Genomic DNA, 144,179 nt, shown 5'->3' on the forward strand with positions numbered 1-144,179 from the left:
TCGATGTGGACTGGACACTGACAGAGAGTTAGTGGGTGGCCGAGGGTTGAGTCGGCTCTCTTGGTTGCTTTGTTGGGTCTGCTCCATGAATTGATTAACGTGGACCCCGACTTAAACAAGTTGAAAAACATATTCAGGTGTTACCATTTAGTGGTCAATTGTACGGAATATGTACTGTACTGCGTAATCTACTAATAAAAGTCTCAATCAATCAAAACTCCGGTCAGGTCGTTTGTGTTCTTTGATGTTTGATGTTTCCCTCTTACATACATGCTTATATGTGCTATGGCTATGAGTTTTTTCCCCTTTGCCTCAGTCTGGACCCCCTCTTCAGGGGCCCAGGCTTAGACCAAATTTTTTTTTCTCACATCCCCGCCCCAGCGTTTACCTGTTTTTTCACCTTTTTTATCAGGAAGTTGGCAGACCCGTCAGCAACCCCGTTCTGTTTCCCTGTAATGTTTGTCGGATCTTGAACGGGATTTTCCTGAACATCTTAATTTCTCCCCAGGGATGAATAAAATATTTCTGATTCCGATTCTGATTCTGATAACAATTGCTTTATATTAAAAAAATTAAAAAAAGGGGGGAGCGGGGGCTTTCGGAAGGCCCTTTATTCTGTTTAGGGCCCTGAATTACCAATTGTGCAGTCAAAAAAGCGCACATAGTTTGGGATTCTTCGATCGGTTAACATGGTGTTGTCATGGAAACACTAGTGCAAAACAATGTTATCTGAACCATCGTCAGAGTAAGTATTGATTAGATAGCTTGGTGTTTCCCCGTGACTCAGCAGAAAAAAAAAAGTCAAATATGTACTAATATTGTAGGTGTTTCTTAAATTTTGGTTCCCTTGTTTAGCGTCAAGACTGGGACAAATATAAGAAAAGCCCCCTGACTATGTACAGAGTTTTAAGGCAACTATATGATGATGAACATTTATTTAATCAGTGGTTTTCTCGAGACATTGTTGATCAAAATAAACTGGTGCATTTTTCTATTAAACTATGTAGAATTAAATTGATGATGTATTATCAGACAGCGGTTGAAATATAGATTTGATCTAGTTGACAGCAGGTTTGCATGTTTTTTTATTTAGCCTTCCTTCTTAAGGTGATACAAAGATGCTGATAAGATAATTCGATCGTTCAGCCAACATTTGTACAGCATATCTTCTCAGGTCCTAAATGAAACAGATGGCCATATTAAGTACATTTTTTTATAATTTTCTGTTATTTTCTTTCATCTATCGTCATCTTTTTTTATAATATTTCCAAATAGTTGTGCACCTTTGCTCCTACACTTGCAGAAGTGCAGCTTCACAGTTCACTTTTATCTTTGCTTTGACCTTGACATGTAATGATAACAATGTCAATTACAGACTCTTTGATTGTAGGATGCGATGGTGGTATTGATAAGTAATAGTGACTTGGCATTGGGGATGCACAACGTCTTTTTTTACCCCAAGTAAATACCGATACCTATAGTGTCTAGACTTGGATTTTAGGGGCCTGAATGGCATTTTGTTTCAGGCCTCATTTCAGTCTTATATATTAAGGTTTAATTTTATAAGTTTAAAGCGTTCTAAAAAGCTCCGAATGGCACTTTATTATAAAATATGAACAGTACTTATCTAAATTGACTAGAACGTGGTTAGAATCTTACCAATCATGTGACAACCCCCCTGGGTGTGGCCTTAAACAACCACATAGAGCAGGGGGGTCGAACTTGTCTTCAAGGAGGGCCGCGTCGCAGTAATGGCTGCACGCTTGTAACCTTGAATAGTTCATGAATATATATGCATTCACCTTATGCATATGATTGTACAAAAATGTGAAACATTTTTTAGATTTGGTAATGAAAAACTGGAAGCTTAGCCGTTCCAATTTTACTGTAAAATTCACAGGTTTTTTGGGGTTTTTTTTTTTTACCACTTATTACTGTCATTAGAAAAGCTGTTCTATAGTTTTTTAAACTGTAACATCTATTGGGTTTTTTTACAGTGTACAATTTGATGGAACACTTACTTTGAAATCATAAGTCGAGCAGATGTGTATTAATTATTTTATTTTTTACTTATGCAGCCCTTTGAGACACTTGTGATTTAGGTCTATATAAATAAACATTTAGGTCTATATAAATAAACATTGATTGATTGATTGATATATATATATATATATATATACACACACACATACATACATACATACATATATATATATATAACATATATACATATATATGGATATTTTATGTATATATACATAAATCTATACTGTACTTTATATATATAAATATTAATGTGTATATATATATATATATATATATATACATACATATATATATATATTATATATATATATATACATATATATGGATATTTTATGTATATATACATAAATCTATACTGTACATATATATATATATATTAATGTGTGTATATATATATATGTGTATATATATATATATGTATATATATATACACACAGATAGTCACCTAAAAGGTTTCACTTCACAGGTGTCATAGTTTTCAGTGACTATATATATATATATATATATATATATATATATATATATATATATATATATATATATATATATATATATATATATATATATATATCTATATATACATATATATATATACACATATACTATATATATACACATATATGTGTGTGTATATGTGTATATATATATATATATATATATATATACATACACACACACACACACACACACACACACACACACACACAGACATACAGTGCAGGCGAAAAGTTTGGACACACCTTTTCATTCAATGTGTTTTCTTTATTTTCATGACTACTGTATATACATTGTAGATTGTTACTGAAGGCATCGAAACTATGAATGAACACATGCTGAGTTATGCACTTACCACAAAATGTGAAATAACTGAAGACATGTTTTATATTTTAATTTCTTCAAAATAGCCACCCATTACTCTGATTACTCTTTTGCAGAATGTTGGCATTCTCTCAATGAGCTTCAAGGGATAGTCACCTAAAAGGGTTTTCACTTCACAGGTGTCATAGTTTTCAGTGACAATCTACAGTGTAAACAGTCATTAAAAAAAAAAGAAAACGCATCATAATGAGACAGGCTTAGAGTTTGACACTTGTATCACATAAAGTGTTTATGCCAAGATGCCAAGACCACTGATGCATCTTGTGAGCTTTCAAAACAGCGTCTTTTTTTATGTTTATCAGTATGATTTCATCATTTCATGATGGGGGTGTTACCCACATCTGCGGTCCTCTCCAAGGTTTCTCATAGACATTCACATCGACGTCCCACTGGGTTGTGAGTTGTTCCTTGCCCTTATGTGGGCTCTGAACCGAGGATATCGTTGTGGCGTGTGCAGCCCTTTGAGACACTTGTGATTTAGGGCTATACAAATAAACATTGATTGATTGATTGGTTTTAGTATGTTTTTGAAAGAAAAAAAAATCAAGATTTGGACACCCTTAGTCTAAAGTTAATGTAGCGTACATAATCAACTCTGATTCCTTGGTATTCTGATTGATCTCCCCATAGCCACTGAAAGGCAGTCCACCAGTCCAAGTCTGGTTGAGGTGGAGATACTGTATTACAATACTACAGGGTGTGGTTGCGAGTACAGATTCTCCCATCTGCTTGTCACCTCCCTGGCAACCCTATCAAAAAAAAGTCTCCCGAGTTAATGATCACATAGACGCAGATTATCTGTAGACGCCATTGGTCAAGTCCTGCATCAGACCAGATAAGGTGTGACATCATAGTATGGCTGACTGGACCTGTCATGTTGTTTGTGCATTCCTAACACGAAGCACTTAGTCGGGTTGAGGACAGGACCATTTCCCTGAGAGTGGACGTTGTAATGCAACAGAAGCGATCGATTGATTTTGAATGTGCCCGAGGACTACTTTGTAATAGGAAGACCCAAAAATCATGAGTGGTTTCGCGGCCCTGATCGCTTTTCTGACTTGCTTGGTAAGGCTTTCTTTTAATCAAACTTTTTTATGATGCTACTCCGACTACCATTCCCAGGACATTCCGCGGTGTATGTATGTACGAATTCATATTTGGTGGCGGTCGAAGAGGTCATTGGTGCAAACTGGCAACCATGTTTCCGTCAGTCTACCCCAGGGTAGCAGTGGCTACAAAGGTAGCTTACCACCATAATAATTGTACCGTGCGTTAATAAAGAATAGATTCTCAGTTCTCACTGAAAGGTGTCTAAAAATGCTGTATAAATTGAATATATTACTATGAAGACATGTTTTTTATTATTAAACTCTACGTCTTATGGATTGTTGTAAACCTATACAGCAGTTAAAATGTGATATGCATATTATCATTCGTATTTTTGTATCAATTTTATTTAAATTGTAATGATAAACACGTTTTCTTAAAAATATATGTCTGGAATATGCCAGCTGTTGGACTACTATCATACAATATACAAAAGAAACTAAAAGTATATATATAGCGTGCAAAGTGTTGTTTATACCAGCAATTACATTTACAAGGGTAAACTTATACATGACATAGGCTCATAACATGAAACTCATACTATTACTTTGATATAATGTTGATGATTATGGCTTACAGCCTATGAAAACCTCAAATTGAGAATTTCAGAAAATTTGGGGTTTTCAAAAACTGTAAACTATGATCAAAATAACAAATACAAGCTTGACATGTTTCACTTTGTATGTAATAAGCTTATATCAAATGTTAGTTTCCAATTTAAAGTTGAAATGCTGAAATAAATTGACATTTTACATGATATTCACTTTGTTTGGGTTACACCTGCATTACTAAGATACAATATTTTATATATATTGATGTTTCAATGATTAGCTTTAAGTAATGAACCTTGAAATTCTCCCCATTCGTCATTGGCAATACTAAGAGGCTGATAATGTCCGGGCACAGTACAGCCTCAAAGTCATGATAACCTGCAAATATGTTTATGGAATGACCTGTCTTTATGGCTGGGGTGTCAAACTCATTTTCTTCAGGTGTCAGATTGCATTCACGGAAGCCCTCAGAGGGCCACTTCATGATATTTATTAAGCCCTGTGGGATTTTGGGATGTTGCAATCGCACCAATCCATACAAATTTCATCTTTTTCTTTAGTAAACAATACTTTGGTTGTTCATGCTCGTCTTGTTTTAGATTACCAGCAATAGATCACTTTGACCAATACAAGTGGTCACTTTGATCCCAATTCAATTAGGATCAATACAAGTGATCACTTTGAACTGTCTTCAATTAGGATCAATACAAGTGATCACTTTGATCCGTCTTCAATTAGGATCAATGCAAGTGATCACTTTGATCTGTCTTCGATTAGGATCAATACAAGTGATCACTTTGATCTGTCTTCCATTAGCATCAATACAAGTGATCACTTTGATCTGTCTTCAATAAAAGTTTCACCTTGTACTCTCTGTGCTGTAGCAGCTCTTGGCCACTAGGGGACATGACTTAAGTGAGAACAGCTGAGTGTCAATTCACTTATGTGTCGGTCCACTTAAGTGTCAATTCATTTAAGTGTCAGTCCACTTAAGGGTCAGTCCATTTAAGTGTCAATTCATTTAAGTGTCAGTCCACTTAAGTGTCAATTCATTTAAGTGTCAGTCCACTTAAGTGATAATTCACTTAAGTGTCAGTCCACTTAAGTGTCAATTTACTTTTGTGTCAGTCCACTTTTGGGCTATATAAGTAAACATTGATTGATTGATTGATTGAAATTCAACCAATCCCCTTGAACTATTCTACGGCCTCGCCAATTTTGCCCAATCCTGCAATTTCCCAGTACATTTTCACCAATCAAATTTGTTCCCAGCAGCACACAAAAGCATAACTAAACATTACACCTTTTAGGCCAATCACGATCGCAAAAAAAACCCCGCAGGCAGATGTCTTAGTTGGGCTCACGCAGAATTGAATTTGAAAAGGGTTTCAATGACGAAAAAAAGCTTGTGCTAATGTGTTGTATCAAATGATATCGAGATAAGAATTGTATTTGCATGCATTAACAAAGGTAATGTTAAAGTCCTGGCGATTGTAACACACACACGGTGTGGTGAAATTTGTCCTCTGCGTTTGACCCATCCCCATGTTCTGCGTCTGGGAGGTGAGGGGAGCAGTGGGCAGCAGCATGCGTCGCACTCGGGAATCATTTGTTGATTTAACCCCCAATTCCAAACCCTTTTGTTTTCTTCTGTCAAAAGTGAAATACATTTATCAAAAAAGATTAAATGCTTTATTGACACACATTGTTTCCAGGCATTTAAAGACCACATAAAATAATGTGTCGGGCAAAATGTGGCCCCCAAGCCTTCAGTTTAACGCCCGTGCTTTAGAGGAAAGAACATTATAGTTTTAGTAAATCTTGCTTCTAACTGGAAATATACATCATTTTCCATTGTTTGTATAAGAAAATTGGAGTTAAGTATTATTTAAAAATGATGTAGAACTGATTAGCGTAAGCCCCGACTTAAACAAGTTGAAAAATTTATTCGAGTGTTACCATTTTGTGGTCAATTTTACGGAATATGTACTGTACTGTGCAATCTACTAATAAAAGTCTCAATCAATCAATCAATCAATCAACAGTTTCAATGTATCGCATTGGGTACTATATATTTTTATGTTATGATTTGTTCAACAAAAAATCCAATGTTAGCTCATATAAAACTGTGTATGACAATGTGGCCAAATAATCACTTCATTTAAGTAGTGTTTTGTTTTCCAATTTTTCAAACACAGTGTTACTGTTCAAACTGCGTGTAATGTTACAGTGATTTAAAAATATTAAATATACTTGTTATACCAAACCTGTACTTTGTTTTCAATAAATACTTAATAAATACTGTTACCATGAATAGATTAACGTGGACCCCGACTTAAACAAGTTGAAAAACTTATTCGGGTGTTTCCATTTAGTGGTCAATTGTACGGAATATGTACTGAACTGTGCAATCTACTAATAAAAGTATCAATCAATCAATCAATCAAAACTTGGGGCCTACACTGTTACATTTTAATGTTGGTTATTATTGTGGTACTTGTGTTTTCTGAGGTAGGGCTTGGTGGAAAAAAGTTTGAGAGTCACATGTGAGACCCATTTATGGTCCAGGTTTGGATCTCAAGCACAGACAATGTTTGCTGAAAATGCGAAGCTATGACTTCTTTGAAACATTAAGCAGTCGTTAGTGTTCTAATTGTGTTTCTGCCTTTCCAGGCGCTGTCAGAGGCCCAGCATGAAGCCGGGTCCTGTGTTTTCTATGAGGAGTGTGGCAAGAACCCTACACTGGAGGGCTCCCTCATCACCCCTATTGTCCCCTGTTTTAATTACAGTCGAGCCCGTATTCTAACAGGAGAGCATTACAAGAAACTCAAAGAGGTCTGTAGGGAAACATGAAACTGGGTCAGTCGATGTTGACTCCTATCATGGGGGAAACACGGCGGTGCATTGTTTGCATATATGAATACGTCTCTTAATCTGCAGGTGTGTCCAATGTTGGACAACGGCGAGGGCAACACATTTGCCTGTTGCTCCATCAAGCAGCTGTCATCCCTGGAAAGGAGTTTAACTCTGTCCAAGGCTCTGCTGGTGCGCTGCCCTTCTTGCGCTGACAACTTTGCCCACCTGCACTGCATCAACACCTGCAGTCCAAACCAGAGTCAGTCGGTCAAAGTCACAAAGGTCATGAACGTCACGGTCCTGAACAGGACCAGAGAGGCCGTGGTGGCCTACCAGGCGTACCTCTCGACCACCTTTGCAGATGCCGCATTCCAGTCATGTCAAAATGTCAGAATACCAGCCACAGGAGGCTTCGCCATCGGCACCATGTGCGGCCGTTACGGCGCCAAGTTGTGCACCCCCCAGCGCTGGTACGACTTTCAGGGAGATACGAGCAATGGCCTGGCTCCGCTGGATATCGACTTCCAACTCATTAAGCCGGGTGAAACAGAGGGAGTACCTGAGGGTGTGGTTCCTTACAGCGGAAGAGCCTTGAGGTGTAACCAGCTCACGTCCTCTGGAGGTCAGGTCTGCTCCTGTCAGGACTGCAAAGAGTCGTGCCCAAACGTTCCACCACCCCCACTTCTCGCGGGACCCTTCAGGCTTTTGGGCACGGACGGCTTCCTGGTCATTTCTATCATCTCATTCTGCCTCCTGATATTCGCCTTCCTCTTTTTCCTGTTCGTCTCCTGTTTTGTGAAGTCACAGAATAAGCAGGTTGAACAGAGTGGAAAGAGAAAGAGGAAGAACCGAGACCAGAACAGTAACGATGTGCCTGAGCGGGTCATTTGTCCTTCAGAGGTGACTTGCGCCGACAGGAACAGTATGGCTGCTCAAGCCTTCCTGAGCTCAGTGTTTCAGTCATGGGGAACTTTCATGGCCACTTATCCACTCACGGTAAGTTTTTACTAATAATATTACTTCCACAAATACTAAATCATTTACTGTATTACGTAAACCTTTTATTGGCCAAGGAACCATATTTGGTGCTTTACGGTGTGTTTAAAAAAGAGGCTAGTTGTTACACTACGGGACACTAATAAAATAGCGGTTCACTGTGCAGCCAACATCCATTCAGTTACTGTAGAAGTGTGAGAACGGGTATATTGTTGGTCTTTAGTCCCTTTTCCAACATTTACAGGAACTTTACTGCCTTTTCCAAAAATGTCCAGGAACTTCAAACCTTTGTCCCACATATCCAGGAACCTAACCCCCTTTATTTAACTTCTCCAAGAACTCTACCCACTTTATGAAACATTTCCAGGAACTTAACCCTCTATCCAGTAACTTTTCCAGGATTGTAAACTCCTTTTCAAACCACATTTCCAGAAACTTTATTCATTCTTCCGACTTTTATAGGACCTTACCTCAGTCTATCTAACATTTCCAAGAACTTAACCCCCTTTTCAACGACATTTCCAAAAATGTAACCCACTTTTCAGCCACATTTCTAGGAACTTGATCCCTTGATCCAACATTTTCAGGAGCTGAACACCTTTGTCCAATATTTCGAAGAACATAACCCCCTTTATAAAACATTTCCAGAAACTTAACCCCGTTTATCTAGTATTTCCAGGAAAATAATCCCTTTATCTAACTTTTCCAGGAACATAAATTCTTTTTACAACCACAATTCCAGAAACTTTGTTTATTAATCCAACATTTATAGCACCTCACCTCCGTTTATCTAACATTTCCATGAATTTAACCCGCTTTATTTAACATTACACAAACTAAACCCCATTTTCAACAACATTTCCAAAAAATGTAACCCCCTTTTCAGCCACATTTCTAGGAACTTAATCCCTTGACCCAACATTTCCAGGGGCTTAACCCCTTTATCCAACCTTTATAAAACATTTCCAGAAATTTAACCCCTTTTATCTAGCATTTCCAGGAACTTAATCCCTTTATCTAACTTTTCAAGGAACGTAAATTCATTTTACAACCACATTTCCAGAAACTTTGTTTATTAATCCAACATTTATAGGACCTTAGCTCCCTTTATCTAACATTTCCAAGAACTTAACCCCCTTTATTTAACATTACACAAATTAAACCCCCTTTTCAACAACATTTCCAAAAATTGTAACCCCCTTTTCAGACACATTTCTAGGAACTTAATCCCTTGACCCAACATTTCCAGGGGCTTAACCCCTTTATTCAACATTTCCAAAAATGTAACCCCCTTTTCAGCCACATTTCTAGGAACTTAATCTCTTGATCCAACATTTCCAAGAATTTAACCCACTTTATTTAACATTACACAAACTAAACCTCCTTTTCCACAACATTTCCAAAAAATGCAACCCCCTTTTCAACCACATTTCTAGGAACTTAATCCCTTGATCCAACATTTCCAGGAGTTTAATCCCTTTATCCAACATTTCCAAAAATGTAACCCCCTTTTCAGCCACATTTCTAGGAACTTAATCCCTTAATCCAACATTTCCAGGAGTTTAATCCCTTTATCCAACATTTCCAAAAATGTAACCCCCTTTTCAGCCACATTTCGAGGAACTTAATCCCTTAATCCAACATTTCCAGGAGTTTAATCCCTTTATCCAACATTTCCAAAAATGTAACCCCCTTTTCAGCCACATTTCGAGGAACTTAATCTCTTGATCCAACATTTCCAGGAGCTTGACCCCTTTATCCAACATTTCCAAAAATGTAACCCCCTTTTCAGCCACATATCTAGGAACTTAATCCCTTAATCCAACATTTCCAGGGTCTTAACCCCTTTATCCAACATTTCGAAGAACATAACCCCCTTTATAAAACATTTCCAGAAACTTAACCCCTTTTATGTAGCATTTCCAGGAACTTAATACCTTTATCTAACTTTTCCAGGAACGTAAATTCCTTTTACAACCATATTTCCAGAAACTTTGTTTATTAATCCAATATTTATAGGACCTCACCTCCCTTTGTCTAAAATTTACAAGAACTTAACCCCCTTTATTTAACATTACACAAACTAAACCCCCTTTTCCACAACATTTAAAAAATGTAACCCCCTTTTCAGCCACATTTCCAGGAATTCAATCCCTTGATCCAACATTTCCAGGAATTTTTAATCCCTTCATCCAACATTTCCAAGAACTTAACCCCCTTTATAAAACATTTCCAGAAACGCAACCTTGTTTATCCAGCATTTCCAAGAACTGAATCCCTTTTATCTAACATTTCCAAGAAGGTTTTTATTACCTGAGTAAAATAATTCTTGGTAATATGTTTGCCCAAAAAGGTTCATTATGCCTTCTTGTTGAATATACTTCAGTTTCTTCAAGTCAGACAAGCTTTTAGGTACCTGTACCTGGACCCCCCGAGGGTTTGGGGCACCACAGACGATCAGTTGACCAGCTCTCTCCATCCCTCTCTGTCCAGTTATAACAGATGGAATAATTCAATAGGTGGTAGGTAAACTTTTCCATCTACTCTACCTAAAAGATTGTCTGACGAGACGAAACTAAAAAGTATAGGTAATCCGTGTGGTTTGCATTGTATTCAAGTAGCGCCCATTTTTAAGTGCCTTGGCTTCAGAAAAGACCCAAGTTGGTAAAAGGTACTTTTCCAAGGAAAGCTTGAAATCAGATTTTTTTTTTTTTTACCCAGGTATATATTACTATGGGTTTTTTTAAGAGTCCATGTAAATAAGAAAAGTGCAGTGGAATTATTGGTGTTTATTATGTACCTTGTGTTTTTGTCTTTTGCCATGAATTTTGTTAGGCTTCAGCTCATATTGAACATCATGGATGGATTAGTCATTTATAGGTACTTTCTCCCCATTTGACTTGATAATGGTCCGGATAGTAGAATAAAGACTGCCGCCAAAGTTGAACTGTTAACAAAGGTAAAAGATAATTGAGTATAAATATTTCTGTTAATTTATCAGTCTATACCAGGTCTGGGCAATTATTTTGACTTGGGGGCCAAAATTAGAGAAAAAAATGTGTCAGGGGCCGGAATATCTGATTTTTAGGAACACTAATACAAAACCTCACAATAATGTCTGATTAAATGCTTAAAACGTTATGACGCACCACCTTAAAAAACGGAATGGAATGTATTTATTTTTTTACTGAATGAGACACCCAGCATGTAGAGAATGTGGCATTTACAAAATTATCTATTAACGATAAAACACTGAATATTGACAACATAGGGTCATCTATAGATCCCCAAAACTTTTTTTAAAACCGGTGTAGATCTGGCATTCCAGGCTATAGGTCCCAGACTCTGGAACAATTTGCACCAGTCCCTCTGTGATCTTGACTGTGTTAAAACTTTCATTTGAAAACTTTTTTTTTAGTAAAGCTTTTAGTTAATGCACCTTTAACTATCATTTTTAATCCACTTTCCATCCTTTTTATGATGTTGCCCCGGTTATTTTAAATTTAATTGTTGTTTTACTATACCTCTGTTTTGTACAGCGCTTTGTGATTGTATCTGTGAAAAGTACTTTATAAATAACATTTACGTACATACTACTTACTAAGAAAAAATCCTGCTGTGACGTAGATTACCATGCTAACTAGTTAGATTACCACAGTAACTAATTAGATCACCATAGTAAACAGTATATCATGCACAAGTGCAGATTCCAACCATTGAAATAATTTGTACACTGTAGTTCAAGACTTACGGTCAATTGAAAACATCACTACACATCATAATGGCAGCTACACTTTTGATCTTAAAGATCTAAAAAAATATTATTTGGGATTGTCTGGCGGACCTCCTCTCTGAGCTGCAACCTTATCGTGGTAGAGGAGTTTGCGTGTCCCAATGATCCTAGGAGCTATGTTGTCCGGGGGCATAAAGCCCCCTGGTAGGGTCTCCCAAGGCAAACAGGTTCTAGGTGAGGGATCAGACAAAGAGCAGCTCGAAGACCTTTATGAAGAAGAAACATCATGGACCCAGATTTCCCTCGCCCGGACGCGGGTCACCGGGGCCCCCCTCTGGAGCCAGGCCCGGAGGTGGGGCACGATGGCGAGCGCCTGGTGGCCGGGCCTGTTCCCATGGGGCCCGGCCGGGCACAGCCCGAAGAGGCAATGTGGGCCTCCCCTCCAATGGGCTCACCACCCATAGCAGGGGCCATAGAGGTCGGGTGCATTGTGAGCTGGGCGACAGCCGAAGGCAGGGCACTTGGCGGTCCGATCCTCGGCTACAGAAGCTAGCTCTTGGGACGTGGAACGTCACGTCACTGGGGGGGAAAGAGCCTGAGCTAGTGCGCGAAGTCGAGAAATTCCGGCTGGATATAGTCGGACTCACTTCGACGCACAGCAAGGGCTCTGGAACCACTTCTCTCGAGAGGGATTGGACCCTCTTCCACTCTGGCGTTGCCGGCAGTGAGAGGCGACGGGCTGGGGTGGCAATTCCTGTTTCCCCCCGGCTCAAAGCCTGTACGTTGGAGTTCAACCCGGTGGACGAAAGGGTAGCCTCCCTCCGCCTTCGGGTGGGGGGACGGGTCCTGACTGTTGTTTGTGCTTATGCACCAAACAGCAGTTCAGAGTACCCACCCTTTTTGGGAACGCTCGAGGGAGTACTGGAAAGTGCTCCTCCGGGTGATTCCCTTGTCCTACTGGGAGACTTCAACGCTCACGTTGGCAACGACAGTGAAACCTGGAGAGGCGTGATAGGGAAGAATGGCCGCCCGGATCTGAACCCGAGTGGTGTTTTGTTATTGGACTTTTGTGCTCGTCACAGTTTGTCCATAACAAACACCATGTTCAAACATAAGGATGTCCATATGTGCACTTGGCACCAGGACACCCTAGGCCGCAGTTCCATGATCGACTTTGTAGTTGTGTCATCGGATTTGCGGCCTCATGTTATGGACACTCGGGTGAAGAGAGGGGCGGAGCTTTCTACCAATCACCACCTGGTGGTGAGTTGGCTGCGATGGTGGGGGAGGATGCCGGACAGACCTGGGAAGCCCAAACGCATTGTGAGGGTCTGCTGGGAACGTCTGGCAGAGTCTCCTGTCAGACAAAGTTTCAATTCCCACCTCCGGAAGAACTTTGAACATGTCACGAGGGAGGTGCTGGACATTGAGTCCGAGTGGACCATGTTCCGCACCTCTATTGTCGAGGCGGCAGATCGGAGCTGTGGCCGCAAGGTAGTTGGTGCCTGTCGGGGCGGCAATCCTAAAACCCCTTGGTGGACACCAGCGGTGAGGGATGCCGTCAAGCTGAAGAAGGAGTCCTATCGGGTCCTTTTGGCTCATAGGACTCCGGAGGCAGTGGACAGGTACCGACAGGCCAAGCGGTGTGCAGCTTTAGCGGTCGCGGAGGCAAAAACTCGGACATGGGAAGAGTTCGGGGAAGCCATGGAAAACGACTTCCGGACGGCTTCGAAGCGATTCTGGACCACCGTCCGCCGCCTCAGGAAGGGGAAGCAGTGAACTATCAACACCGTGTATGGTGCGGATGGTGTTCTGCTGACCTCGACTGCGGATGTTGTGGATAGGTGGAAGGAATACTTCGAAGACCTCCTCAATCCCACCAACACGTCTTCCTATGAGGAAGCAGTGCCTGGGGAATCTGTGGTGGTCTCTCCTATTTCTGGGGCTGAGGTCGCTGAGGTAGTTAAAAAGCTCCTCGGTGGCAAGGCCCCAGGGGTGGAAGAGATCCGCCCGGAGTTCCTTAAGGCTCTGGATGCTGTGGGGCTGTCTTGGTTGACAAGACTTTGCAGCATCGCGTGGACATCGGGGGCGGTACCTCTGGATTGGCAGACCGGGGTGGTGGTTCCTCTCTTTAAGAAGGGGGACCGGAGGGTGTGTTCCAACTATCGTGGGATCACACTCCTCAGCCTTCCCGGTAAGGTTTATTCAGGTGTACTGGAGAGGAGGCTACGTCGGATAGTCGAACCTCGGATTCAGGAGGAACAGTGTGGTTTTCGTCCTGGTCGTGGAACTGTGGACCAGCTCTATACTCTCGGCAGGGTTCTTGAGGGTGCATGGGAGTTTGCCCAACCAGTCTACATGTGCTTTGTGGACTTGGAGAAGGCATTCGACCGTGTCCCTCGGGAAGTCCTGTGGGGAGTGCTCAGAGAGTATGGGGTATCGGACTGTCTTATTGTGGCGGTCCGTTCCCTGTACGATCAGTGCCAGAGCTTGGTCCGCATTGCCGGCAGTAAGTCGAACACATTTCCAGTGAGGGTTGGACTCCGCCAAGGCTGTCCTTTGTCACCGATTCTGTTCATAACTTTTATGGACAGAATTTCTAGGCGCAGTCAAGGCGTTGAGGGGTTCCGGTTTGGTAACCGCAGGATTAGGTCTCTGCTTTTTGCAGATGATGTGGTCCTGATGGCTTCATCTGACCGGGATCTTCAGCTCTCGCTGGATCGTTTCGCAGCCGAGTGTGAAGCGACCGGAATGAGAATCAGCACCTCCAAGTCCGAGTCCATGGTTCTCGCCCGGAAAAGGGTGGAGTGCCATCTCCGGGTTGGGGAGGAGACCCTGCCCCAAGTGGAGGAGTTCAAGTACCTAGGAGTCTTGTTCACGAGTGAGGGAAGAGTGGATCGTGAGATCGACAGGCGGATCGGTGCGGCGTCTTCAGTAATGCGGACGTTGTACCGGTCCGTTGTGGTGAAGAAGGAGCTGAGCCGGAAGGTAAAGCTCTCAATTTACCGGTCGATCTACGTTCCCATCCTCACCTATGGTCATGAGCTTTGGGTCATGATCGAAAGGATAAGATCACGGGTACAAGCGGCCGAAATGAGTTTCCTCCGCCGTGTGGCGGGGCTCTCCCTTAGAGATAGGGTGAGAAGCTCTGCCATCCGGGAGGAACTCAAAGTAAAGCCGCTGCTCCTTCACATTGAGAGGAGCCAGATGAGGTGGTTCGGGCATCTGGTCAGGATGCCACCCGAACGCCTCCCTAGGGAGGTGTTTAGGGCACGTCCAACCGGTAGGAGGCCACGGGGAAGACCCAGGACACGTTGGGAAGACTATGTCTCCCGGCTGGCCTGGGAACGCCTCGGGATCCCCCGGGAAGAGCTAGACGAAGTGGCTGGGGAGAGGGAAGTCTGGGTTTCCCTGCTTAGGCTGTTGCCCCCGCGACCCGACCTCGGATAAGCGGAAGATGATGGATGGATGGATGGATGTCTGGCGGACTAGATTGAAAAGTTTAACGGGCCGGATGTGGCCCTCGGACCTTAATTTGCCCAGGTCTGGTCTATACATTAGCAGGCCACTTCCTGGTTTGTGGAAAGGGGTGTTATACATTAGGAATGGACCGATGGTAGCGTAAAATTTTGATTCTGTGGTGGACTGAACAACATTTCTCAACGAGCTATCAACCATCTACGGTCCGTAAAAATCATCAAAAGGTTCAGAGAATCTGGAGAAATCACTGCACGTAAGCGATGATATTACGGACCTTTGATCCCTCAGGCGGTACTGCACCAAAAACCGGCATCAGTGTGTAAAGGATATCACCACATGGGCTCAGGAACACTTCACATAACCACTGTCAGTAACTACAATTGGTTGCTACATCTGTAAGTGCAAGTTAAAACTCTACTATGCAAATCAAAACCCATTTATCAACAACACCAAGGAACGCCGCTGGCTTCGCTGGGCCCGAGCTCATCTATGATTGACTGATGCAAAGTGGAAAAGTGTTCTGTGGTCTGACGAGTCCACATTTCAAATTATATTTGGAAATTGTGGACGTGGTGTCCTCCGGAACAAAGAGGAAAATAACCATCCGGATTGTTATAGGCGCAAAGTTCAAAAGCCAGCATCTGTGATGGTATGGGGGTGTATTAGTGCCCAAGGCATGGGTAACTTACACATCTGTGAAGGCACCATAAATGCTGAATGGTCCATACAGGTTTTGGAGCAACAAATGTTGTCATCCAAGCAACGTTATCATGGACGCCCCTGCTTATTTCAGCAAGACAATGCCAAGCCACGTGTTACAACAGCGTGGTTTCGTAGTAAAAGAGTGCGGTTACTTCCCTGGCCCGCCTGCAGTCCAGACCTGTCTCCCGTCGAAAATGTGTGGCGCATTATGACGCGTAAAATACGACAGCGGTGACCCCGGACTATTGATCGACTGAAGCTTTACATAAAACAAGAATGGGAAAGAATTCCACTTTCAAAGCTTCAACAATTAGTTTCCTCAGTTTCCCAACGTTTATTAAGTGTTGTTAAAAGAAAAGGTGATGTAACACAGTGGTGAACATGCCCTTTCCCAACTATTTTAGCACGTGTTGCAGCCATGAAATTCTAAAAAATTAAGTTTATGAGTTTGAACATCAAATATCTTGTCTTTGTAGTGAAGTGTGAAGTGAATTATATTTATATAGCGCTTTTTCTCAAGTGACTCAAAGCGCTTTACATAGTGAAACCCAATATCTAAGTTACATTCAAACCAGTGTGGGTGGCACTGGGAGCAGGTGGGTAAAGTGTCTTGCCCAAGGACACAACGGCAGTGACTAGGATGGCAGAAGCGGGAATCGAACCTGCAACCCTCAAGTTGCTGGCAAGGCCACCCTACCAACTGAGCTAAACCGCCTTTGTAGTCCATTCAACTGAATATGGGTTGAAAAGGATTTGCAAATCATTGCATTCTGTTTATATTTACATCCAACACAATTTCCCAACTCATATGGAAACGGGGTTTGTATCAGGGCCTCATGTGAATTGAGAAAATAAATTATCTAGCTCTCACCTTTGCACTTTCGAGTTGGACGTAGGTAACGAAATAGGATATTTCTGATAGCTAGATGATGACATTTTGAAAGGTTCCCAAAAGTTAAGACGTCTTCCTGTCTGAAATGTTTAATCAGCATCTTAATGTTTTGTCTCACATAGATTAGTGTTTGGTTGTTACATGAAGGAGTCTTAATCTTGTGTCGTTCTCTTCTAAGGTTCTCCTGGTGTCAGCCATCATTGTCACCGCGTTCTCCGCCGGCCTCATGTCCCTTGAACTCACCACTGACCCGGTGGAGCTGTGGTCAGCGTCCAACAGCCGAGCCCGCCAGGAGAAGGATTTCCATGATAAACACTTCGGTCCGTTCTTCAGGACCAACCAGCTTATCTTGACAGCACCAGGCAGAAAAGGGCACATTTATGACTCCTTGCTCTTTGGTTCGCAAAACTTTAGCGGCCTTGTATCTAAAGATCTCGTCATTGAATTGCTGCAGCTCCAAAAAAGAATACAAGTAAGCTCCACAAATTTGTTTCTACATCTTTTGAACATTTCCAAACTTCTCCACACAATTAAATCCTCAATAAATTTTTCTAGAACATTAAGTTCTGGTCAGAGGATCTGAACCGCACAGCAAGTCTGGAGGACGTATGCTTCGCACCGCTCAACCCTAACAACCCGGCCCAGTTTGACTGTGCAGTCAACAGCCTGCCGCAATACTTCCAGAACAGCCTTGATAACATCAACGCCAAGGTGAACATGACTGAGCTGGGGGTGACCAAAGAGGTGGACTGGAGGGACCACCTTATCTACTGCCTCAAGTAAGCACAATTGATCATTGAACAAGACGCAACCTGCGAAATAATTTGCTTAAAGACTTTTGTATGTCCTCCCAAGCTCACCTTTGTCTTTCAAAGACATCACCGATTTAGGAATGAGCTGCATGGCCGACTATGGAGCTCCAGTCTTTCCCTTTCTGGCCGTGGGAGGCTACAAGGGTGAGGGACAATTTGGTCAGGGAAAGTTTTTGTCTAAAATTTGGTAGATTTTGCATTCATCTAATTATCTGAAGGTATGGACGGTAAGTCTAGTAGTTGCTACATACCGTATGAACTGGAGGGTTAAGGTGCACCTTTCGAAACCAAATATATACCTTGAAAAACATGGTCAAGACTTATTTCGTACACTGTACATATAGATTGTCTTAGTCTTCCACATGTTTCATTAATAGTCAACTTTGTTAGCCACCGGTTCTGTTGCCTGTATGTATTAATAATGTTTGGTTAACCAACATCTTGTTACTTTCCGCAGCCTGCTGAGTTGACCACAAGCCCATCCATTCATTTTTTTTTGGTACAGTTCCCCAATATTAGAGTCAGTCCCGAGTCCATATTACCATATCAACGTAATTCCGCATTGTCGTGCAAAGAGCCAACGCACACACAGTCCCAGTAATGTTGCAGTTTTTTGTGGTCTATGTTTAGTGGATTTGCCTTTAGCGTTCTGATCTGATGTGCTAATTTTGCAATATTTTGATATTAGCTTTTTTAACTTTGATTGATTGAAACTTTTATTAGTAGATTGCACAGTACAGTACATATTCCGTACAATTGACCACTAAATGTCAGGGTCCACGTTAATCAATTCATGGTACTAATCGGCGATTAACTGCTAATTTGAGCGCAAGCTGTAAAGACTGCTTCTAACAGTAAATAAATATCAGGTTCTCAATCATATATCAATTTAGGGAGGATTATGCCCCCAAGGGGGGGCATGTCAAAGAATAATTGAGAAGCATTGCACTAGGCCAGGGGTCGGGAACCCGCGGCTCCAGAGCCGCATGTAGCTTTGGATCACTCTGATGTGGCTCAGCTGCATACTTGCCGACCCCCCAATTTTTCCGAGAGGTTATCCTGATTTCAGTGCCTCCCCCAGAAATCACACCAGGATAACGTTCACAGATTTTCACCCCGACAACAATATTGAGGGGGTGCCGTGATGGCATTGCCTTAAACGTCCTCTCGACCACGTCGTCACGTCCGCTTTAATACTATGCTGTCTGAGTGCCGGCCAAATTGAGTGTGTGGCTGCTGACTCAACGCTCAGGCGACTGCAAGGCATACCTTGTTCAACAGCCATACAGGTTACACTGAGGGTTGTGATATAAACAACTTTAACACTCTTACTAATATGCGCCACACTGTGGACCAACACCAAACAAGAATGACAAACACATTTTGGGAGTACATCTGCACTGTAACACAACATCAACACAACAGAACAAATACCCAGAATCCCATGCATCCCTAACCCTTACGGGCTCACATTATACACCCCCACTAACTCCCCCTCCGTGCGTCAGTGGTAGCGGGGGTGTATAATGTAGCCCGGAAGAGTTAGGGATGCATGGGATTCTGGGTATTTGTTCTGTTGTGTTCTAAGGCCAAAAATTTGGACGAAGATATCCCCAGTATTCATACATATTTTTAAAAATATATATTGTTTTTACACACTAACAATGCACCTCATCCAGCCATGTTCTGACATTTTTCCTCCCAGGTGATGATTACACTAATGCAGAGGCCTTCATCTTGACCTTCTCCCTCAACAACTACCCGCGGACTAACATCAAGTTTAACGTGGCCTTGCAGTGGGAGAAAGAGTATCTGAAAATTGTCCAAGCCTACCAAAGAGACCCAACGGCCAACTTCACATTTGCATACATGGCAGAGGTATTGAAAATCGGGGACTCACTACGAGAACATTTAACAAATAGTCACTAGTGCTAATGTCTAAGTAGGAAATCAAAAAGACTGTTATTTTTCGAGACTATATGGCTTGTGCTAAAACCCACAGAGGTCTCTGGAGGACGAGATTAATCGCACAACAGCAGAGGACATTCCCATCTTCATGATCAGCTATGCTGTAATCTTTGTTTACATCGCTGTTGCATTGGGGGAGTACTCATCATGGAGGCGCATACTGGTAAGACATGAATATAGCCTTGTCTGCTGAATTATACAATCTCATATATCCATCCATCCATTTTGTACCGCCTGTCCCTTTTGGAGTTATATATATATATATATATATATATATATATATATATATATATATATATATATATATATATATATATATATATATATATATATATATGGTCGAGGTTTCTGTGTTTTATCCGTTATATAGCCAGCTCAGTGGCCTTGTCGTTAGAGTGTCCGCCCTGAGATCGGTATGTCGTGAGTTCTAACCCTGACCGAGTCATACCAAAGACTATAAAAATGGGACCCATTGCCTCCCTGCTTTGCACTCAGTATCAAGGGGTTGGAATTGGGGGATCAATCACCAAAATGATTCCCGGGCGCGGCCAACGCTGCTGCTCACTGCTCCCCTCACCTCTCAGGGGGTGAGGGTGATGGAGAGGATGCAGAGGATAATCTTCCGCCCGATTGTAGCTGAGATAGGCGCCAGCGCCCCCCGCAACCCCAAAAAGGGAATAAGCGGTAGAAAATGGATGGATGGATATATATATATATATATATATATATATATATATATATATATATATATATATATATATATATGTTAGGTCAGGAAAAAACACAGAGCCTATTTCATACCCAACATCCTGTTTCGCGGGTTTCCCTGCTATTCAGGGGATTCTTCAGGAAAATCCCCTGAAGAGCAAGGAAAACTGCGAAATAGAGGGTGAGGGTGATGGAGAGGATGCAGAGGATAATCTCACCATACCCAGTGTGTGTGCTCAATACCGGGGCAGAGCGGAATATACGTTAGGTCAGGAAAAAACACAGTGGCTATTTAATCCCTATTTCGCAGTTTTCCTTGCTCTTCAGGGGATTTTCCTGAAGAATCCCCTGAATAGCAGGGAAACCCGCGAAACAGGATGTTGGGTATGAAATAGGCTCTGTGTTTTTTCCTGACCTAACATATATATATATATATATATATATATATATATATATATATATATATATATATCCATCCATCCATTTTCTACCGCTTATTCCCTTTTTGGGGTTGCGGGGGGCGCTGGCGCCTATCTCAGCTACAATCGGGCGGAAGGTGGGGTACACCCTGGACAATTCCCCACCTCATCGCAGGGCCAACACAGATAGACAGACAACAGTCACACTCACATTCACACACTAGGGCCAATTTAGTGTTGCCAATCAACCTATCCCCAGGTGCATGTTTTTGGAAGTGGGAGGAAGCCGGAGTACCCGGAGGGAACCCACGCATTCACGGGGAGAACATGCAAACTCCACACAGAAAGATCCCGAGCCTGGATTTGAACCCAGGACTGCAGGAACTTCGTATATATATATATATATATATATATATATATATATATATATATATATATATATATATATATATATATATATATATATGTATATATATATATATATATATATATATATATATATATATATATATCAGAGTTTCCTTTTATAGGCCTTAATCACAAATGTCTCAAAGGGCTGCACAAGCCACAACGACGTCCTTGGCTCAGATCACACATCAGGGCAGGAAAAAACTCAAACCAATGGGCACAATAAGGAACCTCATTGGAGGGGACCGCAGATGTATATTGTCAGGTTAAAACACTGATGATGTCTATTAAACAAGACAAGAAGCAAGGAATCAAACAGAGACAGAATTAAATTTGGCTCAATGAGGAGAAACGCGTACACCTGTACCCTTGTACAGTGTCTCCACGCTCTGACAAAAGATTATTCGCCTCCTCTTTTATTTGGACATTTTTCGATTACATGCCAACAGCTGATTCTAAGGGAGGGGGGTTGTAAACAGCCATCGCCTTTGTTACAAAACAGTTCAAAGAAAAGGTCATAAAACAGTTCAAAGAAAAGGTCGTATAGCAGTTCAAAGAAGAGGTGCCTGGAGCTTGGGCAGGTCCTGCTTTCTTTTTTCGCTTTGTAGATCTCGGGTCAAGACAAAATCTTCCTGTGGTTTGCAATAGAAGAAAAAAAACAACAACAACAACCCCTCCTGTCTCCTCCCATCGTATACAGTGGAGTTTTACAAGACTTTTGCTTGGTAGGATCCAAGACAGCTTTTGAACTCAATGTAACACAAAGATTTATGATAACTTAGATACAATTATTATCCATCCATAATTATTATATATATATATATATATAGGATTACCATATATATATATATATATACATATATATATATATATATATATGTGTGTGTGTGTGTGTCTGTGTGTGTATACTGAGATATAATAGCATTTCCATGACATTGATGAAGACCAGACAATGTTTTTATTCTTTGGAATTTGATGTCTATGCCATCTAGCAGTGATTCTCAAACTGTAGTGTGGGCTTCATCTCGTGGAAACACAATGGATCGCTTAATTAAATATTCACACACAGTGTTATTGTTCAAACAGTGTGTATCGTCACAGTGGCCAAAAATATTAAATATACTTAATAAATAAACCCTCTACCTATTAATTTAATGAATACTTAGGCCTACTACACTGCTGGATTGTAATATTGGTGATTATGGTGGTACTTGGAGAGCCAAGTGTTTTCTGGAGAAAAACGTTTGAGAACCACTGTCATATCTGCATACTGGACATTATGGTTTATGGTGTCAGTTTATTTCAAACATGCATATAGTTTTCCAGTTTGCAATACAGACCATGTGATCCAGTAAAAGAGTTCACAAAGTTTTTTGTCTCCCGTAGGTGGACTCAAAGTTCCTCGTGGGTCTGGGTGGGATCTTAGTGGTCGCATGCTCGGTGTTGGCTTCCATGGGCTTCTACTCCTGGATCGGTATTCCTTCCTCGCTGGTCATCCTGCAGGTCGTGCCTTTCCTGGTGCTCGCCGTCGGAGCCGACAACATCTTCATCTTTGTCCTGGAATACCAGGTGTTTATCTTTTTCTACGCTGATGTGTTTTTTATTGGTTCTCTACAAAGTCTGCAATAGCAATTGTGTTGATTTGTTTTTTCTACATCTGCCAGAGAGATGTCCGGCGGCCCGAAGAGAAAAGAGAGCAGCAGATTGGCCGTGTGCTTGGGAACGTGGCTCCCAGTATGCTCCTGTGCAGTCTCTCTGAGTCGGTCTGCTTCTTTCTAGGTAAGGATATTTTTAGAGATGGTCTTCAAGTAAGAATGCGTGTAAGAATGGGTATGTGGGGTAAAAAAAATGTTTTGAAAAAAATATTATCAAGAGCTCAGTGATTTCCAACGTGGAAGTGTCATAGGATGCCACCTGTGCAACAAATCCAGTCGTGAAATTTCCTCGCTCCTAAATATTCCAAAGTCAACTGTCGGCTTTATTATCAATCAATCATCAATCAATGTTTATTTATATAGCCCCAAATCACAAATGTCTCAAAGGACTGCACAAATCCTTACGACTACAACATCCTCGGAAGAACCCACAAAAGGGCAAGGAAAACTCACACCCAGTGGGCAGGGAGAATTCACATCCAGTGGGACGCCAGTGACAATGCTGACTATGAGAAACCTTGGAGAGGACCTCAGATGTGGGCAACCCCCCCCTCTAGGGGACCAAAAGCAATGGATGTCGAGCGGGTCTAACATGATACTGTGAAAGTTCAATCCATAGTGGCTCCAAGACAGCAGCGAGAGTCCCGTCCACAGGAAACCATCTCAAGCGGATCAGCAGCGTAGAGATGTCCCCAACCGATACAGGCGAGCGGTCCATCCTGGGTCCCGACGAGCGGTCCATCCTGGGTCTCGACTCTGGACAGCCAGTACTTCATCCATGGTCATCGGACCGGACCCCCTCCACAAGGGAGGGGGGGACATAGGAGAAAGAAAAGAAGCGGCAGATCAACTGGTCTAAAAAGGAGGTCTATTTAAAGGCTAGAGTATACAGATGAGTTTTAAGGTGAGACTTAAGTGCTTCTACTGAGGTATAGGAAAATGGAAGAGTTTAGGAACAACAGCAACTCAGCCACCAGTTGGTAGGCCACGTAAACTGACAGAGAGGAGTCAGCGGATGCTGAAGCGCATAGTACAGGGGTAGGGAACCTTTGGCTCGTGAGCCAGATGTGGCTCTTTTGATGACTGCATCTGGCTCTCGGATAAATCTGAGCTGACACTGCTTAACACAATAAGTAATGAATAATTCCACTTGTAATCACAGTGTTAAAAATAACGTTAAAAATATAAAAATGCTCATGCATTTGAATCCATCCATCCTTTTTTCTACCGCACCTGTTCAAGAAGTTGCCTTAAGGGTAAGAAATAATTTATTTATAAGTGTTCAGTGTAGGGCTAGCCCTCTTGGGGGTTCTTCGACAAGGCCCAGGTGGGCCATTTACACACCTGTCGCTGATTTCGAGGTCGGTCCTGGCAACACCCCGCTTCGCTGCACACCTGCAGGCCACGCCCCCTCCCAAGTTAGCTTCAGAATAACAACGTTATTACAAGGAATAAGAGACCTATTATACTCTAGAAATGTTGGTCTTAAAGGGGAACATTATCACAATTTCAAAAGGGTTGAAAACAATAAAAATCAGTTCCCAGTTTTTTTCAAAATTTCACCAGTCCCGGAATATCCCTAAATAAAGCTTTAAAGTGCCTTATTTTCGCTATCTTCGAAACCACTATCCATTTCCCTGTGACGTCATACAGGGCTGCCAATACAAACAACATGGCGGTTACCACAGCAAGGGCGGCATGACTCGGTTGGTAGAGTGGCCGTGCCAGCAACTTGAGGGTTGCAGGTTCGATTCCCGCTTGTGCCATCCTAGTCACTGCCGTTGTGTCCTTGGGCAAGACACTTTACCCACCTGCTCCCAGTGCCACCCACACTGGTTTAAATGTAACTTAGATATTGGGTGTCACCATGTAAAGCGCTTTGAGTCACATGAGAAAAGCGCTATGTAAATATAATTCAATTCAATTCAATTCAATATAGCGACATTAGCTCGGATTCAGACTCGGATTTGAGCGGCTTAAGCAACTCAACAGATTACGCATGTATTGAAACAGATGGTCGGAGTATGGAGGCAGATAGCGAAAACGAAATTGAAGAAGAAACTGCACACTTTTAGTTATGTTCATTGTTAAAAAATATATTATATGGCTCTTAAGTAAATACATTTTAAAATATTTGGTTTCTTGGCTCTCTCAGCCAAAAAGGTTCCAGACCCCTGGCATAGTGCAATGACTTTCTGCACAGTCAGTCCCTACAGAGCTCCAAACTTCATGTGACCTTCCACTTAGCCCACGTACAGTACGCAGAGAGCTTCATGGAATGGGTTTCCATGGCCGAACAGCTGTATCTAAGCCATAGATCACCAAATCCAATGTAAAGCGTGGGCTGCAGTGGTGTCAAGCACGTCGCCACTGGACTCTAGAGCAGTGGTTCTTTACCTGGGTTCGATCGAACACTAGGGTTTCGGTGAGTTGGCCTCAGGGGTTTGGCGGAGCCTCCGCCGCGGAGGTCAAGACACACCCAACTCATCGTGTAAATAAAAACTTCTACCTATCGGCGTATTATGTATATGGCAGCATCAGAAATCACACTGATTTGCAGGTGTGTAATTTGTTGTGAGTTCATGCTCTGTGTTGTGCACCAGTAAAAAAACATACAACTTTGTCTTGAATTTGAAAAAAACCATTTTATTTTTCACTAAAGAAGGCTTTGATGAATGCGCATATGGAACTGGGTTCGGTACCTCCAACAAGGTTAAGAACCACTGCTCTGGAGCAGTGGAGACGCCTTCTCTGGAGTGATGAATCACGCTTTTCCATCCGGCATTCCGATAGATGAGTCTGGGTTTGGAGGTTGCCAGGAGAACGGTACATTTCGGACTGCATTGTGCAGAGTGTGAAATTTGGTGGAGGAGGAAATATGGTGTGGGGGTTGTTTTTCAGTAGTTAGGGCCAACAAAATGAACTTTGAATTCTCCAGGATACCAAAACATTTTGGACAATTCCATGCTCCCAACCTTGTGGGAACAGTTCGGAGAGTGCCCCTTCCTCTTCCAATATGACTGTGCACCAGTGCACAAACCAAGGTCCATAAAGACATGAATGACAGAGTCTGGTGTGGGTGAACCTGACTGGCCTGAACAGAGTCCTGACCTGAACCCGGTAGAACACCTTTGGGATGAATTAGAACGGAGACTGAGAGCCAGGGCTTCTCGACCAACATCACCAATGTGCTTTTGGAAGATTGGTGTAAAATTCCTATAAACATACTCTGCAAACTTGTGGACAGCCTTTCTAGAATAGTTTAAGCCAGGAGTGTCCAAACTTTTTCGACTGAGGGCCGCACACTGAAAAATCAAAGCAAGCGGGGGCCATTTTCATATTTTTTATTTTAAAAACCAATGCAATATATGTATAAAAAATATACATTTAGGCCTCCACTCAGTTATGATCCTGGGGGCCTCAAAGGGTTTTGGTCCAAAAAAATATTACAAATGAGTCATTATTCAGCATTACTATTTTCCTTATTATTCAAGTTTTAAATCTCTAGATCAACATTAGGGGGAAAAAAATGAAAAAAAACACAAAATATGCAATATTTTCACCCAATAACTTTTTTAGGTGGAATATTTGAGATGGGAGCCTTAATTTTGGATTTTGATTAATTATTTATTTTTTGAGGAATGACACTTTAAAACAAATCACACTAAAATAATTGGGGATCCAAAAGTATCCTACTCATTAAAGTGTTAAAAAATAAATGATACATTTTTTTTAGTGTTTACTTTTATCACAATAATCTCGAGATCAACTTCAAATATATCCGTCAATTTTAACTTTTAATTGTTGTTTACGTTTTTTATTTGTATGTTTTAGACCCTTCTTTAAAAAAAAACAGCTCAGTTTTTTGAATGGCAAAACAACAAAATATGCAACATTTTACCCCAAAAATATTTCAAAGTGGAATATTTAATGTGACGAAATCGGAGTCTTGAATAAGTCAATAATTCAAAATTGTCAAGCCGGGACCGTGATTGTTTTTGCTTCCTCGATGCAGAGATGATGTTGGACGAGTCAGGCATGAATGTGAGTACATATTTATTAATTACAAAAATACAAAAAGGCAAACAAAGGACACGCTCGGTGGCGGCTAATAATCTATACTTAAACTTCAACAAAAACAGCACAATGGCAGGGCTATCTTTAAATAAACCAAAGATGCTAACAACGATACTCAATAAACCAGAAACTTGCACTTTAGGTGAAAAATACACAGATCTTACGTGGCAAGGCGTGAAGGTTTGTACGAAAAATGCAGGCATGAAGGCATAAGGCAGAATGCAAAGTACCCAGAACGATAAACAGAAAGCAAGTGACATAAATAGTGGCCGTGGTAACTAGAAACAGGTGTGAGAGGGGAACCAGGTGGAAACTAGTGAGTAGCTATGGTGACCAAGAAAACAAGTGCAAACGCCAAAAGAGTCCAGAAAACAAAACAAAACATGATCAAACATGAAACCAGATTAACAGGCATGACGAAAATGACATTGACGTAGATTCATGATTATTTTTTAAAGAAAGAAACAGCCTGCATGGCAGCTTTGTGTTATAAGAGTAAGCATCGCAACAATTTATTGTTACATTTCACCTGTTTGCTCTTTTATACCACTTTTTATATTTTTGATTTTTTTTCAATTGTATTCTTAAAATGTGCCGTGGGGCCGTTAAAAAATAACCCGCGGGCCGCACTTTGGATATCCCTGGTTTAAGCTGTAATAGCTGCAAAAGGTGGACCGATATCATATTGAACCCCATGGTTTAGGACTGGGATGGCACTTTTTTTTTTTTTTTTTTTTTGTCCTGTCCAGCTTCTCAGGCAAATCATACAGTTGATGAGGATGCCCATATCGGCTGTTCAGATTTACTTTACAAAAGAGAAGTGTGGGATACTTCTCTTGTGACCTTATTTGAATTTGACTTTATTAAATGTATTTATATTATCATTTGGTGCAGCCGGGCCGGAGCAGGAGGGGATAGAAAGAGAAAAAAAGGAAGACAGAGGGGGAAATTGTGGGGATAAGAGGGGGATTAGACAGAGAGACAAAAACAACAACAGCAAATACAACAACAACAATAGAACACCAGCACATACAATATGTACAAATATGATCGTAAAAGTGATAGCAAATAAGCAGTTAGTGAAATAAATAATATAGTAATGACAATGAGCATTTTTACACTAAAACTGGAGCAATACAAATACCAATAGAAAAAGCGCTATTGATCATGAACAAAACCAATAGTTTACCTCTATTATCAACAATACAGTTGTTCGAATGCAACAATACGTATACATAATGATAGCTGGAAAGATAATACAAAAATAAATAAATAAATGAAAAAAAAAAAAAAAAAGAAAGGATACAGAAAGATGAAAGGGAAGAGAGGCTTCACGGTGGGAGAGGGGTTAGTGCGTCAGCCTCACAATACAGAGGTCCTGCAGTCCTGGGTTCAATCCCAGGGTCTGGATCTTTCTGTGTGGAGTTTGGATGTTCTCCCCGTGAATGCGTGGGTTCCCTCCGGGTACTCCGGCTTCCTCCCACTTCCAAAAACATGCACCTGGGGATAGGTTGATTGGCAACACTAAATTGGCCCTAGTGTGTGAATGTGAGTGTGAGTGTTGTCTGTCTATCTGTGTTGGCCCTGCGATGAGGTGGCGACTTGTCCAGGGTGTACCCCGCCTTCCGCCCGATTGTAGCTGAGATAGGCGCCAGCGCCCCCCGCGACCCCATAAGGGAATAAGCGGTAGGAAATGGATGGATGGAAAGGGAAGAGAGAGAGGCAACCTATATTTGGGGGTTCAATCACCAAAGTTCATATGTGAGTCAAAGCTGGTGGCCAAATACTTTTGTCAATATAGTGTACATTATGTATACTACCATACTTACATTGTGTAAACTAGCATACTAACATTGTGTATACTATCATACAAACATTGTACAATATAAATGCTGTTACCATTATTATGTGCAGGTGTGCCTAATGTTCTGACCGTGCTGTGCTGTCTTTGTCTCCAAGGGGCCTTGTCCACCATGCCTGCAGTGAAGTCCTTCGCTTTGTACGCCGCTCTGGCCGTGCTCATGGACTTCGTCCTCCAGATGACGGCCTTCGTGGCGCTCCTGTCGCTGGACGCCCGGCGCCAGGACGACAACCGCTGCGAGCTGTTCTGCTGCGTCACCGTGGCGACCAAGAGACCCAACAAGCCCAACGAGGGCTTCCTGCTCCCGCTCATGAGGAAATATTACGCCCCCGTGCTGCTCAACCGTTACGTTCGATTCCTGGTGGTAGGACGGAGACATTATTTCAATCTTGAATGACAATGACCATCTCTTAAAGGTGTCGTGGCAAACATTCTCCGCAGATGTTGGCGTTCCTCTTCATGTTCAGCGCTTCGCTCTACCTCATGTTCAACGTGACCGTGGGTCTGGACCAGGAGCTGGCCATGCCCCAGGTCAGTCCTGTATTTCAGTTTATTTGGAACATTCATAAGATAAAATGTAATGCATCACACCATTCCAGTTGTTTCATTACGGCACGTCCGGAAAGGAGTAGGAAGAAGCAGAGTTTATTTAATCCTACCCCTTTTCAAACCATTGCAATTTTGTCCAATTTCCTTGTTCTCTCTAACACAGGGTTCTGGAACCTTTTGGGCTGAGAGAGCCATGAAAGCCAAATATTTTGAAATGTATTTCCGTGAGAACCATATAATATTTTTAACACTGAATACAACTGTCAGGTTCAAACACTGATGACATCTATTAAACAGACAAGAAGCAAGGAATTAAACAGAGACGGGATTCAATTTAGCTCAATGAGGAGAAATCCGTAAACCTGTACCCTTGTACGGTGACGTCCCACGCTCTGACAAGAGAATTGTATGCCTCTTCTTGTCACACCTATGGACCATGTTTTGTTTTGTCATGTTATGTTTTGATTTTGGACATTCAGTCACGTTTTGCACTTCCTGGTTTTGTTTGTTTCCATGCCAACTCTTTACTTTTCACCTGTCATGTCACGTCCCTGTTCTCAGTCTCCCCTGTTTTCACTAATCATCACAGCTACTTAAGTCACTCTTTTTCTGTTCATCATTCTGGGATCTTCTCACATGCGCACGCACCCTACCCATGCTGCACCTCCTTCATGTCCTTGTCCATAGTTCCATGCCGTGTACGTTTTTGTATTTATGCCATTGTGCTAGTTTTGTTTTGTTTGTATATAGTCATGCCATTGTGCTGTTTTGTTTTAAGTATAGTATAGATTTTTATCCGCCACAGAGCGTGTCCTTGGTTTGCCTTTTTGTAGTTTGTTTGTTTATTTAAAAAACATCATGTACTTACATTCATGCCTGACGAGTCCCACATCATCCTTGCATCGAGGAAGCACAAACATCCACAGTCCTAGCGTGATACTTCTTTCATTTGGACTTTCCCAGATTACAACATCTAAATGGGTGCATCTCTTATCCTTTTTAATAACATTGTTATTCTGAAGATAAAAAATAACAAACAAAATACTTTTGTCCATTTATGCGACTTCTTGAACAGGTGCGGTAGAAACAGATGGATGGATTAAAATGCATGAGAATGTTTTATATTTTGAACATTATTTTTAACACTGGGATTACCAGCGGAATTATTAATTACTTATCGTGTAAGTCTGTGGAATGTTCTCCCTGACCACCTGAGGGCACCTCAGACTGTGGATGCTTTTAAAAAAGGCGTAAAAACCCATCTTTTTAAAAACGCCTTTCTATAGACATGCATGCTGGTTGTAGCTATTGGGCTGTTTCTATTTTTGTATTTTTTTTATTTTTATTATTACAATTTTTTTTACACTGTGGCACTTTCAGGTTGTTTAAAGTGCTTCTTACAAATAGAATCTATTATTTTACAAATAAGCAATGTAAGATAAGATTTATCTGAGAGCCAGATGCAGTCATTATAAGAGCCACATCTGGCTCTAGAGCCATAGGTTCCCTACCCCTGTTCTAACAGAACAGTGAACAAATAAACATTATACCACGGTATTAAAACAAATATTAAACACATAAATAATCTTTGTCTCAATAACAAAAAGGGTTCAAGATGCTCATCATAATTCTTGTCCTGTGTACTTTGTGAACACTTGTAGTTTCAACAGTCTCTTAAACTGAATCATATTGCTGCTTTGTTTGATTTCTTTAGTTAATCCATTCCATACTTTAATTCCACATACTGATATGCAAAAGGTTTTAAGTTTTTGTATGAGCATACAAATGTTTTGAATTAGATTTTCCTCCAAGGTTATAGTTCTCCTCTTTTGTTGAGAAGAATTGTTGAGTTGAGTTTGAGTTTATTTCAAACATGCAAGCATACAGCATGATACATCACGATTTCCAGTTCCTCTATTCAACATGTTCGAAAAGGAGTAGGATGAAGCAGAGTTTATTTTATGAGGGGCCGTTAGGGACATTATTCAGAATTACCTCTTACATACACTACTGAAATGCTCTCACATAAACAACTGAATTCTTTTTTCTCTCACACACAGTAGTGTGTATAAGAGTGTTTCAGTAGTGAGTGTGAGAGAAAAACATTTCAGTTGTTTATGTGAGAGCATTTCAGTAGTGTATTTAAGAGGTAATTCTGAATAATGTCCCTAACGGCCCCTCATATTGTTTAATCATACCTCTTTCTTAAAGAGGTGGTTGCTAAAACTTTTGTTCACTTCCTCTTCTCAATTTATTCACAATATACTCCATAAGTAATCACAATAGAAATTAAAAAATGGTGAAGTAAGTTATGTTTCATATGATGAGATAAGTAAGATTATTTTGAGAATGAAAGAATGGATGGATGAAATAAATAGAGAATGTTCATCATGGTTTTTCTTCTTCATACTTTGTAAACACTATAAGTTTGAAGAGTTTCTTGAAGTGGATAATTTTAGTACATTGTTTGATTGCTTTGCTTAATCCATTCCATAATTTAATTCCACATGAAGATCAACCGAAGGTCTTAAGTGTTGTGCGTGCATACAAATGTTTTGAATTCCTCCTTTTTTTTTTAGAAGAATTATTGTATATTCTTGGGAAGCAGATTATTGTTTGCTTTGTGAATAATTTTAGCTGTTTGCAAACTCACTATGTCGTGGAATTTCAGTATTTTTTATTCAAAAACTAAAGGGGTTGTAAGTTCTCTATATCCAACATTATGCATTATTCTAATTGATCTTTTTTGTATCACCGTTAGTGAATGAAGTGTACTTTTGTAATTATTTCCCCATATTTCTACAAAATAACACAGATATGGTAACACTAGTGAGCAGTAGAGAATATGAAGTGATTTTTGGTCTAGAGCAGTGGTTCTCAACCTATTTTCAGTGATGTACCCCCTGTGAACATTTTTTTAATTCAAGTACCCCCTAATCAGAGCAAAGCATTTTTTGGTTGAAAACAAATGATAAAGAAGTAAAATACAGCTTTATGTCAACAGTTTTTGTTTTATTAAAGTGTATAACAGAGCAAAATATTGCTCATTTGTAGTGGTCTTTCTTGAACTATTAGGAAAAATAGATGTAAAAATAACTAAAAACTTGTTGGAAAATAAACAAGTGATTCAATTATAAATACAATTTTCTACACATAGAAGTAATCATCAACTTAAAGTGCCCTCTTTGGGGATTGTAATAGACATCCTTCTGGATTCATTAACTTCATTCTAAACATTTCTTTACAAATAAAATAAATCTTTAACATCAATATTTATGGAACAGGTCCACAAAAAATCGAGCTGTCGACACCGAATATTGCATTTTTGCATTTCTTTTCACACTTTATGAACTTACATTCATATTTTGTTGAAGTATTATTCAATAAATATATTTATAAAGGATTTTGAATTGTTGCTATTTTTAGAATATTTAAAAAAAAATCTCACGTACCCCTTGGCATATCTTCAAGTACCCCCAGGGGTACACGTACCCCCATTTGAGAACCACTGCTCTACAACATGTTTTGCTTTATTCAGTATTGACGTGTTTCCTGCTAGGTTATGTTGTATATTTTTTACATGAGATTTCCAATTCAGTTTATCATCAATCATTATACTTAGAAATTTGGTTTCATTTACTCTTTCAATTTCTATTTGGTCTATTTGTATTTGTGTTTGACTTTTTTTTGTTGTACATTCTTGGGTAGCAGGTTATAGTTTGCTTTGTGCATCATTTTAGCTGTCTGCAAATGCACCAAATCGTTGAATTTCAATAATTGTGATTTAGCAAATAAAGGGTTTGTAAGTTTTCTATATCCAACATTATGTATTATTATAATTGATCTTTTTTGTAACACGGTTAGTGAATGAAGTGCACTTTTGTAATTATTTCCCCATATTTCTACACAATAACTCAGATATGGTGACACTTGTGAGCAGTAGCGATTATGAAGTGATTTTTGGTCTAGAACAGAGGTCGGGAACCTTTTTGGCTGAGAGAGCCAAAAAGCCATATATTTTAAAATGTATTTACGTAAGAGCCATATAATATATTTTTAACACTGAACACAACTAAAAGTGTACATTTTTAAGTAAGACCAACATTTCTAGAGTATAATAGCTCTCTTATTCTTTGTAATAACGTTGTTATTCTGAAGCTAACTTAGGAGGGGGCGTGGCCCGCGGGTCTGCAGCGAAGCGGGGTGTTGCCAGGACTGGCCTCGAAATCAGCGACAGGTGTGTAAATGGCCCACCTGGGCCTTGTTAAAGAACCCCCAAAAGGGCTAGCCCTATACCAGGGGTGCCCACACTTTGTCTGCAGGCGAGCTAATTTTGAATTGACCAACTCAAGGGGATCTACCTCATTTATATATATCATTTATATTTATTTATTTATGAAAGAGACATTTTATAAACAAGTTAAATGTGTTTAATGATAATACAAGCATGTGTAACACATATAGATGTCTTTCTTTCACGAATACAATAATATAAGTTGGTGTATTACCTGATTCTGATGACTTACATTGATTGGAATCAGACAGTAATGATGATAACGCCCACATTTTCAAATGGAGGAGAAAAACAGTTGTCCTTTCTGTACAATACCACATGAAAGTGGTTGGTTTTTGGCATCTAATTCATCCAGCTTCCATACACTTTACAAGAAAAACATTGGCGGCAAATTCCGTAGCTTGCTTGATTGACATTCACGGCACCCGAGGGTCTTGTGAGATGACACTGGCTGCTGCTAGTTCATTATTATGAAAAAATGACAGAGAGGAAGGCGAGAAACACTTTTTATTTCAACAGACTTTCGCGCCGTCCCTTCCGTCAAAACTCTAAAGGCCGACTGCACATTTCCCATCTTCACAATAAAAGCCCTGCTTCATGCTGCCTGCGCTAACAAAATAAGAGTCTCGGAAAGCTGGCGTGCACATCGCTTGTGCACGCCAGCTTTCTGAGGGATCACTTGTGCACGCCAGTTTTCCGAGACTCTGTATTTAGTTAGCGCAGGCAGCATGAAGCTTTTATTGTGAAGATAGGAAATGTGCAGTCGGCCTTTAGAGTTTTGACGGAAGGTACGGCGCGAGAGTCTGTTGAAATAAAAAGTGTTTCTCGCCCTCCTCTCGGTCATATTTTAATAATAATGATCTTGCAGCAGCCAGCGTCATCTCACAAGAGCCTCCGGTACCGTGAATGTCATTTAAGTGACGTCTTGGTGAAGATTGATGATCACTAATTTTTAAGTCTATTTTTTTTTAAAGCCTGGCTCGAGAACGACTGACACACCCCCCGCGGTCGACTGGTAGCTCGCGATCGACGTAATGGGCACCCCTGCCCTATACTAACCAATAATAAATAAATGAAGTCTTACCTTTAAGGCAACTTCTTGAACAGGTCCGGTAGGAAAAGGATGGATGGATTCAAATGCATGAGCATTTTTATATTTTTAACATTATTTTTAACACTGTGATTACAAGTGGAATTATTCATTACTTATTGTGTTAAGTAGTGTCAGCTCAGATTTATCCGAGAGCCAGATGCAGTCATCAAAAGAGCCACATCTGGCTCGCGAGCCATAGGTTCCCTACTCCTGGTCGAGAACATGTTTTGCCTTATTCATTATTGATTTGCTCGTGCCTCTTAACCAACTTTTTACAAAGGTGTTTTTTTCTGACGCAGGGCTCTTACATGCTGGATTATTTCAAGTACCTGTACAAATATTTGGAAGTGGGAGTCCCCGTTTATTTTGTGACAAAACGAGGCTTCAGTTTCAACACCACGGAGGGCATGAACGCCGTGTGTTCCAGTGTGGGCTGCGACCCCTTTTCCATGACCCAGAAGATTCAATACGCCACCAATCACCCTGAACTGTGAGTTCCTCGTATTCATTGAATTCCCTGCCTCAATGCAGCTTTCTGGTATCGTCTTTTTTTTTTTTTTTTTCCCTTTGCCTGAGCCTTGAACCTGCTGGTATCGCCGTAGCACCTTTTTACATCCTCACAGCTGATAAAAAGTTGTCAGTTCCAGCATCTGATCCGGGCTGATAAAGGTCATCTCTCGCTGATTGTGAACACAAACATATGTTCGATACACGTGGTTGTCCTTGTACTTGCTGCAGCGGTTCTCCAACTTTTCTCATTAAGTACCACCTCAGGAAAATCCAATCCGATTCACTTTGTTTGTATAGCACATTTAAACAACATAAATGTTTCCATAGTGCTGCACAACAATATTGAAAACAATATTCAAGTAACCTTAGCTCCACCAATGACTGAATAAAAAAATAAAAAATTCTTATTTAAACGGGGATGCAGGTCCATTCTATGCGTCATAATTGATCATTTCGCGATATTGCCATATTTTTGCTGAAAGGATTTAGTAGAAAATATCGACGATAAAGTTCGCAACTTTTGGTCGCTAATAAGCTAATAAAAAAGCCTTGCCTGTACCGGAAGTAGCAGACGAGTTACGCGTGACGTCATGGGTTGTAGGGGCTCCTCGCATTGTTTATAATCATAGCCACCAGCAGCAAGAGCGATTCGGACCGAGAAAGCAACGATTTCCCCATTAATTTGAGCGCGGATGAAAGATTTGTGGATGTCAACATTTTTAATTCTAAGAGAGACAAAACTCAAATAGAATTTGAAAATACCAGAAAATATTTTGAAGACTTGGTCTTCACTTGTTTAAATAAATTCATTAATTTTTTTACTTTGCTTCTTATAACTTTCAGAAGGACAATTTTTGAGAAAAAAATACAACCTTAGGAAGGATTTTAGGATTTTTTAAACACATATACCTTTTTACCTTTTAAATTCCTTCCTTTTCTTTCCTGACAATTGAAATCAATGTTCAAGTATTTTTTGTTTTTATTATTGTAAAGAATAATAAATACACTTTAATTTAAGTCTTCATTTTAGCTTCTGTTTTTTCGATGAAGAATATTTGTGAAATATTATGAGTAAAATTCAAAAAAAATATTCTGGCAAATCTAGAAAATCTGTAGAATCAAACTTAAATCTTATTTCAAAGTCTATTGAATTTATTTTAAAATTTTTGATCTGGAAAATTTTGATTTGTCTTTTTTAGAAATATAGCTAGGTCCAATTTGTTATATATTATAACAAAGTGCAGATTGGATTTTAACCTGTTTAAAACATGTCTTCAACATTCTAAAATTAATCTTAATCAGGAAAAATTACTAATGATTTTCCATAAATTATTTTCTTTATTTTTTCAGAAAAATTCGAATTAGCTAGTTGTTCTCTTCATTTTTTTCGGTTGAATTTTGAATTTTAAAGAGTCGAAATTGAAGATAAACTATGTTTCAAAAATTTTTTTTTTTTTCTTGTTTTTTATCCTCTTTTAAACCGTTAAATTAGGTGTTTTTTATAATAATAATAATGAAGGAGAAAAAAAGACAGGGCAGTGGGAGCGATTCAGATGTTATTAGACACATTTACTAGGATAATTCTGGAAAATCCCTTATCTGCTTATTGTGTTACTAGTGTTTTAGTGAGATTAAAAAATCATACCTGAAAGTCGGAGGGGTGTGGTGACCGCCAGTGTCTCTGATGGAAGCCATGGAGGAGCCCAAAAAGTCACAGCTGCCTCTTTTACCGATAAGAGCCGACTTATTACCACCATTTTCTCACCGAAACCTGTCGGTTGACATGTGGTAGAGAAACATGTTCGCTTGACCGCTCTGTTCCATATTAAAGCTTCACAACAAACAAAGAAACACCGGCTGTGTTTTGGTTGCTAAAGGCAGCTGCAATCCACCAACAGCATTCTTCTTTGATGTCTCCATTATTAATTGAACAAATTGTGTAAGATTCAGCAACACATTTGTCCAGAATACTGTGTAATTATGCGATAACATCGGACGATTTTTAGCCGTGAGTGGGGCTGGGATAAAATGTCCACTACAACCAATAACGTCACAAGCACGCGTAAACGTAAGCGTCATCATTCCGTGACATTTTCAACAGGACACTTCGCGGGAAATTTAAAATTGCAATTTAGTAAACGAAACCAAATGATTTCATCATTGATATATAAACTATATATCATAAACTAAATATATAAACTCCGCCATGTGGTGGGGCTCTCCCTTAGAGATAGGGTGAGAAGCTCTGGCATCCGGGGGGAACTCAAAGTGAAGCCGCTGCTCCTTCACATCGAGAGGAGCCACATGAGGTGGTTCGGGCATCTGGTCAGGATGCCACCCGATCGCCTCCCTAGGGAGGTGTTTAGGGCACGTCCAACCGGTAGGAGGCCACGGGGAAGACCCAGGACACGTTGGGAAGGCTACAGTATGTCTCCCGGCTGGCCTGGGAACGCCTCGGGATCCCCCCGGGAAGAGCTAGACGAAGTGGCTGGGGAAAGGGAAGTCTGGGTTTCCCTGCTTAGGCTGTTGCCCCCGCGACCCGACCTCAGATAAGCGGAAGAAGATGGAAGAAGATATATAAACTATCAGACTGCGTGGTCGGTAGTAGTGGGTTTCAGTAGGCCTTCACAGTAAATGTATATAGAATGAACAGAAAAAAAATAAAAGGCAAAAAGACGAATAAAATAATTGGCTGATTTCTTCCTTCTTATATGCTTTGTAGATCATATTTGGGCATTTCTGCAAACTCCTGGGTGGATGATTTCATCGACTGGCTGAACCCTGCATCCAGATGTTGTCGACTTTACACCATTGGTCCGAATGCTGGGAAGTTCTGTCCTGCAGATAAATGTGAGACTCGCTGCTGAGATAAGTATATTTATATTGATATATATCTTCGAACTTTCTAAAAACATGCATGTGTCGTCATAGCCGCTTTCCTCTGTGGACGCAAGTGTTTGCTTCCCCCCCAAAACGGGGTCCTCAGGCCCACAACGGAACAGTTCAACCGCTTTTTGCCTAGCTTCCTGGGGAACAGGCCTGACCTGCAGTGTCCCAAAGGGTGTGTTCCGGGTGTTGTCCACACAAACTTTGCACAATGCCAAAGATGGCTCGCTTACAGTCTGTGCGTCCTTCATACAGAGGACTGGGAGCCTACGACACGGCTGTGGTGAGAGACGAATATGGAGAAATTATCGGTGAGATTGATTTTTTATGACCTTCTTTTTAAAAGAGATGTGTGAGTGACGGAGCTTTTCTGCCTGGACACACACACACATAGCCTCCCGTTTCATGGCTTACCACACGCCTCTGGCCAACTCTCAAGAGTTCACTGCAGCTTTACTGAGTGCCAGAAAGCTGGCCTACAACATCACTGACAGCATGAGGAAAGTACCTGGAACCTCACCGGACTTTGAAGTCTTCCCTTACACGTAAGACCTCCTGACATATGTTTCTCCTGACTTTTTTGTATGTGAACCATTTGTTTTTGGTCTTTAGTAAGGCTTACACATTTTGCAAAAGAAAAAAAAAAAGCCCTAATGTCATTTGCAGTGGAGGCTGGTTCTAGATCAGGGGTCACCAACGCGGTGCACGCGTGCACCAGGTAACCCGTAAGGACCAGATGAAACGCCCGCTGGCCTGTTCTAAAAATAGCTCAAATAGCAGCACTTACCAGTAAGCTGCCTCTATTTTTTTAATTGTATTAAATTACTCGCAAGCTAGTCTCGCTTTGCTCAACATTTTTAATTCTAATAGAGACAAAACTCAAATAGAATTTGAAAATCCCAGAAGATAATTTGAAGACTTGGTCTTCACTTGTTTAAATAAATTCATTTATTTTTTTACTTTGCTTCTTATAACTTTCAGAAAGACAATTTTAGAGAAAAAAAATACAACCTTAGGAAGGATTTTAGGATTTTTTTAAACACATATACCTTTTTACCCTTTGAATTCCTTCCTTTTCTTTCCTGACAATTGAAATCAATGTTCAAGTATTTTTTGTTTTTATTATTGTAAAGAATAATAAATACACTTTGATTTAATTCTTCATTTTAGCTTCTGTTTTTTCGATGAAGAATATTTGTGAAATATTATGAGTAAAATTCAAAAAAAATATTCTGGCAAATCTAGAAAATCTGTAGAATCAAACTTAAATCTTATTTCAAAGTCTATTGAGTTTATTTTAAAATTTTTGTTCTGGAAAATTTTGATTTGTCTTTTTTAGAATTATAGCTAGGTCCAATTTGTTATATATTATAACAAAGTGCAGATTGGATTTTAACCTATTTAAAACATGTCATCAACATTGTAAAATTAATCTTAATCAGGAAAAATGACTAATGATTTTCCATAAATTATTTTCTTTATTTTTTCAGAAAAATTCGAATTAGCTAGTTTTTCTCTTCATTTTTTTCAGTTGAATTTTGAATTTTAAAGAGTCGAAATTGAAGATAAACTATGTTTCAAAATTTAATTTTAATTTTTTTTTCTTGTTTTTTATCCTCTTTTAAACCGTTAAATTAGGTGTTTTTTTTCATCATTTATTCTCTACAAAAAACCTTCTGTAAAAGGAACAAAAATGTACGATGGAATGACAGACAGAAATACCCATTTTTGTTTATATCTAGATTTATTTATTAAAGGTACATTTCTGGCAATTTATTTAAGTGTGTATCAAACTGGTAGCCCTTGCATTAATCAGTACACAAGAATAGCTGTTGGTTTCAAAAAGGTTGGTCACCCCTGTTCTAGAGGTTATGTGAAAATACTGTTAGGTTTAGAAGGGCTATATTTTGTTGCCTTCGAGTTAACAACATAATTTATTGTAAATATGACCTGGACAGCCAAGGTATCTTTTTATGCAGGCAAACAAAAAAAAGAATTAGTAAATAAAAAAAAAATGGATCTGAAATTTGAAAAAGATTAAAAAAAAAATCTAACACTGTATCAAAAGGGCTTTTATTATAGCCAGGACATTTATTTACCTACAAGCAACCAATAAAAAGGACAAGAGCCGTTGTTATTTTGCCTGATTTTTCTAATTTTAGGAATGCTTCAAGGTTCATGAGAAAGTAAAACGGTCATTATGATTTATTTAAAAAGTACAAACCCCGTTTCCATATGAGTTGAGGAATTTGTTAGATGTAAATATAAATGGAATAATATGATTTGCAAATCCTTTTCAACCCATATTCAGTTGAATATGCTACAAAGATAACATATTTGATGTTCAAACTGATAAACATTTTTTTTTTGTGCAAAAAATCATTAACTTTAGAATTTGATGCCAGCAACAAGTGACAAAGAAGGTGGCAATAAATACTGATAAAAATGAGGAATGCTCATCAAATACTTATTTGGAACATCCCACAGGTGTGCAGGCTAATTGGGAACAGGTGGGTGCCATGACTGGGTGTAAAAACAGCTTCCCAAAAAATGCTCAGTCTTTCACAAGAAAGGATGAGGCGAGGTACACCCCTTTGTCCACAACTGCGTGAGCAAATAGTCAAACAGTTTAAGAACAACGTTTCTCAAAGTGCAATTGCAAGAAATTCAGGGATTTCAACATCTACGGTCCATAATATCATCAAAAGGTTCAGAGAATCCGGAGAAATCACTCCACATAAGCGGCATGGCCGGAAACCAACATTGAATGACCGTGACTTTTGATCCCTCGGACGGCACTGTATCAAAAACCGACATCAATCTCTAAAGGATATCACCACATAGGCTTAGGAACACTTCAGAAAACCACTGTCACTAAATACAGTTCGTCGCTACATCTGTAAGTGCAATTTAAAGCTCCACTATGCAAAGCGAAAGCCATTTATCAAAAACATCCAGAAACGCCACCGGTGTTTCTGGGCCCGAGATCATCTAAGATGGACTGATGCAAAGTGGAAAAGTGTTCTGTGTTCTGACGAGTTCACATTTCAAATTGTTTTTGGAAATATTCGTCATTGTGTCATTCGGACCAAAGGGGAAGTGAACCATCCAGACTGTTATTGACGCAAAGTTCAAAAGCCAGCATCTGTGATGGTATGGGGGTGCATTAGTGCCCAAGGTATGGGTAACTTACACATCTGTGAAGGCACCATTAATGCTGAAAGGTACATACAGGTTTTGGAACAACATATGCTGCCATCTAAGCGCCGTCTTTTTCATGGACGTTCCTGCTTATTTCAGCAAGACAATGCCAAGCCAGATTCAGAACGTGTTACAACAGCGTGGCTTCGTAAAAAAAAGAGTGCAGCTACTTTCCTGGCCCGCCTGCAGTCCAGACCTGTCTCCCATCGAAAATGTGTGGCGCATTTTGAAGTGTAAAATACGACAGTGGAGACCCCGGACTTTTGAACGACTGAAGCTCTTCATAAAACAAGATTGGGAAAGAATTCCACTTTCAAAGCTTCAACAATCAGTTTCCTCAGTTCCCAAACGTTTATTGAGTGTTGTTAAAAGAAAAGGTGACGTGAGACAGTAATGAACATGCCCTTTCCCAACTACTTTGGCATGTGTTGCAGCCATGAAAGTCTAAGTTAATTATTTGCAAAAAAATAAATAAAGTTTCTGAGTTTGAACATCAATTATCTTGTCTTTGTAGTGCATTCAACTGAATATGGGTTAAAAATGATTTGCAAATCATTGTATTCCCTTTATATTTACATCTAACACAATTTCCCAACTCATATGGAAACGGGGTTTGTATATTCCACAGCAGCAACAGAACCAATGTTATTATAGCGATGGGTCATCATCGGCGGGGGTCACTCGAACGAGTATGACGATCCTTGGTGACCCTTTTCTGCTGCGGCCTTCTTCCGTCGTTGCGGTAGTTGTTGTAGACACTAATTACTACACTCATTTATTTACAGATGGGGCTTCACGGTGGCAGAGGGGTTAGTGCGTCTGCCGCACAATACGAAGGTCCTGCAGTCCTGGGTTCAAATCCAGGCTCGGGATCTTTCTGTGTGGAGTTTGCATGTTCTCCCCGTGAATGCGTGGGTTCCCTCCGGGTACTCCGGCTTCCTCCCACCTCCAAAAACATGCACCTGGGGATAGGTTGATTGGCAACACTAAATTGGCCCTTGTGTGTGAATGTGAGTGTGAATGTTGTCTGTCTATCCGTGTTGGCCCTGCGATGAGGTGGCGACTTGTCCAGGGTGTACCCCGCCTTCCGCCCGATTGTAGCTGAGATAGGCACCAGCGCCCCCCCGCGACCCCAAAAGGGAATAAGCGGTAGAAAATGAATGGATGGATTTATTTACAGACATTCATTTTACAATCACTATGAAATGCATGTTGCAAAGACACCACAGTGCTCTCTGCTGGACCCGGTGGTTCACTGCCCTCATTCACTTCCTCTTTAAAGCATCTCCCATGTCCTACCACCAGGGTGACCAACGTGTTCTATGAGCAATACCTGACTATCGTACCCGAGGGCCTCTTCAACATCTCCCTGTGTCTGCTGCCAACCTTCGTGGTTTGCTGTCTCCTGCTGGGTTTGGACTTGCGCTCCGGTCTGCTCAACCTCATCACCATCATCATGATCACCGTGGACACCGTCGGGGTGATGACACTCTGGGACATCCACTACAACGCCGTCGCCCTGATCAACCTGGTCACGGTAAGCGCGCACAACGTGTCCAAAAGTGCGGCCCGGGGGCAATTCGCAGACCGCATTTACTTTATTATTGGCCCAAAACATAAAAAAACACGTCTCCTATTCAATCAATCAATCAAAGTTTATTTATATAGCCCTAAATCACAAGTGTCTCAAAGGCCTGCACGAGCCAGAACGACATCCCAGATCCCACATCAGGGCAAGAAAAAGCCCAACCCAATGGGACACAATGAGAAACCTTGGAGAGGACCGCAGGTGTGGGAACATACTGTACATCAGAGGTCTCAGACAATTGCGGCCCGTGAGACGTTCTTTTGCGGCCCCCACATTAATATGAAAGTTTAATGTTAGTGCGGCCCGCGAGTTTTGTATGAACGGTGCTTGACAGCGTTGTGTGCGGAGCTGTAGGAATCTACCAATCACGGTGTGGTATATGGCTGCTGAGGGCCGAACATTGACGTCACTTGCGTGATGCAAGCAGACAACCCCCCCATTTGCTCCAAACAGAGATGATTTTTGTTATTTGGGTCCAAAATGGCTCTTTCAATGTTCTGGGTTGCCTACCCCTGCATTAGTGGAAAATCGGCAAATGAGTAAAAGTGACAAAGACGTTGCCATGGAGACGAGGGTTTTCTAACGTGCCTGGCTACAGTCGCACCACGACATCTCTCCGTCAGTAATAACATTCCTCGATAACCTGGACCAATGCAAACCGTTGTTTGTTTGTTTTTTTTATTCAATTTGCTTTGCCTCACATTTCCTAATCCTCATTTTGTTCATTTATACTTTGATTTTATTTTGTGTTGAAAGTAAAAATAAAGACATTTAATAAGATTTTTTTTAAATAAATATTTTCTTGCGGCACAGCCAGACTGCACAGCCAACCCCCCCTCCCATTTGCTACAGACAGGGATGATTTTTGTTAATTGGGGCCATAATGGATCTTTCGATATTCTGGGTTGCCTACCCCTGCGTTAGTGGAAAAGCGGCAAATGAGTGAAAGCGACTGAGACGTTGCCACGGAGACGAGGGTTTTCTAACGTGCCTGGCTGCAGTCGCACCACGACTTCTGTCCGTCAGTAATAACATTCCTCGATAACCTGGACCAATTCAAACCGTTATTTGTTTTTATTTAAATTTAATTTGCATTGCCTCACATTTCTTAATCCTCATTTTGTTCATTTATACTTTGATTTTATTTTGTGTTGAAAATAAAAATAAAGACATTTAAAAATATTTTTTTAAAGAAATCTTTTCTTGCGGCTCAGTCAGACTATGCACCTAGTGGCCCCCAGGTAAATTAAATTTCAGACCCCTGCTGTCAATAATGTTATTTTCACGCGTCTAGTAGGCTATTCATTGTCAAAAAGGGTACTTGTAGAACCAACTTAGTATCATAATTTGTTTTCTAAATTAATTATCCACTTCAGCCATCTTTTCTTTAACAGGTCTTCCCTCAAATGTAGGTAGGTAGGCCTATATTATCATTGCACAAGGACAACGAAACTTTGTTTTCAGCACAAACCCGTTCAAGATGAGACAAACAGTGTACAGGGTAACAGAACAGGAAGGCTGATGGGTCCCCACAAGGTGGGGACAAAGGTCAACGTTGGGGAAGGATGAGTAAAAAAAAAATACAATCTAGATTGAGCTCCTAAGGGGGAGTGGAGAAAAAAACCTCCATAGCACAAGGTTCAAAGTTTAGCCGTCACATGCAGAGTACACCACAGCGAAATTATTTTTTCCATGCTCGGCAGATATTGTGTACAGTGGGATCCTAACACTAGTTGCAGAATCTAATACACTAAATACAAAAAATAGCTCTGATGTACTGTCAGATTCAAACAATGATGACATCTATTAATCAGACAAGAAGCAAGGAATCATGCAAAGACAGTGTTCAATTTAGCTCATGAGTCACGAGGAGACGCATGTTTTGGCTGCACCCTAGTTAAAGATCCAAACTACGTTCCAAAAAAATCAAGCTCGCGTGCCTCCTCTATTTATTAGGAAAGTCCCTATTACATCACTGTCGCTGAGGGAAGGGGGTAGACTCGACAACTCCAGTTAGACACAATATATGATTATACAAAAATGCGAATATGTAGACACTTGGTGCTATTGCCCAGTCTCTGCTTTGTCTGGTCCCGGTACCCTTGGCAGTCAGCAGGCCGAGTCTGGACAAAACACTGATAAAAAGAGGCTAGCAATCTCTTGGATTGCTAGCTCTGCACAAATACAGAAATACCACTTGAGTACAAATTGACAATACTTTACAGCAGTGGTTTTCAACCTTGTTGGAGGTACCGAACCGCACCAGTTTCATATGCGAATTCACCGAACCCTTCTTTAGTGAAAAGAAAAATGTTTTTGTTTTTTTTCAAATTCAAGAAAAAGTTATGTTTTTTTATTGGTGCAGAAAATGAACCGTGCATGAAGATCACCTTGTTCAAAGAACAAAACCAACACAGTGCATGATTTCACAACAAATTACACACCTTACACATATTACCATGAATTGAATTAACGAGGACCCCGACTTAAACAAGTTGAAAAACTTATTCGGGTGTTACCATTTAGTGGTCAATTGTACGGAATATGTACTGAACTGTTTCATATTATGTATTCTCTTCCTTTGAAATCTGCTAGTAAAAGTTTCAATCAATCAATCAATCAAAAAACCTGCAAAATAGATGGAAAATTAGAGGGAACATTGTTTGGGGGTATCCATAATACGCCGACAGGGAGAAGTTTTTATTTACACGATAATTCGGATGTGTCGTGCTCCGCCGAACCCCTGAGGCCGACTCACGGAACCCCTAGGGTTGGATCGAACCCAGGTTAAGAGCCACTGCTTTATAGTAACGGCCCTTAAGCATAAAGTTATGATGATAATATATACATAATTATTCTAACATGTACATTAATTACAAGACAATTAAGTTGCACTTTAAGTCACAGTAGTTATGGTAGAAGTATCAGTACAAGTAGACGTACAGTACCAGTGCAATATCAGTATGTACAGTATAGGAAGCACATTTACATATTACAGCATCTCGAGACTTGCAACAGAGGGGAGGGTGTGGGGGCCACAGTGGCGGGCTGCAGCTCTTCAGGCGCTGCCCAGCCGTACATCACCAATAAGGGATTCATGGCCTTGGTGTCGTGCAGTCGCTAGAATGTAATCTAATAGTGTATTTTAGTTTCCTTTACAATACCCAGCCACAGATTTCAAGTGGAAGTGAATTAGCCCTTTCCTCTAGTGCAGGGGTCGGGAACCTTTTTGGCTGAGAGAGCCAAAAAGCCAAATATTTTAAAATATATTTCCGTAAGAGCCATATAATATTTTTTTTAACACTGAACACAACTAAAGACGTGCATTTTTAAGTAAGACCAACATTTCCAGAGTAAAATAGGTCTCTTATTCTTTGTAATAACATTGTTATTCTGAAGCTAACTGTGGAGGGGGCGTGGCCTGTGGGCCTGCAGCGACAGGTGCGTAGAGGGCCCACCTGGGCCTTGTTATCTAATCACCTGTCGCTCTGTTATAAGCAGCAGCCAGGAGGAGAGACTGGGTTGGGGCTGGAAAAACTATTGCTGGAAAGCAACTGAGAGACTTGTTGAAAAATAAAACAATATTGTAACCCTGAAACAGGCTCTCATGTCGGTGCTTGGGGGTCGAAAGAACCCCCAGGAGGGCAAGCCCCACACTAACCAATAATAAATAAATAACTTCTTACCATTAACGCAACTTCTTCAACAGGTGCGGTAGAAAACAGATGGATGGATTAAAAATGCATGAGAATGTTTTATATTTTGAACATTATTTTTAACACAGTGATTACAAGTGGAATTACTCATTACTTATCGTGTTAAGCAACGTCAGCTCAGATTTATCAGAGAGCCAGATGCAGTCATCAAAAGAGCCACATCTGGCTCTAGAGCCATAGGTTCCCTACCCCTGCTCTTGTGACTCAAATCGCTTTACATAGTGAAACCCAATATCTAAATTACATTTAAACCAATTTCGGTGACACTGGGAGCAGGTGGGTAAAGTGTCTTGTCCAAGGACACAACGGCAGTGACTGGGATTGCGGAAGCTGGGATCGAACCTGGAACCCTCAAGTTGCTGGCCCGGCCACTCTACCAACCGAACTATATATATATATATATATAAAAAAACACGCAGTTTCCAATGAAACACCATTCATAGTTGTGAGCTAACGGCAGAGTCATAACTGTTATTTACTGTCATTCATGTCTTTTTTAAAGCGCATCTCAAAATCTGGTTTAGCCATGTCTTGAACGCAACTCTTTGCAGGCGGTGGGCATCTCTGTGGAGTTTGTGTCCCACATGACCAGATCTTTCGCACTCAGCACCAAGCCCACCCGTGTGGAGCGAGCAAAAGAGGCGACGGCCAACATGGGAAGCGCAGTAAGTTTGAATTTACTGTATGACGTATGAAAAGTGTGTATCCTTCCAACCCAGTCTTTAGCGCAGGGATGTCCAACTAAATTGTTTGGGGGGGGTCAGGGTGCACATTTCCAGAAAGCTAAGGGGAGGGGGCAGACTTCTCCCTTGGCTATTGTTCTAATTTTGTACATTCCTGAGAACCAGCGTCCTCTACAGTGGACATTTGAGTTTTGCTGCATTTATTTCGTAAGAGTTACAGGAGCGTTATGCTGTTTTTTTTAAAGGGGAACATTATCACCAAACCTATGCAAGCGTCAATATATACCTTGATGTTGCAGAAAAAAGACCATGTATTTTTTTAACCGATTTCCGAACTCTAAATGGGTGAATTTTGGCAAATTAAACGCCTTTCTGTTTATCGGTCTTTTAGCGATGACGTCAGAACGTGACGTCACCGAGGTAACACACCCGCCATATTCCTTTTCACATTACAAACACCGGGTCTCAGCTCTGTTATTTTCCGTTTTTTCGACTATTTTTTGGAACCTTGGAAACATCATGCCTCGTCGGTGTGTTGTCGGAGGGTGTAACAACACTAACAGGGAGGGATTCAAGTTGCACTACTGGCAAGAAATCTGCCGCCAGACCCCCCATTGAATGTACCAGAGTGTCTTCACATTTGACTGGCAATTCTAAGACAGACATGGCACAGAGATGTATGGATAACCTGCAGATGCATTTGCAACGATTAAGTCAACGAAATCACAAAGGTGAGTTTTGTTGATGTTGTTGACTTATGTGCTAATCAGACATATTTGGTCACGGCATGACTGCCAGCTAATCGATGCTAACATGCTACGCTAATCGATGCTAACATGCTATTTATGCTAGCTGTATGTACATTTGAAACTAGATACCCACATTTTAATGCGAAACAAACACTTACCAATCGACGGATTTAAGTTGCTCCAGTGTCACAAGATGCGAAAGTCCTGATCGTTTGGTCCGCACATTTTACCGGCGATGCTAGTAAGGCAGCCATGCTTTGGGCCACCCACGCTATGGCCGAATAGCGTCAACAGCAATTCGCTCAACAGCTTCAGTTTCTTCTTCAATTTCGTTTTCGCTATCTGCCTCCATACTCCGACCATCTGTTTCAATACATGCGTAACTGTTGAATCGTTTAAGCCGCTGAAATCCGAGTCTGAATCCGAGCTAATGTCGCTATATCTTGCTGTGGTAACCGCCATGTTGTTTGTATTGGCAGCCCTGTGTGACGTCACAGGGAAATGGATAGTGGTTTCGAAGATAGCGAAAATAAGGCAATTTAAAGCTTTATTTAGAGATATTCCGGGACCGGTAAAATTTTGAAAAAAATTTCAAAAAATACAACAAGCCACTGGGAACTGATTTTTATTGTTTTTAACCCTTTTGAAATTGTGATAATGTTTTGTTTTTGAACACTGTCTTTTTGAGGAACACCACTAGTATAACTAAAGAAGTCGAACAAATGACTACTGACGGCATATGGATTTAAAAAAGCTACCTTAGTTATATAAACCACAAATGTGTAACTGCCAAAAATGAGAGGATCTGATGAGGTGCCTTGAGGAACACATCAGTTCTGTAAATCACAAGTTTGAACTCCAGTGTTCTATGTTTGCTGGCGAGGTTAAAATATTACTGCACGGATCTGCCATTGTGTTTACGGTGGTCCAAGTTCCTCTACACAACTGGTGGACTCTTGCGTTTTTAGGAAATTTCTGCAAACATTTTTTGAACTCAACTCTGTGGCTGGGCTGCTTTACAGTGTTTGCTTTCAACCCTGAAGGTGTTTGCTGGTGTTGCCATGACCAACCTGCCCGGCATCCTGGTGTTAGCCTTTGCCAAAGCCCAACTTATCCAGATCTTCTTTTTCCGCCTCAACCTGGTCATCACACTCCTGGGGATGGCTCATGGACTCGTCTTCCTCCCTGTAGTGTTAAGCTACTTTGGTGAGTCTTGTGTTTTCTACGTCATGGTAAGCCGCAAAGGCTGAATTAAGGCGACTGGACTCTTCTTGCGTGTTTGAAAATCTTTAATCTAAAAGGCTTCTTCAGCGCTAAAATTGTAGGTGTCTCTAATATGGGTGTTGTTGATGTTGTTCGGGTGGCAGGTGAATAATCATCCTGCATTACAGTGGCTCGTTTGCCTGGTTGGTGGCAAAACAGTTAGAGATGTCCGATAACATCGGACTGCCGATATTATCGGCCGATAGATGCTTTAAAATGTAATATCAGAAAATATCGGTAATGGTTTCAAAAGGTAAAATGTATGACTTTTTAAAGCGCCGCTGTGTACACGGACGTAGGGGTGAGTACAGAGCTCCAATAAACCTTAAAGGCACTGCCTTTGCATACTGGCCCAGTCACATAATACCTACAGCTTTTCACACACACACAAGTAAATGCAAATCATATTTGGTAAACAGCGATGAATTGGTTAACGTGGACCCCAACTTAAACAAGTTGAAAAACGTATTCGGGTGTTACCATTTAGTGGTCAATTGTACGGAATATGTACTGTACTGTGCAATCTACTAATAAAAGTTTCAATGAATCAAAAGCCATACATGTCACACTGAGGGTGGCCGTACAAACAACTTTAACACTGTTACAAATATGCGCCACACTGTGAACCCACACCTAACAAGAATGACAGACACATTTCGGGAGAACATCCGCACCGTAACACAACATAAACACAACAGAAAAAATACCCAGAACCCCTTGCAGCACTAACTCCTTCGGGATGCTACAATATACACCTCCATTATTAATTGAACAAATCGCAAAAGATTCAGCAACACAGATGTCCAGAATACTGTGTAATTATGCGATTAAAGCAGACGACTTTTAGCCGCTAGTGGTGCAGCGCTAATATTTCCTTACAGTCTGTGACGGCACGCGTACGCGTCATCATTCCGCGACGTTTTCAACAAGAAACTGGCGGGAAATTTAAAATTGCAATTTAGTCAACTAAAAAGGCCGTATTGGCATGTGTTGCAATGTTAATATTTCATCATTGATATATAGCAGGGGTCACCAACGTTGTGCCCGCGGGCACCAGGTAGCCCGTAAGGACCAGATGAGTAGCCCGCAGGCCTGTTGTAAAAATAGCTCAAATAGCAGCACTTACCAGTGAGCTGCCTCTATTTTTTAACTTTATTTATTTACTAGCAAACTGGTGTTGCTTAGCTCGACATTTTTAATTCTGAGAAAGACAAAACTCAAATAGAATTTGAAAATCCAAGAAAATATTTTAAAACTTAAATAAATTCATTTATTGTTTTACTTTGCTTCTTATAACTTTCAGAAAGACAATTTTAGAGAAAAAATACAACCTTAAAAATGATTTTAGGATTTTTAAACACATATACCTTTTTACCTTTTAAATTCCTTCCTCTTCTTTCCTGACAATTTAAATCAATGTTCAAGTAAATGTATTTTTTTTTATTGTAAAGAATAATAAATACATTTAAATTTAATTCTTCATTTTAGCTTCCGTTTTTTCGACGAAGAATATTTGTGAAATATTTATTCAAACTTATTATGATTAAAATTCAAAAACAAATATTCCGGCAAATCTAAAAAATCTGTACAATCAAATTTAAATCTTATTTCAAAGTCTTTTGGATTTCTCTTAAAATGTTTGTTCTGGAAAATCTAGAAGAAATAATGATTTGTCTTTGTTAGAAATATAGCTTGGTCCAATTTTTTATATATTCTAACAAAGTGCAGATTGAATTTTAACCTATTTAAAATAGGTAATCAAAAATATATATTTATTGTGAGAAATCATTAAGATGATCAGGGTTTCCACAAGGATAAATATCATTATCTAATAGTAATATAATAGAGTTAAAGGCAAATTGAGCAAATGGGCTATTTCTGGCAATTTATTTAAGTGTGTATCAAACTGGTAGCCCTTCGCATTCATCAGTACCCAAGAAGTAGCTCTTGGTTTCAAAAAGGTTCATGACCCCTGATGTATAAACTATCAGACTGCGTGGTCGGTAGTAGTGGGTTTCAGTAGGCCTTTAAGAGTTGGAAAATATCGGACATCTCTAGTAATTTGATAATTATTGACAATTATTTGACAGTATTTTACTGGAAAAAATACAGTTGAATACTGTAATTTTTTACAGCACACGCTAGAGATGCACGGATAGGCAATTATATCATCCGCATCCGCATCACCAAAGTCGTCATCCACCCGCCGTCCACCCGAACCAACATTTTAACAGGACCGTACCCGCCCGCCAACCGCCCGCTGAAATACATCAGAGGTTGTCCGCCTTTACCACTCACAGAGCTATTTAAACCTGTTTCACAGAGTAATGATGACAATTGGAGCCACTGACGTTCCCGCGGCTATCCAATAACGTTCATTCTGTTTACAAGAATATGGGCGTGTTGTGAAGCCAGTACCTTAGACACCTTCAGCAACTTGTCAGATCTGATTGTTGGTCCGGCTTCCGCAATTACACATTCAAGATTGAAAGGCATAATGGGTGACACAGAGTACACTGATGGTTGTGATATAAACAACTTTAACACTTACTAATATGCGCCACGCTGTGAAGCCACACAATACAAGAATGCCTAACACATTTCGGGAGAACATCCTGCTAGCGGGGTGTATAAAATAGTCAGGAATTGTCATGAATACAAAGGATTATGGGTATTTGTTGTGTTGCGTTTATGTTGTGTTACTGTGAGGATGTTCTCCCGAAATGTGTATGTCGGTTTTAATTGGTGTGGCTTCACAGCGTGGCGCATATTACTAAGAGTGTTAAAATTGTTTATATCACAACCATTAGTGTACTCTGTGTCACCCAGTATGCCTTGCAGTCGTGTGCGTGTTGCCGCGGAAGCCACACACAACATGATGCTGGACTGACAAGCAGATCGTACATGTTGTAGTAGGCGACAAAGTCAATGGCTTCATAGAACGCCCTAATACTTATTATCAGGGTGACTGCCGGCAGTCATTCAGGAGAATAATAGCAACTCTTATTGTCCTCTTCGCTTTATGCTTAAAAGTCACTTTGAATGGCAAAGGATACCGATCACAGAACCATGCATATCAAATATTTCCGGATGGTTCAACCGCCACCTGCCCGAATCTAATTAAAATCAATTTTTTCGTCATGTCAACCGCCCGACACTCCGCGGATGAGACCGCAAACCGGGCATCTCTAGCACACGCAGCATTCGTGTGGTCCAAACCTGTAAGCCAGCTCGTTTTCTAACCTCCTCTGTTCGCTGGTCGCAGGGCCCGACGTGAACAAAGCGGTGCTGTTGCAAATCCAGCAGGAGAAATGGAAGGCCCGCCAGGAGCTGGAGATGAAAAACAACATGAGACAGTTCTATCACAACTTGAGCTACCAGGACGACGAGGCCAAGGACCAGGTGCACTCCCAGCGCCAGACGCACATTCAGGAACAAGAGGAGGACAGGGTTGACCACTTCTGAGCGGGACAATTGTTGTGACAAGTTTCTTATACCTCACCAACAAACTGACGTAGAGATGGACAAACCATAGAGCGGGGACATCTTAGTCTCCAATTGGAAATGATTTACCTGAACATGTACCTCAATCATGGACTGAACACAACACAGTGCAGTGTTCTCCTCCCACTAGTGGACACCAGCACTGTGGAATAAGGACAGCACATGGACACGTTATTGGAATTTCCTACTTAAAAAAAAAATAATAATGTAATTGTTTTGCGTATGCATTACATTAGCACTGTCTTACATGAAATAACACACTCCAGCATTTACGCAAAAACCCAAGTTGGACTTTGAACTTTTCGTGTTGCAGGATCTTCGTGATATTCTCACACTCGTTCTGCTCTGTGAGGCAGAAATGTCCATTTTTTTTTGCACCATACTTGTAGAAGTTGCACACCGGCTTTATGGACGATTGGATAGAGGCTGTATTTATGTTGTCAAGTTGAAGGGAAGAAAACTATTTCTCCTACGCGTGTTTGTTTTATCTCTAATAAAGCTCACCAAGTCGATGCCGATTTTCCAAGAATTGCACATTGCCTTGTCGCAAAATGCTCGTCCTCTAATTAGACTTAGACTGAGATGAACTTTATTGAGCCACAAGGGAAATTGTTCCACACAGTAACTCAGTTACAAAGGACGGAAAAGATAATGCAGGTATAAAGTAGACTAAAAATGTACCATAGTAGCAATATAAAATATAACACACCATATTTCCTTGAATTACCGCAGGGCATATAGTATGCACCTGCCTTGAATTACTGCCGGGTCAAACCAGCTTCGCAAAATACTTAGCGCAGGCTTAGTATTACCGCCTGGTCAAACTCGTGACGTCACGAGTGACACTTCCCCTGTCATCATTTTCAAAACGGAGGAGGCTGATTTCAATACTGGTAATTTGAAATCGCATAAAGGGAAGAAGATTAAGAGCTATTCAGTAGGATTTAAGGTCTAAGCTTACATCACACTCAATTTTTTACTGCATGCCTTTGGTAAGTGTCGGAGTGAGAAGAGGTTTTAAAATAATCAGCGCATGCTTACTTTTACCGCATGCCTTTGGTAAGCGCAGGAGTGAGAAGAGGTTTTAAATTAATTAGCGCCCCGGCTGCAATTCAAGGAAATACAGTATATGTAATATTTACATATTGTTTACAGTACATAGTGCATCAGTACATTCTTAAAGTTAAAGTTAAAGTACCAATGATTGTCACACACACTCTTAGTGTGGTGAAATGATTCTCTGCATTTGACCCATCACCCTTGATCATCCCCTGGGAGGTGAGGGGAGCACTGGGCAGCAGCGGTGCCGCGCCCGGGAATAATTTTTGGTGATTTAACCCCCAATTCTTGCTACTGTTGACGTGACTTCTTCGCCGAGGTCTGAAGGAAAACGCCAGATATGAAGTCGGATTCCAGGAAGGAGAAGGCAGAGGAAGATTCCACACCTGGAAGCAGAAACTTCATGGCATATTGCATATATATATATTATTATATTTTGAATTTTCCTGAAGGAATCAATAAAGTACTATCTATCTCTCTATCTATCTATTATTATCGGCGGTCACTCCAGCAAGTATGACGATCCTCCTGGTAGGTGTGTATCCCTGTATGGAGGATACGTGTGCACGTAGGGAGACTGGTGCACAGACAGTCACCACACGATCCTTGACAGAATCGTGTCAGGGTCCAGTGGCATGGAGTCCAAGACGACTGGGGACCCTTTTCTGCTGCAGCCTTCTTCCGCCATCGCAGCCGTTGTGGTGGTTCTTAAATCTACCGTCTTCCGCCTACTCCGCCGTTGAGGTCTTCACCGTATCCCTGGCTAGGGGGCAGTCAGGTACTAGGCCTTTGCCAAGAGTCAACTTGGGGTAACAGTAGTAAAGTGGTTAACCTCCTAGTGCCCCAAGACCCCATAGAAGTGCCTATATATATATATATATATATATATATGTATGGTTATTTATGCGCCATATAACGTACACTTATTCCGCCTGTTGTTCACTATTCTTTATTTATTTTAAATTGTCTTTCAAATGTCTATTCTTGGTGTTTGATTTTATCAAATAAATTTCCCCAAAAAATGCGACTTATACTCCAGTGTGACTTAAATGTTTTTTTCCTTCCTTATTGTGCATTTTCGGCGGGTGCGACTTATACTCCGAAAAATATGGTAACTCCACTGTTGGCATAGTTTTGATGCTTTCAGTGACAATCTACACCAGGGGTCACCAACGCGTAGCCCGCGGGCGCCAGGTAGCCCGTAAGGACCAGATGAGTCGCCCGCTGGCCTGTTCTAAAAATAGCTCAAATAGCAGCACTTACCAGTGAGCTGCCTCTATTCTTTAAATTGTATTTATTTACTAGCAAGCTTTGCTCGAAATTTTTAATTCTAAGAGGGACAAAACTCAAATACAATTTGAAAATCCAAGAAAATATTTTAAAGACTTGGTCTTCACTTGTTTAAATAAATTTATTTATTCTTTTAATTTGCTTCTTATAACTTATAGAAGGACAATTTTAGAGAAAAAATACCACCTTAAAAATGATTTTAGGACTTTTAAACACATATACCTTTTTACCTTTCAAATTCCTTCCTCTTCTTCCCTTACAATTTCAATCAATGTTGAAGTACTTTTTTTTTTTATTGTAAAGAATAATAAATACATTTTAATTTAATTCTTCATTTTAGCTTCTGTTTTTTCGACGAAGAATATTGTGAAATATTTCTTCAAACTTCTGATTAAAATTAAAAAAAAATATTCTGGCAAATCTAGAAATTCTGTAGAATCAAATTTAAATCTTATTTCAAAGTCTTGAATTTATTTTAAAATTTTTGTTCTGGAAAATCCAGAAGAAGTAATGACTTGTCTCTGTTAGAAATATAGCTTAGTCCAATTTTTTATATATTCTAACAAAGTGCAGATCGCATTTTAACCTATTTAAAACAGGTTATCCAAAATTGTAAAATTAATCTCAAACAAGAAAAATCACTAATGATGCTCCATAAATTATTTTTTTAATTTTTCACTTTTTTTTTCTGTTTTCTCCTCTGTTAAACCGTTCAATTAAGTGTTTTTTTCATCATTTATCCTCTACAAAAAACCTTCCGTAAAAGGAAAAAAAATGTACGACGGAACAACAGACAGAAATACCCATTTTTTAAATATGTATATACATTTATTTACTAAAGGTAAATTGAGCTAATTGGCTATTTCTGGCAATTTATTTAAGTGTGTATCAAACTGGTAGCCCTTCGCATTAATCAGTACCCAAGAAGTAGCTCTTGGTTTCAAAAAGGTTGGTGACCCCTGATCTACACTGTAAATAGTAATGAAAATAAAGAAAACGCATTGAATGAGAAAGTGTGTCCAAACATTTAGCCTGTACTGTACATTGGTGGAAAAAATATGGCACAAAAGATTGAGATGCAAACCAAGATCATCCGATATTTGTATTTTTTGGGGGATATCGGATTGATATCCGATATCAACAATAATTTAGGCTCAAGAACTGAACCAGAGAAATGTATTTCAATTTGTTTTTTTATTAACAACGCATCCCTTTGATAGGATTGTATGTTTCTTTAGGTCATCAATGCCCCCAAAACAGACTGTACACAATATACAGGGGAAACCACGATTTAGGCAAACTAAACAAAAACAACAACTTATTAAATTATAATACAGTCTTGAGGAAAAATATAAATAACTTTTTTTTTTTTTTCTCTTCTCTGGTTGAGCTCACTCTATGGTACAGACATATAATAAATAGATCGGGTCTGACATCACTCAGCCGATCTATGAATCATCTCTCTATGAGTCCATTTGTGTAGCAGCATTAGAGCAAAAAACAAGCCAAGGGAAAACAGATAACCCCCCCTCTCTCTCTCGTCTTAGCCACTTGACGATGACAATGCATCGTGGAAATAAACAAGTCTACTCCTACAATGTCGTGGCAGCGTTCCAATGGCAACCTAAATTACAAAAAAAAAAAAGGTTAAGGTGACAACTTGGCCCATGCGCGTTACACATGCAGAGGAAGTGAAGCACGGAGGTAAGAAGGCATAGTGTGGGGGAGCTGCTGGGTTGATGCGAAATCTGTAAGAAGTAGAAAGATCAACACACACCAGAAAACTTACCAACAATGGCTGAAGAAAATGACTGAAAGAAAGTAGCGAGTAAGGATATACTGTATAGCGCTGAAGATGACAATACTACAGATGCTTGATTGTCTGAGATCATAGAAAAGGAATTGTGGGAAAGTCATGTGGCAAGAAATGTGAAATAGTACCGATCAGGCAACAACTAGGAAAACGTCTCGGATAAAAAAATCTAAATCAAAACCCCCCAGCAGGACCCTTTGTTTAGTTTTGTTTCGTAAGGAAAAAAGCTTGCATGATGTGAGGAATCACTGGGTAGACGCAACTGCTGGAAGGACACAAAATGTCATTAGAATTTTGTTTGTTATTGTGACGCATTATCAAGTCTTGCTCCTGATTGCCAACCCAATCTGAAGACAGTTATTGGTTTACTCCTTGTTTTTGGCCATTTAAAAACAGCACTAAACCGGTTTTTGTCAAACACCAGATACTGATCTTTGTTTACTCCTTTTCTTCCTTGGCTGCTGGCACTCTGTTTGGAGCGACAGAAAAAAAAAAATTCTCCCTCCCCTTTCATCGGTCGGTCTCACGGTTCATAGTTTGTCGGGCGGCGTTGTCATGGTGACACAGGAGGGAGGACGACGATCAGCATTCCGCAGGAGGCTCCCCGTCTACTTCGACGGGTTTTGGTAGCTTGGTCAGGATGGCCTCTGCCTCTTCGTACATCTGAAATTAACCAATCAAAAGATGAGACTAAAAATTATGGGGGTGGGGATGAAGAGGAAGAGGAAAAGTTGTCTTACTGGCATGAACTGCACATCCTGGAAGAGCTCCTGTATGAAGCGTCGGGATGTGAGGCGGAACATACAGTGGGCTAACAGGTGAGACACCTCGGAGTACAGGCAGATGTCATCAAACGCATACGCAAACTTCTCCTTTATCCTGAAGGTGAATATGAACATGGCTTTAAGACCAACCATCAAGCATATAGAAATGTGTGCAGCGTAAAGACGAGAGAATTACGTGAGAAGTCCTGTTTCGTGGCCTTTGGTCCCAACAGATGAGCTGAGGTTGATGATGAGACGAAGCACTTCCTTCCTCAGCAGGACCCGTGAGGCTGGGCCGTCCTCTGATATCGCTTTGCCAACTGTAGCGTATCACATTATAAAAGTCTTCAGTGATGTGCTAGGCTTGCGCCATAAGACGACAACACTTGTTATGCCATTGTCATTTTGTGATAACCTATGTTGATGACCAGTGTTAGGGAAGATTACCTTAAAAAAAGTAACTAGTTACAGTTACTCGTCACTATCTAACAAAGGTCTTAACTCATTCTCCTTTTATGCCACGTCAATATAGAATGCACTCCCAACAGGTGTAAAAGAAAGTGCATCTCTATCCTCCTTCAAAACCTCACTAAAAGAACACCTCCAGGCAACTACAACCCTAGACTAGTGGTTCTCAACCTTTTTTCAGTGATGTACCCACTGTGAACATTTTTTAAATTCAAGTACCCTCTAAGCAGACCAGAGCATTTTTGGTTGAAAAAAAGAGATAAAGAAGTAAAATACAGCACTATGTCATCAGTTTCTGATTTATTAAATTGTATAACAGTGCAAAATATTGCTCATTTGTAGTGGTCTTTCTTGAACTATTTGGAAAAAAAAGACATGAAAATAACTAAAAACTTGTTGAAAAATAAACGAGTGATTTCATTCTAAATAAAGTTTTCTACACATAGAAGTAGTCATCAACCTAAATTGCCCTCTTTGGGGATTGTAATGGAAATCTATCTGGATTCATAAACTTCATTCTAAACATTTCTTCACAAAAGAATAAATCTTTAACATCAATATTTATGGAACATGTCCACAAAAATCTGGCTGTCAACACTGAATATTGCATTGTTGTATATTTTCTTTTCAGTTTATGAACTTATATTCAAATTTTGTTGAAGCATTATTCAATAAATATATTTATAAAGGATTTTTGAATTGTTGCTATTTTTAGAATATTCTTTTTTTAAATCTCACGTACCCCTTGGCATACCTTCTAGTACCCCCAGGGGTACGCGTACCCCCATTTGAGAACCACTGCCCTAAACTAACACCCTCCCTCCACCACATCCCAGCTCCCCGGATTGTAAATAATCAAATGTATATACTTGTTCTCGTGCTTTCTGAGCTCATTATGTTCACTGCTTGCTGTACATATCCTACGAAGTCAGATCTACTGTTCAATGTCCATTTCTCAGATGATATAATTGTTGATGACTGAAGTGCTGATATCAACCAAACCTAACCTATATACTCTAAAGATTAGCTTGCTGACTGCATTATGCTGATAGTATATATTTATACCATGAATTGATTAACGTGGACCCCGACTTAAACAAGTTGAAAAACTTGTTACCATTTAGTGGTCAATTGTACGGAATATGTACTGTACTGTGCAATCTACTAATAAAAGTCTCAATCAATCAATCAATCAAAATCGACCAAAAAAGTAATTGAATTACTAACGGGATTATTCATTCATTACTAGAGAAAGTAATTAATGTGACTTTTTTTTTAACTTTCATATATTTGGTGTTTGCAGTTGAGATATTTCATGAGAGAAGAGTGTTTGCCTTCAAAAGGAGGTGCCTGTTACCAAGTGAAGCAGTGGTGGTAGAGGTCGTCTGTGGACTGGATAAAGATTTTTGAGAATGTTTTTTTTTTCTTTTACTAATAGTTAATAAAGTGATTGAAAGTGCATCCATGGCTGTCTCTCTCCTTGTCCACAAATGCGGTGTCGATTGTCACTTTCTTGAATGTTCATTCTTAGTAGTGTTAGCGCGCCAGTGTGTGTGCGTGCGGTGGCTGATGCTTGCATTAGTAAAGAGTTACTTCCTGAAGTGAACTTGCTGGGATTCTAAAGCTGGCTTGTCCGCATCAAAATTAGCGTGCCAAGTTACATCAAACGTATCAGTAACATAAAAGTAATTACTGTATTTTCCAGACTAGTTTTTTTCCCACGCTTTGTACCCTGCGGATTATTAAAGGGTGAGGCTAATTTAAGTAATTTTCTTCACTAAATGCCATAATGTTTTGTGTTCAACAAATTGAGACACTGAAAAGATGTTATTGTTTGTACTATGGCGACGTCTATTGGACAAGTTAGCTCACCACAAGTGCTGTGGGTTGAAAATGTATATCCTGGTTTGTACCTTGAACCAGGAGTATTCGTCCATAGCATTTCTGGTCGGTTTTATAACTAAAACTATTCATGATGTCTGTAAGAGTGTGTTTATGCATGTTTGTACGCGCTATCATAATGTAATCAAGCTAGTATTGTAAGCAATAGCTAATACGCTAATATGTTTGCGAGTGTTTGTGTTGGTTTTATTAACTGACAATGGCATTCTTTTTGTATTGTTTCACTTTCCCAAATTGACCAAAACGTCACCGTGGAGTTAGTGAGTCTGTTCAGCTTATTGAGATTGAGAGAACTAGCTTCCGCAGCTAGTGAGTCCATGACGATGACTTTTTATTATGGATGTCCGATAATGCCTTTTTTGCCGATATCCGATATTCTGATATTGTCCAACTCTTAATTACCGATTCCGATATCAACCCACACCGATATATACAGTCGTGGAAATAACAAATTATTATGCCTAATTTTGTTGTGATGTCCCGCTGGAGGCATTAAACAATGTAACAATGTTTTCAAAAATAAATCAACTCAAGTTATGGACAAAAATGCTAACATGGCACTGCCATATTTATTATTAAAGTCACAAAGCGCATTATCTTTTTTAACATGCTTCAAAACAGCTGCTTGGAATTTGGGACATGCTCTCCCTGAGAGAGCATAAGCAGGTTGAGGTGGGCGGGGTTGAGGTGTGGGAGGGATGGGGGGTAGCATGATGGTGTATATTGTAGCGTCCCGGAAGAGTTAGTGCTGCAAGGGGGTCTGGGTATTTGTTCCGTTGTATTTTTGTTGTGTTACGGTGCGGATGTTCTCCAGAAATGTGTTTGTCATTCTTGTTTGGTGTGGGTTCACAGTGTGGCGCATATTTGTAACAGTGTTACAGCCACCCTCAGTGTGACCTGTATGGCTGTTGATGAAGTATGCCTTGCATTCACTTGTGTGTGTGAAAAGCCGACGATATTATGTGACTTGGCCGGCACGCAAGCAGTGCCTTTAAGGTTTATTGGCGCTCTGCACATCATCCTACATCCGTGTACAGAGTGGCGTTTTAAAAAGTCATATATTTTATTTTGGAAACCGATACAGAATAATTTTGAAACCGATTCCAATAATACATTTTAAAGCATTTATCATCAGCAGGCCGATAATATTGGACAGCTCTACTTTTGATTTGTTTGATCAGCCGTTGTACTGCTGTGTGACAGGCACCATTCGGAAACATTTAGGGTATGTCAATAAAAATTTACAAAATATTTTGTACCGGTATATATCTGCGGCCTATAGTCCAGTGCATGTAAACACATTTATTTATTCTAAAATTTAGTGGGCGCGGCTTAAATATCGGCGCGCTCCATAGCACAAAATATACAGTAATTTGCTTACTCCATACTACAAAAAACTAGTAACGCTGTTATTGTTTCGCGCCGTTTTTCCCGAACACTGTTGATGACACATTCTAGCTGTGTCCCGCAAATTTGACCTTGACAAGTGAACGAAGGAGTCAACACAATTTAGTATCCTCACGAGAGGCTAACAAGCATGCTTCTAAATCACTAATAGCTAAACATACACTACACATCGTACGTAGAGGGATACAAAAAAGGATAGCTGCAAGCGAAGTTAGAACTCCTGAATGTAATACAAAGGTGGGCGGATTGATACGAATAGACAGTAACGATACCAAGTATAGTATCAGTATATGGTTGATATTACAGTAAATAAGATCCATATTTTTTACAATCACAAAATAGTTTTGTCGTTTTTGTCGTCATGAAATAAGAGTGAGTATTTTTTGCTTTTGTTTAGTGATATTGCACAATTGACATTCTTATTATATTTACTAGATATTGTTATGCCGCTATTCTGTGTTTTTGTCTGAGTGAAGTTTAATCGTTGTTAAAAGTGTAAGTTTCACCATTGCTATGACCAATACTGCCCTTCTAACTACTTGGTATTCGATTCATATCTAAATGTATAGTATTACCCAAAACTAGTATCCAAACAACAGAAGAATAAAACCATATTACAACAGAAAGTAACCAGATACTAACAGTACTTCAACAAGCGGATTAATAACAATTTTGAGATACTAATACAACAGGAAATTATGCAATATTTTACCGCATACGCCATCAGCCAAATTAGGAGCCTTTGTAACCAGTTTTGAAATGGTTCTGTTCTCACTTACATGCCAAATATTGTGATATAAAGTTAAAGTACCAATGATTGTCACACACACATTAGGTGTGGCGAAATTTGTCCTCTGTGTTCACCCTCTGGGAGGAGAGGGGAGCAGTGGGCAGCAGCGGTGGCCACGCCTGGGAATCATTTTTGGTGATTTAACCCCCAATTCCAACCCTTGATGCGGAGTGCCAAGCAGGTACTAAATCGCTATACTTTCCCTGTTTTCAGTTTTTTTCCTGTTGCCTGCTGGTCACTCGTCACACTGGGCGGTATAGCTCGGTTGTTAGAGTGGCCGTGCCAGCAACTTGAGGGTTCCAGGTTCGATACCCACTTCCGCCATCTTAGTCACTGCTGTTGTGTCCTTGGGCAAGCCACTTTACCCACCTGCTCCCAGCGCCACCCACACTGGTTTAAATGTAACTTAGATATTGGGTTTCACTATGTAAAGCGCTCCGAGTCACCGGACAAAAAGCGCTATATAAATATCACTCACTTCACTTCACTTCACTGACTAGTGGATGTTTGTTTTCACGCCAAAAAACACAAACGACAAATGTTATCGAATTTTGTCGACTTTGAATAATCATTAAAACTCTAATTTGGAGTTGTAGCGAAAGCTATATTCACATTTTATTTTAATGTGTTTATGAGCGAGTGCAAACTGCAAGTGGCAAACCTATTTGTGCCATTTCACATGCATTTGTGACAGGCCGCCACAACAAACTGAATGTATGGAAACACTGACTTTGTATATATTGTACTTGATCACATTCTCACCAATGACAATGTCACTAGGTGTGGGGGTGCCACAGATGGAGTCTTGTGACACGGCGGCATCGCTGCATCCTGACACACCAGAGAACTTGGACTGAGGCATCACTTCCAGACGATGGCTGCTCTGGCCTCCCCAGGATGGAAAGTCCACATAGTCTGGAGGAAAAAAGGTTGTGTATAGGTGCGGCTTATAAATCAAAACATAGTTGGACGTTCAATTAGGATGTTTTACAAAATACTTTGATGATTAGAGCACGAACCAGTAGTTTTTTTAGACAGTATTTTCCCAATTACGTGAGTTACTAATTTGGGTCTTTTATTAAATCGCCAAAATGGTTAAGAAATACTTTGTGGAAATATTTCACTTTGTGTGTGGGAAGAAGATTTAAGTTTTTTCAGATTGAAATCCTATTAACTTTGAGGTGACCCAAAGAGGAGACCTTTAGCCTGACAGATTTTAAGCATGTTTGCGAGGACGATTGCACAAATATTGTCTGGATGTGCCACACTGATAGATTATTACCAACCAAGACTGGAGCACTGGTGTAATTAAAATAAAACATATAACAATTAAGGTGTGCAAAAGCTACTGTAGTTTAACAGGTTTTATATGCAGTAATACCTCAACGTATGACCTTAATTGGTTCCATGACGAAGCTCGTAACTCAGAATACTTGTATCTCAAATCGACATTGCCTATTTAAATTAATTTAAATTAATTTAATTGGCACTTGGCCCCAAAACACCACAATTTTAACATGTAACATTCATTAAAAAAAAAAAAAGTAAAAACTTTTAGATACAAAATATTGGATGAAAATACAACAGTAGTTTTGTGAAATAATGCAATAATGTACAGCATTTATTTGAGCGTGATCGTGGTAAAGTTTGTGGTTGGATATTTGCCTTTGTAGCTACGGTGGAAGTTCGACTGCTCTGTCATAGCTCTCATGAGAATCACCGCTCTGAATGCCGAGAAGTTAAAGTTAAAGTACCAATGATTGTCACACACACGCCAGGTGTGGTGAAATTTGTCCACTGCATTTGACCCATCCCCTTGTTCACCCCTTGGGAGGTGAGGGTAGCAGTGGGCAGCAGCGGTGCCGCGCCCGGGAATCATTTGCTGGTTGTTTAGACTTAGAAGATCAGACTTCTCCAGCAGCTTCTACATCAAACAAATCATCAGCACCTTCTCCATATTTTCATGGATAAATGTCCGACGTTCATTTCAACGTCCGTGGCTGGCACAAAGGCGGACTCCTGCTTCAATATGGTCCTGACTACCACTGATACACTCCAAATGCCTCACCAAGCTTACATGCTCTGTTGTGTTTTTGATGATTTATTTCTTTAAATCAATGAACATCATGCGCTTCTTCTTCTCAGTACTCTCATTCACACTCACTTTGTCCATTCACATGGTTGTAATACAAAGTTATGTCAATCTTGTAGCTGAGATAGGCGCCAGCGCCCCCCGCGACCCCAAAGGGAATAAGCGGTAGAAAATGGATGGATGGATGGTCAATATCTAACTATAAGTTATTGCTAGCGAAAACAATTTAATATTTTGGGGCAGATCTTACAGGGTTTATTCTGACAATCACTAAGCCAAATAGCCATGTGACAGCTTGTACCTCATATTTATGGTCGCAACTTAAAACATAGTAAGTCAGAAGACCGTCAAAATGAATTAAAAAATTGGGGTACCATTGTTTTTGCATATGACTTGCATAGGTCACTTTAGTTTTTGACAACATTTTGAGAAAATATTTATAATGAACTGACCTGATCGAGGCCGCGTGCTGTTGGTGGGCGGCTGTGCAGGATATCCGAGGACCAAGGCTCCTACACAGTAGAGGCAGTTCTCCTCAGTATGATCTTGCAGTCCCGTCTCGTCTGAGCCCACCGTGTGGTTTGGGCAGTCGCCTCGGTTCACGATTAGCTCTGTGATACTGAACTGTTGCTTCAGTAGTGGGATAGCGGGACGGTCGCCTAGGAAGAAACGCGATCAAATGATTCACTCGACTTCTATGCGCACTAATAGCGTTGTAGATTTAAATTGTCACATATTTTTATTTCAAGGCAAAAGCTATTTTTACCGTCTCCGTCACCAAAGACAAAGCGTTTCCTCTCCTCTGAAGGTGGACTAATCCTCTGCTGAAAGTACGCAGTGTCTCGAATATGGAACATATCATTAATGTCCACGGGCAACGCAAGGCCGATGTAGTCATCGGTGCACCCATAGGTGGCGCTGGAGACCATGGAGCGCACCGACGAGCAGCGCTGCAGTGTGCTTTGGTTGATGGGGCTGAGGAGCTCCTCTTTATCGAGAGAGGCGAAGCTCAGGGCCTTCAAAAACCTAGGGAGGGCAAGAGGAGAGGTACGTGAGAGGATCTGGGGGGAAAGGCTGGGACAAGAAAGGAATGCAGGGGGAACAGCAGCAAAAATGGTAGATAGAAGCACAGAGACAAGTTTGGTGAGAAGCGAGCGAGAAAGGCACTAAAATCGCAGCGTGCTTTCAGATGACAAAACACGTATGCCTATACATATAAACACATACATACATATATATATATATACTGTACATACATACATACTGTATATACATATATATGTACATATATGAATAATATATATCATATACATAAATATATATACATACATATACAAATGTATATACATATACATTTGTACATGTATATACAAATGTATTTATATACAGTATATATAAATATACATACATATAAATAAATATGTAAACATATATCATATACATAAATATATATACATACACATACAAATGTATATACATATACATTTGTACATGTATATACAAATGTATTTATATACAGTATATATAAATATACATACATATAAATAAATATGTAAACATATACGGAAACATATACATAAAAATACATACATACATTATATGTGTGTGTGTATATATATTAAAGTTTAAGTACTAATGATTGTTATATATATACAGTATATATATATATATATATATATTATATATATATATATATATAAATATATATATACACACATCCAAATATATATACATACACATACATATAGAAATATATATACATATACAAATATATATACATACACATACATATATAAATATACAGTATATACGTACAGTTGTGGTCAAAAGTTGACATACACTTGTGAAGGACATAATGTCATAGCTTTCTTGAGTTTCCAATTTTTTTTTTTTTTGGCGATATAGTGATTGGAGCAGATACTTGTTTGTCAAAAATATTATTCATGAAGTTTGGTTCTTTTATGAATGTATTATGGATCTACTAAAAATTTGCCCAAATCTGCTGAGTCAAAAGTATACATACAGCAACATACATTATCAATTTTGGTCATGTAGAAAAAAATGCAATCAAATCAATTTAGCTTCATGGCATAGCCTCATAACTTTATGTGAGTGGTTATGATTGACGACACCTATTGACTTCTCTGAGCCTATTTTAATATGGCTCATGGGTAGCAGTCATTAGACTTGGTTACAAACGCAACAATGATAAAGTCAAAGGAACTCAGCACAAATCTGAAAAAACGAATCATTGACTTAAACAATTCAGGAAACTCAGCTTAAGGTCCCAAGAGCAACCGTGTAGAGAATTGTTCGTAAGTATAAAGTGCATGGCACAGTTTTGTCACTGCCACAATCAGGAAGAAAACACAAGCTATCACCTGCTGCTGAGAAAAAATTGGTCAGTATGATCAAGAGTCAACCAACAACCATCAAAAAGCAAGTCTCCAATGAATTGGAAGCTACTGGAACACAGGTGTCAGTGTCCACAGTCAAGCATGTTTTGCATCGCCAAGGACTAAGAGGCAACCATGCAAGAAGGAAGTCCTTGCTCCAGAAGCGACACCTTAAAGCGCGTCTAAAGTTTGCTGCTGATCATATTGACAAAGATAAGACCATCTGGAGAAAATTCTGTGGTCAGATGAAACAATAATTGAGCTGTTTAGCCACAATACACAGTAATATGTTTGGAAGAGAAAAGGTGAGGCCATTATTCCCAGGAACACCATCCTACCGTCAAGCATTGTGTTGGTAGTGTTATGCTCTGGGCCTGTTTTTCTGCCAAGGGAACTGGTGCTTTATAGAGAGTAAATGGGACAATGAAAAAGCAGGATTACCTCCAAATTCTTCAGGAAAAAAATAAAATCATCAGTCCGAGGATGGGTATTAGTCAAAAGTGGTGACAAACAAGTATGTGCTCCAATCACACTACCACATAAAAATTAACAGTTGCACAAATTATTGGAAACTCAAGACAGCCATGACATTATGTTCTTTACAATTGTATGGAAACTTTTGGTCGAGACTGTATATATATGCATGCATGCAGGCTTTAGAGCCCCTGCCTCGAAATAAAAAATTTTTTGCCTTGGTGACCTTCTAACTTGTCTTGGTTCCCTAAAATATGAGCCCTCCTCAAATTTTTACTTTGTAAAGTCAAGGCAAACCTTGACCTTACAAAGTAAAAATTTGAGGCCTGCATATATATATATACACACACACATGTATACACAGAAACATACATACATATATATATATATATGTATATATATATATATATATATATATATATATATATATATATATACACAGAAACATATATACATATATATACATATATATATATATATATATATATATATATATATATATATATATATATATATATATATACACACACACACACACACACACACGTATACACAGAAACATACATATACATACATATATATATGTATATATATATATATATATATATATACATACATATATATATATATATATATACATATACACACATACACATATATATATTTATATATATACATACACATATATACATACATACATACACATATATACATTCACATACATACACACATATATGTATACATATATTAATATATATATATATACACATTTACATACACACACATACATATAAATGCAGATATGTACATACATATACACACATATACATATTTACACATATACATATATATATATATATATATATATACATATATATATATACACACACACAAATACTGTATGTGTACATATACATGTACATACACATGTATATTCCATTTTTTTCTAAATTATCAAACGATTCCGAATCGACATAAATAAGCTACGGATGTCAAGTGTTTTTTTTCAGCAGCTATATTAAGCCTTTTTCTTTTGCTTTTCACGTTATTTTACTCACTTTTTCCAAATGTGTCATGGCCAATCATTCAAATTCTACGACTGCAGTCCTGTGGGAAACACTGGGAAGGCTAACATTATATAGTCCTTGTATACAGTTGGTTTAATCTTCTCTTTTCGATCAATGAACATTTTTTTCGAAGGCATCTGAATAACATTGAAGAGGACATTAAGAGCTCGCTAATGACTTAAACTAAGCTGGAGGACAAGACAGTAGTCCAGATTGTACATTTGATCAGAGAGTAACAGCAGGAAAAAGTAGGTAGGCTGAAGCATTGCGGGGCATCTCTTGAGTGTAGTAGCAGCTGGTGTAACATCTACTGCGCATTTACACGGCAGAAACGAGTCAATTGCTTTGAAATACCCTCTGTGTTCTTGCTATAAGAGAGATACAGAACTGGTTGATTGGACAACATTATTTGTGTAAATATGCTCAGTGGTTAACAATCAGCAACCAGCAACTCACAGATCTACAAGGGACTTACTAAAGCTCTACAGAGGTTAAAGCACTGGTGACACCCAATGTGGGCAAAGAGCCAACACAGGACAGTAAAAGCAGCAAGGACATACTGTTTATACCAGACTTCCACTAGATTCTACACGTTTACTAAAAGGAAGTCACTGACTAGGTCCACCCACCGCGGCACAAGTGTTCTTGACAGTCTGTGGTAAGGACTTAAGATGCTGGGCTCTGGGCAGGTACATCTCCTATCTGATAGCCTGATAGAGACACATAACGTCCACGAGACAAAAAGAAACTTGTGACTGGTGATGAATACAGAAATTCACACCCTGACCCTTAAAAAGTGTATGCTTTTTAGACAACAGTATTAGGACAACTGGCCATCACTCCATTGCTTGAAATTGTTGAAAAAAGAAGAAAACTGAGCTGCATGGGGGAACGTAGTTCAGATGGTAGAGCGACCAACCAGAAACTTGAGGGTTCCTGGTCCGAATCCAGCTTTCTTCATCCTGCTCACTGCCGTTGTGTCCATGGGCAAGACACTTCACCCACCTTGCTTCCAGTGCCACCCACACTGGTGTAATTGTAGCTTAAACATAGCTAATGGGTTCCTCAAAATAAAGCGCTTTGAGTCACCAGAGAAAAAGGGCTATATAAATATGATTCAGTATACTGCTCCCGTTTGTTTTAGCTTTTTTCACTCTTCCCTGAAAGACTTTCTGTATGGTTTTGGAGTGCGTTAATAATGTCCATATATAGAACATGCGTGATAAGTTGTAATATCTGTTCTACTTCATGGGGTTGACGTCAGCGCCCCATAATATTTCTGCACCAAACTAATGGACTTCACTGTTTTGTCATTTGGAATAAAAAAACTTTTGCCAAACTGTCCCCAAGCTGGAAGCACCTAATGCGTAAATGTTTAAATGTCTCTGTAAGATTAATAAATACAGTACAGGAAGAAGTAAATGTCTAGCCCAGGGCTATTCATCTTGCGGCTTTGAGCCGCTTACATCGTCCCCATAGCAACGCCTTACCTGCGAGGTGTTAGCCTGGAGTCCAAGCTGCCAGTCTTCATGGTGATGGTGTCTGTGAAGAGCACGTCTTTTGCAGGTGAAGCCAGTGCTTCACTGTGGGACAAAGACGGGTGTATCCTCTGTTGTTGCAGCCGCTTCAGTGTGGCGTAGCCCAAAGCATCTCTTTGGCTGGTATACATAAAGCTGCAGTCAGCCAGACTCTTGATGGTGGTCACTGAGGGGGACTTAAGAGACTGAGCTCGCCGGGGGAGTGTGTGCGAGGAGCCGGGCGGTACCAAAGACACAGTGGAGGACTTCGATGCAGACATGTGGTTGGTCTGAGATTGGGGGGTTAGGGGTGACAGGGTCTTAACAGTCTTGGCTGACACAACTGTGTTGAGGCTAACACAGTCAGAAGAGTCTGGCTCAGGTTCGGAATGTTCGGGGTTTCCAACGGTTTCCCTAGATGGGCTGGAGCTCATGGAGCTGATGCCGCTGGTCGTGGTGTCCGTGTTAAAGCTCTGACTGCGGCTTTTGAACTGCGTGCCTCCACCACCACCTCCCACATTACCTCCGCTCGAAGAGGAACCACCGTCTCCCCCTGTTAGACGCTCTCGACTGCTCTGCTCTCGCTCTCGACTCGGGTGCTCTATGTGTCCTCCCAGACCACTGAGTCCCAGACCTGAACCTCCTCCCCTGGCCAGCCTTCCATCCACAAGATGCTCTTCAGATCCCCCCCTGGTCCCAACAAATGACGTCTCTAGGCTGACAGTAGGACTTTTTGGCATTCCTCTGCCATTAAACACAGTGGAGAAGACGTCGCTCTGACATGGGCTGTAAACAGAGGGCTCTGTCACTGTCCGGTTACGCCGCATATTTCCGGTCTTAAGTTCAGTTGGGGTGCGGGAGCCAGTGGGGGTCTTAGGATCACTAGTGGAACGTAGTTTCTTGCTAGGAAGAGACAAGGAGTTGAAAAAACGTGCACGAACGAAGCGCGTGGAGGCCAGTATAGTGAAGGGGCTGCGGTCCTTGACAGGCTTGGAGTGTACATAGAAAGGCGCCTCGTCTGACTGGTCCAGAACATCACACTTGTCATCGTCCAGTATGTACATGTCTGACAGTGCACATAAAAGGATAAGGATCATGTTCTCTAACAATCAACAATGCAAATAGTAATACATCCATCCTACGCACTTGGTTGAGACTCGCTCTCACTGTTGTGGCGGGAGCTGGTTGATTCAGAGTTGAGGCTGAGCGTGCTTGGCACAGACGACAGTTCAGAGGTTAGATGTGTTTCCACCTCATCTGGAGTGACTGGCCACAATGTCTTGCGACTGTGTCTGACTGCATCCCAACCATACTGCTTTAACAGCTCACACCCCTGCCTGGTCTTGGAGATCACTCCCAGCACATAAACACATGTACTGTGGATACAAACAGGTGGTTATTTACAAGTTACAGTTTTGCAGTAATATATCAATTGATTGATTGACAGTAATATATAAGGATAAAGTATTGTAATTTTTGGACCGTCAACCAATCAAGACAATTGTTGCATATGATTTATTTTACAATACAAAATCATTCTTTTGCTTCACTCTTTGATGCTTTAAAATCGTAACTGCACTTTAATGGAATTTCGCCTATTGTTCACGATCATTGTGAAAAGACAAGACGACAGATGCTTTTTTTTTTCTAATGGATTCCAAATATTACATCAAATCAATCAAAAGTCTGCTTACAACACAGCCTGTGGGAGACGCCCTATTCCAGGGGTCGGCAACCTTTACAACTCAAAGAGCCATTTTGACTCGTTTCACAAAATAAAGAAAACAATGAGAGCCACAAAACTCTTTTGAAATTTAAAATGAAATAACACTGCATACAGAGTTTTTTTACTTTGTGCTATGTATAAACCAGGGGTCTCAGACACGCGGCCCGCACCTTAATATGAAAATTTAATGATAGTGGGGCCAGCGAGTTTTATTAGAATGCCGCTTGACAGCATCACACTTGCCAACCCTCCCGAATATTCCGAGACATCCGAATGTCGGATCAACTATTCTCACGAACATTTGCGGGATTTCCCTCGATCAACAATAACAAGGGCATCCTATGAAGGCGCTGCCTTTGGCGCCCTCTACAACACGTTCAATCCGCTTGCCAGTCCAGCCATATGTCTTGTGAGGCATGATTGCAAGGCATACTTCTTTAACAGCCATACAGGCCACACTGAGAGTGTCCGTTTGAACAACTTTAACACTGTTGCTAATATGCGCCACACTGTGAACCCACACCAAACAAGAATGACAAACACATTTCGGGATATAATCGGCACTGTAACACAACATAAACACAATAGAACAAATACCCAGAATCCCATGCATCCCTACTCCCCCCACCCCCTCCGTGCGTCGGTTGAGGTGGGCGGGGTTGGAGGGGCGGGGTTTGGTGCTAGCGGGGGTGTATAATGTTGCCCAGAATAGTTATGGATGCATGGAATTCTGGGTATTTGTTCTGTTGTGTTTATGTTGTGTTACAGTGCCGATGTTCTCCCGAAATGTGCTTGTCATTCTTGTTTGGTGTGGGTTCACAGTGTGGTGAATATTAGTAAGAGTGTTAAAGTTGTTTATATTACAACCCACAGTGTAACCTGTATGGCTGTTGACTAAGTATGCGTTGCAGTCACGTTCGTGTGTTAACAGAGACTGAATATAAGCTGTGATCAGTCGGCACGCAGATCGTGTAGTGTAAAAGCGGGCGCGACGACATGTTGTAGAGGAGGTTAAAGGCATTGTCATCACTGCACACCCTCAATATTAAATTCCAGGTGAAAATTGGAGAATGTTATCCCCGGGGGATTTCTGAGAGAGGCACTAAAATCCGTTAACCTCCCGGAATAATCGTTGGGGCCAGCAATTTATCAGATGAGCCACATCAGAGTGATCAAAGAGCCGCATGTGGCTCCAGAGCCGCGGGTTGCGGACCACTAACCTATTCTGTCTGATAAGCCCTTAAAAAACATCCAAACACCTCCATTAAGGTTTTATATCCATCCATCCATCCATTTTCTACTGCTTTCCCCTATCAGGGTCATGGGGGTGGCTGGAACCTATCCCAGCTGCATTCGGGCAGAAGGCAGTGTACATCCTGGACAAGTCCGCACCTCATCGCAGAGCTTATAAAATGGAAGTAAATATGTAATGTAGTGACGGGTACATTATTGATAACATTTTTTATTTACGTATTTTGCTCATTCTATAGCATACGTGGTGCATTATTTTCAAAAACGCAACACCAAGTTCGCTTCTTTTTTCAACTACATAACTAATTACTACTCACTGTAGACTTCATGAGAGCCAACAAACATAGTAAAACATCACTTACTCTGCAATGTCTACTGTCATTAGGATGCTGACTGCTCGGATGTTCATATATTACCATTAAGAGGAAGAATTACGGTACTCATCCTCGCAAAAAAGAGTTGGGTAGAACAAAGCGTCTTTTCGTGTCTTTCGCTATTCCTTGGTCTAAATTGGCTGTCAAAGTGTACCAACTTGTTGTAATACTTCCTTGTTCTTCTACTTTCCATATGAGAGGCATGATTTATGATCGACAACAAAGTTTGATGAGCAAGAAAGCTAAGAAGGAGCTTACGACTCAATCAGGTCAATATTGGCACGCAAGCTCGCAACCACGGCGGCGCCATAAGGAGTTTGTCTGCGTTAGAACTTGCTATAACAATATCACTAGTACTTGGTTTAATATTCAAGTCACAAAATGTAAATAGAGTGTTTCTGGCGCCTTTTGGATGTTGTGACTTGTATTACTTTTATTTACAGGTCAGAATGCATTAAAAAAAAACATCCGTCGTTATGTCTTTTATAATGATTGTGAATAATTCCAAAAAAGGGGAGTTCCCCTTTAAAATGTAAGGTAATATATATACACAAACATTTTAACTGAAGAATAAAAGTGAGAGAGTTTGCAGATTTAGTGAGAGCCGTAGGATCAAAAAAAGGCCTTACCCTCTTACTGACAAGACTTCACACTGCTGAGCTAATGCAAGGATGTCAGGAATGACATTCTCCTCACGGAGGAGATTCAGGCCCCAATTTGAAGAGCCAATGTTGCCCTGAATGGTAAAGAATAAAAATTACAAAAATCAAATTAATTACATCAGATACATTCCTTTTAGGCAAAGATATTTAGGATAATAGGTCTCAGATATAGTTTTACATTTCCACAAAAATAGTTATTAAATGTAATTTTTAGTATCCTTTCAAAGGAAATGTATGTGAAACTGTATACGCTGGAACCCAGGACTTTCAGTATTAGCATTAATTAACTTGTAAAATGAGCCAGTCCTAAAATACGTGAACTGGTGAGTAGTGTTGCTGACCAGAGCCCAAAGAGCAGCTTTCAGCTGTTTAATGCCCTCCCAGGTGTCCAGCATCGGGGAGCGAACAGTGTAGCTGAGGTCAGGAACTATACTCTGGAAACAAACAAAAGTAAAGAGTTACTTAGAGTTGATAATAAATCTGCATGAACAAGTGCTGCATCCAAACAAGATAATAAAAATAATGTGTTGCAGCTGAAAATGATATTCCAGTGCAGTCACCTGAGCCTCCAATAGATGACAGCCTGTCTTATCATGTACGAGCTGACCGTACAAGTGCACAGGCAGATAGACATTTGGTCTTTGTAACCTGGTGGCAAATCAGTGAAATTAGAGAGAAATACATTTAAAGGGAAAGGACTGTGAATCCGGACGACCTGTCACCTTTGGTTGCTGCGTCTGACATAGTTATCTCCATCAACAGGTTTGCGATATGTTGTTAGTGCTTCGTTGAGCTGCTCCTCTATTAGGTCCACATATTTTAAGTTGTATTCCTGCAATTTGAAAGGCATGCAGTCATTTCTTGTAATGTAATTTAACAAGTTATAAAGGTCCTGTTTTCTTAGATGGTGTAGCAGCACAATAAATCAACTTCAAGTTGTGTTGTACCTTCTGCCATTTATCAAGCTGTTTACTGACATAACCCCGCTCATTGAGATAAGAGAAACCTTTAGGTATGGACAGGAACCTACAGTAGAGATCAAATGCAGCATGTTGGCTGGGAGTAAAACACGTAATGATTTTAAGAACATTTGATATAAAAGAATCATTAACCTGAGGAGTAGCAGGAGGCCTTTGTCTCCCAAGTGGGACAAAGCAGGTTTCAAATGGATTAGCGCATGGAGGTTGGCCTGTCAAACACAACAAATATCGAGTCAGACAATTCAATGTTTGGTTGAGAGCAGTTTGGGGCACATAATCCTGACTGAATTAAGCAAATGTGTGCCACATGAGTCACATATACTTTGTATATTAGCCCTTATGTAACTATAAGGTTTTTTTTATACACACTTCATCTTAGAATCTAAAAAGGATTTGCTGATAGGTGTCAAAAGTCAGCAATAAATTATTTTCTTTTTACTCCCATCGCTTGAAATCTTTTAACAACTTCAGATATATCTATGGGTATAAAGTTTTTTTTAATGGCAAAATATGTGATATTTCTAAAAAAATAAGTTGCAGAGTGGAATATTTGAGGTTGGGTAATTACAGCCTTAAGTCAATAATTCATGACAACATTGATTTTGACAGTAGAAAATGTAGACATAAACAATAGCGCCTATTGAGCAAGACACAATGTGTCAGAAAGCAGGCAGAACTTGGTTAAGTTTATTTAGTTCACAAAAGTCTTGTTATATTTAAATGCCCAAGATTAGTTTAATTGCATTTCAGCAATTTAAATGACAGTTAAACTCATTAATGCTTGTCAAAGCTCAGAGAAATATACTCATGGTTGTCTGGCGCTATCTGGTGGTTAAAAACAATATTTTCTTGCTTTTTAAACGGTAAGAATGGGATTAATTCAAGCATAGCACAATACCAGCATTAGAGTCTGTTAAAAAAAAAACTGCAGTTTTAATGGAAGTCAATGGAGCCGAGTTCTTTAGGAAAACTGTGTATAATTTATGTTAATATCCTATTGTAACAATGTTGGAATCAATTTTTTTGAAAAAAAAAAAAAAGAAACTTGTGAAAAACTCCCTGGTGAAATTTCAGACTGCCCACCCTTAAACTAAACAATCATATCACTTGGTATGTCATGGTACATAAGGAACATTTGTGATGTCCGTTTTGAGACCTACAGATCCACAAGGATTGAATGACAATGCAGCACTACAAGAAATATAAAAGAAAATGCATAACTTTCCATTAAAATAAGAGGTTCATAATTATTGCTTGTCTTCTGGCAAATTAAGCACGGTTGTGTTAACTATTTGAACACAGCTGACCATTCACCGCTGTTAACCATTACATATTTTTGTATATATTACATATATCTGTGCAATTTTTTTTACCATTTAAAAATATACTTGTGGAGTGTGAGTCGCCGTGGTTACCTTGTCCTCACAGGCCTCATCCAGAATGTCAAGGGCCTCCATGGACACAGCCTTGCTATGGTCGTGCAGCTGTGTGACCAGCAGCTCCATGCCCCAGCTGCTAAAGAACTCCACACCTGCTCGCAGCAGTACACGCAAATGCTTGGTGGCATACAATCTGCAGGTCTGCTCAACAAAAAATAATGGGTGAGAAGAAAAGGAGTAATTGAGATTACAAAACATTTTTTTTTTGCCAATGTATACAATTTTGTGTCCTTTCACATGTAGGTAGGTAAATGTGTTAATCAGGAACAAAATAGAAAGCGTCCAATGGTCTTCCGAGGTTGTGTGTTTCTGTTGTTGCCTTACATCAGTAGCAGCGGTGAGAATCTTAGAGAGGATTACTCTTGCCAGACCATCTCTGCTGTAGTCCAGTGTGGCTACAGCAAGTTTCAGCACAGCATCCTGGTTCTTCAGTGGGCACAGATTCAGCAGGCTACAAAGATAAAAAGCAGATCAAATGTTAAAGAGACCTGTGCAAACTTGGGCAGGTGGAAAAGCTCAGAAAACCTCTTATAGTTGTTCCTCGCGCTCTTCAAATAGTCGAAGATTCGACTATTCCATTGACCACTTATATATTTGTAAAATATTCTTGTGTGCAGACAAATAGTTTTGGAGAGTGGGAGATCACATTAACATGCTTACAGTTTTGACCTCCCACGTCTCTTACACTATAAAATCTATTTGTCTGCACACAAGAATCTTTTTACAAATATATCTAAACATTTTTTTTAAAAGTCTTCTCTTTCTGTTAAATGTTTAAATGTCTGAATAAATTAAACTTGAACAGAAATAGCTCTCCGCAGGCAAAGGTAATGATCTTTCCACAGGTTCACATAAGACAAAATTATTACAACTTTTATTTCCTCTATTTAGTCAAGTTTGATTTCCTCTCGGCAGTTTGCCAAAGCCAAGGACCTCACTGAACTATCCGATCTCTACCATGTTTGTTTATCAGTGTGGTTTAGCTTTTTTTAAGGTGGAAAAAGTCGGAAATGACATCTTTGTTTTGTTCACTTTAATGCAGTCGTTCTCAAAGGGGGCCGTGCACACCGCTGGGGGTGTGCAATGCCCAAGCAGTTTGAGGAGAAAAAGCTCAAATGTTATTAACCAATAACTAATAACACAAAACTTTGTTTTTAAATGTGTATCATTTTTATAATCTTCATCTTGGGCTCAAAATGTTGGTGACGAGAAAGTGAGTTCTAATTGGTTTTTGTATAAGTTTAAAGGGTAACTGCATTTTGTTTTATTTTGTTTTTATAATTTTACCGATAATTTATAATCTTTATGAGACAACAACACATGTCTATTTTAATGCATTCTAACTCGTCAATAAAAGACAGCTTCCAGTGGAGCCAATGGAAGCCATGCGATCATTGCGTTTATTCAGGCCATGAAACCCAAAAAATAACCAACCAAAAAGCACCAAAAATACTAATTTTACATTCCATGGCCTAAATATTAACTAAAAATGTAATATATTCTTATAAAAAGCGCTAACGTGAAGGACTTACATTTAGCGGCGCATTGAACATAGAGAAGCATCTTCCTTATGCTGTTATATTGATTTCATGAGCTGGTGATCTGCTTTCTCGCTTCGGAGCTTGTGAAAATGTATTCTAGATAATAAATCATGCCTCTCACCTAGATAGTAGAGGGATGTGGACATGACTGAGAAGTTGGTACACTTTGACAGCCAACTTAGACCCGGAAATGGTTATTAAAAATAAAAAAAGACGCTTTTTTACATCCCCCTTTTTTCTTTGCGATTTTGAGTAATTCTTCATCTAAATGGGAATATATCATCATCCTAACAGCCGGCATCCCAGTGAGAGCAGACATTGTACAGTAATGGATGTTTTATTATCTTTGTTGGCTGTCGTGAAGTATGCAGTGAGTAGTAAAAAAAGCGAACGTTGTAATGCATTTGTAAACTTAATTAGCCGGCGTATGCTTGAAATGAGCAAAATACGTAAATATTACATGTTATTGTGAATGTGCCTGTTAATACATTACTTACAGTGTGTATATTAAACGTTGATACAAGTGCTTGGATGTTTTTAAGCGATTTATAGGCAGAATAGAATGACTCCTATAGGCTCCATTAAAAGCAGCCTTTTGCTTGCATTTATTTTGTGATTAGATTGCATTAAAAAAGAAATACACATCTATGCTAGTCTTACAAAAGGATTGTGAATGATAGGCTAAATTTAAAGTTCCCCTTTAAGTTTAACCTTCACACAAGAAAGATGCCATCCTGTTTATGTTTTGGCAAATATCAATCAGATGAACTCTAAAAATACCTACATTTGACTGTAATCAATGTTATTGTCAGATTGTCACACAGTATTTTTGAACCCCCCCAGTGTATATTTTGCACGTTTTTTAGAAGGAGGGGGAACTTTTGGGGCAAAAAACGTTTGAGAATTACTGCTTAAATGAATGTCTGTGTTGTTTTCTTTTCTAATGTTTTTTAATTAACTTTGGAAGAGTCACCATAGAGGTGCTAGATCTACACTTATGTGACGTTACTGACACCTGGTGACCAGTTAGTATACAGTACTACTAAAATCACTATTATTCTCTCTTTAAAAAAACAAAAAACCAACAACGCCATGAATTCAACTGGTTGTCGAATATGAGAAAAATCTAACAATTTAGATTCATCTATGAAAATCTTGAGTTGAAGACAGCCTAAGTTGTTCCTGTACACTCACCACTGAAACAGGCCACATTTCTCTAAAAGTTTGACTCCCTGAGGGTGTGCAGAGAGTGTTCCCAGGAAGAGAAAGTAATGTTGGCTAAGAGTGGTGAGCAGGCCATTGCTCTGCAGGCAGCGGTCAGGCTTTAGGCCTGCAGACGAAGACAGCCAAGATACCATATCCTTCACCAGATCCTCCAGGTAACCTTGCCCATCCTAGTAATAATATGAGCCAAAAGAGGATAAGCAAGTTAAGAAAGCACACAAGGAATCAAACATTAATAATAGTAATTGTACTTTTTAATGCTTTGATCTAACCTCGTCGGAGTCCACGAGGAACTCAACGAATTGGCAGCCAACCACAGTGAGTTGTCTTGCTTTAAGGTGATCCAATGACAGACCTGCGTACAATTTACTGCTGGGCTTGTAAAAGTACAGCAGCCTCCGCACAAACCTGCATCATATTTTTCAACAAATGCAGTAGTCAGAACCAGATAGAGGCGTATAGCAAGGTCATGATGGTTTAAATTCTGTAAAATGGTCTCACTTGTGCATCTGTTCGTCTTTGTTATTCCTGAGATTTACGTGTGGCCACTAGGAGGAAAAGAAGTTAACTTAAATATTATAAAGATCCATAGATGGGAACAGTGTGTGTCTTTGTTAGATGTTAAGTCTGTGGTGCAACATGATAGCTGCCTGACCTTAAGGATCGTGCCAATAAGCAACCAGTTCCACTCTAGGTTCTGCTTGTGGTTGAGAATGTGACTGTCTCTCAAGTTCATCATCAATGCTTCCTCTGTGTCCTAAACAACAACAAAAACTGAAATTATTGACTTCAAAAGACTTCAATTGCAGTTTGTCATAATTATCGAAACATAAAAAACTATATTCAGCTGAAAAAAAATCAACTAAAAAAGCTTAGCAGATTGTATGCAAAAGTTTTAGTGTCTTATCATTGATACGTTGCTGTATTGTGACATTTATACCCAATACATTACTACTTCTGTTTGCTTGAATCCCATCAAAGTTTCACCGTGGTAAAGAGGAAGATATCTAAAACATGAAGATCACTGAGCAGATTACCTTTATGACATAGATGTCCCTTTGGACCCGTGAGTGTGACTCTCTGCGGCTATGTGAGGACACAGACTTGCGGATGACGTGGTCCAGATAGAGGCTGTGTGGTTTCACACCTTTCTTCTTTCTCTCATGAAAACGCTTCAAATTGTTGACTGCTGCACTCGCCCGACTGAAACAAATGTTTAATATGAATCCAAGTTATGCTCGGAATTTTAGTTCAGTTCCCTCTTACAAGGAGCGAATGCACTCACAGCCGTTTTTCCTGTGGGATGTCAAATGAGGCAGCCATGTTGATAAGGGTGGGTAGGCAGTGCAGGTGGTGACTGTGCGTATGTGGAAGGATGGTGTTTGCCTAAACATGAGAGACACAGGTGGAAGGAAAACCCTTGATATTTACAATACAGTCATGTTTATTAAAAAAAAGTGTTAAGTTAAATGACAAAGCTATTACAAACTTTAATAAAACTTAGTCAGACACTGTCCCTGTTCTACATTACCATATGTAGGAGTTCGCCTAAGATGATGGTGGCTCTGACTGCAAGCTGATCATCATTGCTTGTCACCACTTCTACAAGGCCCTGTAATGAAATGGGAGCATATGGTTTAATCTTAATATTCAAAGGCTTTTTTATCACACACACACTAGGAAAACATGTTGCATTTGAGCCAAACAAAATTTCTCCACATAGGAAATCAATAAAAATGCAGGGATGAGATGGACCACAAACATTAAAAACACATGGTTGTAGAAAAGCACCATGTATCACCATCAAGCGCACTGCAGTTGTTAATAAGATATGAAACCAAAATAATCATATTTTATCAATGCATGTGGTCTTTGGATTACAAACAAGGTCCATTTATAGAACCGTGATGTAAGTCAGTTTTTGGTGTAAGTATACACTAAAGCAGTGGTTCTCAACCTTTTTTCAGGGATGTACCCCCTGTGAACATTTTTTTAATTCAAGTACCCCCTAATCAGAGCAAAAGAATTTTGGTTGAAAAAAAGAGATAAAGAAGTAAAATACAGCACAGTTTCTGATTGATTAAATTGTATACCAGTGCAAAATATTGCTCATTTGCAGTGGTCTTTCTTGAACTATTTGGAAAAAAAGATATAAAAATAACTAAAAACTTGTTGAAAAATAAACAAGTGATTCAATTATAAATAAAGATTTCTACACATAGAAGTAATCATCAAATTAAAGTGCCTTCTTTGGGGATTGGAATAGAGATCCATCTGGATTCATCAACTTCATTCTAAACATTTCTTCACAAAAAAAGAAATCTTTAACATCAATATTTATGGAACATGTCCACAAAAAATCTGTCAACACTGAATATTGCAGTGTTGTATTTCTTACATTCATATTTTGTTGACGTATTATTCAATAAATATATTTATAAAGGATTTTTGAATTGTTGCTATTTTGAGAATATTTTTTAAAAATCGCACGTACCCCTTGGCATACCTTCAAGTACCCCCAGGGGTATGCATAGCCCCATTTGAGAACCACTGCACTAAAGTACCAGTAAGTCACTGACACTGTACACACAAACACATGATGGACTGATCTAGTAATAAAAAAAAATAAAGAACTTAATTAAGCAGTCATAAAAAAAAGCAATCATTATCCCTGTGGTTTACTGTAGCAACCTGACAGTTATGTGTGGTGTTCTAGTGTTTTGTGATTTCCAACAGCCGTGAACGTGACTGTTTTGTGTGCTTGGATGCGCGCAGAGGCAAAAGTTTGAGTCTGCTGATGTTTTGCCGTGGTTGCAGCTTACAGTGGTTGTTTTTCCACTTTTTCAAAAAACAGATTGTTGATCGACTACCTCCCAGTCATCCATACAATGTCTGACTTGATGCTACAATAAAGTCAAAAGTTAAAGTGCCAATGATTGTCACACACACACACTAGGTACAGTGAAATTATCCTCTGCATTTGACCCATCCCGACAGGGGAGCAGTGAGCAGCAGTGGTGGCCGTGCTTGGTAACGATTTAGTGATTTAACCCCCAATTCCAACCCTTGATGCTGAGTGCCAAGCAGGGAAGTAATGGGTCCCATTTTTATAATCTTTGGTATGACTCGGCCGGGGTTTGAACTCACGACCTACCGATCTCAGGGCGGACACCCTAACCACAAGGCCACCACACCCAAAGCTAATGCGCGTGCACGTGTTACGTACGTACATAGTTCCATCATTAAGTCCTGTTAGAGGGCATGATATAACGCCTAAAATACATTAAAAAGTTAGCGTCCTCTAGGCATCTGTGTAAATGTTGAAAACAATTCTTTTAAGTCATCCAGCAGCTATAAAATTAAATTTCTGAATAGACAATATATCTAATATTTTTTATTTCTGACATTCAAATGTGTTGACACGCACACATAAGACAGAAGATTCTCTGTCCATCCCTTTCTCACGGGCATTTCTGAGTAACTATGCCAGTTTGCAGGCACATTTCTGAGCAAAATCACAAAACAGCAACTGCAGAACAGTTTCCGTCTTGATAAATCGCATTGTGTATGCTAAATGATATCTGCATCTCCTCTTCCTAGTATTATGGCCATTCTGATAATCAGCATACATTCTGCATATTCATGAAGACAGACACTCTGAAGGGAGTGCGCTCATTTTTAAAAAAGTTTGCCCATTCTTTACAATCATTATGAAAGACATGACAATTGATGTTTTTTTTTTAAATGCAGTCTAAATAGTAAATAAATGCGATCAAAAGTCTGCTTACAATGGAGCCTATAGGAACTGCTCAATTCTGTCTATAAAGCCCTTAAAAAACATCCAAACACCTCTATTAGGATTTTATATACATGATGTAAGTATATATCCAACATATTAATGGGCACATTTATGATAACATTTAATATTTACGTATTTTGATCATTTTAAGCATAAGCGGTGCATTATTTTAAAAACATCACAATGTTTTTGTTTTTTTTCTTCATCACTGATTATTACTCATTGCAGAATTTTTTAGAGCCAACAAACGTAAAACTTCACTTACAGTCTTACCGTACAATGTCAACGGTCGTTAGGATGATGACTGCGGGCATGTTCATATATTCCTTATCAGATGAAAATTACTCAATCGTCTAGAAACTGCGTGGGAAGGTGGCGGTGATCAAGCGACGTTTCGTGTCGTTCTCGCAAGTTTTGGGTCTTAAATGGCTGTCAAAGTATGCTAACTTGTCGGATCACATTCTCAGCCATCTACTTTCCAGGTGAGAAGCATGATTTATGATCTACAATAAAATTCAAAGGAGCAGGGAAGCGAGGAAACAGCACACCACTCGATGATGTAAACATAAGGACACGCGGTAGTGATCACGTCGCCGCTAAAAGGTTTGTCTGCATTCGCGCTAATAACAACAGTATCACTAATACTTGTTCAATATTCAAGTCATAGAATGTACTGTAAATGGAGTATTGTTGGCACTTTTTGAATGGTCATTTATTGGATTTTATGGGCGGAATAGAGAACCTCCCATTGGCTTTTGTTTACGTTTATATAATATTTAGAATGCATTAAAAAAAATCCATTGGTCGTCAGGTCTTAGATAATGATTGTGAACGAATGGCAAAATTTAAAAAAAAGTGCAGTTCCCCTATGAGAGCAGCAATCCTCTGTGTACAAACTTAGTACATCAGCTTTGTGTGTGCTATCAAGTTTACACCTGTTTTAAAATACGCAAACCTTAAGTAGATCAAGCCCATAGTGTATTCATCTGTAGAGTTGCACATGTGCTGCAACTAGTTTTTCCTAAACCAATCTTTTCTTTATGGACCAAAGTTGAGGTTTTAATTAATGCATTATGGGAGCGTCATAAATTGAGAAAAACTTATAAGCCAAGCAAAGGAAACTGTTACGTGTGTTTTGCATGGCATTTAACTTATAAGAAAAACTGTTATATGTCTGATCCATAATTTTGTCAAGATTGAGAAAGAGCACTGGTGGAAGACAATGCATTTTATTCCCAAGACAATGGCTTACCTCTAGCAGCCCACTGGTGATGAAGGCAGACAGCACAAACGCTAAGTAGTTGTCCATCAAATCAGGTCTGTTTGATGGAAATGACAAACATTTTAAGATTAACATAAATATTAATACAACAGGGTAGGAGGAAAAAACTGCTGTCATATCATCTCTCACCGTGAGCGAGCCCGATGGGGCAACACAACTTTGGCCTCAGCAGCAACAAACCCATCAGAGAGTCTCCATGTATCTTGGAACCTGGCACGGTCTGACAGAGAATAATTTTAAAAAATGTGTTGAGAATTGAATGTGTTTTGCTTGACTTAACTAAAAGGTAAACAATCTGTCTAAAGCTATCACTGCTTGATATTTTCAATTACCAACACTTAGAAGAGCCTCAGTGAAGTCTTGTGTTACAATGGGCACAGGAAGCCTGAAAATCTCATATAAGACCTCCAACAAGCCTTTCTGCAAATAAAATATAGAAGACAGAACTTAAAATGATGGAAAATAAGCCTTTAAAACAACAATGTTCCCACTGTATAATTTATTGATCCCAAGTTATGAAGGTGACAAGTAAGCAAGTTGAGTTCATTTTTCACAGTCTGTACAGACAGGAAATTGTATATCAATTTTCCTGTGCAAGCAGGATCTGTAAATCTTCCTGGATCAGTCAGTGACGTGGCTGCCTTCCAACATAAAGATTCACACTGCACCGAGTTATATTTTTGGGACTCCATCCACAGCCACATGCACAATGTTTACACAATTTACAGGAAAATGTCAAGAAAGGTTAAAATCATATTTGATTTGAATATTACTTCTGAACATATTGTAATATTTTTAATATTGAAACACTCACCCTGACTTCCATATTTGGTATGCAAAGTAAACCAATTAAAGATTGGATTCCGGAATTTCCAGCCTTGCATAAATTTATAATCCCTATTTGGGAAAAAAACAAACCTTAAGAACAACATCTTTAAAACAAGTATATACATCCATGCGTAATTATAGCCTGTATAAATTTGAATTGCATCTGAGGCCTTACCCGACCAAGAGCGGAAAGCTGCCACTATGGCCATTTTACTTGATAAGAAACGTGCTTCTTTGTCTTCTCTGCAAAAATGAAAACACACACATACACTCATTAAAAAAACACCCATCCCACCCATAAAACATCATTATGATGGTCCCAGAAAATTTCTCAAAGAATATTTACAAAACGTTACAGTACACAACAGCAATCTTGAACAGCAGCAAAGCTAAACAAAACAAGGGATCAGGAGGAGGTATTAAAAATGTATTTCAGAACAACTCTAAGACAGCTACATGATGAATGCTCAATTTCCATCCACAGCTGTGTCATTGTGGACTCAATTAGCCTTTACAATGAGGGTTGTGTCAGGACATGACACACAACCTTTGACACATCACAGTGGTCACTACGATCAGAACATGGCAACAGTAAACAGACAGAAATGTCACAATAAGATGATTTTGTTTCCCCTTTACCCTACACTCGGATTCACTTACTTGAGTTGCACTTCAGTCATGTCTGCGTTGTGACGATAGTGAAAATCTGTGAAAGGCGCGAGGATTTGCTAGAAGACAGAACATACACAAACACGTAGTAAAATATATTGCATTCTCAATGACCCTCCTAACTAATTACTTGTTCTCAATAATTATGTGGAATCCCTCTCTAAAGTTCATATAAATCATCTGGCACCCTGTATCTGATGTCATGTGACATCAATGTGGCTTGTGTGACTGTGGTAGGATGTTTTTTGTTCGAGACGGCTTGTTTGCAGACAGTGAGGCTTTTGGGGAAAAACTGTCATACTTTCAGTGCGACAGGAGAAGGAAAAGCTAACCTCTACATCAGGGGTAGGGAACCAATGGCTCTAGAGCCAGATGTAGCTCTTTTGATGACTGCATGTGGCTCTCAGATAAATCTTAGCTGACATTGCTTAACACGATAAGTAATGAATAATTCTGCTGGTAATCACTGTTAAAAATAACGTTCAAATTATAAAACATTCTCATGCATTTTAATCCAACCATTCGTTTTCTATCGCACCTGTCCAATATGTTACATTAATGGTAAGAAGCATTACATTTATTATTGGTTAGCTTTAGAATAACAATGTTATTAAAAAGAATGTTGGTCTTAAAAATGCACGCATTTAGTTGTATTCAGTGTTAAAAAATATTATATGGCTCTCACGGAAATACATTTTGAAATATTTGGCTTTCATGGCTCTCTCAGCCAAATAGGTTCCCGACCCCTGCTCTAGATGCTAATCCTGACACCCACCACACTGGCTCCTTTACTTCCTATGAAAGGTGTGTTTGTTTTGTGCGTGTGTGGGTTTACCTCTAACTCTACATCAATGCGCACATACTGGCGGGTACGTGGGTGGTTGAGAAGATGTAGTATGGTGGTGATCAGAGCCTCATTGATGCGGCTCAGCTGACAGTCAATCACACTTTTTAAGATAGTGCTGAGGCCTCCCCGTTTGGCAACTACCTCTGGGTTCTTCAGGGCTGTGGAAACCATAAATTGGCATAGATGGTAGAGTCAGATAGACACTTTTTTTCCGGCACAACATTCAAAGTAAATTAGAAAAAAATCATCAGCCCTTTTGAAAATATTGCCCGTTTTAAGTCCATACCTAGCTCGCAAATGATGGCGATAGCTGCCCGGACCATTCGGTCTCTCTCTTGTAGTCCATCAGTCCCCACAGCAATAAGAGAGTTTGCAACAGAGGTGGGGAAAAGCATTGCATTGACAGTGATGATCTATAGAGGGGAAAAATGAATGTAAGGGAAGGTGGGACAAATGTTTTCATATCACTTTTTCTTAAAGCTTTCAGGTATAAAACTGTTTTGGGGGAACAAAATATGTGGTTTAATGGTTCATGTAACATTTCAAATATATAGAAGAAAAGTGGTTTTGTGATATGTCTCATGGTGTCTTCTGAGCCCCGACAGCAATTTCGTAAGTACAGAGCCGGCCTCTGTGTATTTGCCTGCAAGTGTGTATGTGTGACAAATTTTACAGTAAAGTACAGAAAGAGCCTTAAATAGCCTTGACTGCAGAACACGCAGACTATCCACGCACTGAAGCTGTTGCAAACCCAATGATCTTTGTGATGGGAATATACTGGCAAGGAGTTGCATATTAAGTGCAGGAGCCAAATTCCTCCAGCAAAATGACAGCAACCCTACAATGTATACAGGATGCTTGTGCAAGACCAGAGGCTCAATCTACCTTTCGGACAAGTCTCAGAGCCTGAGTCCTTTCCCCTTCGTTGCTCTGCTGGATGTCAATGCACCTAAACAAAGACATGACACTGTCTTTTTAGCACATGCAGGCAGTAGGAGAAAACATCCAAGAACCATCATTTAAAAAAACAATCAATCAATCAATAAATACATTATTAAATCCAATAATGTAGTCTCACCTGGCTATCAAATAATCCACTTGTAATCTGAGGACCTTCTGCAGTACAATGGTGTCTCGAATGAGGTAGCGCAGTGCCCGCAAACCTGCAGCGCGCACTTCCTTGGCCTCATTTAGTAAAGCTAAACGCAAACTGTGGATTAAGATGCATTGGGAAGAGTCAAAAATAGCTACAATATTAATTAAGTTCAGACAATTCTTCTCAAAACAAAAACATCTCATTACGGTTTGTCATTTATCCTAAGTAATTATTAATTATTAAGAAGCACTTACCAAACAATGATTTCCTCATATGTAAACCCAAAGATTTCCTCATTATGACCAACACTGCAGAGGAGCTAAAACACAGAGAGGATATGTGATATTGTAATGTTTATTGGCATAGATCTGTTCAAAAGTACAAGTAGCACTATCCTGTTGGCATTCAAATAACATTTTACACCTACAAAATAACGGCGCTCCACAAAATGTATTCACATCCAAATCGCAACTTTTATTTATTCTGATTCTAAATCGATTCTTCATTTTTGGAAAATCGAGCTGTTTTTTTTTTAAGATTTGTTATTTTTTATCTAAGAGTTAATTTTTTGATAAAAAAAAAAAAGATTTAACAACTACTAGTGATATTAAAATTATTAATACAGTTTATTTATTGTTAGTATTTTTTTGCTTAAATATTGTATTATTATATTATGTCTTCTCAATTGCTTTGTAGATTTCAATTCAATGTATTGTAAAGATGGAATTGGGTTGGCGTTGGGGTTGCTCTGTTTTCTTTTATTATATTGATCGACGGATCAGTTTCTATAGAGGAAGCGCAAGCTGTTCCAAGTCGGTACCCAGGGTGAACCATTCCTCTATGCATCCGTTATTGACGTCTCTGCGCTGCAAGAGGATCCCCCTGCTGACCTCTCTATGGACTGGGCGCTCACATTATGAACCGTACCCACTGGGCATCCATTGACACTTGCTCAGATCTGTGCCCCCCCCCCCCTCCCCCCAATGTTTCTCATCAATTTAAATTTTTTCTTGCCCGGATGTTGGTTCAGATCAGAGGGTGTCGTTGTGGATTGTGAAGCCCTTTTGAGGCACTTATGATTAAGGGCTTTATAAATCAATTCTAATTGATTGATTGATCATTGAACATTCTGTGTGAAAACATTTTTATAAGTACATTTATAAAAAATATGTTTTTAGGCCAACACTGTGTGTGTTTGTACAAGCTTCTGTAACCTATAACATGTGGTGATTTTTTTTTCATTATTATTCATGTACCAAATAACATATTACGAGAATTGTTTTGAACCGAATCGCCAACCCAAGAATCAGAATTGAAACAAGAGCTTAAAGATTCCCACCTCTGCTACACAGCATTCAGTGTAAGCCTATTGATGGGTAGTGTGGCTGACTTAAAACAGCTTCCCAAACAGCAAACAGCATCAATTTCTTTGCACCACTGTTTGTCAATGAAGGCTAGAATTAAAAATGCGCCACTTTCAGTAAAAGAAGCGCATAGATGCCCAAGATAATTCACAAAAAGGTCAGATTTTTTTTATTTTCCTGAGGGAACTGCTCCGAAAGGAATAAATAAAGTACTATCTATCTATCTATCTATCTATCTATCTATCTAAAATATCAAAAAATGTGTATGTCCTTGGAAAGTCAATAATGCAGATGAACTGACTGCATTGATACAGAAAGAAACAAATGGACCATGAGACATCTAGTTTTATGATTTATATTTATCTATCTACACATTCGGTTTGTAAGTGGGTTAGTCAAGTAATTTGTCCACTGAAACATTACTTTGAATCTCCTAAAGCATAAAAATGGGAGTAAATTTGTAGCGTGAGAGGATGGGATGAGGAATCATAGAGGTGACGAGAAGGGGGTTGTTTTGAACCAGCTCTGATGTCAGAGCCCAAACAGGCAGAAGGAGGGGAGAAGAGACCGCGAAAGGGGCATGTGACACTCTCCGGGGAGATTAGGTCACCCTCACTGTCCTAGAACCCTTTTAAGGAAACAGATGAAACAGAGCCACGAAGGATGAACCTACTGTCTTGTTGTAAACAAGAATTAATAAGGTCTATGAATTACAGACAAAAATCAGATGCACACTCAACCTTCAACTCTTTCTGATGCCACAGGCTGCACAGCGACTGGTAAACCCAGTCACAATATGTCCTCAACTGACACCCAAATGAGCTTTTAAAGAGGTGGCTCACCCATTGGATGTCAGCAAATGTTTCAAAAAAAATATTTGCTCGGAACGGTGAAATGGCCAATTCTAACAATTCAACACAGAAGGCATTCATTACACGTTGTCCTTTTGAACTTGGCTTTTCTGTTATTGTTAATCTGGTTTTCATAAAAGAAGTAGAAGAATGGAGTTTCTTCAGGGTATTTTTATTAGACACTAAGGAAAATCATCCGAAGCTCCTCGAAAAAGTTTTCTCAAAAATCTGTTGCCGACCACTTCTGTGTTTTAAAGTACTAGTAGAGTGGAAAAAGAAGTTCACTTTATATGCTTAATTGTGTTTCATTTTATCCATTAAGGACAGCACGGTGGGAGAGGGGTTAGAGCATGTGCCTCACAATACGAAGGTCCTGAGTAGTCCTGAATTCAATCCCAAGGTCGGGATCATTCTGTGTGGAGTTTGTATGTTCTCCCCGTGACTGCGTGGGTTCCCTCCAGGTACTCCGGCTTCCTCTCCCCTCTAAAAACCTGCACCTGGGGATAGGTTGATTGGCAACACTAAATTGGCTCTAGTGTGTGAATGTGAGTGTGAATGTTGTCTGTCTATCTGTGTTGGCCCTGTGATGAGTTGGCGACTTGTCCGGGGTGTACCCCGCCTTCCGCCCGAATGCAGCTGAAATGGGCTCCAGCACCCCCCGCTACCCCGAAAGGGAGAAGCGGTAGAAATTGGATGGATGGATGGATGCATCCATTAAACCATATTTAATTGTATTTACAATCCACAAAGTATGTGAAAATACCATCTAAACATCACAAAACACCACAAATTCAGTCAGCCATTTTGAATAATCTGCTCCAAACATTTTCGGTAATTTCCGTCGATTGACGTCACTGGAGTAACACTTCAACACACTGACCATAGTATCACATCAGTCATACTGGAAAATAGAGAGAAGTGTCGAAGATTTTACAATCCCTATGTAAGACATGAACACACATACAATATGTTTCTTTTTTTAATTCATTCCAAATCGTAAAAAAAATAAATAAATACATGCTAAATAATCCGTCAATGGGGGCTCTCTATTCCGCCCACAAAACCCTCAAAAAAAATACCTAAAACCCGCCTACAATACTCTATACACACAGTGACCTCAATATTGATCAAATATTAGCGATGTTGTTATTGCTGCTCCCATATCATCGCGTCTCGGCTCGTCAAAAGTTATTCTAGATTATAAATCATGCCTCTATATATATATATATATATATATATATATATATATATATATATATATATATAGGTGTGAGTTTTCCTTGCCCTTTTGTGGGTTCTTCCGAGGATGTTGTAGTCGTAATGATTTGTACAGTCCTTCGAGACATTTGTGATTTGGGGCTATATAAATAAACATTGATTGATTGATTGATGATATATATATATATATATATGATCATAACTTCAATATAGAGGCAACTTGTTTTTCCACTCTACTGGTACTTTAAGTGGGGCAATAATTCAGTCTTTTGATTGGTCACAGTTGAAACCTATGCAGTCATTTCACAAGCCATTTCCATTAATTTTACTTTTGTAACAAACACAATTTAGTATCTTTCACAAGTCTAAACTACAATGCATTGTGATACTCAACTGTGACCAATTCTATTTGGGGACATAAATAGTAGGGATGCACGATACTATTTTCCCAGGCCGATAGATAACTTCCTGCTACCGATAACTCCTTAATATCTATTATTTTTTTAAATATAGATGTGACTGTAGTTTGTGCACGCCTTGGAGAGAGAAAGAGTTAAAAAACGGTTCGAATCAAATATAACTATCACTACTATGGTGGAGCTAACATCACACCTATATATTAGTGAAACCTATGTCCTGATTTCCATTTATTAGTGTAGACAGAAGTGTGGCGATCACATCATAATCTGCTGCCAAAACTTTGCAGCGGCTCAGAGGTACAAACTGTGGCTGTGGCTGGTCAGCTGGGCAACGGGGTCCAGTGTCTTTAGGGACGGCGGGTTCTTCTGCACCTCTGGTATGGCAGCGGTCAAATGTGTCAATGATTTGGCGTTTTTTGTTTTTTTTAAAGTAAGCAATCCAGTGGGTCTGGGTACTTTTCTGTCACATATTTGTGTCCTAGATTGACAGTTTAGGCCGCTTAAGCATACACAAGGCGTGTTGGATGTGGAACTCCAATGACAGCAGCTGCGCTGTCTCCCCTGTAATGCCCACCTGAGCAGGTAACTCGCGCTGTGGCGCAGAAAACACCAAGGCGAGCTTTGGTCAACTTCTTTCGTCGTCTTTATTGGCTTTCAAGGCATGGATACTAGTGGCGTTGATGTGTCGATGTGCGAGATATCATCCACAGAAGGAGTCAATTAGTCCCGGATGACCGACTCCATGTTTGTTTGTGAGGTTCAGTGAGCTTCGGGGCAGTTTGGAACCTCTTATGAGGTAGGAGTGCTTGATTTGTTCACCCTGACCCACCTACAGCACAGAATGGGTAATTTCGCCTCATTGCAGCATTTTTTATTTTATCGATTGTTGGAGCTAAATTTAATGTTATATGATAATTGATGTGACGTCATAGTTCCTAGTATCAGTCTGATAAGTATCATGCACCACCGAGTAAATAGGTTTTTGACACAATACAACCGCTAAGTCTTGATGTTCACAGTCGTGTACTGCTGAGGAAGAAGAATACATTCATGCTATTTGTTATTCTTATAGCCAGACATGTGCGTTTACTTCCGTACCTTTTGGCTACAACTGTCGCCTTCCTTAAAGGTTTTCACGTGACATCACATGATAACATCTGAGGACGGCAACAGTTGTAGCCCAAACCATCAGGTACTGAAGTAAACAAACTGGCCTGGCTATAAGAATAACAAACTGCATAATATTTTGAAGACCCAATTAACCTCTTTGGATTAAAGAATAGATCCTAAAAATATTTTCATAAATTCCCAGCCTCTAATCATTAAGATCCAGGCATTCTTTAAAAAATAACAAAACACTTCTCAGTGTTGTTGCATTTGCAATAATAAGTCAGGTAAAGATATGCCAGCATTACCTTGACAAAGTTGTTCAGGTGGCCAAGTTTACGCATGTTACTGACTCCATGTGGTTTGGCCACATTTTGAAGGATTTCTCTGAAGTTTTCGGATGGTTCTGTAGGACAAATAAACATAAATACAGTGTAAATAATACCAGTATTATGTCATAATGTCATATTATCAGTCGGTGAACTGTACGTGATATGTTGCAGGGAAGACGTAGGTCTATCTGGTCAAACTTCTACCATGTGTACAGTGTACACAAAGTCTAGACAGGGAAATGTTTTCTTGTTTTCATTAAAATGGCAATACAGGTTTACTGTAGCTCAAATTTGAGCCAAGAAGTGGCAGCCATCCCTCTACCTATACCACGTACAAGGTCATTTCTTAGGGTACACCAGGGACTCTAAACTGGTCAACCACATAATTTATATTCACATTCACACATAGAGCATATCTTCCATAGCCTAATATATAAATAATTTTAAATAAATAAATGATTAATGGGTTGTACTTGTATAGCGCTTTTCTACCTTCAAGGTACTCAAAGCGCTTTGACACTACTTCCACATTTACCCATTCACACACACATTCACACACTGATGGAGGGAAATTCCATGCAAGGCGCTAACCAGCACCCATCAGGAGCAAGGGTGAAGTGTCTTGCTCAGGACACAACGGACGTGACGAGGTTGGTACTAGGTGGGGATTGAACCAGTGACCCTCGGGTTCCGCACGGCCACTCTTCCACTGCGCCACGCCGGAAATACCCATATAAAACCCATATATATATATATATATATATATATATATATATATATATATATATATATATATATATATATATATATATATATATATATATATATATATATATCATTTTTCACTAATGTGTTTTATTGCAGTCATTAGCTCAATTCAAAAAAGGTCATTTTGTTTCTAAACAATGTATACTCAGCACCTCAACTTGACAGAAAAAACAGAAATGTAGAAATGTTTGCAAATGTATTAAGAAAACCCTCGAAAATCACATGTACATAGGTATTCAGGCCCTTTGAGCAATACTTTGTTGATGCACCTTGGGCAGTTGTTACAGCCTCAAATCTCTTTGAATACGATGCCACAACCTTGGCACACCTATCTTTGGGCAGTTTTGCCCATTCCTCTTTGTAGCACCTTTTAAGCTCCATCAGAATGGATGGGAAGTGTTGTCTCTGTACATAGCTGCATTTATCTTTCCCTCTATCCTGACTCGTCTACCAGTTCCTGCTGCTGTCCCAACAGCCTGATGCTGCCACTGTCATGCTTCACTGTAGGGATGGTATTGGCCTGGTAATGAGCGCAGCGAAGTTTCCTCCAAACATGACGCCTGGCATTCACGCCAAATAGTCCAAGCTTTGTCTCATTAGACCAGATAACTTTGTTTGTCATGGTCTGAGACTATTTTATGTGCATTTTGGCAAACTTTTTACTAAGGAATGGCTTCCGTCTGGCCACTATACCATACTGGCCTGATTGGTGGTTTGCTGCAGAGATGGTTGTTGTTCTAGAAGGTTCTCCTTTCTCCACAAAGGAAAGTTTTTCCAAGTCTCCTCCATGACTAGACTAAAATGAATACAGCAATGTACAAAGACATCCTGGATTAAAACAAATGCTTCCCAGCCAATCTGATGGAGCTTGAGAGGTGCTGCAAAAAGGAATGGGAAAAACTGCCCAAAGATAGGTGTGCCAAGCTTGTGGCATTTTATTCAAAAAGACTTGAGGCTGTAATTGCTGCCAAAGGCGCATCGACAAAGTATTGAACAAAGTGTCTGAATACTTATGTACATGTGATTTTTGAGATTTTTTACAAATTTCTACCTTTCTGTTTTTTGTCAAGATGGGGTACTAAGTGTACATTAAATAATGACGAATAAAATGAAATTGTTTGATTTTAGCAAATGGCTGCAATGAAACGAAGAGTGAAAAACTTAAAGGGGTCTGAATACTTTCTGCACCCACTGTAACTGTTTCAAAAACCAAAACTGAAATCCAACTTGTATAAAACAGTTACGTTTAACTATAAGAGAAGTTATTACTGTACAAACATTAGCAATTTGCTCTGTGAGCAAAATTAACACGAATACATCGTACAAGATGTTACCAGTATATTTAAAATTATACGTTATTAAACAACAACAAAAAGCAGTTTTACTTCGCTACATCAGTGTTTCTCAATAATTCATTTATTTGTGATGGACTCCCACAATTATTATTTTTTAAATCTTCTGTGCGTGTTAAAAGATGCAATTTAAATCTTTGTATGCTAGTCAATAACTTAATGTAATCATAATATTTAAAAAACATGAGACAATGTCACACAATCCGACATTATTTAAAAGCTCTGTTTTACCCAACAACATACAACCACTTGAGTTTCCGCCATGGCCAATTATGCAAATTAGATGATGAAACCAACCCCAAACCGCCTCCTATTTAAGGGAAATATACAGTATGCTAATAGAGGTTCAGAGGTTTGTGGTTCAGGTAAAGTTAAGAATAGAGTTGAGACTTCACAAAAAAGCTTCAGTTGCCATGCAACAGTTTTCACTTACAGGCCATCCTTGACATAATGTCAGTAAAGGTCCAGTATGTTGAGAATAAATTATCAGCAATAGATAAACTCGGTTTCTAATCATTTTCAGACTAGCGAAGTTTTTTATGTAACTTGGTAAACATCTTTAACAAAAAACAACCATTCTATCCCTAACATACTGGATTTTGCACCATTTTATGTTAATGTGTTAACAGGTAGGGCTGTAGTGATTCATTTAACAACTATTTGATTCAGAATTTGTGGTTACCGATACATCCAGGGACGATACTTTTTTAGAACGATACAATCTGAAATTATTCAGCATAAACGATTCAGTAACTTTTTAGCAAAAAATAAATTCATCCAGTGTGACTGCAAAATAAATACTAGTCACTACGGGTGAAGATTCCTATATTCCTGTTATTTTTTAGTAGGCCTTTAAAGCAGTGGTTCTTAACCTTGTTGGAGGTACCGAACCCCACCAGTTTCATATGCGCATTCACCAAACCCTTCTTTAGTCAAAAATATATATATATTTTTTTTTTCAAATTCAAGACAAAGTTATATGTTTTTGGTAACACTTTAGTATGTTGGTGAACATATTCTAAGTAACAAAGACTTAATTTTGAGTTTTTGGGACACTAGGGGAACATTCTAAGTACCAAAGACTTCATTTAGAGTTATTTGGTTAGGGTTAGAGCAGTGGTTCTAACCTTGTTGGAGGTACCAAACCCAACTAATTTCATATGCGCATTCACCGAACCCTTCTTTAGTCAAAATTATATATATATATATATATATATATATATATATATATATATATATATATATATATATATATATATATATATATATATATATATATATATATATATATATAGTTTTTTTTTCCAAATTCAAGACAAAGCTATATGTTTTTGGTAACACTTTAGTATGATGGGGAACATATTCTGAGTAACAAAGACTTAATTTAGAGTTTTTGGGACACTAGGGGAACATATTCTAAGTACCAAAGACTTCATTTAGAGTTATTTGGTTAGGGTTAGTAGGGTTAGAGCAGTGGTTCTAACCTTGTTGGAGGTACCGAACCAAACTAGTTTCATATGCGCATTCACCGAACCCTTCTTTAGTCAAAAATAAAGTGTTTTTTGTTTTTTTTTCAAATTCAAGACAAAGTTGTATGTTTTTGGTAACACTTTAGTATGGGGAACATATTCTAAGTAACAAAGACTTAATTTAGAGTTATTTGGACAATAGGGGAACATATTCTAAGTAATAAAGACTTAATTTAGAGTTTTTTGGTCAGGGTTAGAGGGTTAGGGTTATAATAAGGCCATAATTAGTACTTAATAAATAGTTAAGAGCCAATATGTGACTAATTTGCATGTTATTAAGAAACTAATTAATAGTGATTATGTTCCCTATACTAAAGTGTTACCATGTTTTTTTTACTGGTGCACAAAATGAACCGTGCATGAACATCACCTTGTTCAAAGAACAAAACCAAGACAGTGCATAAACTCACAACAAATTACACACCTGCAAATCAGTCAGGTATCTGTAATATGCCAACAGGGAGAAGTTTGTATTTACACGAAGAGTCGGGTGTGTTTTGACCTCGGCCGAACCCCTGAGGTCGACTCACCGAACCCCTATGGTTCGATCGAACCCTGGTTAAGAACCACTGCTTTAAATTAAGAACACTTAAGATTATATGTAAAATATAAACAATCAGAGAGGGAGTGTAGATCTACAGAGCCTGTGCGCTTCAGCCTAGCACCAGATCTCCTTAGTATGTTGCGGAACATATACTAAGTAACAAAGACTTAATTTAGAGTTTTTGGGACACTAGGGGAACATATTCTAAGTACCAAAGACTTCATTTAGAGTTTTGTTTAGGGTTAGAGCAGTGGTTCTAACCTTGTTGGAGGTACCGAACCCAACTAGTTTCATATGCGCATTCACTGAACCCTTCTTTAGTAAAAATAAACTGTTTTTTTTTTTTTTTTTTCTCAAATTCAGGACAGAGTTGTATGTTTTTGGCAAGACTTTAGTATGGGTAACATATCCTAAGTAACAAAGACTTAATTTAGAGTTATTTGGACACTAGGGGAACATATTCTAAGTAATAAAGACTTAATTCAGAGTTTGTAGGTCAGGGTTAGAGGGTTAGGGTTATAATAAAGCCATAATTAGTACTTAATAAATAGTTAGGAGCCAATATGTGACTAATTTGCATCTTATTAAGAAACTAATTAATAGTAAATATGTTCCCTACACTAAAATGTTACCATGTTTTTTTTTACTGGTGCACAAAATGAACCGTGCATGAACATCACCTTGTTCAAACAACAAAACCAAGACAGTGCATAAACTCACAACAAATTACACATCTGCAAATCAGTCAGGTATCTGTAATATGCCAACAGGGAGAAGTTTGTATTTACACGAAGAGTCGGGTGTGTTTTGACCTCGGCCGAACCCCTGAGGTCGACTCACCAAACCCCTATGGTTCGATCGAACCCTGGTTAAGAACCACTGCTTTAAATGAAGAACACTTAAGATTATATGTAAAATGTAAACAATCAGAGAGGGAATGTAGCTCTACAGAGCCTGTGTGTTTCAGCCTAGCACCAGATCTCCTTAGTATGTTGCGGAACATATTCTAAGTAACAAAGACTTAATTTTGAGTTTTTGGGACACTAGGGGAACATATTCTAAGAACCAAAGACTTCATTTAGAGTTTTGTTTAGGGTTAGAGCAGTGGTTCTAACCTTGTTGGAGGTACCGAACCCAACTAGTTTCATATGCGCATTCAACGAACCCTTCTTAAGTCAAAAATAAAGTGTTTTTTGTTTTTGTTTTTTTCAAATTCAAGACAAAGTTGTATGTTTTTGGCAACACTTTAGTATGGGTAACATATCCTAAGTAACAAAGACTTAATTTAGAGTTATTTGGACACTAGGGGAACATATTCTAAGTAATAAAGACTTAATTTAGAGTTTGTAGGTCAGGGTTAGAGGGTTAGGGTTATAATAACGCCATAATTAGTACTTAATAAATAGTTAAGAGCCAATATGTGACTAATTTGCATCTTATTAAGAAACTAATTAATAGTGAATATGTTCCCTACACTAAAGTGTTACCATGTTTTTTTTTACTGGTGCACAAAATGAACCGTGCATGAACATCACCTTGTTCCTACAACAAAACCAAGACAGTGCATAAACTCACAACAAATTACACACCTGCAAATCAGTCAGTTATCTGTAATATGCCAACAGGGAGAAGTTTGTATTTACACGAAGAGTCGGGTGTGTTTTGACTTCGGCCGAACCCCTGAGGTCGACTCACCGAACCCCTATGGTTCGATCCAACCCTGGTTAAGAACCACTGCTTTAAATTAAGAACATTTAAGATTATCTGTAAAATGTAAACAATCAGAGAGGGAGTGTAGATCTACAGAGCCTGTGAGTTTCAGCCTAGCACCAGATCTCCTTAGTATGTTGCGGAACATATTCTAAGTAACAAAGACTTAATTTAGAGTTTTTGGGACACTAGGGGAACATATTCTAAGTACCAAAGACTTCATTTAGAGTTTTGTTTAGGGTTAGAGGAGTGGTTCTAACCTTGTTGGAGGTACCGAACCCAACTAGTTTCATATGCGCATTCAACGAACCCTTCTTAAGTCAAAAATAAAGTGTTTTTTTTTTGTTTTTTTTTCAAATTCAAGACAAATTTGTATGTCTTTGGCAACACTTTAGTATGGGTAACATATCCTAAGTAACAAAGACTTAATTTAGAGTTATTTGGACAATAGGGAACATATTCTAAGTAATGAAGACTTAATTTAGAGTTTTTAGGTCAGGGTTAGAGGGTTAGGGTTATAATAAAGCCATAATTAGTACTTAATAAATAGTTAAGCGCCAATATGTGACTAATTTGCATCTTATTAAGAAACTAATTAATAGTAAATATGTTCCTGATACTAAAGTGTTACCATGTTTTTTTTACTGGTGCACAAAATGAACCGTGCATGAACATCACCTTGTTCAAAGAACAAAACCAAGACAGTGCATAAACTCACAACAAATTACACACCTGCAAATCAGTCAGGTATCTGTAATATGCCAACAGGGAGAAGTTTGTATTTACACGAAGAGTCGGGTGTGTTTTGACCTCGGCCGAACCCCTGAGGTCGACTTACCGAACCCCAATGGTTCGATCGAACCCTGGTTAAGAACCACTGCTTTAAAAGAAGAAGACTTAAGATTATATGTAAAATGTAAACAATCAGAGAGGGAGTGTAGATCTACAGAGCCTGTGCGCTTCAGCCTAGCACCCGATCTCCTTAGTATGTTGCGGAACGTATTCTAAGTAACAAAGACTTAATTTAGAGTTTTTGGGACACTAGGGGAACATATTCTAAGTACCAAAGACTTCATTTAGAGTTTTGTTTAGGGTTAGAGCAGTGGTTCTAACCTTGTTGGAGGTACCGAACCCAACTAGTTTCATATGCGCATTCAACGAACCCTTCTTAAGTCAAAAATAAAGTGTTTTTTGGGGGGGGTTTTTTAAATTCAAGACAAAGTTTTATGTTTTTGGCAACACTTTAGTATGGGTAACATATCCTAAGTAACAAAGACTTAATTTAGAGTTATTTGGACACCAGGGGAACATATTCTAAGTAATAAAGACTTAATTTTGAGTTTTTTGGTCAGGGTTAGAGGGTTAGGGTTATAATAAGGCCGTAATTAGTACTTAATAAATAGTTAAGTGCCAATATGTGACTAATTTGCATTTTATTAAGAAACTAATTAATAGTGAATATGTTCCTGATACTAAAGTGTTACCATGTTTTTTTTACTGGTGCACAAAATGAACCGTGCATAAACATCACCTTGTTCAAAGAACAAAACCAAGACAGTGCATAAACTCACAACAAATTACACATCTGCAAATCAGTCAGGTATCTGTAATATGCCAACAGGGAGAAGTTTGTATTTAAACGAAGAATCGGGTGTGTTTTGACCTCGGCCGAACCCCTGAGGTCGACTTACCGAACCCCAATGGTTCGATCGAACCCTGGTTAAGAACCACTGCTTTAAAAGAAGAAGACTTAAGATTATATGTAAAATGTAAACAATCAGAGAGGGAGTGTAGATCTACAGAGCCTGTGTGTTTCAGCCTAGCACCAGATCTCCTCTACACACCATGTGCTGCTAGAATGTTGCTCAACTGTCAACATTAAAAGCCAATTTCACAAGGCAGACCGGCGAGAATAATGTCTGTTTGAACCTCTTTACAGTCCTTCCCGCAGACTCTCCAACCAAAACAAGAATGTCGTCATGGCTGGTTAGCCATGGCAGCTAGCTCCGGCTAACTCAGCTAGTTAGTTAGCTCGCGGACGCCTGTTATTAAGATGCGGCTTGCAATGTTATTACTATCAACAGGACGGGAAACTAACTACACGGCACAACGGGGGAATGTATAAACGTAAGGTGTTGCCCATAGCTTTGCACGGCGTGATTTGAGGGGGGAAATGTCTCCATCCATATTGAAGAATAATCGCTTTCAGTGTGATGTGAAGAAGCCTTATTACCTCTGCTCAGATCCAGCGGTACGTTCTCCTCCCCGCTGTCATTCCGACCTGTCAAAAACACACACGGCGGGCATGGAGGGTGAAGACGGCGAGGTCATCATGTGACCGGGAAACGCTATGTTTGCAATGTGGCGATAAGAACCACAGCACCGAGGCGGCTATTTCACGCTTACCTCGCATCCGAAGACTCCGGATCGGGCGGCCGCGGAAGCTGGCCGCCATGTTTCCAGGAACATCCACAACACCGGAAACTTCGTGGCTTCTCGCGAGAGAACAAACCAAACGAGGGTGGTTGTCACGACTTAGATCAGGGGTGTCAAACTCAAATACAGAGTGGGCCAAAATTTAAAACTGAGCAAAGCTGCGGGCCGAAATTGAACAAATTAACATTTTAATAGGGACCCAAACAAGTTTTGCAATGAATATTGAACAAGAAAGGCTTAGATAGGGCAGCACGGTGGACAGGGGTTAGTGCATCTGCCTCACAATACGAAGGTCCTGAGTAATCTTGGGTTCAATCCCGGGCTCGGGATCTTTCTGTGTGGAGTTTGCATGTTCTCCCCGTGACTGTGTGGGTTCCCTCTGGGTACTCGGGCTTCCTCCCATGGAACAGGCAGAGCTTACATAATGTAATAGTGCAAAATCAACTTTCAAAAAACAAACGAAAAAACATCAGTGGTATATTAAATAAAACGTAATTTAAAAAATGAATGCCTCTTTTCTATTTGCGGCAACATTAACTTTTTCCGCAGGCTAATACATTCGAAAGTCCATCCATCCATCCATCCATTTTCTACCGCTTATTCCCTTTCGGGGTCGCGGGGGGCGCTGGCGCCTATCTCAGCTACAATCGGGCGGAAGGCAGGGTACACCCTGGACAAGTCGCCACCTCATCGCAGGGCCAACACAGATAGACAGACAACATTCACACACTAGGGCCAATTTAGTGTTGCCAATCAACCTATCCCCAGGTGCATGTCTTTGGAAGTGGGAGGAAGCCGGAGTACCCGGAGGGAACCCACGCATTCACGGGGAGAACATGCAAACTCCACACAGAAAGAGAAAGTAAAATGAAAATTAGGTGGGCGGGGCACCTCATCGCAGGGCCAACACAGATAGACAGACAACATTCACACTCACATTCACACACTAGGGCCAATTTAGTGTTGCCAATCAACCTATCCCCAGGTGCATGTCTTTGGAAGTGGGAGGAAGCCGGAGTACCCGGAGGGAACCCACGCATTCACGGGGAGAACATGCAAACTCCACACAGAAAGAGAAAGTAAAATGAAAATTAGGTGGGCGGGGTTTGGTGGTAGCAGGGGGTGTGTATTGTAGCGTTCCGGAAGAGTTAGTGCTGCAAGGGGTCCTGGGTATTTGTTCTGTTGTGTTTATGTTGTGTTACGGTGCGGGTGTTTCCCGAAATGTGTTTTGTCATTCTTGTTTGGTGTGGGTTCACAGTGTGGCACATATTTGTAACAAGGTTGAAGGTGTTTATACGGCCACCCTCAGTGTGACCTGTATGGCTGTTGACCAAGTATGTGTGAAAGCCGCATATATTATGTGACTAGGCCAGCACGCTGTGTATATGGAGGAAAAGAGGACATGACGGCATGTTGTAGAGGACAGTGCCTTTAAGGCACGCTCCCAATATTGTTGTCCAGGTGGAAATCGGGAGAATGGTTGCCCAGGGAGATTTTCGGGAAGGGCACTAAACTTCAGGAGTCTCCCGGGAAAATCAGGAGGGTTGGCAAGTATGAGTATTAGCAGTGAATGTGGTGTTACCGGCGGGCCAGCTCTAATGTTAATTTGATATTGCCTCAAGGATCAGATTAAATTAAACGGCGGGCCAAATTTGGCCCACGGGCCAGAGTTTGACACCCATGACTTAGATGAAAATTTGACATGGAAAGCTCATATAATGCATGTGAAAAATAAGGTATCTAAAAGCTTATTTATTTTGAACAAGGTTAAATATATTTTTCCATACAACACAATGAGAATAATATATTGCTCAATTATTGTAGCTTATTTCAATTATTGTGCAGAAATATGGGGAAATACATATCATAGCAACATGATGCCTTTATTTCTTTCACAGAAAAGAGCAATTCGAATCATTTTTAAAGTAGGATATAGAGACCACACAAATACACTCTTCATTAGGTCAGGATTAATAAAACTAAAAGACATTGTAGAATTAAATACTCTATTAATGATGTTCAAAGCGAGAAATAAAGTTCTTCCGAAGGACATACAAAAGTTATTTGAGTTCACATCTGAAGATGAGAACCGCAGAAGGCCGTATGACTCTAAACATCCAAGAGTGCGAACAAATTTGAAACAAATGTGCTTGTCTGTTGTTGGTGTGAAAGCATGGAATTCTCTAAACAAAGACTTAAAAAGCTGTAAGAATATATTTGTATTTAAAAAGAGTTTTAAAAAGAGAATACTGGAATTATATCAAACTGAGTTTTGATTTAGATTGGACGTGTCATTGTGAAAAAATGCTTATAGGAAAATGTAAAAGTATGTTGGAGTTTGGGTGTTGGTGGAGGGAACAGTAATGAAGTCATCTAAAATACTGTAATTTGTGTTAAAAAGGGGCAGATAAATATAAGAATATTATTCTTCCATCTGCTTCTTTCTGGTCATGGAAATGTATAAGAAACAAAAAACTAACAAAAAAAACAATGAATGTCAATTGTACGTGGCTTGTAAATATGCATTTTCATGAAAGGCATAAAATAAAATGATGACGATGATCTCCGTTGAAACATTATCGAGACGGCCGATGTGAAATCCGACCCAGTGGCAGTTTGGGAGGAAAGAACAACGTCTTCATCACGGTGTCAGGCTTGGACTTGGTCTTGGGTTGTTTTCCCAAGGTGCGAAGCGAATGGAGTGGAAACGGCGTGAAGGTAGGTACATATTTAATTTATTTACTCATAAACTAAAAACAGGAACAAACCAAAAGCGCTCACAATGGAGGTACAAAACTTGGGCTATGAAACAAAAGACCAGCACAAGGGCTATAAACTATAAACATGAAACAAAACACTTGTGCTATGACATGAATGAAAAAAACTTACGTGGACAAAATGAACAGCATAGCAAGGCATGAAGCAGATAATCGAGGTCGTGAATGAGGTGATGTTGCCAGACTGACTACCTGGTAACTGTGGCTTAAATAATAAACATGATAAGTGAAAACAGGTGTGAGACAAGACAGGTGAACTGATTGGTCCTCATGATAACAAAACGGGGAGTGAAAAAAAAGGAAGTTAGAGTCCAAAGATCATAAGCACCTGGTATTCCTAGGCAGTCTCCCATCCAAGTACTAACCAGGCCAGGAACTGCTTAGCTTTGAGAACAGATGGGATTGGGGATGCTCAGGGTAGTATAGCCATTCAAAACTCATGATCAGACATGACAGATGGAAACTAAATCAATTGGCATGGTAACAAAATAAACAAGGAAATGCAAAACAGAACTAAATGTCCAAAAAACTAAACATAGCATGACCAAAACAAAACATGAACCATAGGCGTGACACACGGTTGATCGTACCCTCCACCTCAGAGTAGCACATCAAGTCGTTATATACCAGGGGTCGGGAACCTTTTTGGCTGAGAGAGCCATGAAAGCCAAATATTTCAAAATGTATTTCCATGAGAGCCACATAATATTTTTTAACATTGAATACAACTAAATGCGTTAATTTTTAAGTAAGACCAACATTTTTAGAGTATAATAAGTCTCTTATTTTTTTCAATAACATTGTTATTCTATAGTTAATCAACAATAAATATAATACTTCTTACCATTAATGCGACATCTTGAACAGGTGTGGTAGAAAACGGATGGTTGGATTAAAATGCATGAGAATGTTTTATAATTTGAACGTTATTTTTAACACCGTGATTACCAGCGGAATTATTCATTACTTATCGTGTTAAGCATTGTCAGCTAAGATTTATCTGAGAGCCAGATGCAGTCATCTATGGCTCTAGAGCCATAGGTTCCCTACACCTGTTATCCATCCATTCATCCATTTTCTACCGCTTAATCCCTTTTGGGGTCACGGGGGGCGCTGGCGCCTATCCCAGCTACAATCGGGCGGAAGGCAGTGTACACCCTGGACAAGTCGCCACCTCATCGCAGGGCAAACACAGATAGACAACATTCACACACTAGGGCCAATTTTGTGTTGCCAATCAACCTATCCCCAGGTGAATGTCTTTGGAGGTGTGAGGAAGCCGGCCGTACCCGGAGAGAACCCACGCAGTCACAGGGAGAACATGCAAACTCCACGCAGAAAGATCCCGAGCCTGGGATTGAACCCAGGACTACTCAGGACCTTCGTATTGTGAGGCAGACGCACTAATCCCCTGCCCTATCATTATCATGTATATGTTAAAATGTTAAAATTGAGAAAATAAATATTCAAATAGGATCATTTGGTTCTCCCTAACCCCCACATAGAAAATCATGTTTTAAGATTCGGCAATATCTCAAGGATGCTTAATTCAAGAATTGCAAGTTGAATAATGCTTGGACTTTTTAACATTTTTTAAATTCCGTTTTACGATGTTGCCCCTTTTGTTTTAATTCAATAGTTGTTTTAATTCACTTATGTTTTGTACAGCGCTTTGTAATTTCTACATGTGAAAAGTGCTCTATAAGTACAATTTACTTATTTTCAGAATAAAGACGTATTTTTATCTTAAAAGTCATGCTAAATTTTCAGAGTAGCACATCAACTCGTTATATACACTGCAAATTATTTGCCACTTGCAGATATTTCAAATTTTTTCTACAAATTTTCCAAATTTTAAGAGCTATTTCCTTATTTTTAGTCTTTGACTAATCTTACTTTTAGTTAAAATGTTAAAATTGAGAAAATACACATTCAAATAGGATCATTTGGATCCCCCTAACCCCCACATAGAAAATCATGTTTAAAGATTCAGCAATATCTCGGGGACGCTTAATTTAAGAATTGCAAGTTGAATAATGCTTGGACTTTTTAACTTTTTTTAAATTCCTTTTTAAGATGTTGCCGCTTTTGTTTTAATTCACTTATGTTTTGTACAGCGCTTTGTAATTTCTATATATGAAAAGCATTTCATAAGTACAATTTACTTGTTTTCTGAATAAAATATGTATTTCGATCTTAAGACACACTAAATTCTCAGAGTAGCACATCAACTCCTTATATACACTGCAAATTATTTGCCACTTGTAGATGTTTCTTTTTTTTTCTAGAAATTTCCCTAATTTTAAGAGCTATTTCCTTATTTTTAGTCTTTGCCAAATCTTACTTTTAGTTAAAATGTTAAAATTAAGAAAATAAATATTCAAATGGGATCATTTGGTTCCTCTTAACCCCCACATAGAAAATCATGTTTTAAGATTCGGCAATATCTCAAGGATGCTTAATTTAAGAATTGCAAGTTGAATAATGCTTGGACTTTTTAAAATTTTTTAAATTCCGTTTTACAATGTTGCCCCTTTTGTTTTAATTCAATAGATGTTTTAATTCACTTATGTTTTGTACAGCGCTTTGTAATTTCTACATGTGAAAAGCGCTCTATAAGTACAATTTACTTATTTTTAGAATAAATACGTATTTTTATCTTAAAAGTCATGCTAAATTCTCAGAGTAGCACATCAACTCGTTATATACATTGCAAATTATTTGCCACTTGCAGATATTTCAATTTTTTTCTACAAATTTCCCTAATTTTAAGAGCTATTTCCTTATTTTTAGTCTTTGACTAATCTTACTTTTAGTTAAAATGTTAAAATTGAGAAAATAAATATTCAAGTAGGATCATTTGGTTGCCCCTAACCCCCACATAGAAAATCATGTTTAAAGATTCGGCAATACCTCGAGGATGCTTTATTTAAGAATTGCAAGTTGGACTTTTTAACTTTTTTTAAAATTCCATTTTATGATGTTGCCCCTTTTGTTTTAATTTAAGTTGTTTTAATTCACCTACTGCGCTTTGTAATTTCTATCTGTGAAAAGCGCTTCATAAATACAATTGACTTGTTTTCAGAATAAAATACATATTTCTATCTTAAAAGTCATGCTAATTTCTAGATGTACAAATCTTAATTTAGGATGTCTTATCAAGCAAGTAAAATGATCTGTCAATGCAGCTAGTTCCTTTCACTAGTTTTTAGTATTTTTCCTAAATTCTAGTGTTGTTATATTTTGACAGCTTATTATTTCCCCAAGTAAAAAATTCAACTCATCAGATAGTTTTACTGAACACAATTCTAAATAGGTAGGAGGCCACAGGGAAGATCCAGGACACGTTGGGAAGAATATGTCTCCCGGCTGGCCTGGTAATGCATCGGGATCCCCCGGGAGAAGCTGGATGAAGTGGCTGGGGAGAGGGAAGTCTGGGCTTCCCTGCTTAGGCTGCTGCCCCCGCGACCCGACCCAGGATAAGCGGAAGAAGATGGATGGATGGAATTCTAAATAGATTAAAGTAGATTCCATTATTTGTTCATTTTTTATTTATTTGTGTCACACACTTAATAGATCAAAATAATATCAACCACTAAACCATAATAGTAAATATAATCCTATGAGAACATTTACAAATGTTTTTAATAATCAAGCCACTCATAAGAAGTTTGGTTGTATGAATATGATGATCAGATTATAGAAATGCTGTATGATGATCAACTGTTTCGTCATTTGATGTTGTGTAAAATTAGTGTGCGGAAAGACAATCAGATAAATCAATAAAATCAACAGAGAGCTTTTTGCATAATTTTATTAAGATAAAAACTAAATCATTAAATAATAAATACAAAGTTTGGTAATCACATGATAAATGTAAACATCATACAATGGGGCCAAAGCAGGCCAATGGCAACAAATACATCATAATGTATTTATTTAGGTCACTTGAACCAATAAATATATATCTTTAAAGGCCTACTGAAATGAGATTTTCCTATTTAAACGGGGATAGCAGGTCCATTCTATGTGTCATACTTGATCGTTTCGCGATATTGCCATATTTTTGCTGAAAGGATTTAGTAGAGAACATCCACGATAATGTTCGCAATTTTCGGTGTTAAGAGAAATGCCCTGTCTCTACCGGAAGTCGCAGACGATGACGTCACACGTGTGAGGGCTCCTCACATATTCACATTGTTTTTAATGGGAGCCTTCAACAAAAAGTGCTATTCGGACTGAGAAAATGACAATTTTCCCATTAATTTGAGCGAGGATGAAAGATTCGTGTTTGAGGATATTGATAGCGACGGACTAGAAAAAAAAAAGATTAAAAAAAATAAGTTTAAAAAAAAAACGCGATTGCATTGGGACGGATTCCGATGTTTTTAGAGACATTTACTAGGATAATTCTGGGAAATCCCTCATCTTTCTATTGTGTTGCTAGTGTTTTAGTGAGTTAAATAGTACCTGATAGTCGGAGGTGTACGTCCACGGGTGTCTTGACGCCAATGTCTCAGGGGAGTCGACGGCAGCTTTATGGACGGCACAAGCTCAGCTTTTCTCCGGTAAGAAGGGACTTTTTACACCAATTTTCTCACCGAAACCTGCTGGTTGACATTCCGACGTGATTCATGTTGGCTTGAACGCGCTCTGATCCATAGGAAAGTTTGACCTCTGGGAATTTTAAACAAGGAATCACCGTGTGTTTGTGTGGCTAAAGGCTAAAGCTTCCCAACTCCATCTTTCTACTGTGACTTCTCCAATATTAATTGAACAAATTGCAAAATATTCAGCAACACAGATGTCCAAAATACTGTGTAATTATGCCGTTAAAGCAGACGACTTTTAGCTGTGTGTGTGTGCAGCGCTCATGTTTCCTTAAAACCCGTGACGTTTTGCGTACACGTCATCATTACACGACGTTTTCAAGACGAATTTAGTAAACTAATAAGGCCGTATTGGCATGTGTCGATATATAAACTATCAGACTGCGTGGTGGGTAGTAGTGAGTTTCAGTAGGCCTTTTAAGTCCCAAGACTCAAACGTCATGCACTTTCAATTTTGTTTTGTTACAGTTATGAGAGCATCGATATCCTGTATGGCTTTGGATATCATCTGAAGAGCTTTAGCGACGTCGACCGATTCAGAGGTGATTTCAGGCGAACCATTTTGGGTGAGTCTTTTCTCCTTTCTTCCAGGCAAGTTGCTGTTTTCAATCCTAACTGAGCCCACTGTGTTAAAGTATATAATTTCTATCTTATGAAGTTGGGATCACACACAGATAAAAACAAAAGATGCAGTATGCCGGTGGCTTCTTCCACCATTATTTAATTGCTGAAGGATACAGTTGACTCGTTTTATCTTTTCAAGTTCTTGCCTGAGGTGAGTGTAAAGAAGCAACTCAATTAACAATAAAATTTAAGGCATAATTTGACTTAGTGATACTGTAAGAAAATCTACTCACCGACTTTCTTGCGTATCTGTATCAGTCTTATGATAGCTCACAGGTGAATCATTTGTTTCAAGCATTGTTGGTTTGGAGAAGTCACTCAACTATAAACAAAGCAACATGAATTTACAAAGGTGTGTGTAACTTCTAACGAGCATCAATGTCTCAACCTGCAGCAAGCAGCTGGGTGTGACACGTAGCCTCAGTGATGTTTTAGCCTCGTTGTAGCTTGCAAGAATCCTTGTGAAAGTAGAAGTGTTTGGAATCAATGCAGCACCATTAATTCATGCGGAAGCTTACCTGCTTGCACGATCCACGATGGAGCAAACTGAATACAACTGTCTGGGTCTGTCAGGTGGGAGGCTGTTAAGGTGATATGTCACCTCTTTGACCTTTGAGGAGGAAATAAAATGGGGTTGAAAAACCATGCAGATACACCATGTAAATAAACAGCGTAAATGTATGATAGATTAATGGTAGGCTGACATTTGCCTGTGTCGAATGCCACTCCGGCTTGTAATGAGTGAAGTACATACAGGAGACTCCATCAGACCGAATGATAGATCCATCACCAGGCGAGATCTCTATGATGGAGATATCTTTGCCCAGTATCCTACACAAGAGACATTTAAGCAAATTAGCATGCAGTAACTGACAAGGGTGTGTGTTTGAGGGCCTCAGAGAAAATAGAGATGCGTTTGTTTTTCCATATCAATAGCAATACAGCAAATAACTAGAAAAGCACTCGGAGAGCGCAGACCTCCGCCAGGTTCTACCTCCGAATACTAAAAAAAAAGCCCCACATTTGCACAATAGGTGACGTCACAAATTTGGAAAACCGTAAGCAAATTATTCATATATCATATGAATGTACCAAGAGTGCCTTGCGTGAATCCGCCATCATAGCCCGCGCTGTAGTCAATAAACTCTTTTTTTACGCTATCCTCTTGTTGTGGGGCAGACTGGCTCATACATGCACAAAGTAGTGTATAGATTTCACTTATATCTATCAGTAGACTCGCTATGGAAACGCTATAAAAAAAGAGGGCGGGGAGAAGACTTAGTCGAAATGGAGGCATGTAAATAAGACCGCCCACAAAACGGTGCCCCCTGAAGAGACGGTCAGAAAGTGGCTGGAAATAACAGTCTGTAAATCATAATCTATGCCACATTTTGACCAAAGAACATTACAGGATATGTAGACCACAAGTATGTGTTTTGAATGCAGAAAAAAAATCTTGATACGACCGCTTTAATAATTCCTGCATCGCGGAAACAGGAACCAATTAACAGCGATACATGAGGGACTACTGTACATGTTTACATGACAATAAACAAACTATAGCATCAGTTCAATTAAACTCACGCTTTTAAACCACTTTCAAGGAAACACAGTTGTGTATAATTTGGTCAACAAGAGACATATTTTTGGGAATGTTGCCTATCGTTCACAATCGTTATAGAATACATGACGACAGATGCAATTTTTTAATGCATTCTCGCACGTAAATAAAAGTCTGGGAGGTCCTTTATTCCACCTATACAACCCAATAAAAAAACATTTAAAAACCGCCAACAATACTCAATTTACATTTTGTGACTTGAATATTAATAAACCAAGTATTCAGGAATCTATTTATAGCTGTGCTGTGATCGCGAGCTTGCGTGCCAATGTTGACATGATCGACTGACCAGCTGCTTCCTCGTTTCCTTGCTCATCAAACTTTGTTGTAGATCATAAATCATGCCTCTCACCCAGATAGTAGAAGTATGAGGACGTATTCCAACAAGTTAGTACACTTTGAGAGCCAATTTACACCCAGAAATCGCGAGAAACACAGGAAAAGACGCTTAATTCCACCCAAATTTTCTTTGCGAGGATTATGAGTCATTCTTCATTTAAATGGGAATATATGGACATCCCAGCAGTCGGCATCCTAATGACAGTAGACATTGCAGTGTAAGTGATGTTTTATTATATTTGTTGGCTCTCATGAAGTCTGGAGTGAGTAATAGTCAGTGATGTTAGGGGAAAAAAAGCAAAAATTAATGCAGCGCGTTACTCAAAATGAGCAAAGTACATAAATATGAAATGTTATTATAAATGTTCCTTTTACTACATTACAGAAATACTTACAGTAGTTATATAAAAACTTAATGGAGGTGTTTGGAAGTTTTTTAAAGGATGTTATTGGCAGAATAGAGCAGCTACAATAGGCTCCATTGTAAGCAAAGTTTCGATCCCATTTATTTAATATTTAAAATTAATATTAATAAAAACATCCATCATCTTGTCTTTCATAACAATTGTGAACGATAAGCAATATTTTTGACCTTCGTTTTGTGTTAGGGTCGGCACCGACCCATTTTGGTTTTTAAATGAATAAAAGAACCAAATATATTTATTTTTTTGCATCAAGGCTTTTTGACTTTGTCAAGAACTTCTGTTTCAATAAAATACAACTTTTTTTTGTCTTTCACTAAATTCTAAATGGCTTTGGTTGAAATTATCACCTTGGTGTTGTTAGGCTCGGTTTCGACCCAGTTATAAAAATACGATTATCAAGCAATTAGAGCCAAAACTGAACATATAGACAGCCAGCTCTTCTCCCAATCATGTGAGATTTCTCTTTTACCTTGTTATCCAGTCAAAAACAAACAAAGACAGGCTTGTTCAGACATGAGAGGTCAATTCCATATAAAATTATTAAAAAGAAAAAAATAACATAAAACACATTTATTTAAGAGATGTGTTCTAATACCCCTTAGCAATAATCAGGTAACAAAACAACCTTTTAATTCATTTATACTATTCTCTTGAGGTTCATTTTACCATTTTTTAAATTGAAATCGAGGGGTGTACTGACAAAAAAAAAGGCCCAATGGCCCACACTATAAATATAAAAAACAATATTTTCATGTATAAGGAAACCTAACAAGGTAACCAAGAGATGAGAAACAAATTGGATGATAGATAATAGTTTTTAGTGTATTTTTACAGTTGATTTAAGACATGGGTCAAAATCGACTTGTTAACATAAGAGATGGTAACAGAAAGCTAACACAAGAGGAAGGCTAAAAAGTGCAGTTCCCCTTTGAGACTTAACATAATAAAATAGTACAGTAGTCTGGTTATTTTAAAGCACATGCAAAGCATTTCATTTGCTTTAGCAACTTTAAAATTCCTGAGCACCTGTAGGTCACGCCTTGAAGCCACATAACTTTCACCAGCTCTGTGGGATAGTGCTGATCGGTTTCTTCTTTTTCGGCCACTGGGTCTTGAAATCGCCAGCTTAAAAAGAGATGCCCAAGTTAATAAAAGACGAGATCAATTAATATTCAAAACTCAAGACACCCAACAGTAAACCTGTGCCAGTGAGGGGATGGACAGGAAAGAGGCAGAGTTGGAGGAAGGAGAGACTTGGTGTCACTTTCCAAGTTGGATTTGTTCGGAATGTCATCAGCGTGATTTGCATGTCTGCTTCCTTCTGCTGCACCAACAGCAGGGTTGGAGAGACGGACTGTCTGGTGACGGCGGGCCAAGGAGAGAGGATAGTGCCAAGCAGGTGCAACTGCATGGCAGGAGTGATGCTGGACCACTGTGACACATCTGTACTTCTCTTCTGGCTGAAAAGACAAGCCACAGTATCAGAGCTGTACTCCAATACCTCACACAGCACAAAAACATGTGTCCACTTTGAAATCAGCAAGTAAACAGTTCTGAATCTGGGACCTAAATAGCGCAAGATGGGTATGTAGTACATACTGTAGAATAAGTTTTCCACCAAGAGCCACATACTGAAAAATTAAAAGGATATTTGGACACTCAGCCATTCTGATGAGTTTTTTTTTACAGATGGAGAAGAGTCTAAATACGCTAGAATTTGACATGTTTAATTCCACTTACTAGTGCCAAATGTGAAAATTTGGCATAGATCTTGGTGAAACCTGGTCTAAATAATGTCAAATCATGATACACACATCAATAAACAACTTTGTGTACATATTGTACAAACAACTTTGAATGAAAAAGTGTAACATGAATTATCATTTTATTGTATTACTTTATATTATTATTTTTCCTCCATACATTAGAAAAAAAAACAGTACAAAACATTGATATAAAACAGTTTGTCCAAATCCATCCATCCATCCATTTTCTACCGCTTATTCCCTTTCGGGGTCGCGGGGGGCGCTGGCGCCTATCTCAGCTACAATCGGGCGGAAGGCTGGCAGTTCATAAATCAGTTTTACTGTATATTCATTCATAATGTTTTTAAACACATTTTGAAACCTATTAAGTGTGATTCATTTGTAATTCTATATTATTCTGTAAATATAACATACAGGGTTTCCCGCAGCGCATTGTTGTTAAGGCGGCCATCAGGATGATGATTTTAGGTAATCCTCCTTTTTCATTGTCCCATTTATTGTGTAGAGCACCAGTCCATTGGCAGCAAAACAGGCCCAGACCATAATACTACCACCACCATGCTTGACGGTAGGCCTGGCGTTCCTGGGATTAAAGGCCTCACCTTTTCTCCTCCAAACATATTGCTGGGTATTGTGGCCAAACAGCAACATTTTGTTTCATCTGACCACAGAACTTTCCTCCAGAAGGTCTTATCTTAGTCCAAGCGATGGCAGATGAAACAAAAATTGAGCTGTTTGGCCACAATACCCAGCCATATGTTTGGAGGAGGAAAGGTGAGGCCTTTAATCGCAGGAACACTATCCCTACCGTCAAGCATGGTGGTGGTACTAATATGCTCTGGGCCTGTTTTGTTGCCAATGGAACTGGTGCTTTACAGAGACTAAATGGGACAATTAAAAAGGAGGATTACCTCCAAATTCTTCAGGACAACCTAAAATCATCAGCCCGAAGGTTGGGTCTTGGGCGCAGTTGGGTGTTCCAACAGGACAATGACCCCAAACACATGTCAAAAGTGGTAAAGGAATGGCTAAATCGGGCTAGAATTAAGGTTTTAGAAAGGCCTTCCCAAAGTCCTGACTTAAACATGTGGACAATGTTGAAGAAACAAGTCAATGTCAGAAAACCAACTAATTTAGTTGAACTGCACCGTTTTTGTCAAGAGGAGTGGTCAAAAATTAAATGATAAGCTTGCCAGAAGCTTGTGGGTGGCTGCTATAAGTGCCTTATTGCAGTGAAACTTGCCAAGGGAGATGTAACCAAATATTAACATTGCTGTATGTATACTTTTGACCCAGCAAATTTGGTCACATTTTCAGTAGACCCATAATAAATTCATAAAAGAACCAAACTTCATGAATATTTTCTGTGACCAACAAGTGTGTGCTCCAATCACTCATATCACAAAAAAGATCAAAGTTGTCGAAATTATTTGAAACTCAAGACAGCCATGACATCATGTTCTTTACAAGTGTATGTAAACTTTTGACCATGACTGTATTTAACTAAAAAAGTTGTTTTCAACAATGACAGAGTTTCAAAAATATAATGTATTTGTATTAAATTCTCTATCTATGGTACCGGACTAAGATACAAAGGAAACATCCTTACTGCTCATTCTGGATATAAATGTAGATGCTGCAGTCACAAACAATAAAAAGGTAACTTATTTGGAATGAGTAACCACCTCACCTTAAACTCAGTAGTAATCATTCGAGGAGAACATGACCTCGCCTGAAATGACTCATCCTTTCGGTTTCCTTTCTCACAATGAACCTCTGGGGTGTCATCCCTGGGGCAGTCCATATTTAAATGGGCCAAGCTGCTCCGTCGACTATCAGGGTTGCATTTAGAGTTGCTGCTCAGATCTTTGAAGTCTGGAAGGCGCTGTGCTTGCTGATGGAAAGGTAAGCTGAACCTGGATGCAAACTTCACAAAGAACTCTTCCCCTGATGGTGACAGCATCAACACAGCTTGTTTGTCCTCTGACCTAATGGTGGTCTCGCCACCAGGCCCAAACTCAGCATTACAGGAGGACCAGCTGGGCCACTGCACATCCAGGTTAATACTAAGCAATGGCTGTGAAGGTAAAAAAAATACTGGATTGGAATCAGCTAACAAAAAGCATAAATAGTAAGGCTGACATGATTAATTGGACACAATAAGGACAGTATATATTACATACCCAATTCTTCCCAAAATTAAAGAAATACAATTTTTAAAAATTAATGGAATATACCCTTCAAATTATTTTTTGAAACCTAAATTTAACATGGAGGGTGACGGCTGTTATATATGTGGAGCTGTAGAGCAGTGGCTCTCAACCTTTTTTCAGTGATGGACCCCCTGTGAACATTTTTTTAATTCAAGTACCCCCTATTCAGAGCAAAATATTTTTGGTTGAAAAAAAAGAGATAAAGAAGTAAAATACAGCACTATGTCATCAGTTTTTGATTTATTGAATTGTATAACAGTGCAAAAATATTGCTCATTCGTAGTGGTCTTTCTTGAAATATTTGGAAAAAAAAGGTATAAAAGTAACTAAAAACTTGTTGAAAAATAAACAAGTGATTCAATTATAACGATTTCTACACATAGAAGTAATCATCAACTTAGAGTGCCCTCTTTGGGGATTGTAATAGAGATCCATCTGGATTCATGAATTTCTTCACAAAAAGAGAGATCTTTAACATCAATATTTATGGAACATGTCCACAAAAAATCTAGCTGTCAACACTGAATATTGCATTGTTGCATTTCTTTTCACAGTTTATGAACTTGCATTCCTATTTTGTTGAAGTATTATTCGATAAATAAATTTATAAAGGATTTTTGAATTGTTGCTATATTTAGAATATTTTAAAAAAATCTCACGTACCCCTTGGCATTCCTTCAAGTACCCCCAGGGGTACGCGTACCCCCATTTGAGAACCACTGCTGTATAGGATGTCAATAATCTGTTTGTGGAATGTGACAGTGTACATGTCTTTTGGGAGGAGATTAGAGATTGGCTGAGAACCAAGGGTGTGGAAATATCCCCATTCTTTATAGAAGAGATCAAATTTGGTATTTTTATATTTTTTATAGAAGAGATCAAATTTTGTATTTTTATAAACGTCTGTAACATAGAAATGCTATTATACATTATTATAATCCAGGCAAAATGTTTACTACATTAAATGTCAATTTATGAAAGTATGGCCTACATTTTCTAATTGGCTTAATGGGATACAATTATCAAATGGTAAATGGGTTATACTTATATAGCGCTTTTGTAACTTTTTAAGGAACTCAAAGCGCTTTGACACTATTTCCACATTCACCCATTCACACACTGATGGCGGGAGCTGCCATGCAAGGCGCTAACCAGGACCCATCAGGAGCAAGGGTGAAGTGTCTTGCTCAAGGACACAACGGATGTGACTAGGATGGTAGAAGGTGGGGATTGAACCAGGAACCCGAAGGTTGCTGGCACAGCCACTCTCCCAACTGCGCCACGCCGTCTGTATCAATCAAATCTTGGAGAATGAATAAGAGTACAAAAGCCCTTTAAATTGATATATTTGTTAAAAAACATTTAAAGGCCTACTGAAACCCACTACTACCGACCACACAGTTTGATAGTTTATATATCAATGATGAAATATTAACATTGCAACACATGCCAATACGGCCGGTTTAGTTTACTTAATTACAATTTTAAATTTCCCGCGGAGTTTCTTGTTGAAAAAGTTGCGGAATGATGACGCGTGCGCGTGACGTCTCTGTTGGAGGGGACATATTAGCGCAGCACCACTTGCGGTTAAACGTCGTCTCTTTTCATCGCGCAATTACACAGTATTCTGGACATCTGTGTTGCTGAATCTTTTGAAATTTGTTTAATCAATAATGGAGAAGTCAAAGTAAAAAGATGAAGGTGGGAAGCTTTAGCCTTTAGCCACACAAACACACGGTGTTTCCTTGTTTAAAATTCCCGGAGGTGAAGTTTTACTATGGATCAGAGCGGTCAAGCGAACATGGATCCCGACTACATGTCGACCGGCAGTTTTCGGTGAGAAAATTTTGGAAATAAGTCGCCTCTTTCCGTAGATCAGCGGAGCTTCTGTCGTGCTGCAGCTGCCGTGACTAATTCCCTCAGAGACTGACAACAAGACACCCGTGCACACACCCCTCCGACTATCAGATACTACTTTACTTAACTCACTAAAAACACTAGCAACACAATAGAAAGATAAGGGATTTCCCAGAATTATCCTTGTAAATGTGTCTAAAAACATCTGAATCGCTCCCAATGCAATCGCCTTTTTTTTTTTTCTAGTCCGTCACTTTTAAAATTTCCTCATCCACGAATCATTCACCCTTGCTCAAATTAATGGGGAAATTGTGGCTTTCTCGGTCCGAAAAACTCTAGTTGCTGCTGGCTCACATTGTAAACGATATGAGGATGTGAGGAGCCCTACAACCAGTGACGTCACGCGCACATCTTCCGGTAAAGGCAAGGGTTTTTAATAGCGACCAAAAGTTGAGAACTTTATCGTCGATGGTCTCTACTAAATCCTTTCAGCAAAAATATGGCAATATCGCGAAATAATCAAGTATGACACATAGAATGGACCTGCTATCGCCGTTTAAATAAGAAAATGTCATTGCAGTCGGCCTTTAAAGTGATTTAGCTAGCCCTTTGTTTTTTTTTTTGTATTATTACTAGGGGTGTGGGAAAAAATCGATTCGAATACAAATCAAATCGAATACGTTATGCGATTCAGAATCGATTCCCATTTTTAAAAAATCTATTTATTTTTTTATTTATCAATCCAACAAAACAATACACAGCAATAACATAACAATGCAATCCAATTACAAAACCACACCTGACCCAGCAACACTCAGAACTGCAATAAACAGAGCAATTGAGAAGACAAAAACACGACACAGAACAAACCAAAAGTAGTGAAACAAAAATTAATATTATCAACAACAGTATCAATATTAGTTATAATTTCAGCATAGCAGTGATTAAAAATCCCTCATTGACATTATCATTAGACATTTATAAAAATAAAAAAAAAGAACAATAGTGTCACAGTGGCTTACACTTGCATCGCATCTCATAAGCTTGACAACACACTGTCCAATATTTTCACAAAGATAAAATAAGTGATATTTTTGGTTCGTTTAATAGTTAAAACAAATTTACATTATTGCAATCAGTTGATAAAACATTGTCCTTTACAATTATAAAAGCTTTTTTTTTAAATCTACTACTCTGCTTGCATGTCAGCAGACTGGGGTAGATCCTACTGAAATACTTTGTATTGAATGAATACAGAATCGTTTTGAATCGGAAAAATATCGTTTTTGAATCGAGAATCGAATCGAAAAAAATCGATGTATTATCGAATCGATTCGTTACCCCAAGAATCGATATAGAATCGAATCGTGGGACACCCAAAGATTCACAGCCCTAATTATTACTCTCTGTTTTTGCTTGTCTTTTATGAGAAAGTGTCCTGGCTTTTGTGTGAATTATAAAGGAATGTGTGTTATTCAATTAAAAAAAAAAATTAAAAATGATTAATTGGACACAGTCATTGTACCTGTTTTTGACCGACAGGAATGAGCTCCTCTGGAAGATATGGTCGACTGGCATACTTATTCCTGAACGCCAGTGCAGCGATGATCTGCTCCTATGGATGACAACATTTTAAGGACCGATGTCATTTATTACAGTTATCATTTCTAAAAGGAGCTTTTACTTTGTAGGCGCTGATGGTGAACCTGGTTTTTTGTCGAACTCTCGCGGGGTTTTGAAGAGGGTGTCCAGAAGGTTCTGAGCCTTTCACTAGCATAAACTCGCTACCGCACGGCGAAAGTTGTAATCGTGCCCCGTTTTTGTAGCGAATATCCACAGACTCGTCCTCATACATAACCATCCAACTGGTAACCAAGGCGTCAGCTTCCATCCTTAAAGGAAACTTCGAAAGCAACACTTGCGTTGATTTCAGCTGGGCGGCAAACGCGCGCTCAAACTTGAAGACACAAACACAAGTGACGTCATCAGAAGGGGACAGTGGCACGACTGTCCATATTTGTAAATAGATGGATTTTGTTTTACGAGATAGATAGATAGATAGATAGATAGATGGAAATCGGCCAACTTGTTTTATTCCTTTTTTAAACCAAAGCAATTTAGAAAACTCAGGATTTTCGATTCAAGAAAGTCTACATTTACTATCATATAATAAACATTGATCAAACACATGATTTTTTTGTGCACACCTATTATATATACATATATATATATATATATATCCATCGATCCATCCATCATCTTCCGCTTGTCCGAGGTCGGGTCGCGGGCGCAACAGCCTAAGCAGGGAAACCCAGACTTCCCTCTCCCCAGCCACTTCGTCTAGCTCTTCCCGGGGGATCCCAAGGCGTTCCCAGGCCAGCCGGGAGACATAGACTTCCCAACGTGTCCTGGGTCTTCCCCGTGGCCTCCTACCGGTTGGACGTGCCCTAAACACCTCCCTAGGGAGGCGTTCGGGTGGCATCCTGACCAGATGCCCGAACCGCCTCATCTGGCTCCTCTCGATGTGGAGGAGCAGTGGCTTTACTTTGAGTTCCTCCCGGATGGCAGAGCTTCTCACCCTATCTCTAAGGGAGAGCCCCGCCACACGGCGGAGGAAACTCATTTCGGCCGCTTGTACCCGTGATTTTATCCTTTCGGTCATGACCCAAAGCTCATGACCATAGGTGAGGATGGGAACGTAGATCAACCGGTAAATTGAGAGCTTTGCCTTCCGGCTCAGCTCCTTCTACACCACAACGGATCGGTACAACGTCCGCATTACTGAAGACGCCGCACCGATCCAATCCGATCCGATATATATATATATATATATATATATATATATATATATAAACCCCGTTTCCATATGAGTTGGGAAATTGTGTTAGATGTAAATATAAACGGAATACAATGATTTGCAAATCATGTTCAACCCATATTTAGTTGAATATGCTACAAAGACAACATATTTGATGTTCAAACTGAAAAACATTTTTTTTGAGCAAATAATCATTAACTTTAGAATTTGATGCCAGCAACACGTGAAAAAGAAGTTGGGAAAGGTGGCAATAAATACTGATAAAGTTTAGGAATGCTCATCAAACACTTATTTGGAACATCCCACAGGTGTGCAGGCTAATTGGGAACAGGTGGGTGCTATGATTGGGTATAAAAACAGCTTCCATGAAATGCTAAGTAATTCACAAACAAGGATGGGGCGAGGGTCACCAATTTTTAAACAACTTGTCGAAGAGTTTTAGAACAACATTTCTCAAAGTGCAATTACAAGGAATTTAGGGATTTTACCATCTACGGTCCGTGAAATCATCAAAAGGTTCAGAGAATCGGGAGAAATCACTGCACGTAAGCGATGATATTACGGACCTTCGATCCCTCAGGCGGTACTGCGTCAAAAACCGACATCAGAATGTAAAGGATATCACCACATGAGCTCGGGAACACTTCATAAAACCACTGTCAGTAACTACAGTTGGTCGCTACATCTGTAAGTGCAAGTTAAAACTCTACTATGCAAAGCGAAAGCCGTTCATCAACAACACCCAGGAACGCCGCCGGTTTGCTGGGCCTGAGCTCATCCAAGATGGGCTGATGCAAAATGGAAAAGTGTTCTGTGGACTGACGAGTTCACATTTCAAATTATATTTGGAAACTGTGGACGTGGTGTCCTCAGGAACAAAGAGGAAAATAACCATCCGGATTGTTATAGGCGCAAAGTGGTGGGGTGTATTAGTGCCCAAGGCATGGGTAACTTACACATCTGTGAAGGCACCATTAATGCTGAATGGTCCATACAGGTTTTGGAGCAACATATGCTGTCATTCAAGCAACGTTATCATGGACGCCCCAGCTTATTTCAGCAAAACAATGCCAAGCCACGTGTTACAACAGCGTGGCTTCGTAGTAAAAGAGTGCGGGTACTTTACTGGCCCGCCTGCAGTCCAGACCTGTTTCCCATCAATAAGGTGTGGCACATTATGAAGCGTAAAATACAACAACAAGACCCCGGACCGTTGAACAACTTAAGCTGTACATCAAGCAAGAATGGTAAATAATTCCACTTTCTAAGCTTCAACTATTAGTTTCCTCAGTTCCCAAACGTTTATTGAGTGCTGTTAAAAGAAAATGTGATGTAAAACAGTGGTGAACAGTCCCTTTCCCAACTAATTTGGCACGTGTTGCAGCCATGAAATTCCAAGTTAATTATTATTTGCAAAAAAAGAAAATAAGTTTATGAGTTTGAACATCAAATATCTTGTCTTTGTAGTGCATTCAATTGAATATGGGGTGAAATCATTGTATTCTGTTTATATTTACATCTAACACAATTTCCCAACTCCTATGGAAATCATATATATATATATATATATATATATATATATATATATATATATATATATATATATATATATATATATATATGTATATATAAAAATAAAATGCCGCCGCTGTAGTGGCTGCTGTTGGCACGAGCTCTGTGCTTTTGTGTCATCCTTTTGTGTTTCCCTCTTGTTTTCATGAGTTATTGTATACATATATATATATATATATATATATATATATATATATATATATATATATATATATATATATATATATATATATATATATATATATATATATATATATATATATATACATATAATTTATTTTATTTAATTTGTATTTAATTTTTTTTTTTTTTTTCATTTTGTTTTTGCCTTTTGGTCCGGGACCCTTTGGGACTTTGTGACAAGGAGTGGCACTTTCGTGACCTCTGCGGTGCTTTTTTGTAGACTTCTGGATCTGCCTCCCGGGAGCCTTTTGGCCATGGAGACCAGCTGCTGGTTTTCTGCTACACCAGAGTCAGTTTGGAGAAACTGGAGGGGATGCGGATGAAGAGACAGGGCTGCAGAGTTGGCACTGAGAGCCGGGACAGACAAGCTTCACTGTGTCTTGGCCGAATGAGCAAGTATTGGACACCTCAGTCTTCTTGGACGTATCCTAACTCATCCATGCGAACTGGACACTGGCCGAGAGTTGGTTGGTGACCGAAAGTGGAGTCGGCTCTCTTGGTTGCTTTGTTGGGTTTGCTCCTGTCTCTGGCCATGCTCGCTACACCCCAGCAGACGATGGCGTGGAACACCGCAGAGGCCACCACAGTGTATGTTTCTTTTACTTTTTATTCATAGCTGTATGTAGAAGTGGCTGGTTGCATGAGCTCTGCTACTTTAATGTCGTTCATGTTCTTTGTGTTCTTTGATGTTTGATGTTTCCCTCTTACACACATGTAAGAGGGATGTGTACTATGGCTATGAGTTGTTGTTTTTTTTTTTCCCTTGGCCTCAGTCTGGACCCCCTCTCCAGGGCCCAGGCTAAGACTGATTTTTTTATTTTATTTTATTTTATTTTAATCTTTTATTTTTTCTCCCATACCCCCCCACTTGTTTACCTGTATCTCACCTTTTTTGTAAGGGGCGCCGGAAGTTGGCAGACCCGCCAGCGATCCTGTTCTGTCTCCCTGTAATGTTTGACTGATCTTGAATGGGATTGTCCCCTCAGGGATTAATAAAGTATGTCTGATTCTGATTTTGATATATATATATCCATCCATTCATCCATTTTCTACAGCTTGTCCCCTTTGGTATAAAATACTACACGGTCTAGCTCCAGCCTATCTTGCTGATTGTATTGTACCATATGTCCCGGCAAGAAATCTACGTTCAAAGGACTCCGGCTTATTAGTGATTCCCAGAGCCCAAAAAAAATCTGCAGGCTCTAGAGTGTTTTCCATTCGGGCTCCAGTACTCTGGAATGCCCTTCTGGTAACAGTTCGAGATGCCACCTCAGTAGAAACATTTAAGTCTCACCTTAAAACTCATTTGTACTGTATACTCCAGCCTTTAAATAGACCCCTTGTTATACCAGTTGATCTGCTGTTTCTTTTCCTCTGTCCCACTCTCTCCCTGTCCGGTGGCCATGGAAGAAATTCTGGCTGTCCAGAGTCGGGACCCAGGATGGACCGCTCGTCCAGAGTCGGGACCCAGGATGGACCGCTCGCCTGTGTATCAACAGGGGACATCGCTGCGCTGCTGATCCGCCTCCGCTTGGGATGGTTTCCTGTTGGCTCCACTACGGACGGGACTCTCGCTACTGTGTTGGATCCACTTTGGACTGGACTCTCACGGTTGTTTTGGATCCACTATGGATTGAACTTTCACAGTATCATGTTAGACCCGCTCGACATCCATTGCTTTCGGTCGGAGGGAAGGGGGGGGTTACTACATATGCAGTCCTCTCCAAGGTTTCTCATGGTCATCATTGTCACCGACGTTCCACTGGGGTGAGTTTTCCTTGCCCTTATGTGGATTCTACCGAGGATGTCGTTGTGGTTTGTGTTGTGGTTTGTGCAGCCCTTTGAGACACCAGTGATTTAGGGCTGTATAAATAAAATAAATGATAAATGGGTTGTACTTGTATAGCGCTTTTCTACCTTCAAGGTACTCAATCGCTTTGACACTACTTCCACATTTACCCATTCACACACACATTCACACACTGATGGAGGGAGCTGCCATACAAGGCGCCAACCAGCACCCATCAGGAGCAAGGGTGAAGTGTCTTGCTCAGGACACAACGGACGTGACGAGGTTGGTTCTAGGTGGGATTTGAACCAGTGACCCTCGGGTTGCGCACGGCCACTCTACCACTGCGCCAAACATTGATTGATTGATTGATTTTAAGAAGAAAAAAAAACTTAAGTTATCCTGCCAGGTTAAATAATTTATTTGAACACTATGTTATGGCTGCACTCCTACCAGACATCCACTAGATGGCAGTAAAAACTATTCCGTTGTGTCCTTTTGCCTGTTTAACCAAAACAAGGAAGAAGTCTCTGTCTAATGCTATAATCACACCAAGACGCGTCCACACACTTCATCTTTTTAAAGGACGCTCCATCTTGCAATGAACACATTGTCAACTTCTCCACACCCAGTAGACACGCCGGAGCCGAAATGAAGGTGCACTTTCATGTAAACTATGTGTCATTTATAGCTTGGCTTCCTGCTTAAGATGTTTGCTCGGGTTTCGCTAGCTAGCATTAGCGAAGTAACCCGAGTCCCTGGTATCGGTGTTCGAGTCCCTGGTATCGGTGTTCGAGTCCCTGGTATCAATGGCAGTCTTACTCATGTTCGGATATTATTGCGTTTATTTAACTCTTTAGGTCGTCTAATCCAGTGTTTTTCAACCTTTGTTGAGCCAAGGCACATTTTTTGCATTGAAAAAATCTGGAGGCACAACACCAGCAGAAATCAGCAAAAAACGAAACTCGGTTAACAATAAAGAGTCGTCGCAATTGTTGGATAGGACTTTAAAGCATGACCAAGCATGCATCACTATAGCTCTTGTCTCAAAGTAGGTGTTCTGTCACCACTTGTCACATCACACCGTGACTTATTTTGTGTTTTTTGCAGTTTTTCCTATGTGCTGTGTTTTAGTTCTTGTCTTGCGCTCCTATTTGGGTGTTTTTTTTTTTTTTCAAATTTTGGGGTGTTTTCCCATAGCAGTTTAATGTTTTCCTTTGAGCAATATTTCCCGCATCTACTTTTATTTAGCAATCAAGACTATTTCAATTGTTTTTACCCTTCTTTGTGGGGACATTGTTAATTGTCATGTCATGTTTGGATGTACTTTGTGGACGCCGTCTTTGCGCCACAGTAAGTCTTTGCTGTCGTCCAGCATTCTGTTTTTGTTTATTTTGTAGCCAGTTCAGTCTTAATTTCGTTCCGCATAGCTTTCCCTAAGCTTCAATGCCTTTTTTTAGGGGCACTCGCCTTTTGTTTATTTTTGGTTTATGCATTAAATACCTTTTTACCTGCACACTGCCTCCCACTGTTTCGGACATCTACAAATCAAATAGCTACTGGATATGGAGGAGTATTACATGGTTACTCTGCCGAGCTCTAGACAGCACCGACACTCAACAACAATACATAATTTGCTGACTGTAATTACTGATTTGCAAAAAATATTTTTAACCCAAATAGGTGAAATTACTTAATCTCCGACGGCAACCAGAATGTATCTCACGGCACAGTGGTTGGAAACACTGGTGTAATCTATGATTCACAATTGTGAGACGTTCATGTTGGGTGGTTAAAGTTTATTTCCAACAATATGATACATCACATGTTATACATTTTCATGTCTATTTACAACATATCCGAAAAGGAGTTGTAAGAAGCCAAGCTTATTTAATCCCTCTCTTTTTCCACTTTATAGCAATTACTAACACGTGTTTTCAACAATTTTTTGGTGCATTTCCAACAGCTAAAATGACGTATAAAGCAAATTTTAACCAGCAACCCAAGAATGTATAACAATTAGGGCTGGGCGATATGGCCTTTTTTTAATATCTCGATATCTTTGGCATATTACGATACACAATATATATCTGGATATTTTGCCTTAGCCTTGAATTAACACTTGATACATATAATCACAGCAGTACGATGAATCTATGTGTCTACATTAAAACAATCTTGGTCATACTGCATTAAAGGCCTACTGAAAGGAGATTTTCTTATTCAAACAGGGATAACAGGTCCATTCTATGTGTCATACTTGGATCATTTCGCGATATTGCCATATTTTTGCTGAAAGTATTTAGTAGAGAACATCGACGATAAAGTTCGCAACTTTTGGTCGCTAATAAAAAAGCCTTGCCTGTACCGGAAGTAGCAGACTATGTGCGCGTGATGTCACGGGTTGTGGAGCTCCTCACATCCTCACATTGTTTACAATCATGGCCACCAGCAGCCAGAGCGATTCGGACCGAGAAAGCGTCAATTTCCCCATTAATTTGAGCGAGGATGAAAGATTCGTGGATGAGGATAGTGAGAGTGAAGGACTAGAGAAAAAAAAAGGCGAGGGCAGTGGGAGCAATTCAGATATTAGACACATTTACTATGATAATTCTGGAAAATCCCTTATCTGCTTATTGTGTTACTAGTGTTTTAGTGAGATTATATGGTGCCTGAAAGTTGGAGGGGTGTGGCCACGGGTGTGGTGACCGCCAGTGTCTCTGAGGGAAGCCACGCAGCTGCAGGAGGACGCAATTTCCGCTCGTGTCTACGGTAAGAGCCGACTTATTTCCACAATTTTCTCACCGAAACTTGCCGTTTGACATGTGGTCGGGAACCATGTCTACTTGACCGCTCTGTTCCATAGTAAAGCTTCACCTTCGGGAATTTTAAACAAGGAAACACCGGCTGTGTTTGTGTTGCTAAATGCAGCTGCAATACACCGCTTCCCACCTCCATCTTTCTTCTTTACCTTCTTCATTATTAATTAAACAAATTGCAAAAGATTCAGCAACAAAGAGGTCCAGAATGCTGTGCAATTATGCGATTAAAGCAGACTACTTATAGCTTGGATGGGGCTGGAAAAAAATGTCCGCTACAACCGGTGACGTCAAATGCATGCGTCATCATTCCGCGACATTTTCAACAGGATACTTCGCGCGAAATTTAAAATTGCAATTTAGTAAACTAAAAAGGCCGTATTTGCATGTGTTGCAATGTTAATATTTCATCATTGATATATAAACTATAGTAGTGGGTTTCAGTAGGCCTTTTATAAATACTCATTTAAAACTTTAATGCAGAGAAGGAAATCACAACTAAGGCAATTGACCAAAACTGTATTTATTAAACAATTATTAGCAGGTGACTTTTCAAATGATGCTACATATTAGCAGTAATGCTACTTTTGGTAGCAACGCTTGTGCCCCACACTTGACAAATTAAAGTTGTCTATTCGACATCTTCCCGCTTGAAGCCAAACCACCGCCAGACGATAGAGCCAATGCTGTTTTTCTTTGGAATTAATTCTTCCTTCATTAGCACTTTCTTTCTCTCGTATTACCACTCGCATGGCTTCGCTAGCATCACAGCTAACGTTACCCAGTCTGCTACTTCTCTGCTCCGCGAGGGCGTATATGTATGTGACATATGACGTGACAGCATGTGACGTGTGTAAGAAGGTGCGCCTGCTTGTCTGTGAGAAGGAGAGACAGGAAAGAGCGAGAAGAGCCTGTAGTGTAATGCCCGCAGCTAAAAGCAACTGCGTGAGAACGTATACTCGAATATCACGATTTGGTCATTTTCTATATCGCACAGAGACAAACCTGTGATATATTGTGTATATCAATATATCGGCCAGCCCTAGTACAAAGTATTTCAATGGTTTGAATCTGCGCTTTTGGATGATATACCAGTTACTATGGTCACTTAATTAGTTACTATGGTAATCTAATTAGTTACTATGGTCATCTACGTCACAGCAGGTCAGACGAGCCACCAAGCAGTGTGGATGGTAAGCGTTTCCACAGACGCGGAAGGAGATTTTTACAACAAAGTTCTAAAGCTTAGTGATATATCACATGTATCATATTGTAGGTGGGTTTATTTTGTACCCTTGCGTTCATATTTCACTGTTTGTTGCATTTTTGTTGCGTTTCACTTGATTGTAAAATATGTCGATCGAAAGAGGGGGTGTGACATTCATATTTTGTCAATATTCAGTGTTTTATCGTTCATATAAAAATGTAAAATACCATTATGTTTTTTAAAGCGGTCTGTCCTAACGTTTTTAGCATTCAATCAGACATTATTGTGAGGTTTTGTATTAGTGTTCCTAAAAATAGATATACCCGGCCCACAGACACATTTTTTTCTCTTAATTTGGTCCTCGAGTCAAAATAATTGCCCAGGCTTGCCCTAAGACCTTAAAAAACCTCCACGGCGGATGTTGAATTTAATTGAAGTATTTATTTCAAACCTGCACAGTACAACAACACACATTTTTTTTTTTACATTTTGGCGGAGACAATTATGCAAGGCTTGAAAAGGGGTTAGATTAAGCAGATGCTTATAATATCCCAACCCCTCTCACTCATTCCACATTTAACATAAACAATATAATACAACAACAATACTATACGGAACAAAAACAAGAAAAACTCCCTTACAATAACAATACAATAGGACCACTGTTACTATGAGACAAGACGAGACACACACACAGAGGCCCAAACACACTCTGACCATACACCTCTCTCCCATCGCTCTGTGCTGAGGGCATCACTCTCTTTCCTGCTCGTACTTCTTTTTTAAACAGTGTTTTGGATTGAATCACGCTGGAACCCGTTTTTAACTCGTCCCCCAAGTTGTTCCACAGACTGACTCCACGCACTGAAATGACATTGATTTTAAAGTTGTTTTATATAATTTGTTATTTCTACTTAGACTGTAACTATGGTGAGCATCCCTAACCTGGACAAGGTTCAGTATATTGGATGGCAGAGAGTTTTGGAATGCCCTAAACATAATTCGAGCTGTTTTAAAGTTGATCACTTTATGCAGTTTAAGTTGCTTTAACTCCATGAATAGTGGATTTGAATGACGTCTGTAGTGAACATTGGACTTCGTTGGAACCCTATGTTGGTTTCAGAGAAGCTGCACAACAGTCACAAAGAAGGTTGACGCAAAGATGGACCCCCAATTGTCCTGGTCTCCATGCCATTGGACCCTGGCCTTCTCTTTGCCAAGGACAGTGTGGTGGCTGTGTGTGCACCAGTCTCCCCACTTTAAAAGAGTCCACGCACAGGCACCCTGGACAAGTTGCCACCTCATCACAGGGCCAACGCAGATAGACAACATTGACACTCACGTTTACACGCTGGGGCCAATTTAGTGTTGCCAAGTGGATTTAAATTATGGAATGGATTAACTACAGAAATCAAACAAAGCACCAATATGATTCGGTCTAAGAGACTGTTTAAACTACAAGTATTCAGAAAGTACATAGAACTAAAATTAGGATAAACATCTTGAACCTTTTTTATTTTCCTTTTCTAATTTTTTTATATTGAGAGAAAGATTATTTATGTATTAAATATTTATTTGATTACTGTGGTATATTATTTGTAATTTATTTGTTCTCTGTTCTGTTACAAAGAACAAGGAAATTGGATAAAATTGCTATGGTATAAAAAAGGGTAGGATTAAATAAGCGCCGCTTCTTCTTGCTCTTTTTCGGACGTGCTGTAATGAAACAACTGGAATTGTGCGATGCATTACATTGTATCGTATGCATGTTCAAAATCAACTGAAACTGAACGGTTCACTTTCTGTTCTCAATTTGTAACACTATTTACGTCACTGAATACAACAGTTCTCTTTATAAATAGTTAAGTCAGTTATGATTCACCTAATAAGATGAATATCTTATTTTCAATAGGTTCAAGATGTTTATCATTCTTTGTAAAGACATGTAGTTTGAACAGTCTCTTAAACTGGATCATATTAATTGTTTAACTTAATTCATTCCTTAATTTAATTCCACATACTGATATACTAAAGATTTTATGTTTTGTTCATATAAACAAATGTTTAAAGTTAGATTTTTCATTAAGATTAAATTTCCCCTCTTTATTTGAGAATAATTGCTGTACATTCTTGGGTAGCAGGTTTTAGTTTGCTTTCTGCATATCATTGCACCAAATCATTGAATTTCAATATTTTGGTTTTAATAAGTAAAAAGTTTGTATGTTCTTTATATCCAACATTGTGCATTTTTTTTGTAACACTGTTGACGAGTGAAGTGTACATTTGTGGTTATGTCCCCATATTTCTACTCAATAACTTATATATGGTAACACTAGCTTAGAGATTTTTGGTCCAAAACATACACTATATTGCCAAAAGTATTTGACCACCCATCCAAAGGATCAGAATCAGGTGTCCTAATCACTTGGTCCAGCAACAGGTTGTATAAATTCAAGCACTTTGGCATGGAGACTGTTTCTACAAATATTTGTGAAAAAATGGGCTGCTCTCAAGAGTGATTTCCAGCGGGGAACTTTCATAGAATGCCACGGGTGCAACAAATCCAGTCGTGAAATTTCCTCGTTCCTAAATATTCCAAAGTCAACTGTCTGCTATACTTAACTGTCTGCTTTACTATAAGAAAACGGAAGCGTTTGGAACAACAGCAACTCAGCCACAAAGTGGTAGGCCACGTAAACTGACACGGAGGGGTCAGCAGATGTTGAAGGGCATAGTGCAAAGAGTTTGCCGACTCTCTGCACAGTCAATTGCTACAGAGCTCCAAACTTCATTTGACCTTCCAATTAGCCCACGTACAGTACGTAGAGAGCTTCATGGAATGGGTTTCCATGGCCGAGCAGCTGCATCTAACCCATACATCACCAAGTCCAATGCAAAGTGCCGGATGCAGTGGTGTAAAGCACATCGCCACTGGACTCTAGAGCAGTGGAGACACTTTCTTTGGAGTGATGAGTCACGCTTTTCCATCTGGCAATCTGATGGACGAGTCTGGGTTTGGAGGTTGCCAGAACGGTACCTTCTGGACTGCATTGCGCCGAGTGTGAAATTTGGTGGAGGAGGAATTATGGTGTGGGCTTGTTTTTCAGGAGTTGGTCTTAGTCCCTTAGTTCCAGTGAAAGGAACTTTGAATGCTCCAGCATACCAAATAATTTTGGACAATTCCATGCTCCCAACCTTGTGGGAACAGTTTGGAGCGGGCCCCTTCCTCTTTCAACATGACCGTGCACAAAGCAAGATCCACAAAGACATGGATGACAGTCTGGTGTGGATGAACTTGACTGGCCTGCACAGAGCTCTGACCTGAATCCGATAGAACACCTTTGGGATGAATTAAAACGAAGACTGAGAGTCAGGCCTTCTCGACCAAGATCAGTGTGTGACCTCACAAGAAGAATGGTCGAAAATTCTTATAAACACACTCCGCAACCTTGTGGCCAGCCTTCCCACAAGAGTTGAAACTGAAATAGCTGCAAAAGGTGGACTGACATCATATTGAATGAACCCTATGGGTAAGGAATGGGATGACACTTCAAGTTCATATGTGAGTCAAGGCAGGTGGCCAAATACTTTTGGCAATATAGTGTATTTTGCTTTATTCATTGTTAACATATATTTCTTGCCACTTTATGTTGCATATTTTTGAGTTTAAAAATGGATGGATGGATGTTAGCAATAAATTTGATACCGTCACACTTGCGCATGTTGTATTCGGGTTTGTTCAGGTTTATAATTTTTGGTTCGGTCAAAATGGACTCTAGTTCGTTGGCGCTGCTAGTATTGTTTGATTCCGCAAGTGTAGACGCAGTCCAGGACAAAAAGGACCAGACCAAACAGGGGGACTGAGACTGCCTGAAAGTTGTGTCTCGGTCATGAACGTCTGTAGTTTTTTTTCTCTTATTTATACACATACTGAACTGAGTGTAAACTGTACATGAAAAACTGAACTGTATCTGTTCCTTTTATAAACATCAGGCAGGGGCTTCGTCCGTGTGGGCTTCATGCTGTGGTCTGCTGAATGAAGTTATGGGTACTGGAGCCGTCAGAGGTCAGCAGCCAGGATTCGGGGCCGGCGCTGGACCCTTTAGGTTTGCACCCAGTGCAGGATACTCCACATACCCGCCCACCAGCTCAGGGAGTCCCAGCCTTGTGTGCAAGTCCTGTGGTCTGGCCTTCTCAGTCTTCAGGAGGAAGGTAGGTCCTGACTTCAGGCCTGTAATACTTTTTGAAGGGCGAAGCGTATTCAGTTACACATTGTGTAAAGACATTATATTTAATCCTTTTCTGCCCTCCAGCAATCACTGATAGTGAAGTGGTTACCTTGGCTGACTTCCATGCAGCCAGCATGCGTTCGGTGGAAGTGTGAATGGGTGTGCCTTATGTTTGTCAGCTGGGATATGCTCCATTTCATCCCGTGATCCTGAAGAGGAAGTAGTAGTAGTCAGGGCTGCACGATTAATTGACATTGAAGTTTTAATTAGTGGGATGAATAGCCGCAAGACGTTGAGGTTTTTTTTTTTCCACCGTCACCGGCATTTGAGTGACAAATGTGTTTGACAATCAGAATTGTTGAGCCTCGCATTTGCTTCGAACAGTGCATTTCTCTCAGCACATGTGCGCGTTTATTTAACAGTATTATTTAACGCTGTGAGTCCTCCTGATAGTCACTCACAATCTTTGTCTTGGCAGATGGAGAGCGGGGCGCCAGCTTTACACACAGGAAGCACGTACAGACACTCTTCTATAAGGCACACCGGATTATAAGGCGCACCTTAAATGAATGGCCTATTTTAATATTTTGTTCATATATAAAGCGCACCGCATTATAAGGCACATAGAATAGATGCTACAGTAGAGGCTGGGGTTACGTTACGCATCCTTTAGATCAGGGGTGCCCATTACGTCGATCGCGAGCTACCAGTCGACTGCGGGGGGTGTGTCAGTCGATCTCCAGCCAGGCTTTTAAAAAAAATAGACCTAAAAATTAGTGATCATCAATCTTCACCAAGACGTCACTTAAATGACATTCATGGTACCGGAGGGTCTTGTGAGATGACGCTGGCTGCTGCAAGATCATTATTATTAAAAATGACCGAGAGGAAGGCGAGAAACACTTTTTATTTCAACAGACTCTCGCGCCGTACCTTCCGTCAAAACTCTAAAGGCCGACTGCACATTTCCTATCTTCACAATAAAAGCCCTGCTTCATGCTGCCTGCGCTAACTAAACACAGAGTCTCGGAAAACTGGCGTGCACAAGCGATCCCTCAGAAAGCTGGCGTGCACATCCCTTGTGCACGCCAGCTTTCCGAGACTCTTATTTTGTTAGCGCAGGCAGCATGAAGCAGGGCTTTTATTGTGAAGATAGGAAATGTGCAGTCGGCCTTTAGAGTTTTGACGGAAGGGACGGCGCGAAATTCTGTTGAAATAAAAAGTGTTTCTCGCCTTCCTCTCTGTCATTTTTTCATAATAATGAACTGGCAGCAGCCAGCATCATCTCACAAGACCCTCGGGTGCCGTGAATGTCAATCAAGCAAGCTACGGAATTTGCCGCCAATGTTTTTCTTGTAAAGTGTATGGAAGCTGGATGAATTAGATGCCAAAAACCAACCACTTTCATGTGGTATTGTACAGAAAGGACAACTTTTTTTCTCCTCCATTTGAAAATGTGGGCGTTATCATCATTACTGTCTGATTCCAATCAATGCAAGTCATCAGAATCAGGTAATAAACCAACTTATATTCTTGTCTTCGTGAAAGAAAGACATCTATATGTGTTACACATGCTTGTATTATCATTAAACACATTTAACTTGTTTACAAAAATGTCTCTTTCATAAATAAATAAATATAAATGAGGTAGATCCCCTCGAGTTGGTCAATTGAAAAGTAGCTCGCCTGCAGAAAAAGTGTGGGCACCCCTGCTTTAGATGGAGCTGCGCTAAAGGGAATGTCAACAAAACAGTCAGATGGGTCAGTCAAACTTTATTAATAGATTACAAACCAGCGTTCTTACAACTCTGTTCACTCCCAAAATGAATAAAGAGCTGTTTTATTATTTTCCCCGATTCAATAAACACGTAAAAAACAGTCTGATACTGTTACGGTAAATCAAACGTTAATGCAATAACAATATAGTAACACTCGAAATAGTGCAAAGCAATAATATATAAATAACTCAACGTTGCTCAAACGATAATGTCACAGAACAAACAAAATAAACATGTAAAGCTCACTTTATTAAGTTATTCCTCATCCACGAAACTCTCAAATTCTTCTTCTTCAGTGTTCGAATGAAACAGTTGGGCGAATACTGTCCGGCTCCGTCTCGTCGAAGTCGTCATTAAACGAGTCAGTGTCGCTGCTGTTAATGTTAAATTCTCTCGCTGCTGCTCTATTCCCGTCTTCTACTGTGTGACTGATCACCTTGAGTTTAAACTCTGCGTCGTAGGAGCCCTTTTGGGGTCTTTACACACAGAAACTGCACGCCTCCCGCAGTCATATATCCCATCATGCACCGCGCGCTTCTTCTTCTACGGGGGAAAATGAAGTTGTCGGCTGCTTACCGTAGTTGCGAGACCTCCATCCATTTCTACCGCTTATTGTGGCTCAATATTGTTCCATATATAAGGCGCCTCGGATTATAAGGTGCACTGTCAGCTTTTGAGAAAATTTGAGGTTTTTAGGTGCGCCTTATAGTGCGGAAAATACGGTACTTTTTTAACTATTGTCGGTGGCACTGGGAGTAGGTGGGTAAAGTGTGTTGCTCAAAGACACAATTGCAGTGACTCGGACGGCGGAAGCAGGGATCACACTAGGAACCCTCAAGTTGCCGGTATTGCCGTTCTACCAACCAAGCCACTCCGTATGTCTACCATTTCCCAAAAATTGCTCCCACATTTGATTAAATCATAGGCACCCCCCGCGACCCCGAACGGGACAAGCGGTAGAAATAGATGGATGGACATCAAGCTGCTTGCCTATTATAGATTCTCTCTCCCAACCTTGTGCAGGTCTACATTTGTGTTCCTAGTGCCCTTTGACAGCTATTTGGTCTTGGCTAAAGTGGAGTTTGGAGTCTGACTGTTTGAAGCTGTGGTCAAGTGTCTGTCATACAGGCGAGTTCAAATAGGTGCCATCAATACAGGTAATGAATGGAGGACAGAAGCGCTTTGTAAAGAAGTTGTTACAGGTTTGCGAGAGCCAGAAATCTTGCTTTTTTTTAAACATTTGTTTATTGTAATACAAAATATAATGTCAAATCTTCTTTTTTCAGAAATATTGCTTCTTTGTTGCTAACCAAATATTTATATTCGACCATGGTTTGCAAAGAAATTATTTAATATCCTGGATTATTTTCACATTCTGTCTCCCACAGTAGAAGTTTACCTATGATGATAATAAAAAACGTCTCTCATCATTTTAGGTGGGAGAATGGGGCCTGATTAAATACTTTTTTCCCCCACTGTTCAAATATGAGTAGTAAACTGTAATAATACAGTATTGACACAATGATTATTTCATTAGATAGATAGATAGATAGTACTTTATTGATTCCTTCAGGAGAGTTCCTTCAGGAAAATTAAAATTCCAGCAGCAGTGTACATTATAGTAATAACAATAATAACTAATGTAACAATACATTAAATAAGTAAAGGAGCATGACCTTATGGTCGGGAATGATACATATTTAGTAATTTTTTGCTCTGCATGTATGTCTATATCAGTAAATATCTTTCAGGAATCTTTTTATATTTCAACTTCATAACCTTTTTGCAAAGATTAAATACAAAGATTGTGTATTTTTTTTAAATCTCCGCTTTCTATACAGGGTTTGCATAGAAAGTCCTCATCTTTAACATTAATTACAGGTAATCCTGTGCGAGTAATCATTGTAATAGAGTTTTCACACAAAAAAATGTGAAGATACAGTTTATGGGCTTTGTTTGCCATTCTTTGTGTAATGTGGTCTACATCGAAGCTTCTCTGTAACTGTGACAGTTTCAGCGGCTATCTCCATATATGGTAGAGGTTTACCTGAAGAGCTTTACACTTGTCCCCCATTTTTATCCAGTTGTCGTTCAAAGTTGTAGTCAATAAATTCTTTATTTCTCTCTTATCTTCTTGTAGTGGGAGGGACTGGCTTGTACATGCATGTTAGAAATACCATTGCTGTTGCCATTTCTAAAAAAAAGTAGAGTATAATTCTAACTTATTTGTCAGCAGACTCCATATGGAAGCGCTGAAAACTACAACATGGCTGATGGGGAGGAGATGGAGGCAAAGGGGGCCTGGCCTGGAGGAGGGTTATGGAGTGTCAATAAGACTGCCCACAAAACAGCGCATCCTGAAGAGACAGCCAGAAAGCATCTTATTTTATTATTTTATATCGTCTTATTTTAGTCAGGGGAAAATAGGTCGCTGACGATATTTAAGACGAAAATGATTAGCCAACGAAATGAACACCGGAGCAGATCATGTTTTTTTGTGATGCCTCTTTCAACTGACATTCTTTTAGTGATCAAATAGGTTTTTTTGGGGATATTTGTATTTTCTTTACAAAAGCCCTTACCTGGTTAAGTGCCATGTACATTTGAACCCATATCTTCTGATTGCAAGGCGGATATGCTAACCACTCTTCGAACATGATTACGTGCATATACATTTCTAAACGCAACTGTATGTCCAATTTCCAATGCTGGTCTCTTTTTCTTCTCAGCACATTTGTAGCGACTGCAAGAAGAGCTACTGCTCTCTGTGCTCCGTGCTTCTGGAGAACGTGCGCATCTGTGCCACGTGTCATTTGCTGAAGGCAACATCTTTCCAGCGGCCGCGGCTCATGCGACTGAAGGTCAGGGACCTGCGGCAGTACTTGCTGCTCCACAACGTCCCAACAGACACCTGCAGGGAAAAAGAAGACCTGGTGGAGCTGGTGCTCCGTCACCAAGGCAGCAGAGGAGAGGACGAGCCTGACACAAGTAGCCTGCACTCGCGATCCCTGTACACGCAGCCCCCTTCGACCACACAGTCTGCCTCGGAGCTGTCCGCACTCGCTGCCTCTCAAGAAGAACCTCTCAGCAGGAGTGATAGTTCCGATACCAACGAGGTCAGCACATTCATTCTTTTTTATTGTAACTTCACATTTAACAAGTACAAGCCAAAGCACTGAAGGCGGAAACATTTCTCACCAGCAAAATCAATAACTGACATGGAAACTAGCATTCATTTGAACAAATTACTTTGCCAAGGTTAGGCCCATAAAGTGTTTCCCAATTATTTTCTGTTACATCTCCCCTAAAAGTAGGAAATATTTTGGAGCACCCCCATTCTCAACCACAACTATAAATAGTACCATATAGATGTTAATACAATTGTTAAAAGTACACCTCTGCATAACATTGTATCCTTATGAACCTTAAAGGCATACTGAAATGAAATTTTCTTATTTAAACAGGGATAGCAGGTCTATTCTATGTGTCATACTTGATCATTTCGCGATATTGCCATATTTTTGCTGAAAGGATTTAGTAGAGAACATCCACGATAAAGTTAGCAGCTTTCGGTGTTAAGAGAAAAGCCCTGCCTCTACCGGAAGTCGCAGACGATGATGTCACACGTGTGGGGGCTCCTCGCATATTCACATTGTTTTTAATGGGAGCCTCCAACAAAAAGTGCTATTGGGACCGAGAAAAGGACAATTTCCCCATTATTTTGAGCGAGGATGAAAGATTCGTGTTTGAGGATATTGATAGCGACGGACTAGAAAAAAAAAAGATAAAAAAAAATAAGTTTAAAAAAAACGCGATTGCATTGGGACGGATTCCGATGTTTTTAGAGACATTTACTAGGATAATTCTGGGAAATTCCTTATCTTTCTATTGTGTTGCTAGTGTTTTAGTGAGTTTGATATTACCTGATAGTCGGAAGGGTGTCTCCACGGGTGTCTTGACGCGCAGTGTCTCAGGGGAGTCAACGGCAGCTATGGACGGTACAAGCTCAGCTTTTCTCCAGTAAGAACTGACTTTTTAACCACAATTTTCTCACCGAAACCTGCTGGTTGACATGTGTTCTCTTGACAGCGTTCTGATCCATAGGAAAGTTTCACCTCCAGGAATTTTAAACAAGGAATCACCGTGTGTTTGTGTGGCTAAAGGCTAAAGCTTCCCAACTCCATCTTTCTACTGTGACTTCTCCAATATTAATTGAACAAATTGCAAAAGATTCAGCAACACAGATGTCCAAAATATTGTGTAATTATGCCGTTAAAGCAGACGACTTTTAGCTGTGTGTGTGTGTGTGTGTGTGTGTGTGTGTGTGTGTGTGTGTGTGTGTGTGTGTGTGTGTGTGTGTGTGCAGCGCTCATATTTCCTTAAAACCCGTGACGTCTTGCGTACACGTCATCATTACACAACGTTTTCAAGACGAAACTCCCGGGAAATTTAAAATTGTAATTTAGTATACTAAAAAGGCCGTATTGGCATGTGTTGCAATGTTAATATTTCATCATTGATATATAAACTATCAGACTGCGTGGTGGGTAGTAGTGGGTTTCAGTAGGCCTTTAAAGAAAACAATACACCAGTATTTCCTCATCTCCCGCGGTGAAGCCAAGCACGGTGAGCATATTCTAGTACTGCAAAAAAAGCTTGTTCCTGAGGTCAGCAGAGAAAGCCCCACAATTTGAGGAGGACTGGATTAATAACGAAAGAGATAACAATCATGAAACAATGATTTCTTAACTGACCTCAGTGGAAGTTGCTGCTGTATGACTGGAAATCAATCTGGGAATTGAAGCAGCAAGGCTAACCACCTGACCAATTACACACATAGCGGTACCTTGGTATTCCTACACCAAACTTCTCATACCATTTGGCCAAAATCTTGCCATGCTTTTCATATACTAGGATTCTCACACAGCCTGACATTGTGCTTTTCAAACCAGAGGGAAACCTCTATTTACAAACTTAAATGCTTTTTTTGAACACTGTTCGTAAATAGAAAAAGTCTAAAAAATAAAATGGAAAAAAAAAATATCCACAAGGAACTGTAAATGTGAATAATAGTTTCCAGTTTTGACAAAGTCCATATTTTAGTAAAAGTTTGTACACTTGAAACTTGAAACTTAAAATTTGAACTCAATATAAAGCGCTGTACAGTACTGTATATCAAACAAACATAACAAGGAGGTTATGGATCAACTTTCTATTTAATCGTAAAGCCAAAACAACAACAACTAGCTCGACTTTCCTCCTTGTTTGCACTTTTGCAGCCGCCCTGTCGATATGCACACACACTGTCACTAGCCCTGTGGTGCACTCACAGTTTGAAATAAAAAAAACTCCTTAACTTTAGCATCCAGGTGGCAACAATGATTAGGAATAACCAATTAAATCTGTTTTACCTTGTTGGTAATATTCGTGACTTGCAGCTGCAGAATGTGTGAGGAGACAGAACTGTGAATACTTTTTGAATGTTTCAAACTACATTGCTTGTCTATTGCTTTCTTTAGACTCCATTTGAAATAGCAGATCTAGACAAAAGCTGTAAAAAGGCTAAGCAGCAGTTAAAAAGCACACAAAGGAGCTAGGTAGCTAACGACAGCACTGCTGTCCCGACTGAATGAGCACTGGAGATTGATAAGCCCTCTCACAATGGATGGATGAAACAATTGTACACTGAGACAAGGTCCGTACAACAGAGCATATTTTTATTCAGTCAAGGTTCCATTGTAGTTTGTTTTTCCATCTGCATATCAATCAGAATCTGCGGAGTAGAGTACCCAAACAAAGAAATCCACGCGTTGGTGACTCAGTCTCTCTGCTTTTTTTAATTGACTGCAAAATAAGCCACAATGGGAATAAAGAACATTGCATGTGTCAGCACTTTAGTATAGAAGGTGAAAAACACTATTGAATCCAAGAAATAACTATGAAGTTACCACTTCCTGTTTTTAGTAAACATAAAAGGGATGTCAAATAGTAATTTATTAATTTACTCTGTCATGTCTGTTTTATGTATTCTGTATGTTATGCGGTTCACTGTATATATGCAAACCTAGCCTGATTTGGGACCAGTAAGCCTTTCTATGAATGAAAGCAGACATTCATTGTTGTACTAAAGACATCACTTTCATCATCAGTGTGTATTATTGCACATACTGAATATGTGCTCTTTGTTCTGATGCAGGACATTGGTGATGCAACATCAGTGTCACTCCTAAACTTGGATCCTAGTGATAACACACCTGAGGTAATGGGGTAATGTTAATGCAAAAGCATGAGGATTTTTGTCCGCGGCTCAAGAGCCGCCTTCTTTTTCTTAATGCTACAGACGAGTCCTCAGGCGCGCCGTCGGCTCAGAGCATCTCTCACGGACATCTCCAGCCTGAGGGACATTGAAGGCCTCTCCGTCAGGCAGCTGAAGGAGATCCTGGCTCGGAACTTTGTCAACTATTCAGGGTGCTGCGAGAAGTGGGAGCTGGTGGAGCGAGTCAGCAGACTTTACAGAGAGACTGAGGAGAACAGGAAATCGCGTGGGTATTTTTTTTGGTTACTCAGAACAACCCCTCTTTGTATTTTTAACTATAGATTACATGATAATTTGATTTGGTTGACAATTTATGTACCTCAATGTTTTGCAACACATGACACTTGCATTATTGGGAGGATAGTCAACAACATTGTTTTGGGAGCCACATTTTCAGAAAGACAAGGGTCTCAGACTTCTTTAATTCCTAATAGTCTTATTTTGTATACTTAATAGAACCAGCGTCCTCTGCAGTAGACATTTAGTTTTTAATTTTATCAGAGCTACAGGAAGGCTTTGCTATAGAGATGTCCGAAAATATCGGACTGCCGATATTATCGGCCGATAAGTGCTTTAAAATGTTATATCGGAAATTATCAGTATCGGTTTCAAAATTATCGGTATCTGTTTCAAAAATTAAAATGTATGACTTTTTAAAACGCCGCTGTGTACACAGACGTAAGGATAAGTACAGAGCGCCAATAAACCTTACAGGCAATGCCTTTGCGTGCCGGCGCAGTCACATAATATCTACGGCTTTTCACACATTCAAGTGAATGCAAAGCATACTTCGCCAACAGCCATACAGGTCACACTGAGGGTGGCCGTATAAACAAATTTAACACTGTTACAAATATGCGCCACACTGTGAACCCACACCCAACAAGAATGACAAACACATTTCGGGAGAACATCCGTGCCGTAACACAACAAACACAACAGAACAAATACCCAGAATCCATTGCAGCACTAATTCTTCCGGGACGCTACAATATACACCCCCTACTTCCCCAAATACCCCGCCCACCTCAACTTCTTCATGCTCTCTCAGGAAGAGCATGTCCCAAATTCCAAGCTGCTGTTTTGAGGCATGTTAAAAAAAAAAAATGGACTTTGTGGCTTTAATAATAAATATGGCAGTGCCATGTTGGCATTTTTTTTTCCATAACTTGAGCTGATTTATTTTGGAAAACACTGTTACATTGTTTAATGCATCCAGCGGAGTATCACAACAAAATTAGGCACTATAATGTGTTAATTCCACGACTGTATATATCAGTATCGGTTGATATCAGTAATTAAGAGTTGGACAATATCGGAATATCAGATATCAGTAAAAAAGCCATTATCGGACATCTATAAATACGACTTTGGTAAGCTACACACCGCTTAATGGAACACGGCACAATACGCCTACCGTAGCCAGATGTACAATACTTCAACGTACAAGTATTATTATGATGAGTGTGTGTGTATAAGGACCCCAAAATGGCACCTATCAGAAGACATATCCTCTGCCGTTTTGTTTGACGTCATGCAATAAACAACTTTTCTTACCTATTGGTACTTGTTGATGTACCAATAGAATGCCTTGCATTCACTTGAAGGCGCTCTGTACCTCTCCTTACGTCTGTGTACAGAGCGGTGTTTTAAAAAGTCCTAAACTTTATTTTTTGAAACCGATGCCGATAATCGAAGTGAAGTGAAGTGAATTATATTTATATAGCGCTTTTCTCTAGTGACTCAAAGCACTTTACATAGTGAAACCCAATATCTAAGTTACATTTAAACTAGTGTGGGTGGCACTGGGAGCACGTGGGTAAAGTGTCTTGCCCAAGGACACAACGGCAGTGACGAGGATGGCGGAAGCGGGAATCGAACCTGCAACCCTCAAGTTGCTGGCACGGCCACTCTACCAACCGAGCTATACCGATGAAACCGATTCCGATAATTACCGACATTACATTTTAAAGCATTTATCGGCTTCCCTAGTCGTAATAAAACATTTTCACCGATTTTTGAGCACCATGCGTTATGTTCTAAATTCTCAATAACGGATCTACAGCATGTTTTGGTCCTTGCTTACAGGTACTTGCTACCGTCGTTTATTGAACAGGCATCAAAATACAGTGCACACGTATGATTGCCATGTACTGGTCACCCTTATCATTTCACCATGTACCAAAAAATAGTTTCAAAGTCGGTACAATTAGGGTTGTAAGGCGCACTGTCGTTTTTTTTTTTTAATTGAAGGATTTCAAATGATCTTATAGTCAGAAAAATAGGGTAGTTGTCTTAAATAACCCATTTTGCATCCAAATGCATGAGTGCCATAATTGATCTGTATCAACACAAGTACTCTAAAAAAGTGGATATTTACATTTTGGTAAAACATTAAATTTGTATTTTTTTCATTTTCTTGCAGTGGAAAATGTGAGCAGTACTGTAACCAAAGGTAAGCGCCTGTGTGAGTTTGCCTTCATCCTACTTTTTCCAAAAAGCAAATTTAAAGCTAAAGCAACACACGGAGCAACGTCTTCTTCTAAATGTTGCTCAACTCTCTCCTCCCACACCAAAGTAGTGGCCTTCCCCCCTCCTATCTGCAATGGGGCTATTGGCGGTAAGTTTACTAATTGTGGTCCGTGTCATCCCATAAATACCATCTACTGTCCTCCTCATCATCAACACCATCAGTATAAAACCCTGTCATGCGTATTATCACAGTGTTCCTGCATGTGATTTACAGTAATGATCCACCATAGAATGATCGCATCCACAATTTAAAGGCCTACTGAAATGAGATTTTCTTATTTAAACGGGGATAGCAGGTCCATTCTATGTGTCATACTTGATCATTTTGCGATATCGCCATATTTTTGCTGAAAGGATTTAGTAGAGAACATCCACGATTAAGTTCGCAACTTTTGGTCACTAATAAAAAAAGCCTTGCCTTTACCGGAAGTAGCAGACGATGTGCGGGTGACGTCTCGGGTTGTAGGCGCTCCTCACATCCTCACATTGTTTGTAATCATAGCCTCCAGCAGCAAGAGCTATTCGGACCGAGAAAGCAACGATTTCCCCATTAATTTGAGCAAAGATGAAAGATTCGTGGTTGAGGAAAGTTAAAGTGAAACAAAAAAAAAGAAACAAAAGGTGACTGCTCCAGTGGGAGCGTTTTTCGATGTAATTAGACACATTTACTAAGATAATTCTGGAAAATCCCATATCTGCTTATTGTGTTAATGGTATTTTAGTGATATTATAAAGTCATACCTGAAGGTCGGATGGCTGCGGTGAACGCCAGTGTCTCTGAGAGAAGCCGTGGAGCCAAGATCACAGCTGCCTTTTTGAGCTGCAGGATGAGGTCGCATAATCCACTCAAGTCTCCGGTAAGAGTCGATTTAATATCACAGTTTTCCCATCCAAAAACTTGCTGGTTGACGTAGAGAAACATGTTCGCTTGACCGCTCTGTGTTAAAGCTTCACTACAAACAAACACCGGCTGTGTTTCGGTGCTAAAGGCAGCTGCAATCCACCGCTTTCCACCAACAGCATTCTTCTTTATAGTCTCCAATATTAATTGAACTAATTGCAAAAGATTCAGCAACACAGATGTCCAACATACTGTGTAATTATGCGATGAAAAGAGACAACTTTTAGCCG

At 39.6% G+C, this 144,179-nt stretch overlaps 4 protein-coding genes and 1 long non-coding RNA gene across 9 annotated transcripts in view; 2 read left to right on the plus strand and 3 right to left on the minus strand.

The window, feature by feature from the left end:
* The first annotated feature begins 3,837 nt into the window (after positions 1 to 3,837).
* npc1l1 (NPC1-like 1) lies at positions 3,838 to 54,108 on the plus strand. Its single transcript, XM_061906810.1, has 21 exons — positions 3,838 to 3,990; positions 7,257 to 7,418; positions 7,524 to 8,435; positions 17,421 to 17,714; positions 17,798 to 18,021; positions 18,098 to 18,198; positions 19,760 to 19,932; positions 20,057 to 20,185; positions 22,944 to 23,126; positions 23,222 to 23,336; positions 29,249 to 29,514; positions 29,592 to 29,681; positions 35,386 to 35,576; positions 38,319 to 38,446; positions 38,528 to 38,657; positions 38,738 to 38,793; positions 38,877 to 39,027; positions 42,989 to 43,220; positions 47,539 to 47,652; positions 49,463 to 49,625; positions 52,948 to 54,108. Exons 1-21 carry the CDS (start codon positions 3,949 to 3,951, stop codon positions 53,145 to 53,147), a joined length of 4,056 nt encoding a protein of 1,351 aa, XP_061762794.1. The 5' UTR covers positions 3,838 to 3,948; the 3' UTR covers positions 53,148 to 54,108.
* A 2,606-nt stretch (positions 54,109 to 56,714) lies between these two features.
* Positions 56,715 to 101,654, minus strand: LOC133556668 (rapamycin-insensitive companion of mTOR-like). Of its 3 annotated transcripts, XM_061906811.1 has the most exons (38): positions 101,544 to 101,654; positions 101,371 to 101,418; positions 93,211 to 93,308; positions 88,198 to 88,262; positions 87,926 to 88,057; positions 87,733 to 87,796; positions 87,134 to 87,260; positions 86,836 to 87,005; positions 85,992 to 86,059; positions 85,507 to 85,574; positions 85,318 to 85,400; positions 84,836 to 84,923; positions 84,633 to 84,723; positions 84,474 to 84,540; positions 80,954 to 81,034; positions 80,708 to 80,808; positions 80,460 to 80,625; positions 80,078 to 80,179; positions 79,924 to 79,970; positions 79,695 to 79,830; positions 79,393 to 79,592; positions 76,982 to 77,108; positions 76,634 to 76,798; positions 75,351 to 75,427; positions 75,186 to 75,264; positions 74,961 to 75,070; positions 74,799 to 74,886; positions 74,580 to 74,672; positions 74,206 to 74,312; positions 71,372 to 71,601; positions 70,199 to 71,291; positions 69,338 to 69,418; positions 65,538 to 65,797; positions 65,224 to 65,430; positions 63,442 to 63,594; positions 58,309 to 58,432; positions 58,089 to 58,227; positions 56,715 to 58,011 (listed from the first exon to the last, which is right to left on the minus strand). In XM_061906811.1, the coding sequence occupies exons 1-38, from the start codon at positions 101,590 to 101,592 to the stop codon at positions 57,931 to 57,933; spliced, it is 5,265 nt and encodes a 1,754-aa protein (XP_061762795.1). In that variant the 5' UTR covers positions 101,593 to 101,654; the 3' UTR covers positions 56,715 to 57,930. The 3 variants fall into 3 exon arrangements, with proteins under 3 accessions (XP_061762795.1, XP_061762797.1, XP_061762796.1); XM_061906813.1 differs by lacking the exon at positions 69,338 to 69,418; XM_061906812.1 differs by lacking the exon at positions 69,338 to 69,418 and having other exon boundaries at positions 65,538 to 65,845.
* Positions 101,655 to 108,185: 6,531 nt separating this feature from the next.
* lg07h5orf34 (linkage group 07 C5orf34 homolog) lies at positions 108,186 to 119,778 on the minus strand. Its single transcript, XM_061906814.1, has 11 exons — positions 119,490 to 119,778; positions 119,331 to 119,420; positions 115,426 to 115,812; positions 113,170 to 113,429; positions 112,996 to 113,094; positions 110,289 to 110,415; positions 110,103 to 110,194; positions 109,973 to 110,042; positions 109,818 to 109,906; positions 109,699 to 109,730; positions 108,186 to 109,575 (listed from the first exon to the last, which is right to left on the minus strand). Exons 1-11 carry the CDS (start codon positions 119,694 to 119,696, stop codon positions 109,409 to 109,411), a joined length of 1,620 nt encoding a protein of 539 aa, XP_061762798.1. The 5' UTR covers positions 119,697 to 119,778; the 3' UTR covers positions 108,186 to 109,408.
* A 4,899-nt stretch (positions 119,779 to 124,677) lies between these two features.
* The window catches only part of LOC133556673 (E3 ubiquitin-protein ligase RNF34-like), a 22,780-nt gene continuing 3,278 nt past the window's right edge, over positions 124,678 to 144,179 (plus strand). The window contains exons 1-7 of one of the 3 annotated variants that reach the window (XM_061906822.1): positions 124,678 to 124,824; positions 132,187 to 132,405; positions 136,930 to 137,316; positions 140,397 to 140,459; positions 140,541 to 140,742; positions 142,942 to 142,983; positions 143,098 to 143,136. In XM_061906822.1, the coding sequence (XP_061762806.1) occupies positions 124,819 to 124,824; positions 132,187 to 132,405; positions 136,930 to 137,316; positions 140,397 to 140,459; positions 140,541 to 140,742; positions 142,942 to 142,983; positions 143,098 to 143,136 (958 nt within the window). In that variant the 5' untranslated portion in view covers positions 124,678 to 124,818. Of the gene's footprint in view, positions 124,825 to 132,186; positions 132,406 to 136,929; positions 137,317 to 140,396; positions 140,460 to 140,540; positions 140,743 to 142,941; positions 142,984 to 143,094; positions 143,137 to 144,179 lie in introns of all 3 variants that reach the window. The other 2 variants (XM_061906823.1, XM_061906824.1) reach the window with 2 other exon arrangements.
* LOC133556675 (uncharacterized) lies at positions 128,625 to 134,717 on the minus strand. The gene is made up of 3 exons (XR_009807565.1): positions 134,447 to 134,717; positions 132,532 to 132,631; positions 128,625 to 132,432 (listed from the first exon to the last, which is right to left on the minus strand). It is a non-coding gene; the product is annotated as an uncharacterized LOC133556675 (long non-coding RNA).

This window comes from Nerophis ophidion, linkage group LG07 (assembly GCF_033978795.1).
Source record: "Nerophis ophidion isolate RoL-2023_Sa linkage group LG07, RoL_Noph_v1.0, whole genome shotgun sequence".
NCBI lineage: Eukaryota > Metazoa > Chordata > Actinopteri > Syngnathiformes > Syngnathidae > Nerophis > Nerophis ophidion.

What these genes read in the sequence shown, in the direction of transcription:
- npc1l1 (XM_061906810.1), top strand. Translation starts at nt 3,949, where the DNA reads ATGAGTGGTTTCGCGGCCCTGATCGCTTTTCTGACTTGCTTG. An exon ending in AGGAGCTGGCCATGCCCCAG is followed by an intron (nt 29,682 to 35,385) that starts GTCAGTCCTGTA and finishes TTTCTGACGCAG; the next exon opens with GGCTCTTACATGCTGGATTA. An exon ending in CGGCCAACATGGGAAGCGCA is followed by an intron (nt 47,653 to 49,462) that starts GTAAGTTTGAAT and finishes TCAACCCTGAAG; the next exon opens with GTGTTTGCTGGTGTTGCCAT.
- LOC133556668 (XM_061906811.1), bottom strand. Translation starts at nt 101,592, where the DNA reads ATGGCGGCCAGCTTCCGCGGCCGCCCGATCCGGAGTCTTCGGATGCGA. An exon ending in AAAGACGAACAGATGCACAA is followed by an intron (nt 79,831 to 79,923) that starts GTGAGACCATTT and finishes AATATGATGCAG; the next exon opens with GTTTGTGCGGAGGCTGCTGT. An exon ending in AGGATGTGCAGTTCATGCCA is followed by an intron (nt 58,012 to 58,088) that starts GTAAGACAACTT and finishes GGTTAATTTCAG; the next exon opens with ATGTACGAAGAGGCAGAGGC.
- lg07h5orf34 (XM_061906814.1), bottom strand. Translation starts at nt 119,696, where the DNA reads ATGGAAGCTGACGCCTTGGTTACCAGTTGGATGGTTATGTATGAGGAC. An exon ending in TCACCATCAGCGCCTACAAA is followed by an intron (nt 119,421 to 119,489) that starts GTAAAAGCTCCT and finishes TGTCATCCATAG; the next exon opens with GAGCAGATCATCGCTGCACT. An exon ending in CTTCAAGGCGTGACCTACAG is followed by an intron (nt 110,416 to 112,995) that starts GTGCTCAGGAAT and finishes TCTCTTGTGTAG; the next exon opens with GATACTGGGCAAAGATATCT.